This window comes from Rana temporaria, chromosome 1 (genome assembly GCF_905171775.1).
Source record: "Rana temporaria chromosome 1, aRanTem1.1, whole genome shotgun sequence".
Classification (NCBI taxonomy): Eukaryota; Metazoa; Chordata; class Amphibia; order Anura; family Ranidae; genus Rana; species Rana temporaria.
The window spans coordinates 574,557,771-574,701,949 of NC_053489.1; the positions used below are offsets into that span (position 1 = coordinate 574,557,771).

Below are 144,179 nucleotides of genomic sequence, written 5' to 3' on the forward strand. Positions count from 1 at the left end.
CAATTTAAATGCATTTTTTGCTGTGAAAATGACAATGGTCCCAAAAATGTGTCAAAATTGTCCGAAGTGTCCACCATAATGTCGCAGTCACGAAAAAAATCTGATCGCCGCCATTAGTAGTAAAAAAAAAAAAAAAATAAAACTATCCCCTATTTTGTAAACGCTATAAATTTTGCGCAAACCAATCGATAAACGCTTATTGCGATTTTTTTACCAAAAATAAGTAGAAGAACACGTATCGGCCTAAACTGAGGAAAAAATGTTTATATATGTTTTTGGGGGATAATTATTACAACAAAAAGTAAAAAATATTGCATTTTTTTCAAAATTGTCGCTCTATTTTTGTTTATAGCGCAAAAAATAAAAACCGCAGAGGTGATCAAATACCACCAAAAGAAAGCTCTATTTGTGGGGGAAAAAGGACGCCAATTTTGTTTGGGAGCCACGTCGCACGAGCGCGCAATTGTCTGTTAAAGCGACACAGTGCCGAATTGTAAAAACGCCTTTGGGCATTTAGCAGCATATTGTTCCGGGGCTTAAGTGGTTAAAGCGACGCAGTGTCGTATCACAAAAAAAGGCCTTGTCGGTAAGGGGGCAAATCTTCTGGTCTGTAAGTAGTTAATGTGATCAGATTTGCAATGCAGCAAGGACTCTTATGCCCCGTACACACGATCGGAAATTCCGCCAGCAAAAGTCTGATGTGAGCTTTTTAAGGGAAATTCCAACCACGTGTATGCTTCATCGGACTTTTGCTGTCGGAATTTCCGCCAACAAATGATTAAGAGCTGGTCCGATCGTCTGTAGAAATTCCGACGCGCAAAATTCCGACGCATGCTCGGAAACAATTCAACGCATGCTTGGGATCATTGAACTTAATTTTCTCAGCTCGTCGTAGTGTTGTACGTTCTTGATGGACGAAAATTCGGAGAACTTTTGTGTGACTGTGTGTATGCAAGCCAAGCTTGAGCGGAATTCCGTCGGAAAAAAAACATCCATGGTTTTACCGATGGAAAATCCGATCGTGTGTACGCAGCATTACAGCATCTGCTTTCTTGAATGCAGAGAGAATACAATAAATATATATTGTATAGGATGCCAGGGGTTGGGTGCAGGATGTGAGATATGTGTCTCCAATGTTTGGCCTGTGGTGCCTTTATTAAAGCGGAAGTAAACCCATCTATTTGATAGTTTAAAAAAACAGTTAACATTCCCGGCATGCCGGAAATGCTAGATGTCACATTTGCTTGTGCTCTCAACCAAACTGTCAAACCATCCAATGGCTGGTTTCATAACTGATCACATGTGCAGCATCGTGGCAGTTGCAGATTAAATAGAGGCCAAGATGGCAGCTTCCTTGGCTTAAAACAATAGGAGGGTTTACTTCCACTTTAAGGGGGACATCAAACAAGACAATGTGGAATACTCATGAATTCTCACCCATGCCATGCATGATCTGTTGAGGAAAGGGAAGGCTGATTTTCAGTTTACCCAGGATTATTAACCACTTAAGCCCCAGACCATTTTGCAGCTAAATGCCCAGGCCAGGTTTTGCGATTCGGCACTGCGTTGCTTTAACAGACAATTGCGCGCTCGTGCGACGTGGCTCCCAAACAAAATTGGCATCCTTTTTTCCCCACAAATAGAGCTTTCTTTTGGTGGCATTTGATCACCTCTGCGTTTTTTATTTTTTGCGCTATAAACAAAAATAGCGACAATTTTGAAAAAAATTCAATATTTTTTACTTTTTGCTATATTAAATCCCCCAAAAACATATATAAAAATGTATTTTTTCCTCAGTTTAGGCCGATACGTATTCTTCTACCTATTTTTGGTAAAAAAAAATCGCAATAAGCGTTTATCGATTGGTTTGCGCAAAATTTATAGCGTTTACAAAATAGGGGATAGTTTTATTGCATTTTTATTAATTTCTTTTTTTTTTTACTGCTATTGGCGGCGATCAGTGATTCGTGACTGCGACATTATGGCGGACACTTCGGACAATTTTGACACATTTTTGGGACCATTGTCATTTTCACAGCAAAAAATGCATTCAAATTGCACTGATTACTGTGAGAATGACAGTTGCAGTTTGGGAGTTAATCACAGGGGGCGCTGTAGGAGTTAGGGTTCACCTAGTGTGTGTTTACAACTGTAGGGGGGTGTGGCTGTAGGACTGACGTCATCGATCGAGTCTCCCTTATAAAAAGGATCACTCGATCGATACGCCGCCACAGTGAAGCACGGGAAAGCCGTGTTTACATACGGCTCTCCCCGTTCTTCAGCTCCGGGGAGCGATCGCGACGGAGCGGCTATAAACGAATAGCCGCGCCGTTGTCCCGGAACGCTCCCCGAGGGAATCCGCCCACCGCACGCAGCGGAGGGGGTCCCGATCGGACCCCCCACCCGCTAGAAGGCAAGGACGTATATATACGCCCATCTGCCTGTCCGTGCCATTTTGCGGACGTAAATAGTCGTGCGGCGGGCGTTAAGGGGTTAAAGTGGAACTAAACCCATTGATTTTATAATTTAAAAAAACAGTTACATTCCCGTCACATTGGTTGTGCTCTCAACCAAACTGTCAAACCATCAATTGGCTGGTGTCATAATTGATCAAATGTGCAGCATCATGGCAGTTGAAGATGAAACAGAGGCCAAGATGGCAGTTTCCTTGGCTGAAAACAATAGGAGGATTTAGATTGCTTACCCCTTTCACACTGGAGTGGTTTGCAGGCGCTATTGCGCTAAAAACAGCCGCTGCTGTGTCTCCAGCATGAAAGCCCTGAGGGCTTTCACACTAGAGCGGTGTGGCTAGCAGGACGGTAAAAAAAACCCTGCTAGCCGCATCTTTGGAGCGGTGAAGGAGCGCTGTGTATACCGCTCCTGCCTATTGAAATTAATGGGACACCGCGGCTATATCGCCAGCAATGCGCCTCTGCAGAGGCGCTTTGCAGCGGTTTTTAAACCTTTCTCGGCCGCTAGCGGGGGGTAAAGCCGCCCCGCTAGCAGACGAATTGCATTGCGAAATTGCCGGTAAAGCGCCTCTAAAAATAGCGGCGCTTTATCGCCGACGCACCTCCATCCCCAGTGTGAAAGGGGCCTTTAGGTCCTGATATGGGGCCCGGAGATCTTGGGTGGGAAAGAGCCTCCAACCATGACTACGAGTATTTGGGCTCTAAAGGGGTTAACCCATCTGCGAGAGGGCTGGAAAAGGGCCGCAATCAGCCAGCAGGTGTCCATGGAGGGTGGTGTGAACAGGACATAGCAGATTTTTGTCTGTTGAGAGACTGCTGAGCCATGGTGACCTTTTCACTGGACCCTGAAGCAGGTGGGAACTTTGTAGAATTATAAAGTAAAGAATCAGGCGCTATACGTGTTCATGTAAAAAACTGGCACAAAGAAAACACTGCATCAAACCTAAATGTGCACATAAATGAAAAAATAAGCAATCATAAAGTCCATAAGTGGATAAATCCCAACACCAAAATGGAATGCTCTGAGATAAAACTTCTAGATCATCCACCACGAGTGCTCAGCATGAAGATGGCCACTCACCAGAGCTGTTTGACCCCTTTTTTTACAGGACGGTCAAAAAAACGCTTTGGGAACATCAGATTGGTTCCGCTAATAGCATAAATCCACTCCAATGGCCACTCAGGAAGGGGATGTAACAGTGCCTGGCACTAGGTGTAAACAGTGTGTGTGAGTCAGCTGATCCCTGGGGGTGGCGCGCGATCCACGTCTCGCTACGAAGGGCAAAGCCTGATGTGGGGTATCAAATATGGACCCGGAAATTATGGATCCTCCGCTCCAACATATGTTTCGCCGTGATTGGCTCTTCAGGAAGTCTAGGGAACTAGCGGTGTTCCACCCAAAAATGGAACTTCTGCTTTAAGTGTAGGTGACCCCCTGACATGCCACATTTGGGAGGAGCACGTATCCTGTTTTTACAGGCACCCAGCTCTCACTTCCTCCCTGTTGCCGGAAGGAAGATCACCTCTCCCCCCTCCCTCCCTCCAATATTCCGGGATACAACACAGGTCCCAGAAGATTGCCCGGGCCAATTACAGCGTGGCTCACACATGCGCAGTGTGCGCCCGGCTGTGAAGCCAAAGCCGCGTGCCCACAGTTATAATGTCGGTGCTACGGAGAGGAGGGGGAGAGGAGCGAGGCTTCATGCGCCTGCATCTAATCTAATCACGTGATGATGATGATAATGAGCTATTATAGTCTTCCATGTAGGGATGAGCCCTGACGTGCAGTGCCCCCCCAGGAAGTCTGCACGGCGCTGCGCTAATCACAGGCAGGGGGACATTTCCCGATCTCTGCAGCCGAGCATCGGGATTATGTCTCCCTGCCTGTGATTAGCACAGAGCCGTGCAGACTTCCTGGGGGGCACTGCACGTGAACTGTGCGAACACGCCGCAGCTCATCCCTACTTTCATGTATGTGGCCATTTGTAGGTATGTGGTTTTTGAAGAAGGGCGTTGGCCCAAAACGTCACCATGTATACCATACATCTTTGATGTAATTTTATATCTTCGATAAATATTTTTATGTGCAGCAATCCCATCTCCTATCGATTTATCTATACACACACAGTATCACACAAAAGTGAGTACACCCCTCACATTTTTGTAAATATTTTATTATATCTTTTCATGTGACAACACTGAAGAAATGACACTTTGCTACAATGTAAAGTAGTGAGTGTACAGCTTGAAAAACAGTGTAAATTTACTGTCCCCTCAGAATAACTCAACACACAGCCATTAATGTTTAAACCGCTGGGAACAAAAGTGAGTACACCCCCTAAGTGAAAATGTCCAAATTGGGCCCAGAGTGTCAATATTTTGTGTGACCACCATTATTTTCCAGCACTGACTTAACCCTCTTGGGCATGGAGTTCACCAGAGCTTCACAAGTTGCCACTGGAGTTCTCTTCCATGATGACATAATGGAGCTGGTGGATGTTGAGACCTTGTGCTTCTCCACCTTCCGTTTGAGGATGCCCCACAGATGTCCAATAGCACCATGTCACAAAGCTGGAATTATTTCACCACTGGTTTCTTTAACCACTTACCCCCCGGAACATATTGCTGCCTAAAGACCAGAGTACTTTTTGCGATTCGGGACTGCGTCGCTTTAACAGACAATTGCGCGGTCGTGCGACGTGGCTCCAAAACAAAATTGGCGTCCTTTTTTTCCCACAAATAGAGCTTTCTTTTGGTGGTATTTGATCACCTCTGCGTTTTTTATTTTTGGCGCTATAAACAAAAATAGAGCGACAATTTTGAAAAAAATGAATATTTTTTACTTTTTGCTGTAATAAATATCCCCCAAAAATATATAAAAAAACATTTTTTTTCCTCAGTTTAGGCCGATACGTATTCTTCTACATATTTTTCGTAAAAAAAATCGCAATAAGCGTTTATTGATTGGTTTGCGCAAAAGTTATAGCGTTTACAAAATAGGGGGTATTTTTATGGCATTTTTATTAATATTTTTTTTACTAGTAATGGCGGCGATCAGCGATTTTTTTTTTCGGTATTGCGACATTATGGCGGACACTTCGGACATGTTTGACACATTTTTGGGACCATTGGCATTTTTATAGCGATCAGTGCTATAAAAATGCATTAGATTACTATAAAAATGCCACTGGCAGTGAAGGGGTTAACACTAGGGGGCGGGGAAGGGGTTAAGTATGCCTGGGTGTGTTCTTACTGTGGGGGGGGGGTGGCCTCACTAGGGGAAACACTGATTTTCTGTTCATACAGTGTATGAACAGAAAATCAGCATTTCCCCTGCTGACAGGAACGAGAGCTGTGTGTTTACACACACAGCTCCCGTTCCCCGCTCTGTACCGAGCGATCGCGTGTGCCCGGCGGCGATCGCGCCCGCCGGGCACACGCACGGGAGTCGGGGGCGAGCGGGGAGCGCGCGAGCGCGCCTCCGGCGGCACGCGCGCGCCCCCTAGTGGCGGCTATACGATAGGACGTATAGCTACGGGCTCTCGCCCAGGAGAGCCGACCTGCCGCCGTATAATGACGGTGGCTGGTCGGCTACTAGTTAAAGCGGGGGTTCACCCAAAAATACATTTTTAACATTACATTCAGCCGAGTTGTCCTGGTGTTTTTTTTTTTTTTTCGTACATACCGTATTTTCACCGCCGCTTCCGGGTATGTCTTCTGCGGGACTGGGCGTTCCTAATTGATTGACAGGCTTCCGACCGTCGCATACAGCGCGTCACGAGTTGCCGAAAGAAGCCAAACGTCGGTGCGGCTCTATACGGCGCCTGCGCACCGACGTTCGGCTTATTTCGGCAACTTGTGACGCGCAGTATGCGACGGTCGGAAGCCTGTCAATCAATTAGGAACGCCCAGTCCTGCAGAAGACATACCCGGAAGCGGCGGTGAAAATACGGTATGTACGGAAAAAAAACAGCCGATTGTCATTAGGACAACTCGGCTGAAGGTAATGTTAAAAGTTTATTTTTTGAGTGAACCTCCGCTTTAACGTGACAATGAGGTCACTGTATTCCAATGGCCTCCAGTCATCAGATCTCAATCCAATAGAGCACCTTTGGGATGTGGTAGAATGGGATGTGCAGCCGACAAATCTGCAGCAACTGTGTGATGCTATCATGTCAATATGGACTAAAATCTCAGCATCTGGTTGAATCTAGGCCACGAAGAATTAAGGCAGTTCTGAAGGCAAAGGGGTGTCCAACCTGGTACTAGCAAGGTATACCTAATAAAGTGGCCAGTGAGTGTATATATACATTGTATAGGTACATAGGTGTGCGCAGCCTATGGCATTAGGGTGTGCACCCTAAAGCTCTGTAACGGTCACCACCCGTTTACGACCTTCCATCCCAGTCACGACAGCTTATCGACACTCCAACCGACAGGACCCGATCCCATTTCATTTGCCCAGAATCAAGACGAGACACAGCTCTGTGCTTGGTCCAAATGTAATGATCACTTTAATGGTTTCTTCTCATCTTTTTATACAGTACAAGCATGTGACAGTATTCAAAGGGACAATGAGATCTCCACCCCCCTAATCACACACTAAGGGTAATTACTTAACATTCCTTAATCAACAACAAAACACCTTCACCCACTCCGTCTCCGCACACAGCTTGACACCTCTGAGCATCAATAGGCTAGGCTCTAGACAGTGTTATCACACGTAAGCAGTATTTAGTATGCATAATTAGAGTTCTGGGAGCAGACCTGGGATTAACACCTGTCCGTTACAACACCTTTACACAAGGACAATGGAATGTCTTCCAAGCCCTGATGCAATTAGCATGTCACTAGAAATGAGTCACTATTGACTGGTTGGGCCCACATCTTGCAATCTCTCAAGATCCTGCAATATGAATTATTATTGATGTCCTATCTCATGTAATACATGAATTATGATTCCCTTGCCACCCCATGCCCAAAAGGCACAGGGTGGACTCAGACCCAAGAGTTATCAGTGACGCTGACACAGGAGTATCCCCCATCCTCACAAAGTCTCTGGATGTCCCGGGTCATTCCGTTACAAGCTCAAACACACAATACACACTCACAATGTTTATTCAGAAAGGGAAGGGGTTGGTAAATTATATATTTACTGGCCCTTTCCCCCCACTCATCCTAAAACATCCTGCAGCAACAGCTGGCAGGAGAGGAGGGAAGCCAGCAGTGCTTGGGGGGGGGGGGGAGCCAGGTCAGTAGGGGGAATCTGTTCTACACAGGGTGATTAGGGTGGGCCTGGGCACACCTGGCACACCCTGTGTGCACGCCTATGTATAGGTATATAGTAAAGATTAGAAGAAAACAATGGGTCCCCTGACTGGACTTTAAAGGCACAAGGATATAAACCACAAAGTGGATAGATATTTATCCACTTTGTGGTTTATATCCTTGTGCCTTTATCTTTTCTTTTGGATGTGGCACCACATAGAGACATAGACCGATAATCTGTTTTCTGTATATATTAAAGATTATGTAAACTCTTGCCTTGCAGCCTGTTATTGCTATACATGCCATGTTTTTTTGGAATGTGTTCTCAGCTTAGTATATGTAAGGAGCAATGGTCTTTTTTTCCTGACAGGCACAGTAGCTTACTCTGAGCAATGGCAGATTCTATTGAGATGACATTACTGCTTGTGTGTACGAGGTTTAAAGCGGAGATCCTCTCATAAAGGGAACTTTCACTGATCGGATTCCTCCACCCCCTTTCCGGTGCCACCTTTGGCACCTTTCAGGGGGGGAGCAGATACATGTCAAATCCAGGTATCTGCTCCCACTTCCGGGGAGAGATCACTGCACATTGTGCGGCGAACTACGTAATGTCTGGCCCCTTCTCCCCCCCTGCTGCCTTTTGGGAGACATGCACAGTAGGGAACAGGCTGTGAAGCTGTAAAGCTTTACTTTCTGTTTCCCTTAGTAATGATGCCAGCGCCTTGACCCCGGAGCTGAGGGACGGGTTGGATTTGTGTGCCGACATTGCGGGGTCCCAGGACAGGTAAGTGTCCTTATATTAAAAGTCAGCAGCTGCAGTATTTGTAGCTGCTGACTTTTATTAAATTTTTTTACCCAGGCCGAACTCCACTCTAAGGCCTCGTACACACGATCAGTCCATCCGATGAGAACAGTCCGAAGGACCGTTGTCATCGGTTAACCGATGAAGCTGACTGATGGTCTGATGTGCCTACACACCATAGGTTAAAAAAAACGATTGTGTCAGAACGCGGTGACGTAAAACACAACGACGTGCTGAAAAAAAAAACGAAGTTCAATGCTTCCAAGCATGTGTCGACTTGATTCTGAGCATGCGCAGGTTTTTAACCGATGCTTTTGCATATTAACGATCGGTTTTGACATATCGGTTAGGCGTCCATCGGTTAAATTTTAAAGCAAGTTCCTATTTTTTGGACCGAAGGTTAACTAACCGATGGGGCCCACACACGATCGGTTTGGACCGATGAAAACGGTCCATCAGACCGTTCTCATCGGATGGACCGATCGTGTGTACGCGGCCTAATGCTGCATACACACGATAGGTTAGTCTGATGAAAACGGTCTGATGGACCGTTTTCATCAGACCAAACCGATCTTGTGTGGGCCCGATCGGTTATTTATCCATAGGTTAAAAAAAAAGGAACTTGTTTTAAAAATATCTAATGGATAAAAAGCCTATAGAAAAAAAACGATCGTCTGTGGTTACGTCCATGGGTTAAAAATACACGCATGCTCAGAATCAAATCAAGTCGAGTCAACTGATGTAAAAATCCATCAGACCGTTTTCATCAGACTAACCTATCGTGTGTACATAAGTCATTGTTTGGCAACAGTTTCATCTTACTGGAGAGATTTATGTAACTATCCCACTAGATGGCGCCAAAAACCTAAATATGCCAAAACTACTATTTTTGGTGTCACAGAGAGTCCTGTGGGGCTTTGAAAAATGGCACTATGATGTGATTTCTGTAAAAAATTGCAAGGAGCTAGTGTTTTATATCAAAAAGAAACATGCCATATCTCTGTTGCAAAAAAACAAAACAAAAAAAACTTTACCCAATACTTTTTACATTTGTTCTTTTTGTATGTACATGTCATGGCATGTTCACCCTTTGCAGTGTATATCTGGGGTCAGGAGAGTGGACAGCCCCACAAACAACCACTCCAAAATAAAAAAAACAATAATAAAGAATACCAGGAAACCAAAGTGTGGAAAAATAGGCCGTGGCCCCTGGTTGGGGTTTAAAATTATATTATTATAATAGACTTTTACCTTTTAAACTCACTGACCAATACCAACACTGAAACCAGTGGCGGAATTATCAGGGTCGCGACAGTTGCAGTTGCGACTGGGCCTTGTAATTACGCCAAGTCTGGGGGGCCCGCCACCCGTCCGTGTGAGACGCCTGCCTGACTGTCAGTGTGTTCTGTTGGCTTATACATAGAGAGAATGCAGAGGCGCTGAGGCAGCACACAGAGATGTGGGAAGGCGAGGCGTGGGCGGACCCTGACAACAAATGTGAGATGGCAGGGGAGGAGCTTTCCCCTCTGCGGCTTCGTATTTAGTTGGAGTACCTACCCGGCTCCCATGTGAGGCAAGGCATCCTGGCGGGAGAAGAAGGCACAGTGAAGGTCAGACCCGTGACAGAACAGAAGTCAATAGGAATTCCGTGGGGAATCGATTGATTCATTGACTGACAGTAAGTCAATTAAGTGACAGAGGCAGAGCTCAGCAATCGATGCCAACCTTCACCACCTGTGCCTCCTTACTGATCCCATCCCCCCACCACTGATCTCATCCCTATCCCCCCCATTACTTCTACAACAGAGGTGATGGGGGGTATAGGGATGAGATCAGTGGTGGGGGGGATGGGATCAGTAAGAGGCACAGGTGGTGGTGGGAGAGGATGCCACCGCAGCCACCCCCCCTCAAGTAGCACCGCAGCCACCCCCCCTCAAGTAGCACCGCAGCCACCCCCCCTCAAGTAGCACCGCAGCCACCCCCCCTCAAGTAGCACCGCAGCCACCCCCCCCTCAAGTAGCACCGCAGCCACCCCCCCTCAAGTACCACTGCTGCACCCCCCTCAAGTACCACTGCTGCACCCCCCTCAAGTACCACTGCTGCACCCCCCTCAAGTACCAAAGCTGCCACACCCCTCAAGTACCACCGCTACCACCCCCCTCAATTACCACCACCGGTACTTGAGGGGGGTGGCTGCGGTGGTACTTGAGGGGGTGGTAGCAGTGATCCCCCTATTACTTCTACAACAGAGGTAGGGATGAGATCAGTGGTGGGGGGAATGGGATCAGTAAGAGGCACAGGTGGTGGTGGGAGAGGATGGCACCATCACTTTCGCCGCAGACACCCCCCCTCAAGTGAAATCAGAAACAGAGTTGTTTACTTTGTTGTACAGTGTGAAAAAATTAAGTATCAAAATCAGGCTTTTCGGGGCCCTGAAGTCTGTTAGTTACGCCACTGACTGAAACGTTAACCAAATCACCTGCTCAGGCTTCAGGACACAAGCACCAAGTATTTGTACCATACCACTAGGAACACGATCCACCCACAAAGGGGAGCAACTATTCCTCCCAATAAAAGTCAAAGTCGCAACAAAGGGAGTGATGGAGGGAGGGGAGAAAACGGCTTCACTGAAGTGCGACATGGCTCCCAAACAAAATTGGCGTCCTTTTTTTCCCACAAATAGAGCTTTCTTTTGGTGGTATTTGATCACCTCTGTGATTTTTATTTTTTGCGCTATAAACAATAGAGCGACAATTTTGAAAAAAAAAACTATATTTTTTACTTTTTGCTATAATAAATATCCCCCAAAAATATATATAACATTTTTTTTTTTGTCCACGGTTTAGGCCGATACGTATTCTTCTACATATTTTTGGGAAATAAAAATCACAATAAGCGTTTGATTGGTTTGTGCAAAAGTAATATCGTCTACAAAATAGGGGTCTGTTTTTTATGGCATTTTTATTAATAATTTTTTTTTTACTAGTTATGGTAGTGATCAGCGATTTTTATCAGGACTGCGACATTATGGCGGACACTTTTGACACCATTTTGGGACCATTGTCATTTTTACAGCGATCAGTGCTATAAAAATGCACTGATTACTGTAAAAATGACACTGGCAGTGAAGGGGCTAACCACTAGGTGGCGCTGCAGGGGTTAAGTGTTCCCTAGGAATGATTCTTACTGTTAGGGGCGTGGCTACACGTGACAAGTCACTGATGACCGTTCCCGATCACAGGGAACCTTTATCAGTGACATTGTCACTAGGCATTCCCCTGTTCTGTCCTTGCCGACCGCAATCGCGAGGCACGCGGGCCCGCTGGGCGGCAGATTTAAAGGGACGTACCTGTACGCCAATTTGCCTGCCCGTGCCATTTTGTCAATGTAAATAGTCGTGCAGCGGTCTGCAAGCGGTTAATTTCCGCCCAAATGTCGGAATCCAATCTTTCTTTACAGGTGCCCATTAAGCCTCGTACACACGATCAGATTTTTTGTGGACAAAGCGTAAGACTTTTGTCCGAAGGATGTTGGTCGTGAACTTGTCTTGCATACAAACGGCAAAGAATTGTCGTCCAAGAAACACGAAACTACGTTTTTTTTCAACTCTTTAGCTCCACCCTTTGGGCAACGTCTGCTAATGTTTTCTTATGGTTAGCATTGCTTCTGAGCATGCGTGTTTGTACTTTGGATTTTTTTCCGACGGACACGATCGGAAAATCCGACAAGACACATTTGTTGTCGGAAAATTTTAAAGCATGCTATCCCACATTTGTTGTCCGAAATTCCGACAACAATTGTCCGATGGAGCATACAAACGGTCGGATTATCCGACAACATCCTGCCATCACACAATTCCCATCAGGAAATCCGATCGTGTGTACGGGCCTTAAGATGAAAGCATGGAGAATCATCTGGTGATTTATGTTTTGTGACTTTTCTTCAGTCAAGGTGAGTGAAGAGGTCAAGACTTGAAAGATTTCACACTCACCTGTGCCTGTTCCAGCACCAGGTCAGTTAGTGGCCACTGGCGCCATAATTAGTCAGATCTCCGGTGCTTTCTTAACCACTTCCCATCCGGGCCATTTCTGACACTTCGCTCCTACATGTAAAAATCGACTTTTTTTGCTAGAAAATTACTTTGAACCCCCAAACATAATTTTTTAAGCAGAGACCCTAAAGAATAAAATGGTGGGTGTTGCAATTTGTAATGTCAAACCATATTTGTGCAGCGGTTTTTCAAAAAGCGGTCTTTCATGAATAAAAAAAAAACACTTGTTTTTTCAAACAATTGTTTGTCACCCCAAAGATTATCCAAAATGTACCCAAATTCCTCCAACTGTTGGAAGTGTGGTGTGGCGAATGCCGACTTTAACCATATGTTATGGTCCTGTCCCAGAATCCAGCTCTTTTGGGCGGAGGTCACGAACTTCATTGAAACCTTGACCAAGATCCATGTTCCCCTGAATATGTCGATCTCTTTGCTGGGTCTGGTGGGCTCCTTGGCCCACCGCCGAGCGACCAGAACACTAATAGGCCTTCTACTATTCTATGCTAGAAAGGCTCTACTCATAAAGTGGAAACATTCAGAAGTACCTACTTTAAATACTTTACCATTCCTATTTGCTTTGGTCCGTAGGACGTCCTGGGTTTCCTGGGCGTCTAGGGGGCACGCGCGCGCCCGCCGCATTGCTCGGGACTCGGTGCACGTGCCCAAAAGTCGCGATGTCCGCCAGGCACCCGCGATTGCCCACAATCACGGAAGGACCGTGGATCTGTGGGTGTCAACCCACAGATCCATGTCCTATCAGAGGTGAGGAAACCGATGTGTGTTCCCAGTACGGAGGAACACAGATCGGTTCCCTCCCCCTACAGTTAGTGTTAACCCCTTCCCTGCCAGTCACATTTACACAGTAATCGGTGCAGTTTTATAGCACGAATTGCTGTATAAAGGTGAATGGTCCCAAAAACGTGTAAAAAATGTCCGATATGTTTGTCGCAATGTCACGGTCACAATAAAAATCGCAGATCGCCGCCATTACTAGTAAAAAAAAAAAAAAAATGCCATAAAACTATCCGAAATTTTGTAGACGCTATAACTTTTGCGCAAACCAATCAAATACGCTTATTGCAAAGTTTTTTTTTAACAAAAATATGTAGAAGTATACATATCGGCCTAAACTCATGAAAAAATTTATTTTTTTTCAAAATTGTCGCTCTTCTTTTGTTTATAGCGCAACAAATAGAAAACGAAGAGGTGATCAAATACCACCAAACGAAAGCTCTATTTGTGGGAAAAAAACATGAAGATTTCATTTGGGTACAGTGTTGCATGACCGCGCAATTGTCATTCAAAGTGCGACAGCGCTGAAAACTAAAGGTTGGTCTGTGGGCAGGAAGGGGGTGAAAATGCCCTGTATTGAAGTGGTCAATAAACACTACAAATTTTTAAGAGCAACGGCCAGAGTGCGGATCATCTTTTCTTCATTACCTACTTTGAATACATGGAAATCGCTGATAACTCGGCAGTGCCATTTTACAAAGCGGCCAATCTCGCCAGTTGCTGCCCAGCTAAGTTTGACAAATTTTGGCATGTATGGTTAGAATCAGACGGCACAAATGCAACACAGTAGGATTTGGATCCCTTTGAATGTTTATTTCAGCTAAAAGCCTTGTTGCGGTGAAGACCTAATTTCGCTACTACCTACAGGCGTTACCCTCAACCTCTGCATTTCTTCCTGAAGTGGTCACCTGAGGAATAGGATTCGTTATCCTTCCCCTTAACGCTTTACTTTGACGACACACGCAGTTTAAATTGTAGTAAGTTCGCACACAAGTGCCTTGATTTGTAAGATGTTATGCTATTTTGTTCTATGTCTGTGGTCCGTGTGGACCGGTTTCCTGATATAAATAAAAAAAATAAAAATAAAAAATTGCAGTAAGTTCTCAGCCGGGGTATGCCTAGAGACTCTTTTATGTAACCTTTTTTCTCACGAAAACTCAATAAAAAGTATTTAAAAAAAAAAGTTAGCTCAATTGTTCTGTATAATGTGAAAGATGCTGTTGCGCTGAGGAAATAGATACCCAACATGCCCGTGGAATGGAAACAAACTACAGTGCTTAAAATTCTCCATAGGAGACACTTTAAACCCCTTTGAATTGCCCAGCTGTGTACATATTTAGGTAGATTCAGAAAGAGTTAGGCCGGCTTATCTACAGACCTGAATCTGCACCGACCTATGTTTAAGTGTATTCTCTAACAGAGATACACTTAAACATATCTAAGATAGGACGGCTTGCGCCGTCCTATCTTAGATTGCAATGTTTTGGCTGGCCGCTAGGTGGCGCTTCCATTGCAGCCGGCGTAGATTATGTAAATGAGCTTTTACGCCGATTCCCGAACGTACGCGAGCCCGCCGCAGTCGATTAACGTCGTTTCCGTGAGGCCTTAGGCGGCCTAAAGTTATTCCACCTATGAAGTGGAATAACAATGTTAAAGTATGGCCGCCGTTCCCGCCGCGAGGTTCGAATTTTTTACGTCGTTTGTGCAAGTCGTCCGCGAATCGGGAGTTACGTCATTTACGTACACGTCGAAATCAATAGGCCCGTACGGCGTACTTAGCCGCAATGCGCACTGGGAAATGTAGGCGCCCAGCGCATGCGCAGTAGCAAAAAACGTGAGGTCAAGCCTCATTTCCATACAACACGCCCCCCTCCAACCAATTTGAATTAGGCGCCCTTACGCCCGCTTGTTGAGGCTACGCCACCGTAGATTAGCAGGTAAGTAGATTGAAAATCACTACTAGCCTAGCTACTTTACGGCGGTGTAGCCTAAATAGGCTAGGCTACGCCGCCCTAAATTTAATGCTATCTCTCTGAATCTACCTTTTAGTGTTCAATGGGCATGTAATGTTTAGACAAATCTGTGAAGTTTCTATGTGTTTTGTAACCATCAAAGTTACTGATCTGTGCTCATTAGCTGTGGAGACCGTGTCTGAGCCATTTATTCTGGTTCTGTTTAGATCAGTGAAGTTGAGAGGCATTGCTATCATCAGGGCCGCCATCAGGAATTATGGGGCACCTTACACAGCTTCAGGCATGGGCCCCCTGGAGAAGAGAACCGAGAGGGGGTGCTGCCGCCTGAAATTGAGAAGCGTGGGGAGGCTGCCACTAATTTAGAAGCGGGGAGGGGGCCATCCGGGGGCCCTGGGGACCTCTGGCTGGGCCCTTTAATAAAAAGAAAAAATGTGTATATATATTTAAATGTATTTATTTTTAAATAGGGGGGTTGCCATCTGGGGCCCTGGGGACCTCTGGGCCCTTTAATAAAAAATAAATAAAAATATATAAAAAAAAATAAACATTTATATAAAAAAAGGGGGGTTGCCATCCAGGGCCCTGGGGACCTCTGGGCCCTTTAATAAAAAAATACATAAAAAAAAGGGGGTTTGCCACATGGGGCCTTTTGAGCCCTTTAATAATATATATATATATATATATATATATAAAAAATATATATATGAGAGAGAAATAAAAAAAAAAAAAATATATATATATATATATATATATATATATATATATATATATATATATATATATATATATATATATATATATATATATATATATATATATATATATATATATATATATAAAATATATAAAAAAATATATTTTTTTATAAAAAAAAGGGGGGTTGTCATCCAGGGCCCTGGGGATCTCCAGACCCCTAAAAAAAAATAAACAAAAAAATTGGCCCTTTAATAAAAAATTTAATAAAAATATATTTAAAAAAATATATTTTTTTTTTATAAATAATAAATAAATAAAAAGGGGGGTTGCCATCTGGGGCCCTGTGGGGCTCCGGGCCCCTAGGAACCTCCGGACCCCTAAAAAAAAGGGGTTGCCATCCGGGCCCCTTACAGGTGTACTGCCTGTACCCCCCCTGATGGCGGCCCTGGCTATCATGGGTATCGTTCCCATTTGGGGATGTAAGTTTGCTGTTTTTACATTTGCTTTAGCTACCGGCCAGCGCTCCGGCCAAGCTGGAAACATGTCCACGCACACTAGAGCGTACTCATAGGTTCCTATTCTGGGCATCTGGATGTAATATATATCTGAATTCTTTGAAAGGGAGATCTGGATTAGGAGAATGCTTTTGGGGAACATAGACAGGCCTCTCTGCATTGTACAGAGCATACTTGCCAACTGTCCCGTTTTTAAAGGGACAGTCCCGTGAAATAGGACCTAGTCCCGGCTAATTCAGCCTGCCGGGACTTGTCCCGGCTAGTGGGGAAGGCAGGTGCGGCAGTATGTTTATATATCTCCCTGCAGTCCCCAGCTGCCTGGTCCTGACTCCTGACACACACATTGCAGAGTGAGACGGAGTGAACTGAGCCCGCCCCCCTCCTTCTCCTGCTGTGTGATGTTTCCTGTATACACAGAGGAGGGGAGGAGAAGGAGGCTCACCACGCTGCTGCCGAGAAAAGCTGCTCGTCTGACAAGATGACACATGTCCTAATGCAAAGTAAGTGAGCTTTCCAGAGGGGGAGGGAGGGGGTCATGCCTACAGGTTACAGTTTACTGTGAGTCATTTTGGGGGAAAGGATATGTTCTAGGGGGCACTTTATGATGTATGCTGCAAGGGGGCTTGGATATGAAATCCACCCCCTTAGCACATCCCCCCCCCCCCCCCAAATTAAAGCTGCTGTCTGCCACAGAGGGGGTGGCCCTTGGCATCTCAGAAAAGATGTGGCAAATTGCTCCAGGTGCCCATACTAATGCCCCCTTTCCAGGCAAGTTAGCAAAGTGTGGGTTCCAGGTCACAGGTCCAGGTTCACACTGAAAAACACAGGAACACGCTGTGCATTCTGTGCAATTTCAGCCCAATTATGTCCGCACACTCTCTGACCATCTCCTGTACCATGTCTGCAGTCTCTGACTAAGGATGAGTTCCAGCGTTTTCACACAGCCCATGTGCAGAGCCCACCAGGAAGTCAGCACTGCGCTAATCACAGGCAGTGAGTCATAGGTGTACAAGGCAGGAGGCGTGCTGATACTTGTAGTCCTTTATATTGGACCTTCCCTTACCCTAAGGACTTCCTCTCCCCTCTTACACAATCACAGAGGTTGTATCAATTTCCTGTAATTCTCTCTTTATTGAGTAGACCCTATAATCCAGTGGTCTCAAAAAAACGGCCCGCGGGCCATTTGCGTCCCGCGGACCAGTTATAAATGGCCCGCAGGCAGGGCGGAAGTGGGGGGAGTAGATTTCCTTCACATGCAGAGTAGCGCAGGAAGCGTCTCTGTCATAAGTTTACTTCTCTGTCTCACGCTGCAGCTGCTCCCCCCCCGGCGCCCCCCCTCTCTCTTCTCGTCCATCCCTATTTGCTTGTGATATCACCTGGGATGGACGAGAAGAGAGGGGGGGTCGCCGGGGGGCGGGGAGCAGCCGCAGCACGAGACAGAGAATCGAACATATGACAGACGCTTCCTGCGCTACTCTGCATGTGAAGAAAAAAGAAAAACAAGTAAACGCTGACATGTACACTGATTGTGCTCTGTTTGTTCCCCATCTACCCCGATTGTGACCTCATGTTCCCCATGTGCCTTAATGTGCCCCATGTACCCTGATTGTACCCCGATTGTGCCCCCATGTACCCCGATTGTGCCCCGATGTGCCCCATGTACGTGCCCTCATGTACCCTGAATCTGCTCCATGTACCCTGATGTGCTCCGATGCGCCCCATGTACCCTAATGTGCCCCGATTGTGCTCTGATGTGCCCCATGTACCCTGATGTGCCGGGCTCTGTACCCTGATGTGCCGGGCTCTGTACCCTGATGTGCCGGGCTCTGTGCCCTGTCGTGCCGTGTCCTGTGCCCTGTCATGCCGGGTCCTGTGCCCTGATGTGAAAGGCTCTGTACCCTGATGTGCGCTGTGCCCTGTACCCTAATGTGCTGGGCTCTGTGACCTAATGTGCTGTGCCCTGATGGTGAGTGGTCAGTATGTAGTGGTCAGTGTGCAGTGTAGTGGTCATCGTGTAGTGCAGTGGTCGGTGTGCAGTGGTCGGTGTGCAGTGTAGTGGTCAGGGTTAATAATGCATCCACTGACACCAGTGCTGGGGGTAAAAATGCGTCCACTTACAGCAGTGCTGGTGGTAATAATGCGCTCGCTGACACCAGTGCTGGGGGTTAATAATGTGTTCGCTGACACCAGTACTGTTGTTTTTGAAGTTTGAAAGTTTGCATGCGGCCCCCCATGGCATATGAAAACTTTTCTTGTGGCCCTCAGGTAATTTGAGTTTGAGGCCCCCGCTATAATCTGATAAGTAGGCGAAGATTATGCGGAGTGGGTGGAGCTTCGGGGAAGTGAGTGTGGTAATTAATTAATAGCTGTGCTGCAAAGTGTCCCTGGAATTTTTTTTTAAATGTTGGCAACTATGACAGAGCACAAGTGAGACATGAAGCACAAAACCTGGCTGCAAGTGCACCAAATCCAGGCGCTATCCAATAGCAGTCAGTAAGTGCCACCATCTCACCCTTAGCAAGATGACTGTCTGACGCCATATGCCAGTTGTACTAAAACTGGGAACAAACACCGGGTAGACACCACTTGTTCTCAGCGCTTCACAGGCCCTGCTCATTTTGGGTAGCATTACATTTAATCCACTTATCCTTACAGGATTCACTGCAAAAAAAATATTATAGTGAGGTTTGTATCGAGTGTAGGGTGACCACATTTCCAAACTACCATTCAGGGACATTTTCTCTGAGATTGAAAAAAAAAACATACAAGAAGATACTGTACATACTGTTCCCCATTGTTTTCTCCCCCCTGTTCCCCTTGTATTATATGTCAGAGTATGCAGTGTTTGCGTTTGTTTGTACTGCTTTTGTAACTCCTTGGCATGCAGGAATCTTCCAGTTTCTTTTTATATAATGGGCGTGGTAAACAATCGTCTTGCATAACGTCTTCATGCTCGATTCTGTTGCAGTCAGGTCTCAACTTGTATCTCTATAGCTTTACAGAGAAAAAGTTATATAACCATTTGTTATATAAAATGTGTTTATTTATATAATTCGATTTTCTGCTTCATTTTAGAACTGGCCTTTTTGTAGCAATACATTATGTAAAATGGCTCGCTTCCTATTTACTCAGCCTGTTAATGATTATTTACACAATCTATTGTCATTTATGGTAGTGATATGATCTGGGAGACGTGACAGTACTGCCTTGCTGAAGGGGGGAGGGGCTGCATCGGCACTGTCAATCAATCAAACAATACAATTAAAATAAAAAATTGTTGTAAAATGTAAAGTCTGTATCATGCTAGTGATCTACTAGCTGTGATATGAAGCAGCTACAAAATTGCTTTTGTTATTTTTTTTATTTTATTTTTTTCTTTTTTTTACTATTTTAGCCAAGTCTGTTTTATAACCAAGCCAGCAATTGGTATTTGTTGCTGAGATACTGACATTTTACAGCATTTGGAGTTCGCTGGATGGAGAATTGCCAGATTCATTCAAGGCAGCTGCTGGTGATTATGGTGCAACAATTCATTGGCTACAAATCGCCAGAGAAAAGAGGCAAAGTGATTTGCAACTGCTAAAAAAGTGACATAATCTGACTTCTGTTCTAGATACGTATTATTTTGGTTGAAAGGAAAATGGAACAGGCTCTGCAGAGGAGCTTTGCGGGGATTTTTAACCCTTCTCGGCCGCTAGCAGGGGGCGGTAAAACCGCCCCCGCTAGTGGCCGAATAGCACCGCAAAATTGATGGTAAAGTGTCGCTAAAAATAGCAGCACTTTACCTCCGCCGCCGCCCCTGCCCCAGTGTGAAAGGGGCCATAGCATTCGGTTACCCGGAGGCAGGGATGGACTGGCCATTGGGACTAAAGGGAGTTTCCCGGTGGGCCGCTGGCTTAGTGGGTCGGCTTCAGTCACAGTGGACCACCGCCCCCCTCCGCTCCTCTGTCTCTCCCTCCCTGCAGCGCTCACCTCCTCTCCCTCCCCGCAGTGCTCACCTAGGGGGGAACAGAGAAGCAGGGGGAAGACCAGAGGAGCAGGGGAGATGACAGAGGAGCATGGGGGGGACCAGAAGGAGCACGGGGGAGGGGACAGACAGCTGACTCAACAGCTATGGCCTGGGAGTTTCTCACTTCTGCCTAATCTTGTCCCATAAGGGGTGGCACCAAACTGATTCTTTGCCCGGGTGAAATAATGTCTAGCTTCCCACTGGTACTGCCTATAAGAGTACCAGTAACAGCCATTTTACTCTAATAAAGTAGAACGGCTAGTGAAGGGGGAGAGGGGGCTTGGGTGGCGGGGGGGGGGCGGGAGTTGTCCGGCCGCCATAGGAGAGACCTATAAAAGTGGGCCAGTCTGGATGAAGTCCAGGGCCAAATTTTTGTCCCAGTCCAGCCCTGCCCGGAGGAGGAGAAGGATAGGAGTTCTGTGTAACCTGGATGGTGGATCTGTGTCCCTTGAATAGGAACGTGACTTAACCACTTTTAATGAAGGGGTCACACAAGTTCTGGTATGCCCAATAGGAGCTCTCTCTGGTGACACTTGGGTTATTCTCATGATCTTCCCCTGTGGAGCATGGCTGGCGAGACTGCCAGTCTTCAACTTAAAGGAGTTGTAAATAAAAAAAAATGTTTTGCTGAAATGACTGTTTACAGGGTATATAGACATAATAGTTAACTGATTCCTTTTAAAAACGATTAAAAATAAATAAAAATCCATCATATAATGTACCTGTAGTTTCTAGTTTCGTTTTTGCATGTTGTTTCCTGCCAATACAGGGCAGTGATGGTTTGGAAAACGAAACTGATTGGTGCTGAGGGGTTTTAGACACACAGTAATCACACCTCCTTGATTAGTGACCACAGAGAGAAAGCTCCCAGTACTGTGGTTATCAGGAAACAGACAATCAGTAAGTGTGGAGATCAGAGAAGAATTTCAGCAACTTGAGAGCAAAAACTAACAATGAGGACATAAAAAAAGAACTGCATTAAGGTAAAGGAAGCTATTAAGATAAAAAACAAAATTCCTTTACAAACCCTTTAACAATTTGGATTCTGGAGATTTGGGACTTTTTATATGTGTATGTGTATATATTTTTTATTTATTTTTTATGGAGCAGAGGTCACCATTGCCACAACCTTTTTACTTTCCCTTTAGGTGAAAAAAATGTTTTCCTTTAAGTTGAACCTGTTTGTAAGTTGGAACATGTCAATTTTTTTTAAGTGTGGCTCCAGCCCAAACCAATATTTTTAAGCTTTTTGGATGGCATAGGGAAGGGTTATCGCCCCTGTAACATTTGTTTTACTGTCTGTGCCCCTGTTCAGAAGATTTCACCTCACTTTCTGTCCCAATGACAATTGGATTTAGAAAATTTTGGGTTGTTGTGGAAACAAGCCTTGGTGATAAAGCATGAGTGGAAGTACCTTTTTCCCATGATAGTGAATTTCCCTTCCTAGGGGTAGATTTCCTCTCACTTCCTGTTGTCTCCCTTGGTTTGTAAGTAGGAGTCATTTGTAAGTCAGGTGTGCATGCAACAAATTTCCCTAAATGTGAACGCATCAGCATTTACACAAGTACAAAGTGTACAGCAATTTTCTTTTATGTCTATTTGTACCTCTATCTGAGACTCCCCAGGTACGAGCAAACGATGTTTAGAACACCATCTGTCTGTGTTCTCATCCATGCATTGGTAGATGTACAGTTGGGGGGGGGGATGCTTTTGGAGACCCGTGCATCCCACACGGGGGAAGATGGCCCTTTGGATGCAAGGATCATTGCACTCGCATGAATAAGCCCTTAGGTAATTTCAACCAGCATTACACTGTAAAAGTATAAAACAAATAAACTCCATTTATCACTGTCTTTGCCACAGAAATATGAAAACTGTTGGGAGTAAATTGCCCTGATCCATTTTATCATTTTCTGTGATCAAAGGCTGATTGGAAGTGATTTAAGCTACCAGAAAGTTGTTATGTATATCCTTACATGACATGCGGCATTCAGGATGTGCTTTATGCTGCATACTAACTAAAAGAAACATTTTCATGAGAATACTACTAGGAGTTGTCATTGGTTGCCTCCATCTGAAAATGCTATTCCTAGTTCTCTATACATTGCTCTTCAGTACTGAAGTCATTATCTGCCCTCTGTGAGGCCCAGAACAAGTATTTGGTGAGTCAGAACAACACATGTGCATACCATAGCTGTTTCACCTTGAAGACTTAAAGTGGAGTTCCACCCATAAATATAACATTACATCAGTAGTTTTAAAAAAAATGTCATTAGTCCTTTACGAAAAATGTTTTTTTTTTTTAGATGCCTTCAAAGTGTTGTTGCTAGGTAGAATAGTTAATCTTCCCACTTCCTGCACCTAGGTGCTTAATGCTTCCTAACCTACACCGCACAGACTCCTGGGAATGTAGTGGGTGTAACTTTCCAGGAGTCTGTGCACTCCCCAGTCTCAAAGAATCATGTGACTTGGACAGCACAGGTGCTGAAACCTGATCTGACACTGCTTGTGCAGCACTGAGCATGTGCTAGATCTGCAAGGCTGAAATCCAGGAAGTCATACAGTCTGGCTTCATGATGCCCCCACTTAAGATGGCCCCAGTCAATTTCTATTTTATAAAGTGTCTAAATGCTGTAACAACCTAACAACAAAACGGACCTTAGTTTACAGACTAACTTTACTAGAATACATTAAGCTTGTGTATTACAGGGGTATTTATATTTAAAAAGTGAAATTGTGGCCGTAACTCCGCTTTAAGCCTCATACACACGATTGGATTTTCCGACGGGAATTGATGATAGGCTGTTGTCGGAAAATCCAGCCGTTTGTATGCTCTATCGGACAATTGTTGTCGGATTTTCCGCCAACAAATGTTGGATAGCATGCTTTAAAATTTTCCGTCAACAAATGTATGTTGATGGATTATCCGATTGTGTGTACACAAGTTCATCGTACAAACACGCATGCTCAGAAGCAATGCTAACCATAACACAACAATAGTAGAAGTTGCCCAAAGGGTGGCGCTAAAGAGCTGAAAAACCACGTAGTTTTGTGTTTGTTTGCCAACAATTGTGTGCCGTTTGTATGCAAGACAAATTCCTGGCCAACGCCCTTCGGACAAAAGTCCATGGAAAATCCGATCGTGTATACCAGGCTTTAGGACTGATTCACACCAATTCATTTTCCCCAGTCGTCTTCCAGGACAGCTTTTGAGAGATGGAGTCCCTCCCATCAACACAGGAAACACATTGCCATTCAGTTTAAAAGGCGGTCCCTGGCCAGTCATTGTGTTTCCTCCGTCGGGGGAACATGTTGCCAGAGGAACAAGGGAATAGGACTTCATCTCTCAGGGGCTGCCTGCAGGGAAAGGGAGGCAGTATGGAGGACTGGGTCCCATCCTCACCTCCTAGGAAGTCTCATCTTTTTTTGTGCTGGGCTCGGGTACCGTCCAGCAACACCGGAGCAGACCCGCTTTTCTTCTCTTCCCGGTGCCGATGTGAGCCAGTGGGCAGAATGAAGTGGTTCCCCCAGGAGTGGGTGAGTGGATCCTCCATTTGCCAGCTCTTTGCTGCGATCGCGGTGGGGGTCGGAGACGCTGACGCGTCATTTCTGGCGGAATCACGTCATCACTGTGCGCCGAGACTTCCGGGTCTCCTGACGGCGCATGGAGGATTGAAAAAAGCCTGCGCTGCGCCTACAAATCCCTGACCAGCATCCAGCAGTACCGGACTAGTGGCGGGATACGGAGGAACAAAGGGGGCACCATGGAGGCTAATCCCCAGGATACTCCGGAAGACGTAGGCATCAGCTTAACCCAGGTAGGCTGCTGGGCATGCCCTGTACTGGTGTTGTTTATAGGCTAGGTGTGGTGGCTGGGTATAGTTGCTTCATGGGGCGTCACTGTCCCAGGAAACTATAGCGGTGGTGGCAGCACGGGTGTCTCTTAAAGGTGAAAGGAGTTGATTTTAAAGTATCCATCTCTCCATTTCAGGCTAAGGAGGCTTCAAGGGAGGACAAGTCAGGCCGCAGGAAGTGCCCTAATTGTGGAAACAAATTATCCTCAGGCTCTGACAAGACCTTGTGCAGGCAACGTATTGCAAGATTATTGAAATCTGAGGCAGACTCCCCCTTGGCCAAGTTCCTTGGCTCATTTAAGGAAGAGATGGCATCAACTTTTAAATCCCTTAGGGACTTAATTTCAAATGTCAATGTGTCTGCTTCCTCCAGTAGTGCAGGTACAGTTTCCCCTTCACCAAGCCCCACAATACCTTGCTCCGGGGAGCCTCGTAGAGAAAGGGAGCATAGCACCGGGTTAGTTAGGCCTGAATCTTCTGACTCTGACCAGGAGGAAGATCAGGTCGCAGCTAACAGAATCACAAAATATAAATTATCTATTGAAGAGGTAGATGAATTTGAGTGCTATCTATGATACACTGGAGATTGAGGAGGAAGAAACTCAATTATCCAGGCATGACAAGATGTATGCTGCCCTGGGTAAAAAGAAGGCCAGACTGTTCCCTATTCATGGTGTGCTCTCTGATCTAGTTTGCAAAGAATGGGCTGAGGCGGATAAAAAAGCTTTCTTCCTAAACTCTATCAAAAGAAGGTTTTCTTTTGACGAGAACCCAGAGGCAGGCTGGAACAAAATCCCAAAACTTGATGCCCCTCTGTCCAAGGTTTCTAAACAGTCGGATCTGGCCTTTGAAGATATGGGTCATTTAAAGGACCCAATGGATAGGAAGACTGACATTGTCCTAAAAAGGGCCTGGGATGCTTCTATGGCTGGACTAAAACCAGCATTAGCCACTTGCTGTGTGGCCAGGAACTTAGAGTTCTGGTTATCCCAATTAGAAGAACACCTCAAAGCAGGTACCGTACTCCTAGGGAAAAGCTCCTAAAAACGTTCCCAATGCTCTTCAAAGCAACCAGTTTTATTTCAGATGCTGCAACTGATGCAGTAAAGTTTACAGCTAAGTCTGCGGCTCTTTCAGTGGCAGCCAGAAGGTTCGTATGGATGAAGACATGGGCGGGTGACACAGCATCCAAAACACGTTTATGCAGTGTTCCCTTCTCTGGGGATTTAGTCTTCGGGCCTGAACTAGAGACCGCCCTGGAGAGAACGGCAGACAAAAAAAAGTCCTTCCCCATAAAAAAGAAAAACTTTCAGAAAAAGTTTTTTCGTCCCCCCCCAAGGGATTTGAAAAAGCAGGGAAGGAATTCAACCCCAAAAAACATTAGACAGGGCAAAGAGGGAGAGGGGGCATACTTTTTAATCACCCCGGTCAGGAGCCCAAGCCCCAGCGACGTCAGGGTCCCAGTGGGAGGAAGACTAAAGAATTTTCTTCCCCAATGGGAAAAGACAACCTCGAACGAATTTGTTCTAAACATAATCAGAAGAGGTTATACATTGGAATTCCACAGTGAGCCACCATCCAAATTTCTGGTGACGAAATTGCCAAGTCACTCAGAAAAAGCCAGAGCTTTACCCCTATTAATAGGAGATATGGTGGATCAAGAAGTATTGACACCAGTTCCTATTCACGAACAGGGGGAGGGTTTTTACTCGCACATTTTTGTAGTAAAGGGAAGTTCAGACTGATTATGAACCTCCGACCCCTGAATCTCTCCATCAGTTACAAAAGATTTCAGATGGAGTCAATTTATTCAATAAAAAATCTTCTTCAAAAATAAGTATTAATGTTAACCCTGGATTTAAGGGACGCCTATCTACATATCCCAATAAGAAAGGAATGTCAGAAATTCCTTCGCATGGCGATTCAGATAGAATCAAAGGTTCTACGTTTTTTCACTGATGGGGAAAAAAACGATGGGGCCCACACACGATCGATTCGTCCGATGAAAACTGTCCATCGGACCGTTTTCATTGGACGAACCGATCGTGTGTGCGTGGCATTATAGAACACCAGTCACCTATTATTATTTTTTTTATTTTTTTCATATTTTGATTGGTTTTACATCTATTTAATTGAATGTGTTGATTTTACATTTTATTTTTAATAGAACACCAGTCACCTTATGTTTTTATTTACAATTTTTTTATGGATTATATCTGTATTTATTTAATTGAATGTGATGATTTATATAGTAGCACAAAGCACTAGCACTTTTAAAATTTGTTAAAATATACACCCACCACAAGCAAAGAGCAGCGCTAAACCCACGATCTCCCTAATTCTTTCTAAAATAGTTTGGGGCTATTTTTTTTTTTTTACATTTACAAATTTTCTAAAAATGTATACTTTTTTTTTTTTTATGTGTTCATTTATAAAATCTTTATACAAATACTATAAATACACATGAAACTGGTATGAGGGAAAATGATGGGTTGCAATCTTCTCTGAAAAAGATGGCTTCCTTTCTAAGCATGCTTTAGACCAATACTTGTTATTCCAGTTAGATCTCCCTGTGTACAGCAATTAGTAAAACCTACATATAAGTAGATTAGTTTCACATATTCCACACTTACAGCCCTAAGGTGATACAGTGCAACTCATAGTCTTTATGAGAGATTCTGTACTATTTCACTTGTACTTCCAGCTGAATCTTATCTGAAGAGATCAATACACTCTTCCGCTTTACAAGCTATTGCAAAACATAAACTGAAAGCCATAGGTCAAACAACAACATATGTGTTGCGCTGCTTACAGTACACCCAGTCAGTGCACTCTTCCTTCAAATATAAATGTGAATTATCTGCTATCAATTCATTAACAAAAGAAATCCCAATATGAACATAGTACTCCACCTAAAATAAAAAAATGCATTAAAGGGGTTGTAAAGGTTCATGTTTTTTACCTTAATGCATCCTATGCATTAAGGTGAAAAAGCATCTTGACAGTTACGGCCCCCCGTTTTACTTACCTGAGCCCGTTCACCTGCTGCGCTCGCCCCCGACGTCCTCTTCTCCACTCAGTCTGGCCGTTGATTTGCTAGAGTGGATGGATTGATGGCAGCACAGCCATTGTCTGTCGATCACATGCAATAATGTGGCGCATCGGGGGGCAGGGCCAAGCGATACAGTGAGCGGCTATGGCTGCCGGCTGTATCACAGGAGCACGCCCGCAAGAACTAAACCCCATGGGAGAGAGCTCACATGAAGAGGGTTAGTTCTTGCGGGGAGGAGCCGAGACAGCCGCCGAGGGACCCCAGAAGGCCAGGTTCGGGGACACTCTGTGCAAAACGAGTTGCACAGTGGAGGTGAGTATAACATGTTTGTTATTTTAAAAATATATAAAAAAAATGATCCTTTACAACCCCTTTAATGATAACTCCTCTTAGAGGGATGGTATAACTACTACATATCCTCGTACATTACTGCAATAATCCACAGGAAAAAAATTCTCTCTGGAAAAAAAACAGAAAAAAAAAAAAAAATACTCCATCTCCACCCTTAATAAAACTATATATACTGTGTAGAGTACAAACATAAGTTCAGTAGTGATCCTCCCTAAAATAATACATTTTATCAATAGATCCACCTTAAATTGAAATGAAAAAACAAAATGCCACCACCAATAGTAATTAGTGAAATCGGTCACTAAAAAGTCCAATATTAGTTGTTATACAACGTGTCTTCCACAAATTTTCTCTTAAAAATGTTGACAGTTTTAAAGAGCCTAAGTTCCTTTACTTGGCAGGTGAGCTTGCAAAAATTCCTCCACCATTGCTCACTTGTGATAATGTAATGCTCCTGTACAAGAGGTCAGAGAATAAATCTGGTTTGTGTACCTCCACCTATAGCTCCTTTCTCTTAAGACAAGAAGGTCTACCGATACTTGGTTGCCCCAGGACCTATTACACAAGACTATATTCTCCGACCTGGTAGCTCAAGAAGCTGAGCAAACGGGAAAACAAAGAGTACCCTTGGTACTGTGAGATACAGATGTCTATAGAGGATGGCAGAAGCTGGTGCCCCAGCAGGAGCATGCAAATGGGTCAGTCCACGCAGTCGGCAGAGAAATGTTCAGTACACAGGCAAAAGGTCAGTCCAGGCTGCAGGCAAGGGGTTGTCCAGGTGGCAGGCAGAGTCGAGGTCAATAAACAGTTTTTGGTGTGGGTGTGTGTAGGTTTTTTTTTTTTTATAACCTATATCTGCTTTAATCTTTTCCACAACTTTATCCCTGACCTGTCTGGTGTGTTTCTTGGCCTTCATGATGCTATTTGATCACCAACAAACCTCTGAGGGCTTCACAGAACAGCTGTATTTATTTTTCCAAAAATGTCTTGCTTTCACTGAAAAAAAAAAAAATCTAAGATGCCAATCCAAGGCCACTACGAAGGTTGGGGCAGCTGGCAACAGTGTGGCAATCCAATGTCTAAGCAGTAGTCAGAAAGACGGGATCAACAAGAATTTTTTTTATGAAAACCTCTGAGTGTCAGTATTGTTCTGAGCTTGGAGGCAAACTTTGAGCTTTAAAGGCAAAATACAAGGGTATTTCTCTTCACATGCATATGTGACAGGAGATTTTATTGGCAACAAGGTGAAGAAAGTCAGGTTTGTAAACCACTACAGCTGAAGATAGTGAGTTTATTCTTGAAAGGGAGCTAAAATCTCATAAATGTGTTTAGACAGCTATGCACTCATTTATTTTTTTAAATTGACAATGCTTTGTGAACAAACCGGTATGAAATTCTGGTGCCTCATGCTTGAATCTATTGCCTATAATTGCCTACATGATGTCACTGGCGGGAGGACTTTGGGGAAAGGGATGGAGCATTATGGCACTGCATTGATCAACAAGTTTATGGAATATCACCCGAATTGACCAACATTAGAAATACACAGCAGGGGAGGGATGCTGTCCAAGAGGGGCTCAGTCATGGAATTCTGGAACTGCTCATTGTAAAGAAAGTCTACCGTATTTATCAGCGTATACCGCACACTTTTTTGCCCTGAAAATCGGGGCAAAATCGTGGGTGCGCGGTATACGCCGATACCCGCTTTCCCGCGCCGAGTTTTGAATACTGCGCCGACATATACCGAGCGCAGTACACTCGGGTATAGTCGGCCAGTCTCGGCTCCTTCCGCGCTCACGTCCTGGACGTACAGGACGTGAGCGCGAGTGTTGCCGAGCCTGCCCGACAATACACGAGTGTACTGCGCTCTGTATATGTCGGCGCAGTATTCAAAACTCGGCGCGGGAAACGAGTGGGGAGGACGCGAGGACGCCAGATGGACCCGGACCCGACGAAGAGGACACCCGAAGCCCACAGACGGACCCGGACCCGACGAAGAGGACACCCGAAGCCCGCAGACGGACCCCGGACCCGACGAAGAGGACACCCGAAGCCGCAGACGGACACCGGACCCGACGAGGCCGCCGATTGATGCCGCGCAAGACACCAAAACTGTAAGTACAAAAAAAAAAATTTTTCCACAGGATTGGGGGCCACTTTAGGGCCCCCAATGTCTGTTTACATCTGCCAACATCCGATCTGCTAAAAACAGATAAATGGGGGATCCATAGCTCCCAACTGTCCCTCTTTTCTGCTTGTTTGTCCCTCATTTTGGTCTGATCTATATAGCATACCTCCCAACTTTTCAAAATTCCACTGCGGGACATTCATTCACATTTTTTTTTCCTGCCATCAAAGTTGTTGAGGGGGGGGGGGGGTTTACGGGGGCTGCCGCGGGACGGTGATTGATTATTTATTTATTTTGTTGCTTGTAAATACCTTTATTTTGTAGTCTTTCATTACTTCCTCCTCCTTATTAGCCTAGGCTATTAAGTCACAAGGCTATTCGCAAGGGTTTCTGGGATAGGCATCATGTATCCCAGTAGTCCTTGCAAATAACCTATTTGCATAGAGAAGGGGCGGCAACTTCCTCTGACACTCCCGTTGCTATGGAAACCTGACTGAAACCTATTACATCGCTTGTGCAGCACTGAGCATGTGCGAGATCTGCAAGGCTGAAATTCAGGTAGTCATACAGTCTGGCTTCATGATGCCCACACTTAAGATGGCCACGGTCTATTTCTAGATTATAAACTAACTAAATGCTCCAACAACCTAACAAAACAGACCTTAGTTTACAGACTAACTTTACTAGACTACATTAAGCTTGTGTTTTACAGGGATATTTAGATTTAAAAAGTGAAATTATGGGTGGAAATCCCCTTTAACTAATTATTTTTTTTTTTATAATTCTCCTTTAAGGGGGCGTGGCAGGGTGTGTGTCCTATGTCTACATAGTCTTGCTATTAGGTTCCCTTGTTCCCATCTCAAAAAGTTGTGAGGTATGGGGATCTGTAAACAGACAGGCAGGCTCCCCATAGAGGAAAGTGTGCTGTGTCTGTGCCTGCATCCGTGGAGCAGACACGGACCTGTCATCCGCCTGCTCAGCGGGGGATCAGCATAGATGATTCCCTGCTGAACAGGCGGATCTGATGGCGGAGTCCGCCAGTGTGAAAAAGCCTCAAGATACAGTTATACGTTTCTCTTTTCTATTTTTTTTTGGACTTTGCCCATAACCATTGTATTTTGAACTGCCAAACTGAATAGGTCTGTTTGGAATAGTTGACCTGTGAAAGAGATGCATTTGTTTTATTTATTTTTATTAGGGTTGTCCAGATACCGATACCAGTATCGGTATCGGGACCGATACCAGTATCGGTATCGGGACCGATACCGAGTATTTGCGGGAGTACTCGTACTCGCGCAAATACCCCCGATACCTAAATAGAATACTTCCCCCCCCCCCGCCGCTCCTGCCGCATCGTGCCGCCGCATCGAGGGACATGGCTAGAGGGACATTGCTGCATATGTGAGGGACATGGCTAGAGGGACATTGCTGCATATGTGAGGGACATTGCTGCATATGTGAGGGACATGGCTGCATATGTGAGGGACATGGCTAGAGGGACATTGCTGCATATGTGAGGGACATGGCTGCATATGTGAGGGACATGGCTAGAGGGACATGGCTGCATATGTGAGGGACATGGCTAGAGGGACATGGCTGCATATGTGGGGGACATGGCTGCATATGGGGGGGGACATGGCTGCATTTGGGGACACATTTAAAAAAAGTATCGGTATTCGGTATCGGCGACTACTTGAAACAAAGTATCGGTACTTGTACTCGGTCCTAAAAAAGTGGTATCGGGACAACCCTAATTTTTATACATAGGTCCAATTCAGTTGAGTGGTTGTCCTGCTTTGTAACCATAGGGGGACGCTTATTTGACATGGGCGCCATTCAGAAAACGACCTTGTGTTTTTCTCAATGATGGCAAAGCATTCTATGATCAATTCTCTGATCCTGACATTGCAATCTTACCTCTCCACCTTGTCCACTTATAAAATGCCTTGTATTCACTAAGAAAAATACAAAGCGTTCTCTGAATTGTGCCCATTCTGAGCGAGTGCCCTCCTGTGGTTACTATGAAGTCGGGCAGCCATTAGGCATGGGATCATGAAGACAATCAGGATCACCGTAGTGAATACAGCTACAGTGATTCTATACTTACACAGGGATTGGCCTGGTATGGAATATGTAAACTTGCATTGATCCAAACTGAAGTAAGAAAAAAATATATACACTGGCCCGGATTCAGATTGCCTCTACGCCGGCGTATCTATTGATACGCCGCGTAAGTGCTACGAAGCGCCGGCGTATCTTCTTTCTGTATTCAGAAAGCAAGATACGCCAGAATTTCCCTAAGATCCGACCGGCGTAAGTGTCTTACACCGTCGTATCTTAGGCTGCATATTTACGCTGGCCGCTAGGTGGCGCTTCCGTATATTTCCGCAAGGAATATGCAAATTAGGTATTTACGCCGATTCAGAAATGTACGTCCACCCGGCGCATTTTTTTGCGTCGTTTACGTTAGGCTTTTTCCGGCGTAAAGTTAGCCCTGCTATATGAGGGGTATCCTATGTTAAGTATGGACGTCGTTCCCGCGACGAATTTTGAAAATTTTACGTTGTTTGCGTAAGTCGTTCGCGAATAGGGCTGTACGTAAGTTCCGTTCACGTCTAAAGCAATAACGATTTGCGCCGTAATTTCTAGCATGCGCACTGGGATTTTTTCACGAACGGCGCATGCGCCGTTTGTAAAATACGTCAAATACGTGGGGTCACAGTGAATTTGAATAAAACACACCCACATCATCCACATTTGAATTAGGCGGGCTTACGCCGGACCACAGACGTTACGCCGCCGTAACTAAGGGCGCAAGTTCTTTCTGAATACGGAACTTGCGCCCTAATTTACTAATGTATCTGAATCGGGCCCTTTGAGTTCAACTTTAAGTGGGAAATGAAGGTCATTAGTGTCTTCCTAGCTGTCACTTGGTATATGCAAACATAACCACGAGTTAGAGTGCGGCCTACATGAGTAAAGCACATAAAAAGAAAGCAAAGAACGTAACAATGACCTTGGACACACTAAGCCAATTAGCTGCAATGGTATGGACTAAAGACTTATGTGACCCCGTGTCACAAGATTTACATTTTTACGTCAGTATGTGCTTTCATACTTAGCAAATGTGATCCTTCTTTTAATCTGTACTTTCCAACATATGTACATTATGCACTTGGAACAATCACCCTGGTCCCTTATACACACATAATGCATCAGTTCTTTTAAGATATCAGCTACAAATGGCCTTTCAAATGTAAAACATCCTATTTCTACGCAATAAATGAGACATCTGACATTCATGGAACTTTGCTGCATTGGAAGCAATTCTCTGTTGGCTGCCAATTTAGAATAAATGGAACTAAGAAACAGCAGTTAGCAATGTCTAAAGATTGTTGGACAGTAATTCGGCTCTATGCAGATATATACGACTCCCGCTAATTAACATTGATTTCCAGTATGTTCAGTTCTGATACTAAGCTCCGGAAACATATTTATTTATTCATGAATGTCATGTAGAATAACATGTTTATACAAGCCAAGTTGTGTAATATGTTATATATAATTTATATAAAACTAGTGTTGTGTAGTGTAAGTCACTTTGACCATCAGAAAAGTGCAAGCCATCCAGTTCTAAGACAAGTGATTGAAGATTGAAGTTTGTTTAGCTTATGAAATACTTGTGGGAATAATGGAGGTTTGCATTGCTAAACCCTACTTATGAGAATTCTAAGTTCATGGGAAGCTCTCTCCCAAGGGGGTTAGCTTGCGGGCGCACTCCCGCGATACAGCCGGTGGCTATAGCCGCCGACTGTATCACTTGGTCCCGCCCTCTGACGCACCAATGGCTGCGCTGCTATCAATCATTCAATGAGCTGAGGAGAGCCGAGAAGCCTGCTCGTTCACGACGTGGGACTTTTTGAGGGCTCAGGTACTGTAAGTAAACGGGGGGGGGGGGGGCTGGGGGGCTTTTAAACATCAGATGTTTTTTCACCTTAATGCATAGAGGTGAAAACCCCTTTACAACCCCTTGAAGCTTTGGCTTCAATCCTTTCTGAGTTGCTGACCCAAAACAAAGAGTTCTAGCACTTTTGCGACACATATTTAAAATATGCTTTTTCTGGGTCTGCAGCTTCATAGAATTCCAGGTATAGATATTTTCACATAGCTACTATAGTTCAGCGTGGACCAATGTACCAAAATGCACATACCATACCTGTGGGATCGAGTGGTGTATTTTTTGGTTTTGTGCTGCCCTTAAACATGTAGTGATAGGGCAGCCCATAGAGTGATCAAACACCTACAATTCGCTACATCCCACCAGACATGTGCACGCCATCTACCTCTACAAAGTTCTGATCTTAGAGCCGCTGCCTTTAAACCTCAAATGAGCCTGCCCGTAACATCGCCGGGCCCCACTATCAACTGCACATGCACAGAGAATTTTGGTGCATACTTGGCTTTCTTCTTTAAAGTGTCTCTACAAAATGGCCCCATGAACCACTTACACTCATCTTGTCTGTGTTCCACCATGACTTCTTCCTCGGTCACAGCTGGTACTAAACTCACAAGGGAAATTGTGGAGACATCACTCCTTCAGGCTGGGTTCACACTACTACACTACTTTCATCCTACTTTGCTCTGTGTTCAATGTTTCCCTATGAGAGCGTCTTGTAGCGTCCTACACAAGTCGATCCGACTTTGAAAATGCTCCCTGTACTACTTTTGGTCCTACATTGATCCTACTTCAAGCCCATTGAATATCATTGAAGTCGGACCAAAGTAGCATCCTGTTCATGAAAGTAGGATGGATGTAGGACCAATGTAGGATAAATGTAGGACCAATGTAGCAGAGCAAAGTAGGATGAAAGTAGTGTAGTAGTGTGAACCCAGCCTGAGGCTGGGTTCACACTACTACACTACTTTCATCCTACTTTGCTCTGCTACATTGGTCCTACATTTATCCTACATTGGTCCTACATCCATCCTACTTTAATGAACAGGATACTACTTTGGTCCGACTTCAATGATATTCAATGGGCCTGAAGTAGGATCAATGTAGGACCAAAAGTAGTACAGGGAGCATTTTCAAAGTCGGACCGACTTGTGTAGGACGCTACAAGACGCTCTCATAGGGAAACATTGAACACAGAGCAAAGTAGGATGAAAGTAGTGTAGTAGTGTGAACCCAGCCTCAGGCTGGGTTCACACTACTACACTACTTTGATCCTACTTTGCTCTGCTACATTGGTCCTACATTTATCCTACATTGGTCCTACATCCATCCTACTTTCATGAACAGGATACTACTTTGGTCCGACTTCAATGATATTCAATGGGCCTGAAGTAGGATCAATGTAGGACCAAAAGTAGTACAGGGAGCATTTTCAAAGTCGGACCGACTTGTGTAGGACGCTACAAGACGCTCTCATAGGGAAACATTGAACACAGAGCAAAGTAGGATGAAAGTAGTGTAGTAGTGTGAACCCAGCCTAAGTCATAGGGCTGTAGCTTAGCAATTAGCTAGTAGACATGAGCACAGTCCCTTAGAGAAGTTCCTACTTTTCCTAATAACCATCCAGACGATATCTTCGTGGATGAAACGCGTCGGATCGACCCTGCTGTTCCCATTGCATCATTTTATTGAATAACAAGCGCTTGTTTTACCTCTTCCAAATGTGAGTGTAAATCTTTCATTTTTATTAATACACTGTGCTATGTAGATTAACGCTATGTGCGTTTTTTTAATTCCTTTTTGGCCCTATATGTTTGAATCCACGTGACGTTTTATATATCTTGAAGCTTCCTGTCTTGTTGACTGGTGGTCCTTGTGAGAAGATTATTTTATCCAATTGTATCGACGCCTATATCCATTCGGGCCCTATTATCTTTGGTGAAGAATCACCGACAAGTCTGTTTGATTCATAGGGCGTATGTCCTATTGAATCCACACTTTCCAGTAAGCCTCAGTGTTATTGGTGGCAGTGCTTCATCTCCCCCTTTTCATGCACGTTCAGCGGTGGCTTGAAAATTACCATTTGGGGCGTCAAGATACAAATGTTTTGGACACCTCCCTTTTATCAAACACTCTTTCTCACTTTTTCTTTATTTATTTTCTTTTTTATTGCTTTTGAGTTTATAAGTTGTTCACTGCATTATGTGTATGGTATTCATTGGTTTAATCACCTGACATTACTGCATTGTATATGTATGGCATACACTGGTTTAATTACCGATACCATTGCATTTTATATGTATTCTATACATTGGTCATATCATCTGTTATTATTTCAAAACTGCACATGTATATTGTTAGAATAATTGTGAAGATATCAAACTTTGATATATTTAGATGTATATCAGGTTATCTATGCACTTTAGATCACCCATTTAAATTTTAAATTGTCACTAGCGCCGCACCAACATATTTCCTAATTCTACTTTTTGCAATTGTCATTTGCATTGCTGGCAGCTTCCCCCCTTCTTTGGACAGGGCGGTATTTAGCACACATTTTTTTCACATATCTTTCCTAATACCCGTAAATTATGGGTATTGTCTTCGGCTGTGACAAAGTTGCGGGTGAGCTAGTAAGGTAGGTCATTTTGCCCTGCATGGGCAGGATGACAATGTCTCTGGCAGTACCCATGCTTCACTTATGACAGTGTCATAAGTCAAATTTAATAGTTACTGTAACGAGACCCTTGCTCGGTTCCACTCTCCCGACACTTCTCTGCTGCTATTGAATCACATTGCAGATCGCAACGTCTGATGGTTCGGTCATCCAAGGCTCCCGGATTCAAACTACATCTATGTCCTGTTCGAATCCAGCTGTGATAGCTCCGAACAAACACCAGGCAGGCTGTATGTAAGTTCAAACAGGACTCTTTTATTGGATGCACACAACACACTTTTATACAGCAGTTTGACCCCCCTGCCCCCAACAACCACGTTCCTATTGGTCAATTGTAAAGTACATTGTAGTTCTCAATTAGGTCCCCTTGGCCATGCAAATGAGAACATGAAACAGGGATTGGTCCGATAGCTTGAATAGGACGACTGATATGTGTAATGAGACAGAAGCCCCAGGGGGCAATCAATGTACACAAACAGCCAGACACAGAACAATGCTTTTCCTCCAGAACATGGAGCCGTCTGGTGGAGGGGGGGGGTTAGCCTTAAGACAGGGCAGAAGACCCCCCACTGTGTAACAGATTCAACCACTTCAGCATTCCAAGGTCCATGACAATACCCCCCGCTGAGAAACAGTCCAACAGCCACAGTGGGACCCCGAACGGGTCAACTCGAGGATGTTGGAAAAGTAGTCTTAAGGTTCCAGGTCTGTCTGCCAGGATAACCGATCTGCCTTCCTGTTTTGAGGCCCTGGCCCATAACCGGAAGGCAAGAGGCTCGCATTTAGTCCTTTTCAAAAGCCTCTGTCCCGGCTTGGTCTGTCACAGTTACCATAAAGCAGTTGTTGAGTCTGGGGAAAAGATTCATTAAAAGTCAGAAAATACAAATGCTATAGCTTAGGGGTGCTCAACATTTTGAAGAGCAAGGGCCACTTAAGTGATTTGGTAATCAGTTGCGGGCCACAATGAACTGTGGGGTTTTACCACCCCTCTAACCGCATATGTAAGCAATGCCTTACTGTACTGAGCCCCTATAAGACTGTTTTCACACTGATGTGCTGCAGTTTACCCACACCGCGGGTGCAGCGCAATGCACTTGCAGCTTTCCCACAGGTTAGCTGTGCTTTGCCATAGACTTCTATTATATCTTGCACGTGTGGTGCACTTTTTAAAAGCACACCAAAACTCCTGCATTAAGTTTTGGTGCCCTTTCAGAAAGAGCACCAAACCTGCAGGTGCACTGTGCTACATCTGCAGATCAGTTTGAAAGCAGCCTTGTAACCATTGCAGAAAATAAATGCCCATTGAGTATATGTATGTGTGTGTATGTGTGTGTGTGTGTGTGTCTATATATATATATATATATATATATATATATATATATATATATATATATATATATATATATATATATATATATATATATTGTCATTTTCTTAGAGTTTTAATTTAATGATCCTTCACTTTCTGAGGAATTGCCCTTTCTGCAGTCATTGTTGACCGAGGCAGAGTGCATTTTTTATCACTTTCCCTGGGACAGGAGCCAGGAGGACTATAGAGGAAGCATCACCATATGCGTTGCTGCTCCCTCGCAGCCCCATGCTTCCTCTACCACCCTCTCAATCCACAACGATGATGCTCTGGGTTGGCGGGTCAGTAACCCACAATCTGGTCTTGCCAACCTGCCATCCCATGGAGGTCACGGGCCACATCAGAGGGCTCCGGGGGCCACAGGGAGATTGCCAGGACGAGAGGAAAGAGCTGCATTTTTTCAAACTGTACAAGACACAGCTTCCTCTTGCCATGAGGGAGCACAGAGAGTGCACATCGCTCTCACACTATCGGTGGCCTGATTAGGATCAGGAGGGCTGAGTCAAGGTGTGCTGACAGCCAGAGTCACCTGGGTGCAGAGCAGAGAGGGGATTAATCACTGTGTGACTGGATGGTAAGCTGCAATATCGCTGGGACTTGTGAGCTGCTGCTGTGGGGGTTTACTATCCGTTTCTAAAGAGACTGAGCTCTTTAGGAACTGACCATACAGCCATCTAGCAGCCTTATTGCTGCCTGCAGGTTTGACTGGGACTATTTGCCAGTGATACAATTGGGCCTCAAAGCTAGCCGATTAAAGAGTTAGGACTAAAGACTGCCCTTTACAGCTTCCACACAGAGGTCTTTACCTATTGTTTATGCTAGGAGGTACCTTTTAGGGGAGATTACATGACCATATCATAGCAATTCTCATAGAATGCTCTCTAGATTAGTTATAGTATTGTTGTTCACATTGCAGTTAATGCTTATACACACTGTTTATTGCTGATTTATGTGTTGATTCAGTCTATTGGTGCAGAATTCTATTTTGAGGAACTTTGGAATAGTGATTATACAGTCTAGCAGACTGAACATACCTTCTGTGTGTGCATTTATGCTCAAACCACCATTTATGCTAACCCATGTGTCTATTTCCTGGTGTCAATTCACAGCCAAGTTAAAGGTATCTATGCATGTGTTCTATAACTTTCATTCAACCAGGTGTGTCAGAAGAGCTGAGGTTGTTCTTGTAGTCAAGGCACAGAACAGTGAACCCAAATTACCCAACAGCTCCTGCATGGGTAGTGCTACACATGAATTGCCTAGCCACTCTATCAAATCAGGCTGGGTGACAGGAAAGGCACATTCCTGTGCCCAGAAGACTGGTCCGTGCCCAACTTGCATGTGCACTTGTATGCATGCACAAAATCCAGGTGGGCTATTTAAGCTGCACTATGGCCTTGGGTTTTCTGCCGTTTGGTCTATAATTTTTCCAGAATACCTGCTATTGGTTCCTATGTTTTACTCCCTGTTACTGTCTTTATCTGCTTCTGACTCTGTTCCTGAATGTTGCATGTGCTGACCCCTGGCTTGTTTTTGGATTTTGTCTCTGCCTGCTCCTTCTGCTTATCCACCCATCTGTCTGCTGTTACTGACCTTGGCCTGACTAATGCCTCGTTTCCACTGAGCGGATCGGTTCGGTACGGTTCGGTTCGGTACGCTATTTTGGGTGTTTCCACTACGAAAGTGTGCCATTAAACCGAACCGTACCGGACCATTCTGGGTCCTGCTTCAGATGTGGGGCCATAGGAAATGGAACGGTTCCATTAGGGGAGGAGATGCAATACATTCCACTGATTGGTGGACGTGCTAGGCATTTTTTCTAAATCCTGAATGGTCCCCGACGGTCCGATTTGCAGTGGAAACGCTCACGAGAATAGACCGGTCCATTCTAAACCGCTCCATTCTTACTGACCCGAACCGTTCCGTGCAGTGGAAACAAGGCATTAGACTACTCCTCTGCCTGCCACTTGTACTTCTTCCTCTCCATTGCCGACCTGGACCATGCTTACCTGCATTTGAACCTGCTGACCTGTGCCTATCTACTATTCCAGTCTCCCTGCCAGCACAAGCCTGCTCTTCAGCAATGCGCGCACTGCTTTTCAGCATCCTGTAACAGAAGAACAGTCAGGCAGTCGTGCCCAGGCATTCCTTTCACTTTACCAGGGTGTAAGAGAAGCCTACCACCACATGTCAGGTACCACCACATTGAACCAAAATTCTCCTGCGCTCTGGTGTTTCGCCAAATCCGGGGAGTGTAGTATAGTCCTAAGGCAAGGTCTAGAGTCTTGCAGCCCTCCTCAGAACAAAGGGTGTTCATATGGCTGGAAAAAGAGAAACAAAAAAGAAAAAAAGGAAGAAAAAAATTAAAGGAAGAAGAAAAAAAGAGAGAAAAAAAGAAATACTGGCCTTGCATATAGCGAGGCCTGAAAAAAGCATAGGACCCTTTTAAAATTTGCACCGCAATCGTCCTGCATACCTGTATATGTAAACTGGTTCACGTGTTATGCGTATTGGATGCAGTTCTAACGCATTCCAATTTGCATATATGTGAACTGAGCCTCATAGTAGCAGTTGTGTTTAGCTCATGCAGCATTTACACAGAAGATTTCCTGCTTAAAGAAATCCACTAATAGAATTACAGTGGTAATCCCTTCACCCATTTTACCTACTAAAACAGTTCTGTGCTGGACTGTAAAAAAGAGCAATGATTTACATGTTCATGATGTGTCACACATATATAAATTAGCAAAGATATGATTCCAGCCATTACAGCACTGATGAATACAGTAATAAGAAGCAGCTGCTAATCTATTGCTGGCCTGAACGAAGTATTTAATTTAACCACTTAAAGCGGTGGTTCCCCCTTAAAAACAACTTTTTTTTATTCCACTGGCCCCCCACATTACAATCGAATTAAGGCTCTTATTTTTTTTTTGCTGCTGTACATACCTTGATACAGCATCTTCACCCGTGCATCCGGGTTGCGAGTCCCGCGGGAGTGGGCGTTCCTCACATGTGTTTGATTGACATTTTTCCCCAAAACGAGCTCCCCCCTGTCGCGTAAGCCGCGTCACGATTGGCGAAAGGAGCCGAACGGCGATGCGCATGCGCAGTATAGCGCTGACTCGCCGTTCGGCTCCTTTCGCCAACCGTGACGCGGCTTACGCGACAGGGGGGAGCTCGTTTTGGGGAAAAATGTCAATCAAACACATGTGAGGAACGCCCACTCCCGCGGGACTCGCAACCCGGATGCACGGGTGAAGATGCTGTATCAAGGTATGTACAGCAGCAAAAAAAAAATAAGAGCCTTAATTCGATTGTAATGTGGGGGGCCAGTGGAATAAAAAAAAGTTGTTTTTAAGGGGGAACCACCGCTTTAAGGACCAGAAGGATTTGCGCCCCTTAATGACCAGGCCATTTTTTGTGATACGGCACTGTGTCGCTTTAACTGACAACTGCGCAGTCATGTGACGTTGTACCCAAACAAAATTTACATTCTTTTTTTCCCCACAAATAGAGCTTTCGTTTGGTGGTATTTAATCGCCTCTGCTGTTTTTATTTTTTGCGCTATAAACAAAAAAATTTTGAAAATTTTGAAAAAAATATATATATTTTTTACTATAATAAATATCCCCCCCGGCAAAAAAAAATCATCAGTTTAGGCCAATATGTATTCTTTCACATATTTTTGGTAAAAAAAAAAATCGCAATTAGCGTATGTTTGGTTTGCGCAAAAGTTATAGCGTCTACAAAATGGGGGATAGATTTATGGCAATTTTATTATTTATTTATTTTTTACTAGTAGTGGCAGTGATCAGCATTTTTTTTATTGATATCATTTTTTAATTTAATTTTTTTGGCGGGACTGCGACATTGCGACGGACAGATTGGACACCTTTGACACTTTTTTGCGACCAGTGAAGTCACACCTTACGGCGATCAGATCTAAAAATGGCTACTGATTTTCTTGTGAAAAAAAAAAATGGCTACTGATTACTGTATAAATGTCACTGGCAGGTAAGGGGTTAACACTAGGGGGCAATCAAGGGGTTAAGTGTTCCCTAGGGAGGTGTTTCTAAATGTGGGGGGAGTGGACTGACAGGGAGTAGAGAGAGAGATCGCTGTTCCTGATCACTAGGAACAGCAAATATCTCTCTCTCTCTTGCCCTGTCAGAATGGGCATTTGTCTGTTTACATTGGCAGATCCCCGTTTCGGCTCTCTGAGGAACGATCGCGGATTGCCCATGGACATCAGGGCCGTCAGCTGTGCTCGTCAGCTCTGGCGTTGCGCAACCGCCCCCTATCGCTGTTAAAGCGGCCGACGTACACATACAGTGATTCGCGCAGCTGTGCCAACCTGCCACAGTATGATGACGGCGGCTGGTCGACAAATGGTTAAAAAACGTTAACCATAGGTGCAATTATTGGACAATATTTTCCCATTTAAAATAAGTTGTATAAAGCTGAACTCAAGAATAGCAAATGATGACTAAATACAAGAGGCATTTGTATTTTTTCTTGAATCTTTATGTGCTTTGTATTTATTTTTATTTTTTTAATCTTGATGTGCTTTGTGTATTTTTTCCACGTCTGTGCACCAACCCAGCATGAAACCTTGCCTCTGTACAGGAGGCTCCTTCAATGAAGACCAATCACTGCTGTTCTCTCTCTCCTTGTGCAGGGTAACTGGTCTTGTCTCCACCCCCTCCTGTAATTTAACACGAGCAGCCTGTGGTGGGTGGGGCCTGCTGAGTCCCTCCCAAAGCCCTGTTCTCTACAGTCTTTACACAGCACAGTGATGCATTCACCACTAGTTTTACCAGGTAAAAGTGCTCACAAAGTGAATGTACATTCACAGACTAACATCTGCAATAGGTAGCCGATAGTGGAAGCTGTTAATTCATATAAAGACCCCATTCACACTTTGCATAGCGGAAACTTGCAATCCTGCAAGGAGAAGGGAACTTCCTGTCCCACTTCCTCCTTCCGCCGAGGGGCTGGAAAGGCTATTGGCTTAATCGCCTTTTCACAGCCCCTCCCTGTAGGCGAGCGCCTGTCCATACGGACGGCGCCGCGCCGCTCGCGCATGCGCAGTGGGTGCCCGGCCGTGAAGCCGAAAGCTGTCACTGCCGGGTGCCCACGCTAAGAATATAGACGCCGGACGGCGAGGGGGGGCGAGGAGCGGAGCCCCGGCCAGCGCATCGCTGGAGCCGTGGAGCAGGTAAGTGTCAGTTTATTAAAAGCCAGCAGCTACACTTTTTGTAGCTGCTGACTTTTAATAAACTTTAAAAAAAGGTGGAAACCCCCTTTAAGGATCACTGGGAGGAACAGGCCTCTGCCACAGGCTTGATAATTTGAGATTTGTGAAATTAGATCGAGCGAATCCTCCCAGTCAGTTCAGATAGTGTCACCCACTGACAGCTTGAGCACACCTGTCATGCAGTGTGGTGACTGGATCCCCGATGGTTCGTCTAGGCCTCCTGGACAACCTCTGATTCTAGGTTCTCCCGAGCCAATCCCCCATCGTACACAGCTCCCGGCTTAGGATCCTCTCAGCAGAAGGTTGGGATGAGGCTCTGCATGGTGCATGACCTCAGTAAAGCAGGCCACGGTGGCGGGGCCCAAGGATGCGCGCACCCTGAAGGTGGATGCCGCACCTGGAACTCGAGCCCCGCACAGAACAGAACGGCCCAAAGGTGGTTGCCCAGATTTATCCCCCTCCCAGCATGCCCGACGAGGGAAGAACTCCTCTAATTGGCTGCTGGGAGAAGGTGGGTCTGTCAGAACCCCTCTAGCGCCAGCTGCCACCCGGGGGTGATAATGCACCCCCGGAGCGCAGACTGACCCACAGGACAAATTCTGAAATTGGCACCAGCCTATATTTCCATAAACTGTGAATGGGAGTAAACTAATCCTCCCATTCCCCACTAACTCTAACGTAGCGCCCGTACTGAAAAGTAAGGGGGCGCTACATATGTATATCAGCTACCTTAGTAAGCCAAAGAGAAATCTAGGGAGGTGATTCCTGCTTCCATAGGGCCGGTATGCAGGCCTTAGCCGCGTTCAAAAGTTCTACCACCCATGAGTTTTTATATTTCCGCTTTGAGAAATCTGAGAGGTGGAGAAGATATCTGGCCGGGTCGAATCCCAAATCAAATTCAGTGAGCTATTTATAATATCCCGCACTTTAGACCAGAACCTCTCCAATTTCAGGCAGGACCAGAAAATATGCAGGATGGTAGTTCAACTTGTGATTTGGCACTGTGCTGCCCACTCGCTGCTGACCTCTGCTCACTCTTTAATCCGCTATTGCCTCTGATTCCATCCTATGCTATCACCTAGTACGGTGCCTACTACTCTAAAAAGCAGATGCAATCACCTATGTGTTTTCCTGGCCCTGGCCTGCTTGCTGGGATTATTGGTGCGCTTTGTAATTTTTCTTGTGTGAATTGACTTTAAGGCTCCATTCGCACTTGTGCGACTTGTCATGTGACTTTGAACAAAGTTTAATGACAAGTCGCAGCCCATGTATTTCAATAGGAGCCGTTCAAATCTATGCCACTTTCTGCGAGGAGGATGTCATATGATGTCGTTGGCTTTTTAGTGGTTGTACCGGGATGATGTTTGCAGCTAGTGATTCCCTATCCTGTAAAAGCCCTCCCTCTGCCGACCGGTGCCTCTCTGGGCTCTTTTGTGCAATCGGGAGCCAGGTATCTAATCCAGCAGGGCTACCGGGTTACCATAGAGCTGGCTGTGGACCGTCATCTCTATGGTCCTGAAAAAGCAGAGAAAAAATCCTGAAAAGCAGAGATAAATGTTTTGTTTTGTGTATCTCATGCTTTCCAGCATAGAGGAGAGGTCTGGGGTCTTGTATAAATAAATATGATTTTTACATGTAGGAGAGAAGTGTCAGAATTGGCATGGGTGGGAAGTAGTTAAAGTAGAATTATAGGCAAAAAAAAAGGTTTTGCCTTTAGCTATACTTTAAACCTCCACCCTTCTAACTACCCTGAGGAAGGAAGATGCCTATACTCGCCTATTATGGGAGTGCTCCAGTCCGGTCACTTATAGGGATGAGCGGAACACCCCCGGTTCAGTTCGCACCAGAACCTGCGGACGAACAGAAAGTTTGCGCAATGTTCGAAATCAAAAGTGCTAATTTTAAAGGCTAAAATGCAAGTTATTCTCCTAAAAAGGGTTTGGGGACCAGGGTCCTGCCCAAGGGAACATGTATCAATGCAAAAAAAAATTGGGAACAGTGATTTTAATGATGCTTAAAGTGAACAAAAAAGTGAAATATTCCTTTAAATATCGTACCTGCTGGGTGTCTATAGTATGCCTGTGAAGTGGCACGTGTTTCCCATGTTTAGAAATGTCCCTGCACAAAATGGCATTTCTATAGGAAAAAGTCATTTAAAACTGCAGCTTTAAGGTCTTAGGGGGCGGAGTAACATCATGGCGCCGTAAGGACCCAGGGCGTCAGCAGCAGCTCCATGTCTCTCTCCGGGCGGCCCAGATAAGGAGGAGTAGGAAACTACTAAACTGGCCCTGAAACACCGCTAATCCCCACTGAAAGTGTCCTTGTCCTTTTAAGACTACCTGGCCCGACGGGTGGTGTGGGTGGCTGTGTACGGCGGAGACCGGCCGGGGGAGATACCGTTGCTCTCTGTGCGGATCGGAGGATGGGTCTGCGTGCTTCCATCCAGTGAGGCTCACGTGACTGGACATCGGACGGAGACGGAGGTGGAGTGACGCAAGAGATCGAGGAGGAAAGAGCAGAGGGAGCGTGAGCACTGCAGGAGGTCTCGACGTGTGCCGCTCCAGACAGAAGCCAGCTCCAGACGACAGCGTGGATGTCAAGCCCTGCGCGGCTGTGAGTGGGTCAGAAAGGAAACAGGGGCTATAGGAGCCCGATAGACACCCGCAGACGACACCCGCAGACGACGGCCGGCTGAGCGGTTAGCTCGTGTGTTAGGTCAGCCCCCCTGCATGCCTCCATCAGCCGGATTAAGGGCTCTCTCCCAACTGTCGGCTTGGGGAATCTCCAGGAATAAGAGGGGAGGTGAGTGAAAAGCCTAGACACGGTGAAGCTGAGAAGGCAGTGAAGGTAAACTGAACAAAATGGCTATAGGGCTATTGTCTATTGGCACTCTTAAACTCTCAGACTGACTTGAACTGACTGGAACCAATGTCTGTGTGATACTTTTTGATACTTTTTCTTTGCTGCCTTGCTAAAGGGGGGGTTGATCCTTTGCTGCTAAAGGGAGTGTGCTGATATTGTCTGGCTACAACATTCATACAAATTTTTTTTATTATTATAAATGTATATTTTGCCCAGATATACATAGAGTGCCGGGAAAAAAAAAAAAGGGGGAGAGAAGAGACCTGGTTCAGGGGGCCACAGGACTGTTATAATTAAATTAAACAAAGGCCTCAATATACGAGAGACAAAGTAAGAGAAACAGCAGCCCCACAGACATTGGCTCAACCTGAATCCCTTTTAGGGGTCTGGACATAAGCCCACGGAGATCCCAGTCTCGGCCCCAGTCCTAACTGATAACGAACTAATTTTTAGGCACACACTGAGGTAGTATATCAGTGTATCAGTTGGAGAGGGGCAGTGAACCTATCATTGAACATTATCAAAACCCCCATTAATAGGCTGTGGATAAAAAGGGAAAGATGGTGCGAAAGGCCCCAAAAAACGCGCAGGGGGGGTGTTCTGGCCGCAGCACAATGAGGTCATACCTCGTGACCGAAGGACTAGATCGGGCACCGGTCAGCCCCAAAGGAGATGGTGACAATGGTACTCCCAGGACCCCCGAGACGCCAGTCAAAAATAAAGGACAAACTGAGGGGGGGACTCCAGGGAGAGAGAAGGAGAAAAACAAAGATCAATCCCCTGCTGTAAAAAGCCACAGTAAAGTAGTAAAAACCCCGGAGTATCAACAAATACAACCTAGCTGGCCCCCCGACACTTCCCTTGGAGACACCCAAGTTCCACCAACTAGGCAGGATATGATGGACATGTCAGAAATGATACTACGCCTAGAAAGAACTATCAAAGGGGAAATGGGTGCAACTAGAAGAGACATCCAGAGCGTGCTACAGAGAGTTGAAGGGATAGAGGAACAATTAGAGGAACATAGAAATGCAATAACGGAATTAAGGGATAGAGCTGACATGGACTGGATAGAAATAAGAAATGCTCGCTATAAATTAGAGGATCAAGAGAATCGCAGCAGACGAAAAAACTTGCGTATAAAAGGCCTCCCAGAAGAAGTTAAAGACACAGAACTGGGGGAGGTGCTCAGAGGGATATTCAACACAGCCCTAAAAAGGGAGGCGACAGCCCCTATGCACTTCGAACGGGTCCACAGAATACAAAAATTTTATAACACACAAAGAGACCTACCAAGGGACATCATAGTCAGATTCCTAGAATATAACCAAAAAGAGCTGGTGTCTCAAACCACTAGGAATTCGGCTATCATGGAATACAAAGGGATCAAGTTACTCTTGTTTTCGGATCTCTCGGCAGAGACATTAGCACGAAAGAGGGCGTTGAGGCCACTAACCAGTCATCTACAATCAAAGGACATACCGTATAGATGGGGGTTCCCAGCCTGCCTATCGGTTAAGAACATGGGGATTTCAGCAGTTATTCGTTTCCCTGAAGATGTAAAAGAATTTTGCAAAAAGCTGAATATTCAGCCAATGCAAATAGACAATTGGGAAAAGAGGCCTCCAGCCTGGAGAAGATGGAGGGAACAGGAATGGAATAGGGCATAGACTTCCTGGGCCTAGGGGGACCCAAGAGAGATCTCTCTAGAGTATTGGGATAGGGGGAGGAGGGGGGGGGATGGGATGGTGGGGGACAGAGATGGCTGGTTATCAGGTATCTGGGAGGACTGCCCCCCACTATCTGATCTTCCGCTTTATCCTCTCCCTTTGTAACATTAGTGGGCAGTAAGGCCAACACCTAGAGGTAGAATAGGAGATGTCGCCTGGGGAGGAGGTAAATAGGAGCTGCTGTTCTGTCCCGGGACCAGGAGCCACCCCGACTTTGTGGACGGGGCCTGGAAATTGGGGGGTCATAGTAGACGTCCCGAGGAAAGGCTCTCTCGGCAAGCGGCCTGGATGGGCACTGACCGAGTGAGTCTTAGCATTGAGGTTCAATGCGTTGGGGGGGGGGGTGGGAGAGGGGGGGGGGTATATGTTTTTTATGTGGTCTCGAGGTACCCTGATTAAGATGTTCTTGTTAACAAATATGAGTTTGAAGTTGAACCAGGAATGTGGTTTGGTTGTCCTACAGGTGGAGAAAAGGCCCGGAGTCTCTCATGTCCTGTGGGGATATGATTTCCGAACCTCATTAAGAGGTAAAAAAGTGAAGTATAATAAATGGGTGCGGTAAAAATGGTTACGTACAATGTACGAGGGTTAAACAACCCCAGTAAGCGGTATCAGGTACTACAGGAGATGAAGAGATTCTCGGCCAACATAGTGTTTCTCCAGGAAACTCACCTAAAAATAACATCCAAAACTAGATTAAATTCAAAGGAGTTCCCTACATGGATTCATAGCTATTCCCCTAATAAAAGAGCAAAGGGAGTAGCAATAGGGTTCGATAGAAACACACGGTTCTCCCTAGAAGCTACGGAAATAGACCCCGATGGAAGATACCTGTTTATCAAGGGTACTATTCTGAATATAAGATACACATTGGTAAATGTATATTGTCCTAATGTAAGGCCGGCTGTCTACCTGAGAAAAATTTTGAATAGATTAGAATGTTTTAGAGAAGGTATGGTGATCCTGGCAGGCGACCTAAACTTTGTATTTGATTCACTGTTAGATACCCAACCCATCTCATTGAGATCGGAAGGGAAATATCTTAGAATGATTAAACATAAATTACATCAAATGCAAATGGTGGAAGCCTGGAGAATCCTCCATCCAAAAGTTAAGGACTACACATATTTCTCAGTAGTACATGGGTCATACTCAAGAATCGATCATGTCCTACTAGATCATCGGCTGCTTGAAGGACTGATAAGGATGGAAATAAAATCTATAACACTGTCTGACCATGCCCCAGTGGTAATGTCTTTAGATTCAGGGGAGATCCCGGCTGGATATCCAGTGTGGAGATTGGACGAGTCCTTAATAAATAATATTAAGATAGCCGATGATCTAGAAAAGGACATGAGTATATTCTTCAAAGAAAATGATATTGAAAACATAGCACCAGCCACGCTTTGGGAAATGCATAAGGCATTTGTAAGAGGGAGGTTGATTGCAGAAAAGGTTAAGAGGAGGAAGATTAGGCAGATACGGAAACAAACACTACTAGAAGAAATACAGGCTCTTGAACGGGAGCATAAAGTAGTGCAGGAAGAGCAGGTCCTAAGTGTTCTAAATAGTAAGAGAGAAGAGCTCCGTGACCTCCTTGAGCAGGAAACTAAATGGATTTTCAATAATGTGAACAACAAATTTTATGCCCTTGGTAATAAACCGGGGAGACTGTTAGCAAGGACCATAAAACCAAGAAACACACAGAACTCTATCCTGAAAATAAAAGATAGAAATGGAGAAATGAGACATTCAACTAGTGAGATAACTAAAATATTCTATGATTATTACCAAAACCTATACAATGTTAACAAGGGGCAAGGGGATACAGAAGTCCAGAATAGAAGAGAAAAAATTAAACAATATTTAGAAAGGGTCAAGACCCCTGGCCTAGTAGAGGAAGTAATAAGTGATCTAGAAAAAGAAATAACAAAAGAAGAAATAAGTCAAGTGATCAGGAGTATCAAAATGGGGAAGAGCCCCGGCCCTGACGGGTTTACATCATTATATTATAAAAGGTTTGGGGGGATACTAGTGCCATTTTTTCAGAAGTACATGAACTCAATAAGGGGGGGCATGGTAATGCGGAAGGAGGCCCTGAATGCCCACATAACTTTGATAGGGAAGGAAGATAAGGACCCTGCTTTGTGTGCCAGTTATAGGCCGATATCTTTAATAAACGTGGACATAAAAATCTATTCTAAAATCCTCGCTGAGAGAATAAAACCGCTCTTAATAGACCTTATAGATAATGACCAAGCGGGTTTTGTGCCTGGGAGAGAAACGAGAGAAAACATTCTAAGAGTTATATTTTTATTACAGAAAGCCAAAAAGAATAAAGAACCAATAGTATTCCTGTCATTAGATGCCGAAAAGGCGTTTGACAGGCTGGATTGGGAATTTATGCTAGCAAACTTATCTCATATAGGATTTGGCCCAAGTATGCTCAGGTGGATAGGGGCTCTTTATTCTGGGCCCTCTGCTCAGGTGAGGGTGAATGGTACCCTCTCGGACAGCTTTTCACTTGGTAATGGGACCCGGCAGGGGTGTCCGCTTTCGCCTCTCCTATTCGTCCTATCATTGGAGCCTTTACTGGAAACAATACGGATGAACCAGGAAATAGAAGGGATAAAATTGAAGAGAAGGGAGCACAAGATATCCGCATTCGCGGATGACATGATGTTATTCGTATCTAACCCCAGGGAAACACTGCCCAAAATAATGTGGGAATATGAACAGTACGGTGAGATCTCTAACCTTAAGATTAATAAAGATAAAACAGAGATACTAAGTATTTCATTAAGCCCTCAGGAGCGTAGGGAACTTGAGGGGCTCTATCCATTCAAATGGAAGCAGAGGAGGATGAAATATTTAGGTATATATTTGTCCAGCAGGGAAAGATATTTCTATGAAGACAATTATATACTATTATTGAACAAAGTAAAATCAGATTTAAAAGGATATAGTATAGACAGAATATCATGGTGGGGAAGGGTGAGTACTATAAAAATGATGATCTTGCCGAAAGTTCTTTATATCTTCCAAACACTCCCGATAAAAATTCCAGAAACATATTTTAAAATCCTGGACAAGATAATAGGAGGATTCATATGGAGGGGGAAAAAGCCGCGTATAGCAGTGGAGACTTTGATTAGATCCAAAGAGGAAGGAGGAATACAGTTGCCGGACTTCAGAAGGTACTATGAGGCGGCAGTATTGAGGAGGATTACAGATTGGGCGCAGGGTGAGGTTGGAAGCAAAAAAAAGTGGGTAGAAGTCGAAGAAAGTCTAAGTAAAAAAGAGCTGGGAAATATAATATGGGTACCGAGGCAATATAGAGGATTACCCCTGGATATTCCTGTAATAACAAAAGAAACTTTTAGAATATGGGATAAGCTCTGTAAGAAAAATAAATTGCCCTATAATAGCCCGCTGCTGCCACTTACAGGCACAGATTTCTTTCCGCCTGGCAAGGAGGGGGGATTATATCGGAGGTGGGCAACTTCAGACACTTTAAGACTGAAGGATATAACAAAAGGAAATGAAGTGTGTCCGGTGGGAGAACTTCAAGAGAAATATGGACAGTACCCAGGAGATAGGTGGAGACACAGACAAGTCCAACATTTTGTTGGTACCTTGTCGAAGCCCTTGCGAGCTATGAATGAACTAAATCAATGGGAAAAACTTATGACCCAAGGAGAACCTGGGAAAGGGGGAATATCAAATCTGTACAAGATGCTGACACCCAAGATAGAGCTAGGAAAATTGAAAATGATAGAAAGCTGGGAAATAGAACTTAATCAAACTATATCCTACAAGAAGAAGAGACAGGTGCTAGAATACGTCCAGGCTACAACGATGGACGCAAAAGTAAAAGAAACCAATTATAAGCTACTTACTAAATGGTACTATGTACCAATTAAACTGCACAGAATGAATTGTGAGACGTCCCCCTTATGCTGGAGGGAGTGCGGGATGGAGGGAACTCATGCCCACATATGGTGGCAATGCCCCCTCATACAGGTATACTGGAGGGAGGTACTAGGCCTGATAAAAAAAATCAGTGGATATGAGATAAGATATGATCCATGGGAATGTTTGTTCCACACTACGAGTATGTCCAGGAAAAAGTATAGGGGTTCCTTGGTCCCGTTCCTATTGAACGGAGCCAAGGCACTAATACCTAGGAACTGGAGGGAAAAAAGAGCACCCTCGATAGGGGAATGGCTCCAAGAAATTGATAAAATGAGAGTGATGGAGGAGCTGTGGTCCTTTCAGGTAGAGTCGGGACCAAGATACGAAATGATTTGGAGGGGATGGAGGGATTTCAGGGCGAGGGGGAGGGAGGGGGGAGATGAGGGGGTAGGGAATGGAGGGGAATAGAGGAGACCGTTGTGGGGAATCCTTCTAGAATCCCCCTCTCTCCTCGCGTATGCTTTTTTCCTTTTTTTTCTTATCTATATTTGTCGGTGGAGGGGGTCTATATTTCCAAACATGGGTAATATGCACAATAGGGGGAAATTATAGCCCCCATAACAGAATGTCCTTTTTGTTTATATATTTTTTTTTTTTTTTTTTTTTTTTTTTTTTTGTTGTTGTTGTCTTCACATCATAGGGGTAATTGTCTTATTCCCCTTCTGACCTTGGGGTTTTTTTTTTTTTTTTCTTTTCTCTCTCTTTCTTTTCTTTTTTCATTTTCATTTTTTGGTCACTTAAGTAATATACACAATAAGGGGAATTAACCCCTACATTTTTTCACTATATTTAAGATGGACTTAGCGTCTATCTTTGTTTCTTACAACTCCCCTCCTGGCTTTGTACACTCATGTAAATACACAATAAGGGGAATTACCCCCCTAAATTTTTCACCATATTTTAGTAGGACTTATAGTCTTTTTTTTTTTTTTTTTTCTCTCTCTCTTTCTTTTCTTTTTTCATTTTTTGGTCACTTAAGTAATATACACAATAAGGGGAATTAACCCCTACTTTTTTTTCACTATATTCAAGATGGACTTAGCGCCTATCTTTTTTTTTTTTTTTTTTTTTTTTACAACTCCCCTCCTGGCTTTGTACACTCATGTAAATACACAATAAGGGGAATTAACCCCCTAAATCTTTCACCATATTTTAGTAGGACTTAGTGTCTTTTTTTTTTTTTTTTTTTCCCCTCTCAACTCTTTTTCGTTTTTAAGTAAATACACAACTAGGGGAAATAACCCCTATATTTTTCATTATATTGTAGGGGGACTTAGGGTTTTCCCCTTTTTTTTTTTTTTTTTTTTTAACCCCTTCCTGGTTTGCACACATAAGTTAATACACAATAAGGGGAATAAACCCTTACACTTTTTATTATACTCTAGTAGGACGTAGTGTGTTTCCTGTTTCTTTTTTTTTTTTTTTTTTTTTTTTTTTTTTTTTTTTTTTTATATCCTCCCCCTCTCTCCTTCTGTCTCTCTCTCTCTCTCTCTCTTCTATATGTCCTCCCCCCCTCCACTCACTGTAGGTATAGGTTGTAAGGCCCTATCTCTGGGTATCTCCCAAGGAGAGTGGAAAGGGAAGGACTGGCCTTGGGGTGAAATGTTGGAGAAATATAGGCGCAGTACGTAGTATTGGTAGAAGAAGATATAGTTTTCTTAAGGTCTTTTTAATGAAAAGGATACACTTTGAGACCATATATGTCAGTCTGTATAGTGATTTTATGTTGTATTAATTGTACTGTTTTGTAAAAAATGAATAAAAGATATAAAATAGATTGTAAAAGCACAGTTGCAATTTTATTAAATTTAACAATTATGTAAAAAAAAAAAAAAAAAAAAACTGCAGCTTTAATGTAATGTCTGGTCCCGGCAATATGGATGAAGATCATTGAGAAAAATTGCATGGGTACCCCTCCCCCCCAGCCCCTGTGGGGGGTCTTGTATGGATATTAAGGGGAACCCTGCACCCAAATAAAAAAAAGGAAAGGCGTGGGGCCCCCAGGCCCTATATACTGTGAACAGCAGTATACAGGCAGTGCAAACAAGACAGGGACTGTAGGTTTGTTGTTAAGTAGAATCTGTTTGAAATTTTGAACTGGTACATTTTTAAAGTGTAGCTCCAGCCAAAAAATCTATGTTTTAGCATTTTGGAGGTGTGGTGGCGGAACAAGCTCCAACACTACTGTACCTTGTCCTGCATCCTTCCCAGCTGCCAGCAGAACCAGCTGGAGGAACATGACTGCCAGATTGCTGTCCTTCTTGGGCACTCCCTCTCTCTGGGCTCACGTTACTGCCTTCCTCTAGCTGGGTACCATCATCGGAGCCTTCAAAATGCTGCGTATCCTCCTGCAGCATGTACCCAACACTGTGATCAAACAGTTCGGGGGACTCCTCAGGAGGACATGGTGGGGCTAGGGAAGGAGTGACTGATGCCATTGAGCCGAGGAAAGAGGCCGCATTTTTCTCAATGATCTTCATCCATATTGCCGGGACCAGACATTACATTAAAGCTACATTTTTAAAGTAAAATCTATTTTTAAGCATTTTGGAGGTGTGGTGGCGGAACAAGCTCCAACACTACTGTACCTTGTCCTGCATCCTTCCCAGCTGCCAGCAGAATCACCCAATGCGCCGTGAAAGATAGGTAACGTCCCTGTCCATGCCTGCTGGACCATGAGTCAGCGGTAATATGCACCTTACCGCTGATCGCCCTGTCCAGCGAGGCCAAGACATTGCCTTCCACATGCCGGTAGAGAGGCGGAAACGCCTTTTGTGAGAAAAAGTGGCGTTTGGGAACCTGCCACTGAGGAACCGCACATTCCACAAACTCACGAAAGGGGGCAGAGTCTACTAACTGAAAAGGCAGCAGTTGAAGTGCTAGCAATTTAGCCAAGCTAGCATTCAACCACTGGGCATGTGGATGGCTGGGAGCTAACTTCTTTTGGCGCTGCAGCAGCTGGGGCAGGGAAATGTGTCTGGTACAATCTGACGTCGGTGTACCGATAGCAGATTGCCCGCAAGTACTTGGCTGTGACACACCTAATTATACACCTTCATTCCTCTCATGCAGGTTTCAGAGAGGACTGAAGGTATAGTGGGGTTGGAGATCCCAGCTGATGAGGAGCAACGAGAGGTTCCCTTTGTTCTTTGGTGTGGGTCTTTTAGGTACGCTTGCCAACGAACTTCATGGCAGGTCGACATATATCTGGTCAAGCATGTGGTGCCCACGTGGGTGATGTTTTGGCCACTCGAGATACAGTTGAGACATATGTTGCAAATAGCAGCGGTGCGATCTGATGCACTCGTCTCAAAATAGGCCCACACGAAAGAACTTTTGGAATAACGCGGAGAGACAGCAGCGCCCTGCACATGCAGAGATTTGCGGTGTGATGCAGTCGGTGTGCTGCCCTTAAGCTGGCCCCTGGAGGGCATCCTGTCTCGTTGGAGATGTGCCTCCTCCTCTCTACTATCATGCACCCACGTGGAGTCAGTGACCTCATCATCCCCTCCCTCCTCATCACTGGAGCAAACCAGGCAGTATGCTGCAGCTGGAGGAACATGACTGCCAGATTGCTGTCCTTCTTGGGCACTCCCTCTCTCTGGGCTCACGTTACTGCCTTCCTCTAGCTGGGTACCATCATCGGAGCCTTCAAAACACTGCGTATCCTCCTGCAGCATGTACCCAACACTGTGATCAAACAGTTTGGGGGACTCCTCAGGAGGACATGGTGGGGCTAGGGAAGGAGTGACTGATGCCATTGAGCCGAGGAAAGAGGCCGCATTGGCAGATGCTTTACCAGACAAAGTACCCTGAGTCTGGGTGAGAGAGGATGAGGAAGATGAGGACAGCTTGGTCATTCACTCTACCAAGTCTTTGGCATGTTGTGGCTCAACATGGCCAGCTGCCGCAAAAAAAGGACAAGCGTGTCCCACGGCCACGTGCTGATGAGGATGCACCCTGTCCACGACCAGTACTGTTGCCTCTAGACACAGAGCCTGCTTGCCCTCTTTTATTGGCTTGTGACTGCCTGCCTCTCCTTGTTTGCCTTCCAGACATACTAATGGCCTCCAGTAAGATGTAGCTGCACAAAGCTGGGATGTGTGTGTGTGTGTGTGTGTGTGTGTGTGTGTGTGTGTGTGTGTATGTGTATATATATATGTGTGTGTGTGTATATGTGTGTGTGTATGTATATATATATATATATATATATATATATATATATATATAAATTGATTATACTGCAGCTAGCGAATCAACTGCCTGCCTGTAGTATTATTAGGAATCAGAACACTAGCAATTGTCTTCAGTTCGTTTTAGGTGCACACGACACAGTACACTAACTGTAAATACTGCAGCTGCCTGCCTGTGGTATTAATGGTATCAGAACACCAGCAATTGTCTTCAGTTAGTTTTAGGGGCACACTGTGCAGAGGACACAGTACACTAACTGTAAATACTGCAGCTGCCTGCCTGTGGTATTAATGGTATCAGAACACCAGCAATTGTCTTCAGTTAGTTTTAGGTGCACACTGTGCAAAGGACACAGTACACTAACTGTAAATACTGCAGCTACCACAATCACCTGCCTGCCGATCTGTATATTAGGAAGAGAATAACAGGAAAGGATCTAGCTAAACTGAATACAGTGTGTATAATATATGTAGTGCCTGGTTACTTCCAAGTATCGGTGCTATTGAAATTTAGAGGGTGATCAGAGTATTAGTAGACTCTGATCCAAATTGTTATGTTCAAAACAGGGTCTCTGTCTCAGCTTGGCTGTGCTGTGGGCTAATTATGTTGTTGCTGGAGTGATATTCCACCCCAGGATGATAGGTGGCAGCAGTGAAGTCAAGACTTGAGTGCTTTTTCCCAGCAGCCAATCAGGAGGGAGTTTCCTCGCTGGGCATGCTGGGAGAGGGTATTTATGGGACAGACGCCATTGAGTCTGGGTCTTCTTTGTCCAGTGTGGCACCCACCTTCTAGGGTGGCCACGTCATGGCGCCCCGGCGTTATGGCCTACCTGGCCAGGGAGTGCGTGCCACACGGTGTTCCTGGTTCCAGGACCGTGTTTGTCCGAAACATTTGAGCAGCGGCGGGGACCCAGTGATCGACTGGGTTCCCATTTCTTGAAGATCCCAAGTCGTATAGCTGTCCGGTGGGGAGTCCATCTGCGGAGAGCCAATGAGAGGCTGGCGATACAAAAGGATTTCGACAAACCACCGGGGATCAAGGTAGTCGGACACTGAAGGATTAATCACCTGTCAGTCGGTACCTGGGCGACAATAAGAAGGAGATCCAGGCGTAATTCTTCAAGGAGGATTGTCTCCGTAATTGCAATCAGTGGGGGACTGTGGCAGAGGTTTCTCCCTGAGTCCATACCAGGAGGGTCTGTGGCAGAGACTTTTCCTCAAGTTAAAGGTTCGAGTGATACCTTCTAGATTGTAAGCTCTAACAAGCAAGGCCCTCTGATCCCTCCTGTATTGATTTGTATTGTGACTGTACTGTCTCCCCTGATGTAAAGCGCTGCGCAAACTGTTGGCGCTATATAAATCCTGTATAATAATAATACTCCGGCTGCCAGGTCAGTGAGAAAGGCCTGTCCGGGTACGCTAAACCCACTCAGGCAGGAGTGGTGCAGGACTGTTTCCAAATACTACGCCTGAATCTGCTGTTCTTCTTCCTTCAACTCTATCCTTTCACCACCAGTTTATTGTTTTTACCCGGCTGGGTAATAAAGAGCACAGAAAAAGACACCTGTTGCGGACATTCCTTTACTACTGCTATATGCACCATTCACCCCTAGGAATTTGGAGAGCCACAAGGTAAATGTGCCACCCAAAACAAACCAGCAGCTCCTTCGGGGGTAGTGCTATATATATATATATATATATATAATTACTGCATACACTGTAAATGCAGCTAACTGACTCGCATGCCTGCTCTATCTAACTCAAATGAAATGACACTGTCTCTCTCTGCCTGCTCTATCTAACTCAAATTAAATGACACTGTGTCTCTCTCTCTCCGCCGTCGCAACACACTACACAAGGCCGCCACGCAGACGGCCTTATATAGTGTGGGGCGTGTACTAAACCCCCTGAGACATAATTGGCCAAAGCCACCCTGGCTTTGGCCAATTATGGCTCTCCGTTCTTACCGCGCTGTGATTGGCCAAAGCATGCAGGTCATAGTGCATGCTTGGTCAATCATCAGCCAGCAATGCACTGTGATGCCGCAGTAAATTATGGGCCGTGACGAATTTGGAATTTCGACTCGAACACGAAGCTCATCCCTACTCACCTATTATGGGAGTGCCATGTCATACTCACCTATTATGGGAGTGCTCCGGTCCCGCCATGTCATACTCACCTATTATGGGAGTGCTCCAGTCCCGCCATGTCATACTCACCTATTATGGGAGTGCTCCGGTCCCGCCATGTCATACTCGCCTATTATGGGAGTGCTCCGGTCCCGTCACGTCATACTTGCCTATTATGGGAGTGCTCCAGTCCCGCCATGTCATACTCGCCTATTATGGGAGTGCTCCAGTCCTGCCATGTCATACTCACCTATTATGGGAGTGCTCCGGTCCCGCCATGTCATACTCGCCTATTATGGGAGTGCTCCGGTCCCGCCATGTCATACTCGCCTATTATGGGAGTGCTCCGGTACCGCCACGTCATACTCGCCTATTATGGGAATGCTCCGGTCCCGCCACGTCATACTCGCCTATTATGGGAATGTTCCGGTACCGCCATGTCATAGTCGCCTATTATAGGAGTGCTTCGGTACCGCCACGTCATACTCATCTATTATGGGAATGCTCCGGTCCAGTCATACTCGCCTATTATGGGAGTGCTCTGGTACCGTCACGTCATACACGCCTATTATGGGAGTGCTCCGGTCCCGGCACGTCATACTCGCCTATTATGGGAATGCTCTGGTCCCGTCACACTCGCCTATTATGGGAGTGCTCCGGTCCCGTCACACTCACCTATTATGGGAGTGCTCCGGTCCCGTCACGTCATACTCACCTATTATGGGAGTGCTCCGGTCCAGTCACATCATACTCACCTATTATGGGAGTGCTCCGGTCCCTTCACCTCATACTCACCTATTATAGGAGTGCTCTGGTCCCATCACGTCATACTCACCTATTATGGGAGTGCTCTGGTACCGTCACGTCATACACGCCTATTATGGGAGTGCTCCGGTCCCGGCACGTCATACTCGCCTATTATGGGAGTGCTCCGGTCCCGTCACGTCATACTCACCTATTATGGGAGTGCTCCGGTCCAGTCACATCATACTCACCTATTATGGGAGTGCTCCGGTCCCTTCACGTCATACTCACCTATTATAGGAGTGCTCCGGTCCCATCACGTCATACTCACCTATTATGGGAGTGCTCTGGTACCGTCACGTCATACACGCCTATTATGGGAGTGCTCCGGTCCCGGCACGTCATACTCGCCTATTATGGGAATGCTCTGGTCCCGTCACACTCGCCTATTATGGGAGTGCTCCGGTCCCGTCACACTCACCTATTATGGGAGTGCTCCGGTCCCGTCACACTCACCTATTATGGGAGTGCTCCGGTCCCGTCACGTCATACTCACCTATTATGGGAGTGCTCCGGTCCCGTCACGTCATACTCACCTATTATGGGAGTGCTCTGGTCCCGTCACGTCATACTCGCCTATTATGGGAGTGCTCTGGTCCCGTCGCGTCATACTCGCCTATTATAGGAGTGCTTGGGTCCCGTCACGTCATACTCGCCTATTATGGGAGTGCTCCGGTCCCGTCATACTCACCTATTATGGGAGTGCTCCGGTTCCGTGACGTCATACTTGTCTATTATGGGAGTGCTCTGGTCCGGTCACGTCATACTCACCTATTATAGGAGTGCTCTGGTCCGGTCACGTCATACTCACCTATTATAGGAGTGCTCCGGTCCTGTGACGTCATACTTGTCTATTATAGGAGTGCTCTGGTCCGGTCACGTCATACTCACCTATTATGGGAGTGCTCCGGTCCCATCATACTCACCTATTATGGGAGCGCTCCGGTCCCGTGACGTCATACTTGCCTATTATGGGAGTGCTCCGGTCCGGTCACATCATACTCACCTATTATGGGAGTGCTCCGGTCCCGTGACGTCATACTTGCCTATTATGGGAGTGCTCCGGTTCCGGTCATACTCGCCTATTATGGGAGTGCTCCGGTCCTGTCACGTCATACTCGCCTATTATGGGAGTGCTCCGGTCCCGTGACGTCATTCTCACCTATTATGGGAGTGCTCCGGTCCTGTCACGTCATACTCGCCTATTATGGGAGTGCTCCGGTCCTGTCATGTCCTCTCCCCAGCAGCGGCTTCAGGGTAGAGGAGAGATCACCGACAATGGATGGAATGCCTTTCTGATTCATTTAGGACTTTAGGTTTAGATAATTTTCAATTAAACAGAGTCAGCCAGCCAGAAGAGAGAATTATGGATTGTTTGCATCAATCAACAGCACTGAGCTAGCTGAGCAATGAATTTATCATATTTCCACCAGTTGGATTAGGAGGTTGCATGGCGGTAACTTCTGTTGTTTGAATTCCACTTCCCTGTGTGTGGTATTATCAGTTGATTTCATTGTTGGCTAAAAATGGATTATTGATGAGAAAAGAATTTGATTTATAAAACTGTGTGTGGCTGTCATGTGGGAGATCCCCCTCTCTGATTATGTGGTGATCAGAACAGGAACATAGAGCAATATCTTCTAATGGGGACACTAGTTGTGGTGACAACCAGGGATCTCCCCCCACTACTTCCTGTTTTGGCTATAAGACAGGAAGTGAAAGGAAATCTCCCCAATGGGACATAGATGGTAAAATAAAACCTGACAGGGGTTATAAGAGAGAAAGGTTTGCTGTGTGCCAGGCTGTCCATTGTGTTACATAAGAGGGTGGGTGACACGATGACAGAGGCCGTTCTATAACTAGTGAGTGTTGTTTGGGGGTGGGGGTGTAGACAGACTGACTGGCTGTTATATGAGTGACGTGACCTCCTGTGTTATGAAAGCGGCTGGCAGACGCGCTGTGTTTTATAACCTTCTGTGCGTTGCAGCCAATGAGAAGTGTCGGGGCGGGTCACATGACGCGACGGCCGTGCTTGGTCTTTATGTAAGGAGTGTGTGGAGGGGAGTGTGAAGGAAGCAGACAGAGAGTTCCGGGCTGGTATGAGCGGAGGGTACAGCTAGTCATGGCCTCTCCCGACGGAGCTGTGTGTGGGGTGACTCCCGCTGTGAAGGAGGCCCGGGACACGGCGCGCCCATTACAGCTGGACGGACTGCTGGAGTGCTTGTTGCGGCAGTACCGGCGGGGCGGTGTGGACGGTGGCGGCGGGACCAGGCTGGTGTGTCCGGGATGTGACGGCTTCCTGAGGGAACCGGTGACCGTGCAGTGCGGACACACCTATTGCTGGCACTGCCTGAAGGGGGAGCACCGGACACGTTGCCGCCTGTGTCATGGAGAGCTGGGCCGCCCGCCCCTCCGGAGCTGTGTGCTTCTCCGACAGATAACCGACAAGTGTCCCCCGGGGGGGAGCCGGCTACATCGAGACATCACCCGGAGGATGGAGGACGGAGACCACCGGGGGGCGCTGCACACACTCCGCCTGGCCATCCACTCAGGTATGGAGGGGAGGGGGCTTATGTCTGTCCTCCACATAATGGGGGGCCTTATGTCTGTCCTCCACATAATGGGGGGCCTTATGTCTGTCCTTCACATAATGGGGGGGCCTTATGTCTGTCCTCCACATAATGGGGGGGTTCACGTCTGTCCTCCACATAATGGGGGGCCTTATGTCTGTCCTTCACATAATGGGGGGCCTTATGTCTGTCCTCCACATAATGGGGGGGCTCATGTCTGTCCTCCACATAATGGGGGGGCTCATGTCTGTCCTCCACATAATGGGGGGCTCATGTCTGTCCTCCACATAATGGGGGGGCTCATGTCTGTCCTCCACATAATGGGGGGGCTCATGTCTGTCCTCCACATAATGGGGGGGCTCATGTCTGTCCTCCACATAATGGGGGGGCTCATGTCTGTCCTCCACATAATGGGGGGGCTCATGTCTGTCCTCCACATAATGGGGGGGCTCATGTCTGTCCTCCACATAATGGGGGGGCTCATGTCTGTCCTCCACATAATGGGGGGGCTCATGTCTGTCCTCCACATAATGGGGGGGCTCATGTCTGTCCTCCACATAATGGGGGGGCTCATGTCTGTCCTCCACATAATGGGGGGGCTCATGTCTGTCCTCCACATAATGGGGGGGCTCATGTCTGTCCTCCACATAATGGGGGGGCTCATGTCTGTCCTCCACATAATGGGGGGGGGGGGGGCTCATGTCTGTCCTCTCTAGGCCTCTGATTGGTCTATGACATTGGCCTTGTCATTATTGGGGTATGATGGTGGCACAGGTTGGGTATGTAGTGATTACAGGAAGCGGGTTGGTTATGTCACCTCTGATGTCATTAAAGTAATTTCTTCCAGTCTGGAGTTCTACTTTTCACTGTGTATCCTGATCACTCAGTCCTGGTCACATGTCTGCATGTCCCCAATAGGGCTGTATGGATGATGTAAAGGGGGGTAGGTCTTACTGTATGGATGATGTAAAGGGGGGTAGGTCTTACTGTATGGATGATGTAAAGGGGGGTAGGTCTTGTGTGTGTGTGTGTGTGTGTGTGTGTGTGTGTGTGTGTGTGTGTGTGTGTGTGTATCAGGGGTTAGGTGGATGGTAATTGAGGGAACATCACACTACACTTAAACTAGGCTGCTACTGTGAGAGGAATACAAAGAAGCTCCTGAAATATATATAAAGTTCTACTCTTGACGGTGCTGTGTGCACTCTAGAAGTTTTGCAGCCAGATAGTGATCGTTTCCGTAAAGTATTTCTCTGGTTTAGGTGGACCTTTACCTTCTTCCTTGCACATCTGTGAACTTTGTTTCACTAAATATGAATGGAACAGTTGACATTTTAGCTGGAGTTGCATTGCAGAATGGCTCAGTAAGAAAAGTAGGTAGATTAAGTCACATCAGGAGTTCCTCTCTAAACAACTCCAGGCCCAGCTTTCTGGTTTATAAAAATTGCGGGAATAGGGAAAAACCTGTCAGGATTTTGTTGCTCTCTTGTCCTCATTGAGGAAAGTTGCACACTTTTCAATGAGGTTCTAAAAAGTTAAATGAAAGGAAAATTGATGGACTTCAACTTGATATTTACTAGGCCTTGGAATGTGAGTACCTGACTTGTCAGGTTTAATGTGCCAGATCAAAAGAATCCTTCCTTTATTTCATCACAGGTTTTTACAACTTCATAATGTTTTACAATTCTGACAATGGATTGTGTGTGGGTTTTTATTTTTTTTTTCTCCAAAGAGGGCTCTAGCAGAGATTTTAGTCAAAGTAGGTCCAATGGCAGAAGCTTTAGCTTGTTTTGTTTTTTTTAGATATACAACCCTCAGTAGGGTCCTGCCTCTTATGATGGACAGTCGTCCAATGGCAGCGCAGGAGGTGGGACTTCCTTTTACACAGGACGCCATGTAAACAGGAAATACTCCTCATGTATGTGCGGCACTTGTCCCGTCCCCTCCAAGGCAGTCAGCATGGTAAATCTTTTGTGGCGCTCAGGGATTCATTGGGGGCCACAAAACATGCATGCCAAAATTTACCAGGCGAGCCAGACTTTGGACATGCCTGCCCTAGGGAATAAAATAGCGGTTGTTTCAACTTTTTATCTTGCACGGTATTTGCGCAACAAAGTTTCATGAATTAAAAACTAACAAAACTGTAAAGTTGATGAAATTTGTTTGTATAATGTGAAGGTTAATGTTTCGCTGAGTAAATAGATACTCAACATGCCACGCTTTAAAATTGCACACACTCGGGGAATGGTGCCAAACTTCGGTACTTAAAAATCTCCATAGGCAATGCTTTAAATTAAAAAAAAATGTTATATAGGTTACCAGTTTAGAGTACAGAGGAGGTCTAGTGCTAGAATTGTTGCTCACGCTCGAACGCAACGCGGTTTGAACGGCATTTACATATGTGTATCCCCGAGACTTGCGTGTGCATTTGCTTCTGTGCGCGATATCGGGGACAGGGGCGTTTTCAAAATGTATTTTTACATCACTTTTATGCCTCTTGCAAGGAATGTAAACCTCCCTTGTAATAGGAATTGTTTGCGACAGGTCCTCTTTATGGAGAGATGTGGGGTAAATAAGACCCCACACCTTTCCTCCAGGCTGGAAAGCATGAGATTAAAAAAATAATTCTTCACGATCCCATGCTTACCAGCCACGATCGTGGCTTTGTTTACAACCATGGCCTGGATGTGACATCATAACGCTACACCCAGGCCTCCAAGGGCCATCGCGTCACCAGAAATCTCTATGGTTGTCATCAGGCTGATTCTTTCTCTGGGTCCCCGATGGCACGGGAGGGGGGAGGTGTCACATGTAAGAACGATCAAGTGAAAGAACTGCCGCTCTGATCGTTCTTATGGTGCACAGAATTGAGAAAACAAGGATATCTGAATTGTCTGTAGCTGCAGGCATGACTCGGATATTCCCATTGAAAGTCTCAGACGTCATAAGTGGTTTAAAAGAATCAAATCTAAAACATCAGCTTAATAAAATAGATTTAAAGGTTTCCCTGTAAGAGGTAACCTTAAATGTATGGTAAACTTTTTTCTATTTTATCCTATGAATGTTACCTTCCCCAAAAAACGCTTGTTCCCCTTTGCCGTCAGGTGGCACTAAAAATGGTGCAAATAAGGGCGCACTGGCCTAGTGCATTATCCAACCAATATTTATTAAAAAGTAGAGCTGCACGAATAATCGCAAAAAGATCTCGATTCACCACTGGATGAACCGCGATTTTCGGGTGCGGCCATAGGAAAGTCCCCGGCTTCGGCCTAGCTCCGGAGCGGTGGCCATCTTGGTACACCCAGCAGTGGCTGTCTCGTCAGGAAGTAACGTTTCGCCGCCATCTTGCTCCACCCAACACTCCTGCACAGTAATGTTAGTGAGAAGGGGGCAAGCGGACATCTTGTTACACCCAACAGTTTTCAATTTCACAGGTATTTTCAACACAAAACGGAGCTTATGTGCTTAAATACAGTATATATAAATATGACGGACTGTTTACATGTTAAGTTTTAAAAGCCGCAGCAAACCTTACATGCTTGCTAATGTGACAGAACACCTCTGATTTTCACATTTAGATTAATGTGAAAATCAGAGGTGTTCTTTCACATTAGCAAGCATGTAAGGTCAGCAGGTTTACTGCGGCTTTTAAAATTTAACATGTAAATAGTCCGTCAGATTTACATATACTGTATTTAAGCACATAAGCTCCGTTTTTTTGTGTTGAAAATAACTTTAAATACATTTTTGAGAATTGTGAGAGAATCGTGATCTTCATTTTATGCAAAAGAATTGCGATTCTCATTTTTTCCCAGAATCGTGCAGCTCTATTAAAAAGTAGTAAGCCATGTCTACTCACAAAGGTGTTAAAAATGCTCATTAAGTCACACCATGTGGTTGAACACTCCCAGACCGCCTGGAACCTCTAGCATGGGGGGGATGTGGGGGTGGAACAGCAAGGATTTCAAGGAATTGTTCACATTTGTTACAGTGGAACAGTCACTATTCACTCATGTGCATGAGTATTGTTGCTGTTCTTGTTGGGGCTGAAAATGGGTGGCTGAGCTGTGTTATCGCCCCCTGACTGACCCTTTAAAGCGGGGGTTCACCCTAAAAAAAAATTTAACATTGCATGGAGCCGACCTATGAGACAGACAGTATGGCGTTTTTATTTTTTTTTTTTTTTTTTTTTTTTTGCGTACATACCATTTTGGGGCTATTTTCACCCCCGGCTTCCCCGCGGGAGTGGGCGTTCCTAATCGCAGGCTGTGATTGGCGCGCTTCCGACCGGCGCATACTGCGCGTCACGAGTTGCTTCTTTCGGCAACTCGTGACGCGCAGTATGCGCCGGTCGGAAGCGCGTCAATCACAGCCTGTGATTGGGAACTCCCAGTCCCGCGGGAAAGCCGGGGGTGAAAATAGCCCTAAAATGGTATGTACGCAAAAAAAAAAAAGGCATACTGTCGGTCTCATAGGTCGGCTCCATGCAATGTTAGAATTTTTTTTTAGGGTGAACCCCCGCTTTAAGCATACTGTGGCAGAGCAGAAATTATTACACATGCAGATTCCCCCCCGGCATGTTCAGCAGGTAGTATTGCCACCCAGCACAAGCCATTCAAAAGGAGTGGAGCCATGCTGCAACCATGTGTCCATGAATCTGATTTAGTGTGGTGAAGCAGGATTTATGGGGTTAAAACAGGTGGTATGGAGATGCCATTTATAGCCTCACTGTCTGCCACCTGCAGTTTTTTTCAGGGGTGCATTGGTCTTAGCCATGCAGCTAAACCAAGCCTCGTTGAGATCCGGGTGTGTGATGGTGTTTTTTTTTTATTTCGATATATCCATCTTTAAATGTATTGGTATTCATTTCATTTTTTTTGTTGCGCAACATGCCTGAAGGCTACAGTTGTAACATTCCAGTTTTAGGCAGATTTCCTTAGTATGGAATATAATGGGGAACGATATAATATAAGCTTTCTTAGTGCAGTCATAGTGGCTTGTTCGTTCATTTCCCTGTGTGTCCATTTGCTGAACGCCCTGTTTGCAGTGATAAGCAATCGGATAAAGGTATATTGAAAAACATTCTCATTATTCTGCAATTGAAAGGCTACACCCCTTCATGGCCACATGACTTGTGGTTATGAAACAAGCCACTTCTGATGTCATGAGTTACACAAGCATGCATACCTAACTGTTATGGAACAGGTAGAGAGGGAGGGAGCAGCCAACACCGCTGTGTGTTTGCCAGGGGTGGTAAAACCGTTCTTGGTAGGGAACATATCTATTTATGTGCCCTCTACTGACATGTGCCTGGTCTCTTAAGGATAATGTAGTGTTATAGCTGTAATCTGAGGTCACACACAGGCAGAGAGAAGTCTTAAAGCCTACTGTTTTTGTTTTCTTCTTACACCAGGGTAATACAGTCGTCTGTCTCTCTTGAACTGACCACTAAAGCAAATGCATGGCAAATGTCTGTGAATAATTTATTGAAATATATACATGTTTCACCTTGCAGATCCTAATGATTTGATACTGCGTGTTTACAGAGCGGAGTCCTTGGCTGCACTGTTTGAGTTTGGGAAAGCTCTTAAGGAACTGGACTTTATCCTTTCAAAACGGCACAACTGGCCAGAGGTGACTATCCTAATTGTTCTGTTTTTATGAGTACTAATGTCATTCTAAATAGACTTAAATTGGAATTCCAGGCTCTAAACCTAAAACGGCTCACACCTACCTTCTAACTCCTGTACGAACTACCTTGTAGAAGGAAAGGGCTTATGCTTGCCTCTTCTCGGGGCGCTGCTGTTTTAGGGGAAAGGAGGGATGGTGCTCTCCTCTCCCTGGAAGCCAACTGTTGAAAAAATTGCATGACCGTATTGGAGTGCACTGAGAATAGGCAAGTAATAAGCATCTTCCTTTTCGGAGCAGTGACTGTCAGTCACTGCTCTCCACACAGCATTTACTGGAATGCCAGGCTGGGAAAGGAGCAGATGTGGCTAAGAGCCAGCTGTGCCTGCCCCCTCTTCAGCCCTCTAAGAGTTGAACCCAACTGTCAAACTGGCAGCAGGGTGGATCCTGCTAATATGGTCGGGATCCTTCCAGAGCATGGAGAAGATCTGCGACACCAACTGACAGTTGGCTTTAACTTATTTTGGGCCAGTTCACACCACAGAATGGCGGTCCAGATGATTTACTGCATGTGCGTTTTTGGTGCAGATTTTTGAACTTGCTATTTTTCAGTGTCTTGTATTAACCACTTAACCCCCGGACCATATTGCTGGTCAAAGACCAGAGCACTTTTTGCGATTTGGCACTGCGTCGCTTTAACGGACAATTGCGCGGTCGTGCGACGTGGCTCCCAAACAAAATTGTTGTTTTGTTTTTTACCCCACAAATAGAGCTTTCTTTTGGTGGTATTTGATCACCTCCACCGTTTTTAGTTTTTGCGATGTATAAACAAAAATAGAGCTGCAATTTTCAAAAGAAAAATTTTTTTTTTTGCTATAATATCCCCCCAAAAATATATAAAAAAAAAACAATTTTTTTTCCTCAGTATTCTGCTACATATTTTTTGTAAAAAAAAAACGCTATATATATATATATATATATATATATATATATATATATATATATATATATATATATATATATATATATATATATATATATATATATATATATATATATATATATATATATATATATATATATATATATATATATATAATTATATTTGGGACCATTGGCATTTTTATAGCGATCAGTGCTATAAAAATGCATTGGTTTACTATAAAAATGCCATTGGCAGGGAAGGGTTTAACACTAGGGGGCGGGGAAGGGGTTAAGTATGTTCCCTGGGTGTGTTCTAACTGTAGGGGGGGTGAACTGACATTGGGAAATGACTGATCGCTGTTCATATTGTATGAACGTCTTAGACGGTCAGGCATTTCTCCCCCTGACAGGACCGGGAGCTGTGTATTTACACACACAGCTCCCGATCCTCGCTCTGTAACGAGCGATCATGGGTGCCCGGCGGTGATCGCACTCGCCAGGCATGCGCGTCGGGGACGAGTGGCCGCTTCGCGAGGTGACGTAGAGCTACGTGTTCTCGCGCAGGAGTCACCAGAAGTAAAAGTGAGGGTAAATTAAAATAAAAAGCGCTGCCAACTGAACAAGAATGAAGGGAAAATTGTCCAACTAGCCATTTCTTCCTGTGACCTCAATGTGTCAAGTTTTCACTGGTTGAAATGGATGAATTGGTGTTTTTATTGAACCTTACCAACTATAAAACTGAGATGTGATCAGTATATATCCCTGAACTCCAGACAAACTGATAAAAACTCAGTTTATATACTGTACACGTATATCAGCTGTTACATGCCGAAGGATATCCAATTGTGACTAGTCCTGTGATCCAGGCCTTGTTTGTTTGTGTGTGTGTGTGTGTGTGTTGCCTTCCTCCTCCCCCCTGGCACCCCCATTCCACAAAAGTTTTGTTGGTGCCTAAAGGTGAACGAACTCCAAATATCCTGGCCACCCCTCCTGATCCCATTGCACTTGGTAGCCACAAAGCCATGTTCTGCTGGTGTAGTGGATTGTATGCTGCAATACATGCCACATGGCTCTGATTGTCATTGCCATTGTGAACATTATGGTGGCTGCTCATTCCGGGGCTGTGTATTGCAGTGTGCGGACTACTACACTGGAAAAGCGGATCTTATGAATGCGGGGTCGGGAGGGGTGGCCAGGATATTTGAGGCTAGTTAACCTTTTTTCATTTTTCTCAAAAAGGTGAATTTCCCCTTTAAAACCGAGGTATGTTGTATATCTTTAAAACTGCATTTTGTGCAATCTAAAAACCCCATTCCCAGGAGCACACTCTGAGTGAGCCCCAAGGCTCTGGTGTTGGGATTGTTTAATGGCAGTGCATGAATGAGACAGGACTTGGTACTTGGCTTCAACTTGGTGCTATGAAGACTGCGTGTTTGGTTTTAAAGGGTGTGCTAAGTGATTTGGGGATTTTCTTTATTAGTATAAAGATCTACTATTTGCTTTACACATTCACAGTGCAAAGCATGAATTTTGTTATATTTGGAAATGTTGGAAAGTGAAGACGTCTGTTGTCAAACATGCTTTAAATGGTTTTTATTTATTGTAGGTGCACTACAGAAAAGCCAAAATGCTACAGGACACGGGAAACCTGTATGAGTCCCTAAGATGTTATCTTCAGTGCTTGGGACTGGATGAAGAGTTTCTATCTGCTAGAACAGAGATCGAAAAGGTACTGTGCCTGACTGTTTAGTTTCCATTTATAGGGAAACTCCCACAAACTTTATGTGGTGGTTTCCTGTGTAGAAATTTTGGGTTGATTTAGGACAGACTTTTCGATCATGTGACCAATGTGGTTGGCTGTCAGTAGTGATGCGATCCGGAGTCAGTTCTGCTGGCTCCTGTTAATGACTAGGGGCTGAGAGCTGCCTATGATGGTTCAGTCAGTGCTGGGAGTGTGCAGTGAGCACGCTTGAAGCTCAGAAACGCTGTCTGTCCATGTGCAGCCATTAAAGCCCACCCTCTCTTTCGCCGCACATATGCTTATGTGGACAGCACAAGGATCATGTGGACAAACTGTGGGTCAATGGGAGTCCTGTCAATGGCAGAGAGGGCAGAACAGGGGGGGGGGGGGGGATACCATTACACACAACTGATGTGTTTGGTGCTGTTTCTCAAGAACAAATTTCAACTTCAGCTTTGTTTAAAAAAAAAAAAAAAAAAAAGAAACTTGTGTTTAGTGAGAATTATAAATGGGGGGGGAGGGGGGGGATAATCTTCGGCGTAAATGTACTATTATAGATGCTTTAAAAATAACTGCATGAATTGGGCCTTTATCTTTGTATATTGTTTACTATGCAGATTCTATGTGACTTCCTCTCACCTGGACAAGAGACAGTTGAAGGTATACTAAAGGATCTTGAAATGACAACTTTGCCAAATTTACCATTGAAACCTTTTGCGTTGGGATCAGACAAGAGTGAAACTACATATCTTATGCAGCCAAGTCTGGAGCAGGTATTATCAGACTTCATTCTACTTTATCACAAATATCCCCATTAGCAATTTTAGTTTGGCATCTCCTATAAGCACCTCTTCTTTTTATGTTAAGACCATGGCAAATCCCAGACTCCCTTAATTTTGACATGCCTGGTTTAACTGCGGAGGACTGTCCTATACCACAAGGCTGTGTATATAATTGGCTATAAAAAGCCCTTAAAATATTAAACCTTAAAAAATGTGCAGTAGAACTCGGCTTAGACCTTATTTTCAGGTGTCGTTCAACCCCCCCCCCCCCCCCCCCCCCCCCCCCCGCGCCTAATTTATTGCTGGGCCTGCAACAATTGCACGCACCACTACCCTGCACACTTCAGGAGGGAGGGGAGTGGCACTGAGGACTTGGAGCTGGTGGGTGTGGATGCATTATGTTTTGGCACAGATATTAGGAAATTTACTGGGTGATGTTGTAATTCTTTACATTACTCAGTTCCTCAAAAAATTGAGTTTTAGGTCAAGGATTTAATCTATTTTGTGTCCTTTTTCAGGATGAAGGTAAAGAAAGATCAGTGAAGTGCACCAGCACATCCAGTAGCAATTTACACCGTGCACAGTCTGTGCACACCCTGCACTTTGATAAAACTGCCAGCGAAGATGGCTTAAAAAGGGTGTCTTCAGAACCTTTCCTATCCAGCAAGGAGAATGGCATATTACTTAAAAGAAAGTTCTCTCTTTCTGAGCAAGACACAAATGTGTGTGAAGATGGTCCAAAGAAGTACATAAAGCAGGGAGGTAAGACAAAGACCATTAATGCAGATCAGAAAAGTTGGTGTAATGGCCCTTTCACACTGGATTTTATTTATTTTATTCTGAGACCAGTCAGTTGCATTTTTTTTTTTTTGAAAAGTCCTGCTAGTGTTGTTTTTTTTTTTTTTTTTTTTTTTGGAGTGCTTTTCAAAATGCAGCTCCTTATTAAAATGAATTGAAAACATGTCAAACGCACTGTCGTCATGTTTTTAGCACATTTTTGAGCCACATGTGCATGCTGCAAGTTGGGCAACAATAAGGTCCTAAATCTCGGCTTCTATACTGAGGCGGTTTTCAGGTGTTTTATCGCTAGAAATTCCACACTTGGGCGGTGCGCTTGTGGGACATTGGAAAGTCCCGCAAGCAGCAACTTTGGAGTGCTGTATACAGCGATCCCGAAAACGCCCTGCCCATTGGAATAAATGGCCAGCGCTTCAGAAGCACTGCAACATGAGCACTTTTAACCCCTTTCGGCCGCTAGCGGGGGTTAAAAGCACCCCGCTTGCAGCCAAAAAGCGCCACCTAAACAGTGGTAAAGCACTGCTAAAACGAGCAGTGCTTTACTGCTAACACACAGTGTGAAAGGTGTATTTTTATTGTTGGATTCGCAGCACTGTGCAGTACAATAGAGCCCAGGTGGCTTCCTCTGCTGGCCCTTTCTCTACTTAGAGCTGCTTTTGATTGGGCGTGATTGCAGAAAACTGAAATCCGAGTGTTTTCCTGGAGTTCATCTTTTTTGTATCATGTTACACCCATATTCAGTATTTACATTACAAATGTACCCACCCTACTCTCTGGCTTTCACACTGGAGACAATGGTGCTGCTGTTTGAGGGCGGATTGCAGGCGCTGTTTTTAACGCTGTAGCTCCTGCAATACGCTCCCGTGTGAAAGGGGTTTTAAAGACCTCTTGCCAAAATCATGTGACATATCTGTACAGCGAGCTGTAGTTGTAGTTTTTAGAGTTAAAAACTTTTTTTTTTTTCCTCTCCCTCTAGAAATGTCTGATCCAGCTGTTTCATTAGCCGACAACACTATCCTAAATGCCTTGATTGATGGAAGTGATTTTGAATGCTCCCTTTGTATGAGGTTGGTAACATACATAATTCTTTATCTTGCACAAGGAATACAGGGGGACACTATGTTGGACAATCTCAATTATGTCTCTGCACCAGTTGATTATTGCATGTATGTATTGACGTAGTTATCTTTTTACAATGTCCTTCCAGGTTGTTTTATGAACCTGTTACTACGCCTTGTGGACATTCCTTCTGTAAAAACTGTTTGGAGCGCTGCCTGGATCACACACCTCAGTGTCCCTTATGTAAGCAGAGCTTGACAGAGGTGAGATTCAATGAGTGTTTCCTTTATATGTTTTTTTTTTTTTTTCTCTCTTCAGTAAAAAGTAGTACTGTCTTGTAATTGTAGTCTTGTCAAGTGATGGTGCAAAGAGTGATATATCATATTTTTATTTTTTTATTAGTATCTAGCATGTAGAAGCTACAATGTAACCTACCTGCTGGAAGAATTCATCAAGCAGTATCTTCCTGAACAGCTGTCGGAGAGAAAAAGAATCCATGAAGAAGAAACGCTTGAACTATCAAAGTAAATATCATATGCTATAGTTTAAGCCGCGTGCTGTTTGTATATTTGATTTGCAAGCTAACGATATGGCTAATGGAGGCCATGAGACGTAAGGGGGAAATCTGATTGCGCTCGACATATGGCTCAGCCATTTCCTTTCATTAAAGTAAATACTAGGCTCTGTCGTGATTGCAATGTTGTCTAGACTGATGACGGAAGACAAAACTAGGATAAAGCAAGACACCATGCACTGAAATTCTGTAGGAGTTATTGGCTGTTATTGGAACAGGTTTTCTGACTGGTTTAATTTCCCCCGCAGAACCACTAGTAGAGGTTTGCTTGTCCAATAAACAAGAAGTTTGAGATTTAGTGTGTGGGGGTTTTTTTTTTTTTTTTTTTTTTTTTAACTCGTCGCCCCATTTCTTAGACCTGTTCATTATTTTGATTACCAAACAGTTGGTAAACAGTTTGTCTTTGTATTTTGTTCTGTTTAACATTTGTTAATGTTGCATTAAATTTCATTTTCTTTCTTTATTTTAGTTTAACTCAAAATGTGCCTATGTTCGTATGCACAATGGCATATCCTACTGTGCCTTGCCCACTGCATGTTTTTGAACCTCGGTATCGACTGATGATTCGAAGGTGTATGGAAACTGGTACAAGGCAGTTTGGAATGTGTATCAGTGATCCAGAAAAAGGGTATGTGGCTTTAATTAGAATTTATTAGTGTTGTATGTATAATAGGTACTTTAAACTTGTATAAAGGCAGACCATACATTCAACACTTTGTGCTAAATTGTGATTTATATTCTACAAACGTTATTGGAGTTTTAATCCAGTGTCTGATCCTAACCTGAGTGGAAAAGCGACATATTTGTTTTATAGAGGGCACCATAGGCAGGCTGTATGCTCAATACCCATGTTCCCCCTGTTGGAGCTCTAAGAAATGCAGTTTCTCACAAAAGTGTGTACACCCATGACATTGTGACAACACTGAACATGACACTTTGCTACAATGTAAAGTAGTGAGTGTACAACGGTGTAAATTTCCTGTCCCCTCAAAATAACTCAACACACAGCCATTAATGTCTAAATCGCTGGCAACAAAAGTGAGTACACCCCTAAGTGAAAAGGTCCACATTGGGCCCAAGTAGTCATTTTCTCTCCCCGGTGTCATGTGCTTTGCTTGTATTACATGGTCTCGGTTGTGAATGGGGGAGCAGGTGTGTTAAATTTGATATCGCTCTCTCTCATACTGGTCACTGGAAGTTCAACATGGCGCCTCATAGCAAAGAACTGTCTGAGGATCTGAAAAAAAATGTTGCTCTCCATAAAGCTGACATGGACTATAAGATTGGCAAGACCATGAAACAAAGCTGCAGCACGGTGGCCAAGACCATACGGCGGTTTAGCAGAATGGGTTCCATTTAGAACAGGCCTCGCCATGGTTGACCAAAGAATTGCTGCAGAGGTTGAAGATTTGGGGGGGAGGGGCAGTCAGCCTGTCGGCGCTCGGACCATACGCCGCACACTGCATCAAATTGGTCCGCATTGCTGTTGTCCCAGAAGGAAGCCTCTTCTAAAGATGATGCACAAGAAAGTCCGCAAACAGTTTGCTGAAGACAAGGAGACTAAGGACTTGGATTACTGGAACCATGTCCTGTGGTCTGAAGAGACCAAGATAAAGGTATTTGGTTCAGATGGTGTCAAGCATGTGTGGCAGCAACCAGGTGAGGAGTACAAAGACAAATGTGTCATGCCTACAGTCAAGCATGGTGGTGGGAGTGTCATGGTCTGGGGCTGCATGAGTGCTGCCGGCACTGGGGGACTACAGTTCGTTGAGGGAACCATGAATGCAAACATGTACTGTGACATACTGAACCAGAGAATGATCCCCTCCCTTCAGAGACTGGGCTGTATTCCAACATAACGCCCAAAACACACCAAGACCACTGCCTTGCTAAAGAAGCTGAGGGTAAAGGTGAAGCATGTCTCCAGACCAAAACCCTATTGAACATCTGTGGGGCATCTTCAAATGGAAGGAGGAGGAGCGCAAGGTCTCTAACATTCACCAGCTCTGTGATGTCGTCATGGAGGAGTGGAAGAGGACTCCAGTGGCAACCTGTGAAGTCTGGTAAACTCCATACATAAGGGCATGGGTCTTCAAACTATGGCCCTCAGCTGTTCAGGAACTACAATTGCCATAATGCTTCATGTCTGTAAATGTCAGAGTTTTACAATGCGTCATGGGATGTGTAGTTCTGCAACAGCTGGAGGGCCATAGTTTGAGGATCCCTGCCCAAGAGGGTTAAGGCAGTACTAGAAAATACTGGCGACCACACAAAATATTGAAATTTTGGGCCCGATTTGGACATTTACACTTAGGGGTGTACTCACTTTTGTTTCTGCAGTTTAGACATTAATGGCTGTGAGTTATTTTGAGGTGCCAGCAAATTTACACTTCTACATACCAAACACTCACTGCTTTACATTGTAGCAAAGTGTAATTTCTTCAGTGTTGTCACATGAAAAGATATAATATATTTACAAAAAATGTGAGCGATGTACTCACTTCTGTGATACTGTAGCTGATTCTTCTAATTGTGAGAGAACACATGTCCACTTCTGGTGTGCTACATGTCTGCCAGGCCTGAGCACGGTTGTGCATGGGCAGAGATGTGCTAGCTAAGGCTTTATCCAGGAAGGGAGAACGACCCGAGAAGTGGAGGAACTGAGCAGGTCCATATGACATGAGAGATTTAGTTAGATATCTCTATTTAAAATAACGTTTTCTTTTTTTACAATCGCATTAAATCCAAGAAAAATATATCCTGATGAGACTCCTAACACCTTTAGTCTCAAGTGTTTTTTTTTTTTCTCTCTGCCATGTAACTCCATCCCTACGCTGTTGTACAACTAATTGTAATCGTATCATTTTGTAGTTAAAGGTAGTTTAATCTATATCCCCCCCTCATGTTCTTTTTGGATTTATGGCCCTTGATAGTTTGTGGCTGTAATTCAATTAATTTTTTTTGCAGTTTGTATTAAAGGTGTGTTTGTGTGGTGTGTTATTTATAAAGATTTGTTATTGTTCAAGAGCTGTATTGAATCACTAGTTCATCATCAAAAAATAAATAAAACATTCTCTGAACTAAATTTTTGTCTTTTTCACTGTTTAGTTTTGCAGACTATGGTTGCATGCTGCAGATCCGTAACGTCCATTTCTTGCCTGACGGACGCTCTGTAGTTGACACTATTGGTGGAAAGAGATTTCGTGTTTTAAAAAGAGGAATGCGAGATGGTTATTGCACTGCAGACATTGAATATTTAATCGACATTCAGGTACTTTTTTTAAACGGCTGTTTTCACCATAATTTCAGTAATAACGGTTAGTCAGTTTTAAAGTCTGGACATCCCAGACAAACTGATCTTCAACAAGGCCACTGACCAGCTCTGAGGCGATTATTTCGGAGAGTTGCTAGTCTTCAATGTAAAACAGCCCTGCTTTGCAAAGACTATGCTTTGGAGGATTTTGATTGCTGTGCAGCACACAATGCCAGTGTTCAACTCCCTCATTAAATCTGAACTCCAGGTATGAATGGCTTTCTTGTGTTGATCCAGCTTTGACCAATGAAAGTGTGCATATTTCATAACCAAGGCACTGCTGTGGAAGCTGGCAGCCAAATGGCTGCACTGTTGCTCACTTGGCATTGCTGCAATTCACAGAAAGCCGTGTGTGTACAAGGCATTTCTATAATTGGCCATGGTAGAGGGAACTATAGTAGTAATGGGCTTGACAGTAATTCATTGCTTTTGGAATCTGATGTATTGTATAATGCTGTCTACTGTATTGTAGTAATGTGTTGTATTTGTGTATAATTCAGGTTGGTATGGAGGAAGTCCAGCTGCTCCAGGAGCTCCATAATGCAGTCTACACTCAGGCCTGCCACTGGTTCCAGAATCTGAGATACAGGTTCCGGAGCCAGATCCTACATCATTTTGGCTCCATGCCAGAGAGGGAGGACAACATACAGGTTAGTCTTTGACTTGAATGTCCCACACTATAGTCTTGGAAGCCTTATTGAGAGCTGATGGCCCTTTCATTTAAACCAGGTAGACAGTTGCATTAAAAATGTTGTAAAGCCAATCTGTAGTAAAGGTGACATTTTTAATGACTACAGGCTGCTTCATACAAGGGAAGTCGGTGCAATAGATAAAAAGTTTGCTCTACTAGAGAACCTTGGGAGTACAAATAAGATATTTCTTGGTGTTAGCCATGCAGCATCATGACTTCAGTTTCCCAAAATACTCCTCATCTGTGGCAATCGTGCAACCCATTCCAAGGCCCAGGTGGCCAGATGGTGTTTTTTTATTTTTTTTTAAGCCTCTATCAACTTTTTCCTTTGTTATGCAGGCAGATTTTAAAACATTGTTCGCTTAAAGTCTGCTACAGTTACTATGCTTCAGAGATACTTGTACATTCTATGGCATGTTTTTAAACTCGCAGCTTTCTGGGGTTGTGTGTGTGTGTGTGTGTGTGTGTGTGTGTGTGTGTGTGTGTGTGGGTGTGTGGTGTGTTGCAGCTCCACTATTGCACCACTTAATGTATGTCCAGACCAAGTAATTTTTGCCTACTCCCATCTTGAGATTTATCCTTGCTTGTCTGCTGACACCACTGTTGGCAGAACAGTCTGCAAAGGAAAATCTCTATGGAGTCCCAGATGGCAATAACCCTCAACAATGGGTTCTATCCCTTCCTCACCTTTTTATAGAGCTATAGAGGGCGAGGGTGTTTTTTATTTTTTTATTTATTCCCCCCCAATCTGGTTGTATTTCAGTAAATCATTAAAGTACTATTCTCTCTCCAAAGATATTTATCTCTGGATCTTGTGTCTGTAAATGACCTCTAGCCTCCTGTGGCTGCCATGGAGAGATAGCTAGCTTTGTCTTATTTGTTCAGGAAGCGCTTTAAAACATTAGGTACAGATTCAATGCAGGAGAAATTGAGTAATCCTGCTCATTAGAGCTTGCAATCTAGGAGGGAGGGTCAAGTGATGCAAAAGGTGAGAACTATGGGGGCTGTGCTGATGCAGAAAATAAAAGTACAGTTGGGTTGAGGCAGGATAGGCTTCTCTGAAGAGAGAAGTTTTCTGGCATCACCTAAAAGTGAATAGCATTGGAGATGTTTGGGATAGGGAATTCCAAAGGATGGGAGAAGTCCTGTAGGCAAGCATGTGAGCAGGAGGTCGTGATGGGAACAAAAAACGATTTTGTTTGTATTTTGAGACTAGGTTAATGATGTAGCTGGGGGCCGAGTTGTAAGTTCTTGTTGGTACTTTTTGGCTTACCCTCACCCAACAAATTAAATTCAATGAGGAAGGAGTTGTAGTAGTTTGAGGTGAGGGATAACCAGGGAATAAACTAGGAGCTTTGTGATAGCCGTTGGTTAGGCAGGGGTGTATTTTTGGAGGTGTTGAGGTGGCAGGCTTTGGCGAGGATTTGGATGTGGAGCTGAAAGCATAGTTCAGAGTCTAGGTTAATCCCAAAGAAGAACATTTACTGCTGCATTTCCTCTTTGCAGGGTGACTGCTTTTTTATCTTTCCCTCTTGTAGTTTCTGCAGGCAGAGGTTGTTGGGTCCTTCTCAGTGTCTCTGTTCTCTGCATAAGCTTGGAACAGCACAGTGCTATCACCACTACTTCTAAAAAGTTGTTTCTATTGAATTGAGAAATAGGTTTCTGTGCCCAGAGTTGAGCTTTAAATTATGGTACAAATGTGTCACAAGGAAAGCTTGTAATCTATATATTTATTTATTTTCCCCCTATATTACATTTTCAGGTAGCCCCAAATGGACCTGCCTGGTGCTGGTGGCTTCTAGCTGTATTGCCTGTGGATCCCCGGTATCAGCTCTCGGTTCTGTCCATGAGCTCACTACAGGATCGTCTCCTGAAAATCCAGCACATATTGACTTATTTTTCCAGAGACCAATCCAAATGACTAACCGCCTGGAGCTTCCTGAAAACTCACCCAGCGCTGACTGTGTTTACAGCTGCAGTTTTTGCTGTTTTTGCACATTTGACATTTGCTTGAGCAAATTGGACTATTGTGGCTCTCCACCAGCTGGAACTACACCTTGTAAATAAGAAAAGTGTGAAAAAACTTAAGGTTTTTATTTTTTTGGGTTACAAAACTTGTATTGCACTATGTATAAAGGTTTTTTATTTTTAAATATGTAAATTAACTTCGTTTTATTTTGATACTTCCAAGTGTTTTTTGCTGCTTTCAGTCCATGATATTGTGAATGGAGATTATGTCTCTACCTGGCTGTGTGTTTCTGACTTTTATCTATGCAGTATTTGTGTCTTGGCTGTCCACAGCTCTTAAAGGATATTGCCGATTTTACATGGTTATTTTAAAGAAAACAATATTAGAAACTTGGAGTTCTGCCTCTTTTTGACATTTTTGTGTTTGCAGGTTCTACATTTTGAAATGTATGTAGGTGGTGCTTCCCGTCCGTCTAATTTCCAAGGACTCGAGTTATCCATGTCATCTATCCCAGGAGTCTTTGTCAATCAACATTTTAGTTATTAGACTTCCCAGGTTAGCACACTAACTTCTGCTGTTGGTGCCATTGCAACCTATAATCAACAAAGTATATGGCCCGGTGTCTTTAATGCACAGGTGTGGTACATGCTGGGTATCCTGGAAATGGGCTGCAGATGCCCACTTCAGCAATGGCTGATGCCTTGCAAGTAATTTTAAGATTTATAACTACAGACACTTATCACAATATCCAAATTATACAGTAGCAATCATGGGGGTTCTTGTATGCAAAAAAATAAATAATTGCATAGCAGACTGGAGTGCTGCTTTAATGAATTTGTTTTCTAAATAAATATGTGCATGTTCATATTTTAAGTAGACCCCATGTGTTGGTTTACCCAAAGAAACCATGTCCTTTACATTTTCTACTTCTCAGGTTTATCAGGCCTGAGCCTGTATTAAAGATTGTCGATTTTTAATGGGCACTAGCAATATCACTAACCTAAATATAAGCCTTAGACATCCAGAGGGCCTATTTACTCTGCAATGTCTCCTGAATTGCCGAGTAAAGGTCCCTTTTACATGTCCCCTGTTATGTGTTGCATTAGGCAACCCATTCATTTTGAATGTACAGCAATGATTTTTTTTTTTCTGTATTTGCATGCTGGATACCATTGTAGATGACCCAAGAGTGCCATGTAGTGTGAAGCTAGCCTATGGCTTTTTGTACCCTGGCATCTGTTGCGATGCTTCCACAATTCTGTAAGTGATGGATATTGAAATGGAATGTATTCAGCAGTGTTGCTGGATTATTTTTTTGTATAGAATTCTAATGATGCTCTGAACTCAATCGGTAAAATTTCATATAAGCGTTAATACTGTTCCAAAAGCTGTTTAGTCTTTTTAAAGCCGTTTTCCCTACATTAATACCTGGTGATCCTGCCATGCCCTTGTTCGAGTACTTCTTTTGTATGGGCATCAACTTATTCCAAATTGTACTTTTGTTTTTACATCACATATCCACCAGTGCTTACATGTTGCCATGAATAATACAGGCATAGTCCACCATTGTTGCTTTCAGAAAACCTGTCCCATTGCTGGAGCAAGTGCATGGGGACAGTAAGTGACTGAAAGAGCCTACAGGAAATTGGTAGCAAGGAAAAAAGGTCATCAATCTGAATGCTGTTCTGTTAAGGTTTAGATCTACCTTTTAACTCCAAAGAAGCTGGGACAATGTGTAAAATCCTACATAAAGAATGCAATGATTTGCAAATCTCATAAACCCATTCTATTCGCCATAGAAAATGTCTCAAATATTTAAACTGAGAAGAAAATAAAGAGTCATTTTAAATTTTGATGGTAGCAACATGTTGCAGAAAAGAAAATCACTTGACTGTTGATGGGAGAATTCCTCCTGCAGAGCCAATAAGATCTCCTGGCAAGGGAAGCCATCCCTGCAGTGATTAATGCTAACGGCTATAACAACTGCTGGCAGTAATTGCATACAAAATGCGACAGATTTGTTGTACCCAAATTGATTAACTTGGTATGTTCAGCCTGCCCATACATGGTTTGAATCTTGGCTGGTCCCTGCTGAACAGAGATTCGAACTGTCTATGGCTGGCTGTTTGTGAAGGTGTATGTTTTTGGGACTCACAACTTTATCCTTTTCTTCTGCTCTACCTGGTGCATCAGTGACTGGTAATTGGTTGCATCGCCTTGATGTGCACATGAATTGCATATAGACACTAAATATGAAGCCAGGATAAGGATAAACTTCCTGGAGCATTCACCTTTAAAAAAAAAAAAAAAAAAAATTGGTCAACAATGGTAGCTGCAATATTAAACCTGACAGGTTTTATTTTAATGGTGATTTTTGCATGATTATAATTTCATGCTAACATAGCACTTCTGTGAAGATCACGCCATTATTTTGGCTTCTATAGAGGTTGATAAGTTCTTCTAATAAGAAGAGCTCTTTGACACACATTTTCCAACAAGCTGGAAAATCTGTGCACAAGGGAGCTAATAATTTCCTTTGCTGTTGGGGGGAGAGAAGGTTAAGTGCAAAAATTCTGTATGTTACAAGGTAAGCTTGTGCTGAGTTCACACAGGTAAGCTGAAATCAAGACAAATGTTTTAACTTAATTTTTATTTTATTTTTTCCTTGTATTCCCGAAACATAAAATAAGATTTATTTAAAGGGACATGCACTTGTTAGGTCTAAGTTATAGACCTGAATTCAGGAGGCTCATACAGTTAGAGGAAACACTGTGCACTTTTTTTTTTTTATATATATATTACTTCAACATGTTGTGAATATTTATTTAGTACAGGTCCTAGTTTTTATTTTTTTAAATTTCAGTTTTTTTATTTGTAAACCTGTAATTCAGAAAGCAGCCAGCTCAGTTGTGTGTAAAGACTCAATTTATCCACACAGTATGGGTAATATGGAATTCTGTATTTCCAATTAAAGTGAAACACAGTTTTGATTGTGTTGCATTAATAAAGTGTTAACAGTACCTACTGGTTGCTGGGGGTTTTTTTTTTTTTTCTTCTGTCTTCTTTCTCTCTTCTTGGACTGGGACGAAGGGAAGGTCCTCTCCATCCTAGCAGCTGTCCACATAAAAGGGACAAGCAACATCGAGGCGGACTTTGTCAGCTGATAAGGCAGGGGAAATAAGAGCTGAACCCGAGGTATTTCAAACCCTGTTGCAGCACTTCGGAAATCTGGAAATGGATCTGTTCGCCAAATGACAGAACAGAAAGGTGGACAGATTTCTCCATTTCCCAAGAGAGGAAGGTAAAAGGATTTGCTGACCTGGCAGTACAGGCTGGCATACGCCTTCCCACCCCCTAGCACTGTTTCTGTTCCCTAGCACTAAAAATCCTAAAATTAAAATATATTTTTTTATACTTGCCTGAAAGGGCTGTTACTATGCGGAAGTAGCTCTTCTGCCACAGCGGAGGATCTTCAGGCTTGTCCTATGTCACTGTGTCTTCTTGTGAATGAGCCGTGCTGCCTTCTAGGAACTGTGTGTATCCCAGGAGGCAGCCGCCCATTCATAAAGCGCCGTGTGAATCGCGCATGCACAGTAGGAAAAGGGCAGTGAAGCCGTAAGGTTTCACTACTTGTTTCCATTAGTAAGGATGGAGGTGCCAGGACTGAGTGATCGATGTTGGGGGACCGACATCACGGTTAACTAGGACAGGTAAGTGTCCTTATTAAAAGTCAGCAGCTACACTGTTAGTAGCTGCTGACTTTAAAAAAAAATCAGCCCAGGAAGTTGCTAGTGACCTGGTTGAATAGGCCTTAACCTTTGCTGATGACTCCAAGCTAGAAACTTGCGCCCAGCATCGCCAATTTATTTATGGGGGAGTGGGAAGACAAGTATATCTTTTCTAATAGGAGGGTGGAATTATTGTTTTATAGATGATGTATTTTTTTTATTTGGAGGGATCGGAAACATCTTTAGGAGTTTTTCTAGATTTCCTCAATAAAAATTTGAATAACCTCAAACTCACTAGTCAGTTTAGTCAAGAAAAAATAGATTTTTTGGATGTGAGTATTTATAAGAAAGGGGATGTTTTAGAAACAAAAGTGTTTTTTTAAACCAACAGATCGGAACAGTTTTTTACCAATTCAAAGCGGTCACCATCTGTCCTGGTTAAAAAATATCCCTAAGGGGCAGCTAATGCGTGTTAAGCGAAATTGTTTCACAGTTGAAGATTATGAGTCTCAATCTAAAATACTCAAAGACAGATTTAGAGAAAAGGGGTATGATGCCCAACAACTGGATGTAATATCTAAGGAGATTAAACTAATCCCACGGATAGAGGGTTTTAGAGATGTGGCCAAGAGTGGTCCGACTGGAAATCATGAGTGGGGTTTTATCTCCGCCTTCCATGCTCAATATAAGGAGGTAGAAACCGTTCTCAGGTATCATTGGCATGTTCTGTGCCTTGATAAAACCAGTATTGCCGTCGGTTCCGAAATGTATTTATCGTAAAGCACCAAGTGTAGGAGATAAGGTGGTGAAAAAGGTCCTGGTCCCGTCAACGAGGTTATCATCCTTTTGGGACAAAAAAGTGTTTTTCGCATGTTGGAAATGTAAAGCCTGCAAATCAGCAGCAGAACCAATGAGAGGTATTGCAAACTTCGCTTCTACTGTGCACATTAAAGCATTTATTACGTGCAATATTACACATGTGGTATATGTTTTACTATGCCTATGTGGACTGATGTATGTAGGCCGGACCAAAAGGTGCCTGAAAGTGAGAATAGGTAAACACATCAAAAATATTAGATTGGGTTTTAAGGACCATAACGTTTCACTTCACTTTAAAACACATAATCAAGATACCACTGGATTGAAATTTTGGGGTGTAGACCATATCAAGCCTGTTTGGAGAGGTAGTAATATGGTCAGGGAATTGTCTACGAGAGAAACCCTGTGGATATATTTATTAGACACACTCACCCCAAAGGGTTAAATGTAGAACTTGATATAAACTGCTTTTATAAGTGATTAATAGTATTATATATTTAATATGCCGATGAGATGGATATTTTAGATCCCTTTTAGAAATAATGAACCCTGGTCACATAAAATATTGATTTTATAGTTGTATAACTTGAGTTTTTTTTAGTTTCCCTATAATGGCCTTTTAAATGTATTGAAGTTTCAATAATTTAATATTAACAGTTTGAGGTTTTTATAATGATTTGGATTAGTTTTATAACCAGTGTGTGTGTGTTTTTTGGGGGGTTTTTAACCACTTCCATACAGGGCACTTATACACCTTCCCGCCCAGACCAATTTTTAGCTTTCAGCGCTGTTGCACTTTGAATGACAATTGCGCGGTCATGCTACACTGTACCCAAACTAAATTTTTATCATTTTGTACCCACAAATAGAGCTTTTTTTTTTGGTGGTATTTGATCACCTCTGGGATATTTATTTTCTGCAAAAAAAAAAAAATGACCGAAAATTTAGAAAAATATAGTTTTTTTTTTTTTTTGTTTCTGTTATAAAACATTGTAAATAAGTACGTTTTCTCCTTCACTGATGGTACTGCACTGACGGGCACCGATGTGGAGGCAATAATGAGAGGGAGGAGATGATGGACAGCCGCACTCCAATAAAGTGTAAAAATGGTGCCTTTTATTCCAGTAAAACGAAAACTACAACAGCAAAAAAAACTCCAAACAGTGGGGTAACAGAGCTGACGCGTTTCACATCGATAACCGATGCTTACTCACGATGTGGAGGCATTGATGGGCGGCACGGATGGGCATAGATGGGCACTATTGTATGTGCTGTACTAATGGATGCCAAACAATGCCTGCCAATCAGTGATGCCCATTGTGGGCACTTGCATCCATTTTGTGTGTCCTCCTCATCCCTGGTGGTCTAGGGTGGCATCCTTTTTTTTAATCCATGGTGGTCTATATGGCCATCCCTGGTGGTCCAGTGGGCATCCGCGGGGGGGCCTGTGCTGATAATCGATCAGCACAAACCCCACCCCCCCCCTGTCACAGGAGCAGCCGATCAGCTCTCCTCGCGTCTGACAGATGCGAGTGAGGAAAAGCCGATTACTGGCTTTTCCTATTTACATTGTGATCAGCCGTGATTGGACACGGCTGATCACTTGGACACGGCTGATCACGTGGTAAAGAGTCTCCGTGAGAGACTCTTTACCTTGATCGGTGTTGCGGGGTATTAGATTGACACCCTGCAACAACGATCGCCGCGATGCGCGCCAGAATCCTGAGGACGTCATATGACGTCCAGTCAGGATTCTACAACCTGTGACAGAAATCACAATAAAGGTAATATACCAAACGTATGTGCACAAACACAATAAGTGACTTCACTAAAGTATATGCAGGGTGATGCCCAACTGCTAATAATGCAAAATGGTGAGCCTATAAATAGTGCAAAAGTGACACCTCTATGCACCTGAAAGCACAATGATGTGCAAATGATGATCTAAAAGTTCAAAATAAAAGATAATAAAACAGTCTATAAGAAGATGATGAAAAGTTGTTCTGAACTTCTGATTTCTTCACTCAGAAAATGGTTGTGTATCCACACTGGTAATATAATGCCCTTACCTTGAAGGTGCTATATATGAGCATATAGTGCTGTCTCTCCAGAGCTGTAGTCTCGTCTCTCCCAGGGCTGCTCAAGCTGCTGTATGCCTCCGATGTATCCGGGCTCAGTGTTCCAGAGTCAGGGATGTAATGAGGGAGGGGAGAAGAGAAATAGCCTCCAATGGTGTAGTAGGTTTAAACTCCAACAGGATTTATTGCACCAAAAAAAATGTACAGGAATAATGCGATAAAAGCGTACAAAGTTTGAAATATGCGGGGACGTGGCGATCAAAACACCGCCTTACGTCCGATGGCCTCCGGCTTGTGCGGGTGTTGAATTGGAGGCCATCGGACGTAAGGCGGTGTTTTGATCGCCACGTCCCCGCGTATTTCAAACTTTGTACGCTTTGTATCGCATTATTCCTGTACAATATTTTTGGTGCAATAAATCCTGTTGGAGTTTAAACCTACTACACCATTGGAGGCTATTTCTCTTCTCCCCTCCCTCATTACATCCCTGACTCTGGAACACTGAGCCCGGATACATCGGAGGCATACAGCAGCTTGAGCAGCCCTGGGAGAGACGAGACTACAGCTCTGGAGAGACAGCACTATATGCTCATATATAGCACCTTCAAGGTAAGGGCATTATATTACCAGTGTGGATACACAACCATTTTCTATCTTTTATTTTGAACTTTTAGATCATCATTTGCACATCATTGTGCTTTCAGATGCAACTAGGTGCCACTTTTGCACTATTTATAGGCTCACCATTTTGCATTATTAGCAGTTGGGCATCACCCCACATATACTTTAGTGAAGTCACTTATTGTGTTCGTGCACATACGTTTGGTATATTACCTTTATTGTGATTTCTGTCACATATTTGAAGCGCTTATCACTTATTTTACCCTACTTTTACTTTTTGTGTTATGTGAACACTTTTAGATATAGCTGCCTCAGATACATCATATTTACTTTATTATCATATTTGTATACTCACAGTAGCGCATCTAATTCTTTTACACAGGATTCTACAACCACTTTGCCGATGTCAATATGTCATTGGCGGGCGGCAAGTGGTTAACTATGGGTATCAAATTGGTATTATCACTTGATATTAATAGAGGATATTAGAGATCTATTGTGAAACAAAAAGTGCATCGCTAATATATAATGCTCAATGTAAGTCAAACATGACCAATGGTGAGCAAATGAAGTCCAAATACTGAATCTCCAAACAAGTAAATGGATCACTCCAGCAGGTGGGTAATTCACAGTTCAAAAATGAATGAGTGATAGATGGATATTTTCTCATATGGTATATAGCTCGTCTGACGTAATCATCCAAAACATCAAATAAATGAAATGGGTACTCTTACCAACAGGTGTGGGCTCACATGTTAATACTAACAGCAAGTCTGGAAGGCGTGATGGTCTCAACAGACCTGGAACTCTGCATGGATGGTCACTCCGGGCGGTGGTGGCTGTATTAATCCAATCGAACAAATACCTCCAAGCCAGGAACCAAGCGGATGCGATTAGACAATGCAGGTCAGATGGCCGGCCTCAATGAGCGGGCAGGACATGCGTGAACATAGAAATAAAAAAGAGAGTGCTCCAGATGGTGCAAATCAAACTAAACCTTGGAAGGTTTTATTTGAAAAAATGTTTACATAAAATCACGTGAATATGATAAAAGGCAGTATAGGGTGCTAAAGTAGCAGATTCTGACGCTTTTCGGCTTAAAAAGCCATCAATAGGGGCATATGCACATCGGTGGGGGATCGGTCTGAGGAGAACCCAGAGGCAGGTGATCCAATAGGGCTTGAACGAACCATCGGGGATCTGGGTACCGGACACTGACAGGTTGTTATGAAAGGCCTTATGGACTCATGGTTAGCTTTCTCCAGTTCCTTACATTTCTCAATAACTTCAGTGCAAAAATTGCTATGCACAAAAGAAACATGACCCTTATCCGAGCACGTAACCCCCTGAACCTTACCAGGCCACATGCCCTTAACATGGGGAGGATGCTTTGGGGTCCAAAGCACCATGTCCCCATGCTGATGGGGACAAGGGCCTCATCCCCACAACCCTTGCCCTGTGATTGTGGGGGTATGCGGGTGTAGGGCTTATTGGAATCTGGAAGCCCACTTTAACAAAGGTGCCCCCCCCCCTATGGCAATTGGTAACGGGGTATATTGTACCCCTACCATTGCACAAAAAAAGTGTCAAAAAAGGTAAAAAAACACAAGGAGACAGCTTGGGACAAGTCCTTTATTAAAAAAATTAAAATTTCCAATGATGTATATCCATCTCGAGCGCTGTTCCGAAAAAAAAAAAAACGCAGATACGATACGATTCCGCCTCAATGAAAGGTGGCCGCCGAATGACGCTACACCGGCAGTGACAGCTTTTAAATAGCTGAGGGCGGGGCCACCCGTGATGTACACGGGCAACCCCACCCCCCTCTTGACGCCACAGGGGTTTCCCGTGGCGTCAGAAGGGGGCGGGGTCACCTGTGACGCCACGGGGAAACCGCAGGAAACCCTTGTGGCGTCAGAGGGGGACGGGGTTGGGCCCTCAGGTATTTAAGAGCTGTCACAGCGGGTGTAGCGTCATTGTTCGCTATTCGGCGAACACCCGATGTTCGACTCGAACATCGGGCTCATCCCTATTAGCAAGCACTCCCAGGGAACACATTTAACCCTTTGATCGCCCAAATGTTAACCCCTAACCTGCCAGTGTCAGTACAATGACAGTGCATATTTTTTGCACTGGTCCCCAAAAAAGTGGCACAAGGTGTCCGATTTGTTGATTTATCCACCGCAGTGTCGCAGTCCTGCTATAAGTCACTGATCACCGCCATTACTAGTAAAATAAAGTTTTATAAAAAATATCCTATACCTATAGTTTGTAGATGCTATAAGGTTTGCCCAAACCAATTAAGATTACGCTTATTGGGATTTTTTACCAAAAATATGTAGCAGAATACATATTGGCCTAAATTGATAAAGAAATTAGATTTTTTACAGTTTTTGGGGACCCTGATGTAAGGAGGGGCTCTCTGGGGACCCTGATGTGAGGGGGGCTCTCTGGGGACCCTGGTGTATGGGGAGGCTCTCTGGGGACCCTGATGAATGGGGGGGCTTGATGTAATGAGAGGCTCTCTGGGGACCCTGATGTAAGGGGGGCTCTCTCTGGGGACCCTGATGTAAGGAGGGGCTATCTTGGGATCCTGATGTAAGGGGGAGGCTCTATGGGGACCCTGATGTAAGGGGGGCTCTCTAGGGACCCTGATATAAGGGGGGCTCTCTGGGGCCCCAGATGTATGGGGGGGCTCTTTGGGGACCCTGATGTAAGTAGGGAGGCTCTCTGGGGACCCTGATGTATGGGGGGGCCTCTCTAGGGACCCTGATATAAGGGGAGGTTCTCTGGGGACCCTGATATAAGGGGAGGTTCTCTGGGGACCCTGATGCAATAAGGGTGGCTCTGGGGACCCTGATCTAAGGAGGGATCCGCACTCAGATATGTAACGATTATATATATAAAAATACATACACATGTATATTATACAAGTGTATGATTTTCTTTACTTTACTGCTATGGGCTCTAGCCTGAGATCTTTTGTAGACCTAGCAACGCCTTTGGTGGGGGCCCTTCATGGTTTCCTGCACCGGGTCCCTTAAGATTCAAGTTACGCCTCTGAAATACCACCAAAAGAAAGCACTATGTGTGGGAAAAAAGGACATACATTTTATTTGGTTACAGCATTGCATGACCGCGCAATTGTCAGTTAAAGTAATGCAGTGCTGTATCGCAAAAAAAAGGCCTGATCATGAAGAGGGATAAACCTTCTCGAGCTTAAAGGGGTTGTAAAGGGAAAAAAAAAATTCCCTAAATAGCTTCCTTTACCTTAGTGCTGTCCTCCTTCACTTACCCCATCCTTCCATTTTGGTTTTAAATGTCCTTATTTCTTCTGAGAAATCCTCACTTCCTGTTCCTCTGTCTGTAACTCCACACAGTAATGCGAGGCTTTCTCCCTGGTGTGAAGAAAGACTCTTGAGGGGGAGGGGGCGAGCAGGCAAGTCAGGACACCCCCTTCATTGCAGATAGAGAAAGAAGCTGTGTGTTAGTGGCCGTCCTGACACTCCTGCTCGACCCCTCCCCCCTCAAGAGGCTTTCTCCACACCAGGAAGAAAGCCTTGCATTACGGTGTGTAGTTAGAGACAGAAGAACAGGAAGTGAGGATTTCTCAGAAGAAATAAGGACATTTAAAAGGATGAGGTAAGTGAAGGAGGACTGCACTAAGGTAAAGGAAGCTATTTAGGGAAAAAAAATCCTTTACAACCCCTTTAAGTCATTAACAAAGAAAACGGAAAATTGAATACTTACCTTTCTGTAATTTTCCTTTCCTGGTGCCTACCCATGGCAGCATACCAATGGTCATGGCTCCGCCCCCGACCGACCCACAGGACCACTTAACTCTCTAATAAAAGGGCGTTGCTCCCCCAGTTAGGCATTCTTTGTAACTAGACCTCAGACCCCATAGCGTAAAGTCAACTAAAGGGAGGGTGTATGCTGCCATGGGTAGGCACCAGGAAAGGAAAATTACAGAAAGGTAATGTGATACATTTGCCTATATGTCTCAGTGTACTGCTCCCTGCCAGTCATGGGTAGAGGTAGAAAGGAATTTCATGTGATTCATTCCTCTGACAGGTTATTGACGTGCTAATGTCCCCTCACTATTTCTAAAGGTTAATTGATCTATTGTGTTGTGTGAAGGAGAGCTGGGTTTAAGTGGCTTGTGTTAATTATTCTGATTGCTTCATTGTGGTAATTATCTCTCTATATGCGGGGTCGAGCGGTCTGGTTGATGTATTCAGTACAGCTAGTGCTCAGCGTCATTGATGTCATTGTCTAAAGAAAATGTGTTTTCAGCATCGGCCCCGTCGTGTCTACCTAGTCATCTGTATGGAAGCCCCAGTGTGAGGGGGCGGAGATTTGTCATTGTAACAGTTTTGGAAATGACATATAAGCTGTGTGTGTTATAACATTAAAGCCTGTGTTGTTCAAGCAGTAAGCTGGTCTCATGTGTGGCTTTCTGGGCGATTCCAGGGATATTCCTCCTCGTGGAATATTGGGGTGATTTTCGTTATGGGAAGAAGGGAACGTTGACGGGGATATCATACTGATACCGTCACAAATTGGTTGGCAGCGGCGGGATCTTCCCTTCTACTCTCCTTTACACCCGGATTCCAAGCAGACACTGGGAACAGTGAATGGAAGGCTGGTACACCCTGCTTAAAAGAAATACACTGAAAAAACTACTGGAAGTCGTGGAAGGATTGCTAGCAACAAAACCAAGCGGGTCATCATAGCAGAATTAATGGAGCTAGACCAGGAGGACGTGATTGCAGCAACGCCAGCAGTACAAGAGATGGAGACACCAGTGATTCAGGAGGAGTCACCAACCAACAAGCTAATGAGAGAGAAGCTAGCGTGGTTCGGCCCGAACCCAACGCCGGATGTGGTGCTGAAAGTGATGGACATGTTAGTAAACGCAGAGCTACAGAAGGATAAACAAATAAGAGACGCAGAGCTACAGAAGGCTAAAGAAATAAGAGACGCAGAGCGACAGAAGGATAAACAAATAAGGGACGCAGAACTACAGAAGGATAAACAAATAAGAGACGCAGAGCTACAGGAGGCTAAAGAAATAAGGGACGCAGAGCTACAGTTAAAACTGGCAGCAGTCCAACAAGCAGCCGCACCTTCTACGAACAGTGAGTACAGCACAGCAGACGCAAGGAAGATTCCGTTTAGCGCTTTTAAAGCTTTTGATGAAAAGGACTGTGAGATTGATAACTACCTGGCAGACTTTGAGCGACAATGTAACCTGCACCGAATAGCTAGAGGAGAGTGGGTTGCAATATTGTCAGGCAAACTGTCAGGCAAAGCTTCTGATGCTTTCCGGACCGTGCCAGATCAGGATATCCATAGCTACGCCCGGGTTAAAGAAGTGCTCCTGGCTCGTTATGCAGTAACCCCAGAGTCCCACCGACAGAAGTTCAGGGACTCACGCAAAACCACGGAAGACTCTTACGCAGAATGGGCATGCCAGCTGTCCCTGTCGGCCTCTAACTGGGTTAACAGCAGCCAGGCCACCACCGCAGAGGACATTTTGCAACTAATGCTCCTGGAGCAATTTTACAATCACATCCAGACGGACGTCAAGGATTGGGTAAGAGATCGCAGGCCCATGACTCTACCAGAGGCCGCGAAGTTGGCGGATGAATATGCGGATACTCGCAAGACAAACCAGGTCACACCACGGGTACAACCCCCACAACCAACAGCGCCCTCACACCCACCAGCCGCTAGATACCAACCGCCTAACAGACCGATGACATATAGCCCTCGCTACCCACGCCAGGAGGACGACGAACAACGCTGCTTCCGGTGCAAACAGTTGGGTCACTTCAAGCAGAATTGCCCCATGAATGACAACACCAGGTCAAATTGGTCTCAACCTGGGTACCGCCCACCAGCAGCAGCCCATTGTGTAGACTCAGCTTGGGATCCCCAGGAGCTGGGTCAGGAAGAACCATTGGGCACCCCTTACGAAGCCCTCATGGTACAATCTGTTATTACGGACAACAGGGAACACCATTGTCAGCTGGTCATGGGCGACAGCCATGAGCCGGAGGGGCCTTGGAGGGAGCTGGGCAGAAAGAGGCACCGCCAGCTACCCTCCAAGAAGAAGAGGTCCTGGAAGTCATATAACCAGCGGACCTGGGAGGAGAAGAAGCGACTGGAGGAGATGGAATCGCAGCGGGTGCCCCAGATGCGGGCCGAGATGTTCGCCAAGGGCCCACCGGTGGCCCCTTACACCACCACCCAGTTCCTGATGATGAAGGACCACGTGGAGAGCCTGCAGGACATGAGCAAGCAGGATCTGATCCGTGAGTACATAGAGCTGGAGGAGTGCATAAGCCGCATGGAGGAGGAGAACAACCACCTGAGGTCACAGCGGGCTGACCCCCCCAGGCTCCATGAACTGGAGATGGAGCTGGAGAAGCTCAAAGAGGAGAACCGGCGGCTGCGGAGGGAGCAGGGGGTGGCTGACCTTATGGGGCTCTGATTCCCCTCCCCCCCCCCCCCCGGACTCTGAGCACCAGTGCTACAGCATTTCAACAAATATAACTTTTTCTTTTTATGAATCTCCTGGGATTGTCACTTCAGAGCCATAACCTGCCCCCTCCCATAGCGGGACACCTAGACGGCGGCGCACAGACCCATTCGCTGTCTTCACACTGACTTCTGGTGACTTTGCAGATCGCACAAAGACTTGGGGACTGACCGGCGTGTGATCTGACGACCCGGTGACATACCTGAGTCTGAAGCAGTTGCCAAGGGAGGTCAGTCATGCCAAACGGAGTTAACCTCGGACTAAAAGCTCTGAACCCGTCAACCCTACTGGACCAGGGAAGGTCCAACCAGGTTTGCCGGAGCAGGGAGCAAAAGGGGGGCCATTGTGATACATTTGCCTATATGTCTCAGTGTACTGCTCCCTGCCAGTCATGGGTAGAGGTAGAAAGGAATTTCATGTGATTCATTCCTCTGACAGGTTATTGACGTGCTAATGTCCCCTCACTATTTCTAAAGGTTAATTGATCTATTGTGTTGTGTGAAGGAGAGCTGGGTTTAAGTGGCTTGTGTTAATTATTCTGATTGCTTCATTGTGGTAATTATCTCTCTATATGCGGGGTCGAGCGGTCTGGTTGATGTATTCAGTACAGCTAGTGCTCAGCGTCATTGATGTCATTGTCTAAAGAAAATGTGTTTTCAGCATCGGCCCCGTCGTGTCTACCTAGTCATCTGTATGGAAGCCCCAGTGTGAGGGGGCGGAGATTTGTCATTGTAACAGTTTTGGAAATGACATATAAGCTGTGTGTGTTATAACATTAAAGCCTGTGTTGTTCAAGCAGTAAGCTGGTCTCATGTGTGGCTTTCTGGGCGATTCCAGGGATATCCCTCCTCGTGGAATATTGGGGTGATTTTCGTTATGGGAAGAAGGGAACGTTGACGGGGATATCATACTGATACCGTCACAGGTAAGTATTCAATTTTCCGTTTTCCTGGTGCCTCCATGGCAGCATACCAATGGTCAATAACTCGCTTACAGGGAGGGTACTGCCTAACAATATCTATAATAGGACACAGAGTGGAGAGCATCTAGCGTCCTCCTCCCAAAGTCTCGGGAGGTAAGGACTGCCGGATCTAGGCAATAGTGTGTCATAAAGGTGTTGAAGGAAGACCAGCTTGCTGCCCTGCAAACCCGAGTCAAAGCTGCCCAAGAGGAAACGATCCCTCGCGTTGAGTGAGTGTTTACCGCTTTTGGAATTGGAAGACCACTAGCTGATATGTCCTTTGGATTAGTTCCACAATCCAACTTGCCACTGTTATCCTAGAGGCTGCTTTCCCCTTTCTCACGCCTTTCGGAATGATAAGGGAGCCGTTAGTCTTTTCGGAATTCGTGAGTTAGACTTAAGTAACGTTTCAAAGATCTGGCTACATGTAGTTCGTGCAAGTTCGAGGAGACTTGATCTTCCCCAAAGGCCGGAAGGACCCATTCCTGGTTGAAATGAAATGCTGAAGGCCCCTTGGGAATGAATTGGTGAATGGGTTGCAAAAAAACACCCTGTCCAGGAAGAAGGTAATGTAGGGTTCCTGAACTCCTAGAGCTTGGATTTCCGATACCCTGCACCCCGAGATGATGGCAATTAAAAAAGGCCGTCTTCCAGGTAATATCTTCTAACGAGCATTCCTCCGTAGGAGCGAAGGGGGGGATGTGCTTGAACTTCTAGCATTGTTAGATCCCATACTTTTATCAATAAAAGGCAACCGAGAAGGTTTTTCCAGAGTGCGGCTGTCCAAACATTTCTTTCTACAATTCGTACATTGCCGGAACCTGGGTTTCTCTGAGAGGATACGGATTCATCAACATACCTAATTGGAGCGGTGACTATCTTCTCTAGATCCCATTCTGGGTACAGAATTTTCCTAGGAGGACGTAGTCTTAGAACCGCTTTTAGGAATCTGTCCACCAGAGGGTTTTGCGCTCATCGCGTGTCTGATAGTGCTGAGATGGCAGAAACATGGACCTTTAGTGTGCTGTGACCTAACCCTAGGTCTAGACTTGACTATAGAAAAAGGAGAACATTATGGACCCGGGAACTAGTGGATCGAATTGGTTGGATTCTGTCAAACTTGCATTTTTTTCCATATTCTGTAATAGGTGGCATTCGTGGATGACTTCCCTGCTTGTAGGAGAGTTTGAATGACTTTGTGCGAACACCCCAAGTCGCCCAGCCTTCTCCGCTCAATTTCCAAGCCCTCAAATCCAAGATTTCTGACTGTGGGTGAAGGAAGCCGCCCTGGGACAACAGGCTGCAGAGGAAAAGGGTTGCATAGTGATAGACTGATTAGGAGCGGAAACCTTGGCCTCTTCGGCCAATGTGGGATGATTATCAGTATGGTGACATCTTCTCTCGTCAATTGCTGGAGAAAACTCAGGATTAAGGGAGTTTGGGGAAAAGCATATCCCAGCTGGAATGTCCATGGCTGGGCTAAGGCATCTGTTCCTGCCGATGTCGGAAAAAAAAACATCTTGGGAAGGACAGTGGGGACTTTGCGTTGAGGGGAGAAGTAAAGAGATCTATTTGGGGAATCCCCCACTGTTGGTATATCCCATCGAAGACCTCCTGGTCTAGTGAACATTGGTTGTTCACTCAGGGGCGGAGCCATGACCATTGGTATGCTGCCATGGAGGCACCAGGAAAACCCCTTACCATTTCATGCTGTCAGCAATGGCACCACATGGAAGAGAAATGTCGCAAGGCCTGAGAAAGAAAATAATTTCTTTACACAAGAAAGGTGAAGGCTACAAGAAGATCAGCAAATCTTTACTTATCAATCAGAATACTGTAGCAAAAATGATACATTTTTTTTTAACAAAGCTGGAATGGCAATCATCTGACAGAGACGTCTAGGCAGTCCACGGAAATAAACACCTCGACAGCAGCATCTTCCGATGAGAAGGGTTGAAGAAAATTGACCATGCAAGTTCATTGCAGTTAGCAAGTAGGAAGCCAAACTGGGGTGATTGTTTCCTGTGACACAATATGGCGTACACTGCAGAGGAATGGCATGCATGGGTGTTGTCCATGAACGAACCCTCTCCTAAAGCCCATGCACAGAAAAGTGCATCTAGAATTTGCCTGGGCATATGCTGACTAAAAGGAAGACTACTACGACTCTGGGGTAATGAGTCCAAGATAAATGTTTTTGGAACTGATGGCTTCAGAAAAGCATGGTGTTACAAAGGTGAGGAGTACAAAGAAAAATGCATGGTGCCTACAGTGAAACATGGTGGTGGCAGTGTCCTTCTGTGGGGCTGCATGAGTGCTGTTGGTGTCGGGGAGCTGCATTTCATTGATGGTATCATGAATTCACAGATGGTACTGCTCTATATTGAAAGAGAAGATGCTACTATCACTCCATGCCCTTGGTGTTCGTGTACTTTTCCAACATGACAATGATCCAAGAACAAACATCTAAGGCCATTGTTGCATTTCTGAAGAAGAACGGGGTGAAAGTGATTGAGTGGCCAAGTATGTCTCCTGATCTGAACCCAATTGAACACCTATAGGCAGTGACGGGACAAGGTAATTTGGTGCCCAGTGCGAAGATAGCAAACTGTGCCGCAATCCCAATCAAGGGCAGAGGGATGATGGTGGGGTGGGGGTGGTGGGATTAGGGGCAGAGGGATGGTGCTTAGTGCTCTTAGTCAGGACTCAGTGTCTGCAGTAACGCTTCTCCTGACATGGGGACACTGGGCCAGATCCACAAAAGGGATACGACGGCGTATCTACTGATACGCCGTCGTATCCCTGTTTCTATCTTTGGAACTGATCCACAGAATCAGTTTCCAATAGATAGGCAGAAGATCTGACATGTGTAAGGGACTTACACTGTTGGATCTTAGGATGCAGTACCGCATCCGCTGCTGGGGGCATTTCTCGTCGAAATGCCGCTTCGGGTATGCAAATTAGCACTTACGGAGATCCACGAAGCTTTTACGCTTCGTTTTTTCTCCGTAAATATTAGTTTGCAAACGCAATATTAGGGCTGCTTTTACAAGGCCTAAACTGTTTAGGCCTTGTAAAAGTAGACCCTTGTATCCCGTGTCGCCGTCTATTTTTTTCAAATTTTTTTTTTCCCGCCGCAACTCGTATTTTTTTTTTCCGCCCGTCGCGATTCTCAAAACCCGGCACAACGTAAAACCGCGCAAAGCACGTCGGGAAAATGACGTCGTGACCATGCGCAGTATGGCCAGCGCGGGAGCGCGCCTAATTTAAATGGGACTCGCCCCATTTGAATAGGAACGCCTTGCGCCGGCCGGATTTAAGTTACACAGCCGAAAATTTCTAGGTAAGTGCTTTGTGGATCGGGCACTTAGGTAGAAATTTTGCGGCAGTGTAACTTAAATGGGAATATTTAAGTTACGGCGGCTGGCTGTGGATCTGGCCCACTGTCTGCACATCTGCTCACAAAGGGGAGAGCTCCTCTCTTTTCACTCGACTGGCTCATCAGCTAATCAGCCGAATTTCTCCTCCCACATGGATCTGCTTTTGCCGGGTTCACACTGGTTCGACAAACGCTCCGACATTGGGAGCTCATGTCGCATGACGTGTGAAAATCAATGTTTTCCTATGAGACCTGTCTTAACTGGTCCGACTTTGAAAATGCTCCCTGTACTACTTTGGTCCGACTTTGATCCTATTTCAGCCCATTGTATATCATCGAAGTCGGATCAAAGTAAGACCCTTGTCCTTACCATCCGACTTTTGACATCCGACATGGTGATTACAGCAGTAAAAGGAATTTATCTCACTCTGGGATTGTTTTGATTGGTCAAAGAACAAATCAGAGTATCAAAGTCGAATCAAAGTAGTATCCCATTCATGAAAGTAGGATGGATGTAGGACCGATGTTGCAGAGCAAAGTAGGATGAAAGTAGTACTACTGTTGTGTAGTATAGTGTGAACCCAGCCTGAAGGAATGGACAGTGCTCTGTGCATTAACAGTAAGTAGTCACTCACAGTGCACATTGTCCCAAGTCCACTTCCTCCTCTCCTTTGCTCCTCTAGGTCACAGCTCTCTATGCTCCTCTTCCTCCCAACCCACCTCCAGCCGGCCTCTCAGTGTGTGACGCTGGGCGGGGAATATGAAGCACCTGTCAGGAGGAGTATCTCCACTGACAGGGGAGTGAAGACGTGAATGGCTGGTCTGTTCTAGGCTTGTGCCGGGTGCAGGAGCGCACTCGACACACGGTTGCGTGTGCGTACAGCTATTAGCGGCTGGTGTGTTCAGCCAGATTTTAGAAGCATACGGTCAGCACTTCACCTGTGCCCCCCTTCCTCCAGTATTTAGTACCCCCAGGGCATTCGTTCCTTCTGCCCCCCCCCCCCCCTTGTACCGGTGACTTGTCCTCAATGTTCCCCTATGGGGGAAGTTCCTCCACTGACTGCGCAGGCGCAAACTTCCCGACGGAAATCCCCGAACCTCGCCCGGCATCCAGGCTCATTCTTTAACATCCCCGTGGATTGGAGGATGTTAAAAAAAGAGCCAGGAGGCCGAGCGAGCGAAGCGAGCCGTCCGAGCGCAGCGAGGACGTGAGGCCGACTGGCCACTTACCTCAAAATCCACGTCGCCCTGGATGCCGGCCGCCGTTCCGGGATTTCCGTCAGCAAGTTTGCACCTGTGCAGTGCTTGAAGGAACTTTCCCGATGGCTGGAACCATCTCAGCGCATCAGTTCGCGCATGCGCTGGAACTTCCATGATACATGGAACAAGCACGTCAGATCACCGGCGCTGTCTATAGGGAATTCTGAAGAGACAAGTTATGCATTAGTCTCCACCCAGTATCCAGGCTCTAAAATGTAATTCTTGAAGAATGGAAAAAGACAGAGGTTGCAATATGTAGCCAACTTGTTCATTCCATGCCTGGAAGACTTGGTGTTGTCCTTACAAATCATTAAGGTCATACAAAATACCAGATGTAGTAGGGCCACTGGCGGAAAGTTGGGGTTCAGAAGAAGTTTCAGTTAAGAAGACAAAACACAAATTGCTCCAAAAAAGCGCATTCCTATAGACCTGGCTGGGAGTTCAGGAGGAGTTGAAAGAGAGGCCAGTTGATCTTCCAGAAGTCGCCAAAGGTTCTACTATAGGAAGTCGGGGGCTTCTAAACGCTTTTCAGGTCACTACAGCACGTGCCTTGAAGGAGCACAGTTGCTTCTTTGCAGGAATGTGTGGGCAGCCTCGATCCCAGACGCATGGACCATCAGAATGGCCTCTTCAGGTCACACTTGGACCTTCAGCCATCTGCCATGCCCCAAATTTAACAGTGTTTCCTCATTCCAGCAACAAAAATAGATACTGTGCTACATTAAGATATTAGTTATACAAGACACAATGGTGCCCCCTGAGGCCTACAGTGACCTCTAGAGTTAGGGACAGCTGACATCCTTGTGCCCACTAAGGCAGCCTTGTGCCCACCATGCAGCCTTGTGCCCAGTGCCCACCAATGCAGCCTTGTGCCCACCAATGCAGCCTTGTACCCACCATGCAGCCTTGTACACACCATGCAGTCTTGTGTCCACCATGCAACCTTGTGCCCAGTGCCCACCAATGCAGCCTTGTGCCCACCAATGCAGCCTGTGTCCACTATGCAGCCTACCTGTGCGGGTAAAGAGGAACAGGAGAGCTGCCCAGGTAATCAGAGCGCAGGGAACACAGCGATAACAGCTTTCTTTTCAATTGCCGTGTTCCTGCCGCTCAACGTCATATACAGCCCCCACCCCCTGGCTGGGAACTTTGATTGACAGATCACCCGTCACTGGGATTGGACGGGTGATCTGTCTATCAAAGTCCTGGGACCAGGAGGAGGGGCTGTATATGACAGCGAGCAGCAGGGAACACGGCAAATAAAATGGAAACTGTTATTGCTGTGTTCCCTGCACTGCGCTCTGATCACCTGGGCTGCTCTCTCTCTTCCCCTACGGGATCGCTGGGAGAAGGACTCCCATTCCACATAAACTGCCCCCCCCCCCCCCCCAGGCAGCCATATAGCTTGCCAGCCCTCAAAATCTACTCGCAAAATGCTAGTACATCTAAAACCCCCACCTCTCTGCTCCTCAGACTGCTCTCCAAAGATGTCCCTGTTAGTTGCTCCTTCATCCAGAGTGGGGGCACTCTAATACAAGAGGGGGGGGGGGCTAAAGCTGTGTAAGGGGCCCCAAAATGTCTGATGGCTGCCCTGGCTGTTTCTAACAGTAAAGGTATTCAACTTCACCCCCGCTTCCCTGCTGGGTCCCTTGCTTGGCACTCACAGATACTCCTCAAGCGTCAACCCCGCTTCCCTGCTGGGTCCCTTGCTTGGCACTCACAGATACTTCTCAAGCTTCACCCCTGCTTCCCTGCTGGGTCCCTGGCTTGGCACTCACAGATACTCCTCAAGCTTCCCCCCCGCTTCCCTGCTGGGTCCCTGGCTTGGCACTCACAGATACTCCTCAAGCTTCCCCCCCGCTTCCCTGCTGGGTCTATGGCTTGGCACTCACAGATACTCCTCAAGCTTCACCCCCGCTTCCCTGCTGGGTCCCTTGCTTGGCACTCACAGATACACCTCAAGCTTCAACCCCGCTTCCCTGCTGGGTCCCTTGCTTGCCACTCACAGATACTTCTCAAGCTTCACCCCTGCTTCCCTGCTGGGTCCCTGGCTTGGCACTCACAGATACTCCTCAAGCTTCCCCCCCGCTTCCCTGCTGGGTCTATGGCTTGGCACTCACAGATACTCCTCAAGCTTCACCCCCACCACCAGCCTTCACCCTGCTGGGTCCCTGGGCTTGGCACTCACAGATACTCCTCAAGCTTCACCCCGCTTCCCTGCTGGGTTCCTGGCTTGGCACTCACAGATACTCCTCAAGCTTCACCCCGCTTCCCTGCTGGGTCCCTTGCTTGGCACTCACAGATACTTCTCAAGCTTCACCCCTGCTTCCCTGCTGGGTCCCTGGCTTGGCACTCACAGATACTCCTCAAGCTTCACCCCCGCCACCAGCCTTCACCCTGCTGGGTTCCTGGCTTGGCACTCACAGATACTCCTCAAGCTTCACGCCTTCACCCCGCTTCCCTGCTGGGTCCCTGGGCTTGGCACTCACAGATACTCCTCAAGCTTCACGCCTTCACCCCGCTTCCCTGCTGGGTCCCTGGGCTTGGCACTTACAGATACTCCTCAAGCTTCACCCCGCTTCCCTGCTGGGTCCCTGGGCTTGGCACTCACAGATACTCCTCAAGCTTCACCCCGCTTCCCTGCTGGGTCCCTGGGCTTGGCACTCACAGATACTCCTCAAGCTTCACCCCGCTTCCCTGCTGGGTCCCTGGCTTGGCACTCACAGATACTCCTCAAGCTTCACCCCCGCTTCCCTGCTGGGTCCCTGGCTTGGCACTCACAGATACTCCTCAAGCTTCACCCCCGCTTCCCTGCTGGGTCCATGGGCTTGGCACTCACAGATACTCCTCAAGCTTCACCCCGCTTCCCTGCTGGGTCCCTGGCTTGGCACTCACAGATACTCCTCAAGCTTCACCCCCGCTTCCCTGCTGGGTCCATGGGCTTGGCACTCACAGATACTCGTCAAGCTTCACCCCGCTTCCGTGCTGGGTCCCTGGCTTGGCACTCACAGATACTCCTCAAGCTTCACCCCGCTTCCCTGCTGGGTCCCTGGCTTGGCACTCACAGATACTCAAGCTTCACGCCTTCACCCTGCTGGGTCCCTGGCTTGGCACTCACAGATACTCTTCAAGCTTCACGCCTTCACCCCGCTTCCCTGCTGGGTCCCTGGCTTGGCACTCACAGATACTCCTCAAGCTTCCCCCCGCTTCCCTGCTGGGTCTATGGCTTGGCACTCACAGATACTCTTCAAGCTCCCCCCCCCCCGCTTCCCTGCTGGGTCTATGGCTTGGCACTCACAGATACTCCTCAAGCTTCACCCCCACCACCAGCCTTCACCCTGCTGGGTTCCTGGCTTGGCACTCACAGATACTCCTCAAGCTTCACCCCGCTTCCCTGCTGGGTCCCTGGGCTTGGCACTCACAGATACTCCTCAAGCTTCACCCCGCTTCCCTGCTGGGTTCCTGGCTTGGCACTCACAGATACTCCTCAAGCTTCACCCCGCTTCCCTGCTGGGTCCCTGGCTTGGCACTCACAGATACTCCTCAAGCTTCACCCCGCTTCCCTGCTGGGTCCCTGGCTTGGCACTCACAGATACTCCTCAAGCTTCACCCCGCTTCCCTGCTGGGTCCATGGGCTTGGCACTCACAGATACTCGTCAAGCTTCACCCCGCTTCCCTGCTGGGTCCATGGGCTTGGCACTCACAGATACTCCTCAAGCTTCACCCCGCTTCCCTGCTGGGTCCCTGGCTTGGCACTCACAGATACTCCTCAAGCTTCACCCCGCTTCCCTGCTGGGTCCCTGGCTTGGCACTCACAGATACTCCTCAAGCTTCACGCCTTCACCCTGCTGGGTCCCTGGCTTGGCACTCAGATACCCTGCAAACTTCACCCCTGCTGACACATTAGGTCCCTGGCTTGGCACCCCACAAGCGTTTGTTTCTATGGAGGAGTCTATAGATCACATGATAGTCCCCCCCCCATGTGATAGTGTGGAGGGTCACTCCTCCTATCACTGTGCAGAGTTGATTAGTCCTCATAGTGTGAGCACAGACAGGCCGGTGTTCAGCTCCTCCCCCACCCCTCTCACATGGCCCTGTACTCCGATTTCCCGACCCCCCTCCTTTCCCTCCAGGGAGGAGCCTCCCCCCCCCCCACATTTAAATAACCCGGCTCGGGCCCCCGCCGCTGCCCAGGAAGTATTTGTGTGCGGAGATCCACGTGTTCGGCATGGAGTTTGAGGAGCTCGGGATCGGGGAGGAGTGCGGGGTGTTCGGCTGCATCGCCTCCGATACATGGCCCACCCAGCTGGATGTACCCCATGTCATCACCCTGGGGCTGGTGGGGCTGCAGCACAGGTAACCGATCACCGGGCCCTTGTGTGCGTGCGATGGGGGCGGGGAGCACGTGAGTGGGATCGATATAGGGAGCTGCTGCAGAACCTCATTGCCTGCCTTGTGCATTGGCTGCGTGTTAGATGGGAACTGTGATCTGTACATGGGATTGATGGGTCTCAGCTGCTGCAGAACCTCATTGCCTGCCTTGTGCATTGGCTGCGTGTTAGATGGGAACTGTGATCAGCCTGTACATGTGATGGGTCTCAGCTGCTGCAGAACCTCATTGGCTGCGTGTTAGATGTGTACTCTGATCAGCTTGTACATGTGATGGGGATCAGCTGCTGCAGAACCTCATTGGCTGCGTGTTAGATGGGAACTCTGATCAGCCTGTACATGTGATGGGGCTCAGCTGCTGCAGAACCTCACTGTGACTCTGACGGGGTCAGGCTTGTCCTAGGCTGGATCTGGTGATCTTTGCCCAGACACAACTCTACATGTTGTATGGGGGAGGGGGGGTCACTGTGCATAGATCTTAGGATCTATAATGCTAACTGTGTGTGACTTCTTATGTCATGCATAGGACTGTTTAGTAGAATGATCAAGTGGTTGGATCTTACAAAAACTGATTGCATGGGAATAAACAATATTGATCTCATGGAAAAAATATTCCATACCTTATGTAATGCAATTTAATTTATATAATAATAATAATAATAAAAAAAAAATGAAATTAATGCATTCCAAATGTACGATGTTCTACTGTTTGCAAACATATTTGGTTCAACATGGTAGTACAAACAAAATAAATGAAATAAAGGCGATATGACCAATAGCATGATGCAGCCCTTCTAGCACAGCATGCATGCACTGTGGTCATTAATATGAAATTCTGGATTCATGCATTGGACTATTCAGTATAGTGATCACTTGGATGAAGGGGTGGTACTGAAAAGGTGATACAATCAAAGGATACAGCCTGTATAGCTGATCTATAATGCTGGCCATACATGTGCTAGCATCATTTTTTATTTATAACCTATCATGCATGCCAAGGATTGCTCAGTATAATCACTTTAAAGGGGCTGTATGGTCATTTCTGGAACTTTTACCTACAGGTAAGGCTTACCTGTAGGTAAAAAAAAAAATATATCCTAAACCTTTACAGTTTAGGAGATATTCCCCTTGCAATGAGCCGCTGTCTGCATCGGCGCATGCACACGGGATTCTCGGCTGAAGACCCGGCAGACGCCGAATCTTGCCAGAAAGGAGCCTCGCATGTGCATGCGCGGGAGTGATGACATCATGGCTCCAGCCACTCAGAGCGCTGGAGTCGCGATACCCAGAAGGCACGCGGAGGCGACATGTCGGCTACCTCAGCATGGACCAGGTAAGTTACCGACGCCTCGTTCTAAGGTAAGCATTTCATAATGAGCTAGTATGCCGTGCATACTAGCTCATTATGCCCGTTTCCTTACAGGTGATAAAAAATAAAAATAAAAAAAATCATAGGACTATACAAACGCTTTAATGAAGTGGTTGGCTCTTTAAAACATGGATCGCATTAAAAAGGTGATATGATCAGTAAGATGCAACCCTTATAGCTCATCCACAATACTAGTATGCATTGGGTTAATAAATATTCTATATTATGCATGCATAGTTTTCAGTATAGTGATCACTTGGATGAAATGGTTGTGTTTTAAATTGATAGCACTGAAACAATATGATCAAAGGGATGGTATCTTTCAAAACTTGCACTGAAAAGGTGATATGATCAATACGATATGATACAACCCTTATAGCTTATCCATAATGTTAGCGTACACTGGAGATGGATATAGAGATATTACACTCACATTCAGTGGAGTGATCACTACAACTTGATGAAGTGGTTTTTATCTTTAAAAATTTAATTGCATTGAAAGTGATGTGATCAATAGCACTTAAATGATCCTACAGCCCATATAGCTGATCTATAATCCTGGCTATGCATGTATTGGCATCGTTTATTTCATGTGTGCTTAGGCTTGTTCAGTGTAGCGATCACTTTAAATGAAGTTGTTGCATTTTTCAATAATTGACTTCACTGGAAAACTGATACAATAAATCCAATTTTGATCAAAATGTAACTATTGCAATTATTAAAAATGTATCCCTCTACATCAGGGGTCTCCAAACATTCTAAACAAAGGGCCGGTTTATTGTCCTTCAGACTCTTGGAGGGCCGGACTTGGCCAGCGGGAGTGGAAATTTTCCTGGCATCATTGTTGGTAAACATCTGGTATTGGGGGGCGGAATAGTGCCCCATTGCTGGTATCATAGGGAGTAATAGTGCTCCATTAGTTGTGTCAGTGGGAGAAATGGTGCTCCATTGTCGGTGTCAGATGGCAGAATAGTGTCTCGTATCAGTGGGAGGGATAGTGCCCCAAGGGCCGGATAAAGGCAAGCAAAGGGCCGCATCCGGCCATCAGGCCGCAGTTTGGAGACCACTGCTCTACATCCTACATGTTGGAGATGTAATGGACAGACAGGTAAATCCTACATGTTGGAGATGTAATGGACAGACTGGTAACCTTCTGCACATATTAGAGTTGTAAAGACGCCTGGAACTCAATAGTTTCATTTATAGCAGACCTTACGGGAAACCTAACCAAACTTACTCCGGCCACAGCCTAAGACCTCATACACACTATTAGATTTCCTGGAGAATTTTGTCTTCAGATTTATCAAAACCATATGAGGTCAAACCTTAAAGGGGAGTTCCAGCCATTTTGTATGTTAAGTCAGCAGCTACAAAAAGTGTAGCTGCTGGCTTTTATTAAACAGACACTTACCTGATCCACTGTCCAGCGACGCGCCCGCCCCGGAGTGTTGCTCCTCTTCCCCCCCTCTCCGCTGGCGCCTCCAGTCTAACTGTGGGCGCCCGGCCTTGACAGCTTTCAGCTTCACGGCCCGTCACTCATTGACTGCGCTCCCTGAGTGGACAGGCGACCGCCTGGGACATGTCACGTGTCCCAGGTAATCGCCTACAGGGAGGGGCCGCCAAAAGGCGATATGACTTGTCGCCTAAGCGGTCCCTGGGCGGAAGGAGGAAGTGGGACAGGAAGTCCCAACTCCTACTGAAGCCCCCACTCCCCCCCAAAAAACATGACATGCCAAATGTGGCATGTAAGGGGGCGAGGAGTGGTTTAAGCGGAAGTTCCACTTTTGGATGGATCTCTGCTTTAATCATTTCAATTTGTATGCAATCAGGCAGGTCCTCGCACTACATGGTTTTAGTAAATCTGAAGACAAAAATCTGCAGAAACTCTAAAAAAGCATTAAACATTATTCGGCCTAAATTTGGACATCTACCCTACAACATTTAGAACAATGGTAATCCATACACTAATGGCGGCAAAGCTCACTATGACCAGCCTCTGGAAATCTAGGAACGCACCCAATTTATCGACGGCTATAGCCAGACTAAATATTTAAGTTCAGTACGAACTTTTGCTTGCTTATAAAAACGACTCCACCATCACATAAAAAAATGGAATACCTGGCTATCCCATCCTAGAGCATCCAACTACTTAAAAGAGCAACTTGTAACTTATTTCTAAGTTTGAAGTACCATTAAGCCATTTATGTGCGTATCGTGGTATCCTAGCATCTTGGACCTACCTTTTCAATCTGATTTGCAAGTTTTGTTTTTGTTTTTTTGAACCCAACTATCTAGTTGATTTGGTGGCCTCTCCATGCCTACAGTTTTAACCCATTAGGCATAGACTGGTACAGGTTATGAAGTATTTTATACTTGTGCAAATCCTTTTAAATCAATGTAACCATGTTGGATACATATGACTAAAGTAAATGAAAGTTTGTATTGTCAATAACTTTCAACAGAAATTTATTGTAAAAAAAAAAAAGTAACTATTACTCCTGGTGAAGTCAAGTCAATCTGGACCATATTAAATGGGTTGTTTCCATTGCAGTGTCAAACAATTGGGAATGTTTGTAGACAAATCTCTGATGACCCACTCAGTGTGTGTGTGTGTGTGTGTGCGTGTGCGTGCGTGTACAATGTTGTTGGCCGTTTCCTCGGTTATTTCTCCTAAGGCAAAGTTTGTTTTTTGTTTCTAGTTCTACCTGATTTGGTGCACTGTACTGACTGCTTTTGTTTTATGGCTTTCTAGCAGGACAGGAAAGCTCCCCCCTCCCAACTGTCCAGTGATCCAGTACTGGCCAATGGCTGAATTATTATTACAATAACCCTGTTACCAAAAATAGGAGCAACGTCTCCCTGCCTGTTGTATACCCCTGATAGGAAAAGGGGGAAGGCAGCCTTTTGCCCCCCTTTTCCTCATGGGAAAGCGATGGATCCTATGGTTCCATTTTCCCTAGGGAGCAGTTTCTCCCTCAGGTAAATTGGCGGGCTCTTTTGCCCTGCAGTTGACCTCTTCTGCAGGGGAATTTTGGCGGGCGCATTGCCCGACAGATGACCTCTGTAGTCCGGGGTAGAAAGCCCGGGAAAACCCAGTTTGAACTGGTCAGAACCAACCTGGTTCTGGGCTATTTAAACATGGTTCCGTTAGCTCAGGCTCATTCGCCTCAGAAGACTTAGGAGCTGTGGTGTTCCCCCCCCCCCCCCCCCATTTTTATATAATTTTGTTGCGGTGTTTATGTGGTAGTGTCACCTTTGTTTTATCAAAGAGGGACTAGCTATTTATTTTATATTACATGAGTATGTGTTATGATAATAATATTAGCTGATGCTATGGTCTTTGTGTAAAGCTGGGAATTTTTATTGACAGCCTGAGCCGTAGTGGCTAGGTTAGCTTTAAGACCCCATTCACATCTAGGCGTTTTTACGCCTGTAGCGCTACGCCTCTGCCGCCAGAGGGCTGGAAATACATGTCCCTCTATGGAGATGGTTCACATCTCCACGCCGAACGCCGGACGCCTGTCGCCTGCGGCGTGAAAAAAGGTCCCGGACCTTTTTTTCAGGCGTCTTCGAGCGTTCGGCTAGGAGATGGCAATCATCTCCATAGAGGGGGTCATCTTGGGACACATCTAGGCGGACAATACCCGCGTTTTGTCGCCGCAGATCGCGGTACAAAACGCCGCTATTTTTACCGCGATTTGCGGCGACAAAACGCCGCGATTTCGTCCGTCTAGATGTGAATGCAGCCTAAGGCTTATTTTAAGGTTATTTATGTAAATATTTAAATTATTTATTTAATTATTTACCTTTTGAAACCAATAATAAACACTTGCGGCCTTTATCATCCAGCAAGTTGTCTGATGTCTATTATTTTATTTTAAAGTATTAAGGGTATGTTCCATCTGCTTTCCCATGAAGGCTTGGGGTTAACCCATGAGGTTTCCAATCCCCTCCATTGATTTAGAAATATCTGTGTGTGTGTGTGTGTGTGTGTGTATCAGGTTACAAGCATAGACACTCCATGATCTTTGCTGAAAACCTTCTGTGACAAACAAAATGGTGCCGACCATGAAAACCACATGACCTTCCCAAAATAGACTGCTATCTTGATACTGGTCAGAGGTCGGCTCTGAGTCCTAGGCCTGTGAAGTGGTCCTGAAAGTGGCTCACCCATCAAATATGGCTGGACTAGTGGTGGTAAAACCAGAGAGATTGGTCCAGCTTGGACCAATGTTGGTATGCACGTGCCATACTTATTCAGAGAATGCCTTGCACTTTCTCAATGAATGCAAATTGTTCTCTGGATAAGGTGCAGACACAAGTTGGTGATGTCACAATCACCACCTCATCTGATCAGAAAATGCTTTGCCTTCATTTGAGGGAAAAAAAGTAAGGTGTCTTTGAATCGTGTCAACATTGTGTTCAGTATGCCTCAGGGTAGCTGTTCGACACAGGACCAAGACTGCGAGCATCACTACCCGAAATGTAGCTTTTTTTTTTTTTTTTTTTTTTTTGTAACATTTTTATTGATTTTGCTTTTTTAAGTACAAAACACACAACAGACAACAAACACATATTTGGAGCGAGCATCGCTCATTCCATTACAAAGATCTGGTAGCTGGTAAACATTGAGTAGCTACATAGCAACCCAATAATCACATGTCAATTTGCCCAATCACGACCGTTCAAGGGATGGGAGCTTCATTCAGATTTCAAGGAGCAGGTAGTATGGTACACTCGGAGCAAACCCAGGAGCTCCAAACCTTTAAGATTCTTTTTCGGGCACCCTCTGGCTTCATATGTCAGCTTATATAGCGGTATAGCATGATTAATGATAGTAAGCCAAAGGGCTATGGTAGGCAAGGATTAAGACTTCCAGTGGAAGGTTATCGATTTTCTTAGCATAAAACAATACTATACACAAAAGTTTGCACACTCTTGTTGGTTATACCATCATCATCAATATAGCCCAGTAAACACTTCAAGGGATTACATATATTGGTTATCTGTGTTGGGGAGCTAATAAAGGCCGTTGCCTCCGTCCAGAAGTTCCTAATCGACGCGCACTCCCACATCAAGTGAAAGAACGTGCCATCGGCCATGCCGCATCGGGGGCATAGTGTAGAGGATAGATAGTCTTTTAAGCTTGAACAGTAAACCTGGTGTAAAGTAAGATCTGCATAGCAGTTTAGTCTGTATCACCTTGTCACGGGAAGAAACGACCGAGGGAACCTGAAGGGGAAGAATCTCCTGCCAGATGTCCTCCGTCAGCTCTCCAGCTATTGGTCGTACTGCTGAGCCTATGAGTTGTAGAGTGTAAAAGGGACCCATAGTATGTGGAGACTAGTTTGGCTGAAATTTAGCTTTAACCTACCAGCATGTCTTGCGAGTGTGGGAGGAAAGAGCATGGAAACGCTCTATGCAGATAGTGTCCAGGATTGGATTTGAATGGCGGACCCAAGAGCAAGAACATGGGACAGCAAGCAGGAACATTTGACCATATACATAAATACTTTTAATTAACTTAACATAAATAATTTAAATAAATAAATAACAAACAAAACCACTGGGGTTTTAAGGCCGCGGCTGCTTTATTATTGGTTTTAAAATCAAATTATATTCAAACCATTAAATTTATTCAAAAAATTCAACTTCTTAAACAACCTAGCCACACGGCTCCGGCTGTATATATCATAAAGTTAAAAATTCCACACTTTTATTAACATGTATTCATAACAAACCTTGTCCCCCCTTACATATATATCACATACCATACTTATGCATATATAAGCAAAGGTGACACACCACCACATAATATCAGCCTGCGACAAATAACACAGATAAATAGGGAGGGAGGGAGGGGAACACCACAGGTCCTATCCTCTGAGGCGAATTGGTTCTGTACCTACAAAGCTCGCCTTATATAGCCCCAAACACAGCTGGTTGGAACCAGATAAGACCAGCTGAGCAGACCAGTTCTAAAAAAGACCGGGAAACGACGCGTGTTATTACTTTCCCGCCCGCGTGATCCCTGCCTAGTTCCCCCAGAGATAGGGGAACTTGAAACCGCCGCTGATGCTATTATTACCTATTTACCTAAGTCCTGCTGCTGACCCATGAGAAAAGGGGGGAATTGAAACCGTTTTCCCCCCTTTTCTTACATGGGACAGCAAGCAGGAACATTTGACCATATACATAAATACTTTTAATTAACTTAACATAAATAATTTAAATAAATAAATAACAAACAAAACCACTGGGGTTTTAAGGCCGCGGCTGCTTTATTATTGGTTTTAAAATCAAATTATATTCAAACCATTAAATTTATTCAAAAAATTCAACTTCTTAAACAACCTAGCCACACGGCTCCGGCTGTATATATCATAAAGTTAAAAATTCCAAAAGACAGGAGGGAATTCATGCCCACCTGTCACCAGCACCCACAACCGCGGCCATTTCAACACAGGAACTCAAACCCGTGTTGAAAATGTCCAATCCAATATTGGACAGGTGGATTCCATCAGCCCTAAACAGACCGGGAATCAACCCCTCTAATTCCGTGTGCCTATAACAAATAACTCCCATAGGAGACAGTAATTTAGACAAGGCCCTATTTATGCGCCGACGAATTTTCTCCAAAGGGCGCAAAGGGGGGAAGGAAAGCCATCTCCATCTTTGCACAATCTCTGAAAAACAAAAAACAGTATTCGGGAAAGACAATTGGAGACTATGGACGTCATCCCTGATTTTGAAAATGATGTCCAATGTTCTCAGCTTTCCAATATCATTCCCCCCCAGATGTAAAATAAGAACATCTGGAGGTGAATGATGGCGAAGAATCTGACTAATCTCCCAAACTAAACTAGACCACATCATGCCTCTTCTACCGAACCATATAACTTTGAAAAGCGCCGGATCCAGGCCCAGATTGTTAGTGTAGCTGCGGTCAACTGCTCTCTGATGAGCCCAAAAAATAAAGGAATGCCCGACGATCCAAATCGTTCGGACGTTACCTGAAATGAATCAAAAGAACAAGTTAGGACGTACGTATGTCAAATATCGCTCAGATTTCCACCTGCCCACCCGTTTAATTATGCTTTCATCCAAACCCAACCTGGCAGCTTCTGTTGCTGCCCCTATCCTAAAAGAGTGCGAAGACAACACCTTTGTATTTAAATTGAGTACCTTCAAACATTTTCGGAACACGCTATTGAACTGAAATTTGGTGAGCTGCCGTCCGGATTCGTGAATAAAGAATTTCTGAGAAAAACCGGGTCTTACCTTAATATAGTTCCTAAGTAATTTAACAGGACATGCCAACGATCTTTCGCAAGCCGCTAAATTGATCCAGATGCCTTTTCCCATCTGGTCCGTTTTTGACCGACGCAAAAACACCCGAACCGCCTCGTCGGAAAGAAAGACATCAGAGACTTGAATAATGTCTAAATCTGATATCCGGAGTGCTGCAAAAAACATTAATGAAAATACCGCCTGAAACAGTACAGCTTCAAAATTAGAAAAACAAACCCGGCCTGTAACTGCGCATAATTCTGACAAAAGCGCTGGCGTTACTGGCAACCGACGATCTTGAGTAAAATGCTCCTTTTTGTAACCTTTTAAAGCTTGGCGCACGGAAAAATAACTTAGGCAGGATGGTAAACCCTTGAATTTGCCAAAGAAGGATATTCCCGCCAAAGTTTTTGAAACATAAGACCAAGAATATTTCTGTACAAATAAAGATTGTATAAACAACAAAATTAAATGTTCCGAAAACATGCCAGCCGGCTGTCGAATAGAGTTCAAGAAGGCTAACCACATTAACCAGGCCGATCGGTATCCAACCCAGGTAGAGTGTGCCACAGAATTCACAATATACTCAGAAATAGGTCTCAAATTAACATCCATAGCTGAGGAGGACAGCGCAGACCTATCGAATCCGCTTCTGGAAAAAGCCGAAAAAACCGGTCCATCTGTTGGCGAGACAAGGCATCCGCCAAATCATTATCTTTCCCCGCCACGTGTACCGCTTTGAACCATATATTCAAGCTTAAACACTTGAAAATAACGTGGCGGAGCAAGGCAATGACCGGCGGAGATTTTGATGATAGGCAGTTAATTGCAAACAAAACTCCTTTATTATCAGTTCTGATAATGATCCTTTTGTTCTTAAAAAATGTTCCCCAAAGTTCCAAAGCCACAACTATGGGAAACAATTCCAAGAAAACTATATTTTTTAAAACACCTTTCTGTTTCCAGCTGCCATGCCAACGTTCCGCGCACCAATGGGATCTCCATAATGCGCCAAAACCGCAAGAACCGGCCGCATCAGTAAACAGACAAAGCTCTTTGTTGGAAATAAATTCAGTTTGCCATACCATCCTTCCATTAAAGTGGTGCAGAAATTGCAACCATACCATGATGTCTTCCTTCATCTCAGATGTGACCCGTAAATGCGAAGATGGGGATTTTAAACCTGAAATGGCCAGGTATAGTTTCCTAGAAAATACCCTACCCATCGGAATTATTCTTGTCGTGAAAGCTAATGAGCCTAACAGCGACTGCATGTCTTTCAGACAAACCTTTGTTTTCCTGAGAACTGCTAACAGCAAACCTCTTAACTTTTCTAATTTTTCCTCCGGCAATCTAAATTCCATGAGTTCTGAATCTATAGTGATGCCCAAAAAATCCAGACAAGAGGATGGCAAAGCCGTCTTTTCCAATGCTAACGGGACCCCAAAGCTGTTACAAATTTCAAAAAACGTCTGTAACGACCTATAACAATCATCCGAATCCGCTTTTCCTAAGAATAAAAAGTCATCTAAATAGTGAATTATAAATTTAGAACCCGACTCTAATCGTACTACCCATTCTAAAAAAGTGGAAAATGATTCGAAATAAAAACACGATAAAGAGCACCCCATGGGGAGACATTTATCGAAATAATATTTATCCTGAAAACAAAAACCTAACGAATTAAAACAGGATGGATGAATGGGTAGCAGGCGGAAAGCAGATTTAATATCTGCTTTAGCCAAAAGCGTCCTGTGACCTAACTGCCTAAGCAATATCAAAGCATCCTCAAAAGATGAATACTTGACAGACGCGATGTCTTCGCCTATCTGGTCGTTCAACGAATCATCCTTCGGAAATGAAAGATGGTGTATTAACCGAAAAGAATTCTTTTCTTTTTTGGGTACTATTCCCAAAGGAGATATCCTAAAATCAGGGAAAGGAGGGAACTGAAATGGACCCTCCATCCTGCCTTCCATTATCTCCCTTGAAATTTTTTCAAAAACAATGGAAGGACATAGCTCTGCGGATTTTAGATTCCTAACGACCTTACAACCTGAACCTAAAAAAGACGGAAGTAAAAAACCTTCCTGGAAACCGTCAATTAGTAGACGCGCCATCCCCTTGTCTGGGTAAATTCGTAACCATGGGAACATACTTTGCCAACTCACCGGTGTGATTGCCTTTCTGAACACTAGATCCTGATGATTGATTGGCTGCAGCCATTTTTTTGAAACATTTGGATACCGCGTGTGTTCCTGAACAAAAGGCACACTCATGCCGGTATCTGCACGAGTTTGGCCATTTACATTGTCCATCGTTAAAATTAAAGCAGATACCCTTTTTGTATACTGCTGATGTGGCGGGCTGTGCCGAGACCGGTTTGCCATAATTAGACTTTTGGGGGAGAAAAAGATTCAGCCATAATCCGACATCCTTAACTCCCCATTTTAAAGACGGATGTACAGATAGTTTTTGGCGAAATGCCTCGTCGTAAGAAAACCATGCTGTACCTCCAAAATTTTTATACGCTTCAAGAATTATGTCTAGGTGCTGAAACAGACCTATACTTTTTTCCGGAAATTTCTCGCAGAGAACACTAGAAAATATGAAAAACGATTGCAACCAATTGTTAAAGGATTTTGTAACTGGTCTGCGTCTGTCGTCATCTTCCTTCTTATCCTTGAACATAAACTCTTTGGCTGAAGGAAGCAAAGAAAGCATGTCGACAAACTCCCCATTCCAAATCCTTTCTTTAATTGCTAAAGCTAAATGATAACCCAAAGGAGAGACCTCACATTGAATTGGGACTTTCAGACAAGTTTCTGGTAAATTTTGTATACGTGCAGAGTGAAAAGAAGACATAGGAATAGGATCAGAAATTTTTTCCCTGTCATTTGCAATTTGACCACAAGATGGCGCCCATATCTCCCGAGCAGCATCTTGCGGTGGCAAAACTTGTTTGCTCTTTAAATTTTGAACGTCCTTAACTAAATTACCTAACAGCTCAGACATGTTAGCCAACAATGACATGTTGACTGACTCACCTGATTCTCGTGCTGTTCTCAAAGGACAGGCCTGTGCTGACACAGCCTCCGCACTCCGCTGTACTTCTATGTTGAATGCAGCTCCGTCATCGATCACCCCCAGGCTGATGGAATCTTCTTCTTGCCTGGTCAGCCGACGCCAATCATCCGCCAAGGACATCTGTGAAAAAATAGGATTCTCCACCGCTCCAACTCCGCTCACCTGGGTACCTCCAGCTGGATAACCAGCCGAGTCATACGTTACCCTTGCGCCGCCTTTCACGCCTGTTCCGCCTCTTGTCGCCGTTCCCGATCCTCTTCCGCGACCTTTCGTTTTCTTCCCTGCAGCCTTGGGTGCCGACATACACGGTGGGGACGGGGAGAGCCGAAGCAGCGGCATGCGCCGCCTCTTCGCCGACGTGTCTCGGTCACCGGACCTGCTGCCGACGCTCCTCCCCCTCTCTGAGTCGTCTTCCGGCGGAGTGACGCCATCTTCCTCCTGGCGAAGTGCAGGCTCCAAGCTGTATGTGCCGCTGACCGCCGAGATGCTCTCCGCCGACGACCGGGCTGCTTCCATTGCCGACGCTGCTGCTCCCACCGGAGCTTCTTCTCTTGATGTCCGGGGTAAGTTCAGGCATTCCCTTACCCAGTCTTCTCCGCCGTCTTCACCTGCTCTTTCGATTAGTTGACGGAGAAGGGACATCTTCTGGCCTCAGAGGAATCTGCTTGTTCAGTGAGGAAAACCTCTAGAACACCACAGGTCCTATCCTCTGAGGCGAATTGGTTCCGTACCTACAAAGCTCGCCTTATATAGCCCCAAACACAGCTGGTTGGAACCAGATAAGACCAGCTGAGCAGACCAGTTCTAAAAAAGACCGGGAAACGACGCGTGTTATTACTTTCCCGCCCGCGTGATCCCTGCCTAGTTCCCCCAGAGATAGGGGAACTTGAAACCGCCGCTGATGCTATTATTACCTATTTACCTAAGTCCTGCTGCTGACCCATGAGAAAAGGGGGGAATTGAAACCGTTTTCCCCCCTTTTCTTACATTCCCTGGCCCCACTGGAACTTGAAAGGCAGGTCCATGAGATTGTATGTGGAAGATTTCTAGGCTTATTAAAGAGGAAGTAAACCCTGATGGGCTTTACTTCCTCTTTATTTCCCTGCAAAGGTAAAGGCATAGTAGCCCATTATGTGTCGCTTACCTGAAACCGAAGACTGTGATGTCACTGCTGTCCATCTTCACCCCTCTTCCTTCTGGGGCTGCGAACTCCGGCTCTGTGACTGGCCGGAGTCGCATGACGTCACTCTCGCGCAAGCCGCCAGTCACAGCATGACCTCCTTTTAGAAACGGCAAAATCACAGTTTAAGTGTGCCTGCGCCGTTGTGTACTGCGCATGCGCCATATAGATCGGCGCACGTCTCTATTGTAAATATCTCCTAAACTGTGGAGGTTTAGTAGATATTTCCAGCACCTGTAGGTAAAAGTGGTTGTACAACCAGTTTAAAAGGGCAAGAGGCACTCAAATTATGTCAACGTCCACCTTGGTGCATTTCTCAAGGCATTCGCTACAATCTCGCAGACTACGTTATTCATATACGTAAATCTGATAGGTTGGTTGTTAAAATGGTTTACAAATCTCGTTTTAGTGTTTTTATGACTGTGATTGGGGGCAACCATATTTGCTTATTACAGTGTGCTTTCTGCTCCTGTGGTGGCCCTTTACTACTTCTCACAATGTAAGTCTAAGTTTAGAAGGGAGGCAGGGTAATAAATCTAAGCTGCCTTCTCTAGTCACTGATCTACATACAGTAGTTCTAAATTGAATACAACAATAAAAATATGGAATGGCAAGAATATCACAATATTAAAAGAAATTGTAAAGTAAAAATGTAAAGGTCATTAAAGTTAACATTAAACACAACAATAACTTGTCTATCTTTATTCCTTTCAGTTTTTTTTATATTGTGTAATAGAGTATCTTCTCAAATACAATGCATATTTTAAAGGATACGCTCACCTTTAGAAATGCAACATTTTTGGAATGTAAAGTTTATTTTTTTTATTTTTTTTTTGTAATGGACCTGTAAAGCATTTTACCCATGATTAGTAGATCGTGGGTGTTATGCCACAGTCCTGCAGACTGTCTGTGCTGTGTGGCCATATGGCTGCATTAAACACGAAGCATGAATGAACTACCACAGTGCCCTTGTAGTTCATTGAGAACTACAAGCCGACTGCTGCAAAGGCTGCCAGACCTTGTAGTTTTCCCATTTACAGAACTCTGAGAATGGATGACATGGCCTTGTCTATCGCAAAACAGGTAATCAAGGGCCAGTACATCTGTAACCTGTTACAAAAGGTGAGCTTATCCTTTTAAACTGAACTTGGGAAAACAAAGTCCTTCCTTGCAGTGGGACTACCCCACTGCAAAGGCTAAATGCTTGTTTTATGCCTAGGAGACTATGAAAAGCAGTTTTGCTTCCCTAGGGTCCTTCACATTGCTAGATCAGGCCCTGCAGCATCTTCTCCCCTGCACTCTCCTTTGGAAATGTAAGGTCCTTTTGATGTCAAGACTGGACAGGAGGCGGCAGAGCCAGGTGCCTGTCCAGGCAAGTGGGCAGATCCTGACTTCTTTGACGCAAACTTGCCAGAGCCTGGACCAAATCACCTTTTGCACAACTATCAAACTCTTGTAACAAGGCTCATATCTAGGTTTATGATAAAATGGTGGTTAAAAGGGCAGCAGTCCAATTTTTTGAATTCCCTAAAATTTTCATCTTTGAATATTCCATCCTGATACATTTGTGTGTATTCTCAAACTGATGATTACAAGTGTGTGAGGAGTGTACAAATATTTAAATATCTAATTTGTTAATGCTTGTTTAATTTAATCTTCGCAGGGGACAGGAAAGTGCCGGCATTGTGACAAGTGATGGAGGTGCTGCTCCAACGTACAGAATGCACAAGGTAAAATGTATCTTTATGCTTTTGAAGAATAGACAAGTCCTAAAAGCCATGTCTGCCAGGCCTATGAGACCTCCCAAAGTCTAAAAGCCAACCCCAAAAACTTAACCTGCTGTAATGTCTTTGGTTTGACTTGGCCAGTCCCAATTAATTCTCCCTAGAAGCCGTAGGTTTGCATCGACTGTCTTATTGGCATGGTTACCTGGGTTTCCCACTGACACCCATGATTGCCAAGGGACTTTCTAAAATTATCTCTTCGTTCAGCGAAGCAAAGTGACGTACCTGGTACATTTAGGTATTTAAGAGCATGTGATTTTCTCACTGCCTTCCACATGACTGTGCAGGTGATTGGGTGACCTGGTACCCAGTGGTTTCCCATAGGATTTCTGCCTTTAGCGCCAAATCCCAAGGGTTTCTGTAGACCATACTGGCACATAATTTCTACATGCCTGTAAATGTCTATTGCACTGAAGTCAATTTGTATACTAAATTACACATAAAGGTGGTCTCTATGATATTCTTTTTCTCCTTTTTATTTATTTAATCAAATCATCTTTTTTTTTTTTTTTTTATATATACAAACAACAAAATAAAACACCAGCCCCTATTAAGAGGGAAGAAAAAAAAAACAGCCCCTTCGCCCCCATGCTCTTCCTCCCTCTCCATGCTCACACGTTTATCCTCTCCTCTCTCATACCTCCAAAATATCAAACCGCCTTCGCCATATTTTTTCAAATTTCCCTAAACAACCTCTATGTAAGAAAGTATACTTTCCTTTAAGTTTCCCTTGCGTAGTTTACATTCTGTTAACGTAGGTGGATATGGTGGTTACCACTTTTGTGTGATGAGCTTACGAGCCTGGAATAGACTTCTATTTATTAAAACAATATATTCCCCCAGAATTCTTGATTAATCCAGTATACCCAGAAGACAACCCACAGGCCTAATAATCATCCTGCTCTCAATTACATTATTAATCATAGATACCACCTTGGACCAATAGAGATGGAGTTTAGGGCATCTCCAGAGCATGTGTATTAAATTGGCTACTCTTCCTTTTACATCTAAGTTTCAGTAGCTTAAAGCGGGATTTCACCCATTTATTTATTTTTTTACCTTTTCCCCTTAGATTCCTGCTCGTTTTGTCTAGGGGAATCGGCTAGTTGTTTTAAAATATGATCCGTACTTACCCGTTTTCGAGATGCATCTTCTCCGTCGCTTCCGGGTATGGGTCTTCGGGAGCGGGCGTTCCTTCTTGATTGACAGTCTTCCGAGAGGCTTCCGACGGTCGCATCCATCGCGTCACTAGTACCTGAAAGAAGCCGAACGTCGGTGTGGCTCTATACTGCGCCTGCGCACCGACGTTCGGCTTCTTTCGGAAAATCAAGAGGCGATGGATGCGACCGTCGGAAGCCTCTCGGAAGACTCAATCAAAATAGGAACGCCCAGTCCCGCAGCCCATACCCGGAAGCGATGGAGAGGATGCATCTCGTAAACGGTAAGTACGGCTCATATTTTAAAACAACTAGCCGATTCCCCTAGACAAAACGAGCATCCATCTAAGGGGAAAAAGTATATTGTAGGGGTGAACCTCCGCTTTAAAGGGTTTGCTTTATTTCATACTACTTTTTTGAAATTTTGTATTGAAAGCATGCAAGGCAAACATAGGCAAATGCATTTGCAAAATGGAATGTCAATCATACAGAAGATGCAGATGAAGGTTAACGCTTTATACATAAGGGCACCGCAGGACTTGTATCCCAGTAAAGTAATAGAGCACAGGACAAATGGGACCTGACCCAAAACAGCATCTCAAATACATTCTCAAATTTTAATAAAGTACAAGGTGAAGAGGAGAAAAAAAGATTAGGAAACAAAACCCTGAACAGTGCAGGAACTCGCCTGAATGTATAAACCTCAAACGGGTATACCAGTAACTCTACTTGGACAATATAGTGTATACGTTCATTCACCCAGCAAATCGTACAGATCTAGGAAATACTGTGGCAGCCATGGGAGCCCTTTGTGCCCAGAAATATCAATGTCCTGGGATCATCCCTTTTGCTAAATGGGGTCTGAAATCAGACAGCATAGAATCACTAGTATACGGAGTATCGAGCTATGGACCCCATACCTTATAAAACTTTTGAGGACATTTTCTTGCCTCATATGTTAATTTCTAAGAGTGTCAGGGCCTGTCATTTTTTTCATGACCCAAGTTGCAGGACCTTTGTATGAGTCAAGTGTAGAGCAATTACTTTACTGGCATAGAAAAGCGGGCAAAGAAAATGTTTGGTTACAGCGGAGGCTCCCAGCTGCTCGTATATACCATACCAAGAAGACACCACTTAAAGCAGCAGTCGTTGGGGAGAGCAAATGTATTTGCGGTATGCTGTAACTAGTGGCAGATCCTAATAACTCCAAACCATATGTAGGAAATCCCCATTCCCCCCCATTCACATTTAGGAATTTGACCTGTTGAGGTGGATTTCTTGCACATATGAAATATATCGCCACTAAAATTTGCATATTAAGTGGTCATATTGACTGCAGATCCATAAGGTAGTTGTAATAGGAGGAGATGAGGCATGTGTGATCAGAGCAGAGGGACCGTTCAAGCCTTGTATTGCTGAGGCGTACATCGAGCAGACCAAATTGAGCCCCGTGGCATATCGAAATGGTGTATAATAGAATGATCACTGTAGCTTGATATGCAACGCATGACAGAGCGGCCCAAAAATATTGACTGTGCCACCCTCATGTAGTTGGTGCAAGTACAGTAATCCCCATCTTGCCCACAGTATACCCCATGGGAAGTAAAATAAATGAGGCAGTGTCTGATGGCGCCAGAGCAGTTGATTACGAGCGCAAAGGTGGTTGTTCTCCAAAATATTTAAACATTGGGTATAAATACGAAGGGATGTATTAGGAATGGTAGTACCTTGTCACTTGCAGATGGCATCAATATAAAAGGTTGAATCGTTTTCATACCAGGAGACTATTGCAACCTCTGTAGCAGTAGTTGCATTCAAGGATAAGTTCACTTTTTAGAAAATAAATTTGCACTTTTTTTGGGGGGGGGGGGGGGGGGGTGCCTGTTAAGCATTCTACCAGTGATCAGCAAATCGCTGGTGTCATGCCGGTCTCCAGCAGATCTGCCGGTGTATGTGTGTGCCCATACATTCCATACGAACAAGCAGATACAATCTACCATGGTGCTCCACAGCGCTGTGGTAGTTAATTGAGAACTACAAGCAAACGGCAGCAAAGTATGTCCAGACTTGTAGTTCATGCACACAGAGCGGTGTGAATGAATGATGTGGCTGTGTGGGCTGTTTTCAAAAGGTGACAGCTAGTACAGGGGAACTTCTCCCCGTACTGCTGTCACAGGGATTGGGCAGCAGCTAATGTTGCACACTAAAACCGACGAACATGTAACATGTTCCCAAAGGTGAACTTATTCTTTAAGTCAGTGGCGCCCAACCAGTGGCCCGCGGAGCCCTCTGATGTGGCCTGCGACCTCCTGCTCTGGGATGGCTGGTTGGCAAGCCCAGATTGCAGGTAATTGACCTGCCATTCCAGAGCATTAGTGTTGTGAATGAAGCCAGCGGTAGAGGAAGCAAGCAGCTTTTCAGAAAGTGCACCACACCTACAGGATATAATAGATGTCTATGGCAAAGTCCAGCTAACTGGCGGGAAAACCACAGGAACACTGCGCATGGGTAGACCGCAAACATTCAGTGTAAAAGCAGCCTTTGGCCCCTTTTACACAAACGGTCTGACCCAATCAGACCCTCCATTCACCTCTATGGAGCGGCAGATGTAAACAGACTTTTGTTCGTTTACACCCGCCTACCTCCAATCCGATCTGCTCTCGCTCTAACGTTCGCAGCGATACCTCACATGTGCATCTTGAACACCGTTTTCATATGTTGGCGGGAATTATGTTTGCATTGGCTTCTGCATGCGAGGACACAGGGACAGGGGCACTTCCCTTATGGGGAATAACTTTGGGACTGTGGAGTACAAATATTGGAGACAGTCTTCAGTGCTACGCTCAGACTGCCATCTGCCCTCCATACAGGGACTAGTTTGGGGCTGTTGGTTTAGTAGAACAACTCTGGTTTGGATAGCCATTAAGTCTTCGAGTGCTATGCTTATGCTTTTATCTCTCTTGCAGGGAATGGGTTTGGTCAATCACGTGTTCAGTGAGGAAAGTTTGAAGAAACTGAACATGAGCAACCTGGGAATTGGGCACACGAGGTATTCGACATCGGGAAATTCTGCATTGGAGAATTGTCAGCCGTTTGTCGTTGAAACGCTCCATGGAAAGATTGCTGTGGCACATAATGGAGAACTAATAAATGCAGCTCGACTTAGGAGAAAGGTAATCTGTTAAAGTTCACATTAAATACACTTAAAATGTTTCTTTTTAGACAAATGCCCAGAACAAAAGTGATGCACAATAGATGGCTGTGTGAAAATGAATTAACTCTTCTTGATGAATTTGTCCATCTGGGTGTGTTTGTGTGTTTTGGCAAGGTTTAATTCAGAACAATGGTACCCAGAAATGTGACACCATGTTTTCTTTTTGGTTAAACTTCAGTTTTAACCACTTCCATACTGGGCACTTATACACCTTCCTGCCCAGACCAATTTTCAGCTTTCATCGCTGTTGCACTTTGAATGACAATTACGTGGTCATGCTACACTGTACCCAAACAAAATTTTTATAATTTTGTTCCCACAAATAGAGCTTTCTTTTCTTGGTATTTGATCACCTCTACAATTTTATTTTCTGCAAAAAAAAAAAAAAAAAAAAAAAGACCGAAAATTTTGACAAACAAATGCTTTTTTTTTTGTTTCCGTTACAAAACGTTGTAAATAAGTAAGTTTTATCCTTCACGGATGGGCACAGATGGGGCGGCATGGATGTACTGTAATATTTTGTACTGATGGATGCCAATCGGTGCCAAACAATGCCTGCCAATCAGTGATGCCCATTGTGGGCACTGATTGGTGGTCTGGTGGCATCTCTGGTGGTCTGGTGGCATCTCTGGTGGTCTGGTGGCATCTCTGGTGGTCTGGTGGCATCTCTGGTGGTCTGGTGGCATCTCTGGTGGTCTAGTGTGGGCATCCTCAGGGGGGGCTGCGCTGATAAACGATCAGCACAAACCCCACCTGTCAGAGGATCAGCCGATCGGCTCTCCTCTACTCGCATCTGACAGTCGCGAGTGAGGAAAAGCCGATCACGGCTGCTCTTGTTTACATCGTGATCAGCCGTGATTGGACACGGCTGATCACGTGGTAAAGAGTCTCCGACGGTTAAATAATGCAAGGACCAGATTGTAACAATGCAAGTATACAGATCTCATAGCTGATCAAATCCTGCATAAGCTGAAAATGACTATAGTACTCGCTGCTACTGCAGTGGTAACTGCAGGCTTCTGGGTCCAGTGCTGAACAGCTACCCTTCTCCATAGTGCCAAGCAATCACCTGTGTTCACTATGCATAAAAGCTGCCTGGCACTGGACATGGAAGACTTCCACTTTCACTGTAGCAGTAACCCCTACAGTGATTTGTGGAGTACACAGAGATCGGGTAAGAGATGTGCATACTTTGCATGAAGGGAATCTGAATTACATTAAATAGAACTGCCAGGGGCAACTTTCTTGAACGCTCCTTGTAATAAATATTACAAGTTAAAGTATGTGAATCAATTTATCGGTTGACTCGAAAAGATTAAACTTTTCTACGAATAGGCGTCAAACCAATGCAAACAAGCACAGCTCTGCATTTAAATCGGCAACACAAAGACCCTATCCCACAAACCATGGGCTCGCAGGCGCCAGGCAATGACTAGCAAATTTTACTCAGAGTAAAAACAGCCAACACCAAAAAAAATTGTATAAAGATTGCCCGTGGCCTGGTTTATTGGTTTAAACAAAATATCTAATTGAAACATCAACTTTATTCACAACAAATATTTTTTTTCACCAAAATTACTGACCTCAACGGACCAATCTCTATCTAACCTTCCAGAACGTTCTTAGTCACCTGACCCTAACTAACCAATTGAATGAGCCCCATTAAAAAACCCTATATTAATGTGTAAAATACTGGGATCCCATGAGGTAACGGGGGGCCTAAAAAGCACCCCCCCCTTTTTTCTTTCTCCCCTAGTTCATTAGAACACACATCAACACCACTTTGTTGTGATAAGCATAAGTAAGCTCTAAACACTTGCAATTGGCTGGCCTTCATATGACGTCCTGGTTTTTGTTCAGGTATATCTGAATGATGCCTGCAGCTACAGGCATTCGGATATAGTCTTCTACCGACTCACCGCTGCGATCGTTTGTCAGAGAACAGATCCGCTGGCCCCTCATGTTTACCATAGAGATTTCCTGCGGACCAGATGGTCGCAAACCATGTGAGGTGTCATGGCGAACATTGGAGTGAGAGCAATAATTCTAGCCCTAGACCTCCTCTAACTAAAAACATATAACCAATAAAAAAAATGAAAGCGTTGCCATTCCACGAGCGTGTGCAATTTTGAAGCGTGACATGTTGGGTATGTATTTACTCGGCGTAACTTCATCTTTCACATTATGCCCAAAAATTGGGCTAACTTTACTTTTTTTTTTTTAAAGAGTTTGAAAAATTACTGTGCGAGATAAATGGTTGCAATGACTGCTGTTGTATTCTCTAGGGCAGGAGGGCCCCAACCTTTTAAAGGGCGAGGGCTACTGAAGCGACTTGGTAACTGGTTGCGGGGCCAAAATGAGTGGAATGGGTGGATGACAGGTCTGTGTCATCCATATATGCTGAACGGACATGGAAACGGCCCACGCTACTCTATGGGCCCTCCAATTCAATCCGTCCAGACAGAAGGGGATGGATCCCCTTCTGTTTTTTTTTTTTTTTTTTGCGGATTGGATTGGAGGAAAGTGGGGGTAAATTGGCATAGAGGTGAATGGAGGGTCCAATTGGGTCCTAAGGCTGCTTTCACACTGATGTACCACATGCACCTGTGGCTTTCCTGCAAGTTAGCTGCACTTTGCCATAGACTTCTATTGTATCTTGCAGGTGTGGTGCAATTTATGAAAGCGCACCAAACCCACAGGTAATAACAGAAGTCTATCGCTAACTGCACTGATTTCAGAAAAAAAAAAACTTTCCTTTTAACAATCTTCCATTCAGTTTTTTCTGGCAGTTGCTGTCCCAGGCGGAGTGCATTTGTTATCGATTGTGAAAGGCCCTGGCGCTATACAGGAATCATTGGCTTATGTGGCTCTGCTCTAATGCTGCTTGCTTTTTCTACCGCCTGCGATCTGGGCTTGCCAAAACCACCATCCCAGAGCAGGAGGTCGAGGGCCACACCAGAGGGCTCCGCGGGCCACTGGTTGGGCACCCCTGCTCTAGGGTCTCTGCTAAAAAATATGTTTGGGGGTTTTATGTAATTTTCTAGCAAAACAAATGATGATTTTTACATGTAGGAGAGAAATGTCAGAACAAGTTGGCAAGTGGTTAATTAAACCAATTTATAGTGGTGTAGGCAGCTGCAGCACTTCAGCTCTGACGTTACAAATCCCACTATGCCTGTGGCTGTCAGTCTTGCAGTGCCTCATGGGACTTGACGTTTCACCACAGCTGAGGTGGCATAGGTTGCCCACCCCCTGCTACAATTAAAACTTGCACCACTATAAATGGCTTTACGGTAAATAAAGTGGACGTTTTTTATTTTTATTTATTTACTTTATTTTTTGTTCTTCTGTTTTGGAAAACGAAAGGGTTAGAACATCGCTCAGATCTTCTTTTTTTTTTTTTTTTTTTTTTCTCCTCATTGAGATTTCCCTTCACTTCCTGTTTCATAGCCAAAACAGGAAGTGTGAGGGGAAACCTTATTTATTACCCAACAGGGTTATCAGGAACAGTATGTCTATTGGAAGTCTTTACTGATACAGATGTTTGTGTTTCAGTCCCCTTTTTATATGAGACGTTACACTGGTGATCTAAATGACATTCTTACACCTCAGAGCTGAACATGCAAGACCTTTCACACATTGGTCAGGATGTCTTTAGAGAACATTGTGCTCCTCAGCTGTTTCTGATCTCATGATTTTCGGTGGTTTCCTTTATACATGAATCTGCTTTGTAGATGTTTCATTTGTAGTTCGGCCTTTTAAATTCACTGCATGTAGAGAGATTTTGCAGACCTTGAAAATGGATAATTTCCTCTTTGCCTTAGCATTCTATTATCTATTTGATAAGGGCCATAAAGATTTGTTCCCGGAAATCAGACTGTAGTAGAACTGAGGTTAGTGAGTGTGAGGTGAATGCAGAACAAGGACTTGTGGTAAAGGGGCCTATGCACTAATGGGCAAGAACTCTTCATGCCATGTTTGGCCTTGTCCCAAATCTTGCAGTGACCCCCCCCCCCCCGTATTTTAAAGGCTTGTACACCCTAAGAAAATTAATCAATCATTTTCATTCATAGGATTTTTGCACGGTGTGTACACAACTTTCGACAACCGTTTTCTGAAATGTTGTACAAAAATTCCCAAAGGGACAAACCGCAAATTTTTTCCTCGTACGGTAACGGAGCTAGCAGTTTTTTTTTTTTTTGTGTACCTTATTTTTAGAGCTAAATTAAATCGTCAATCGTTATCACAATTTTTTCTTTCCCAGTTGCAATCTTGACAAAGTGTTTCCCATCTTTGGTATGTAGAGAATTCTCTCTGCTCTCAGCAGTCAAGTCTGGGCAGTCTGCCAAGTTTTGCAACATTCCTTTTCCGTGGAACTTTAAGTCTAAACATTGTATCAATTTTTCTTTTACATCAAATGAACAGACTTCTGTATGTAAATTAGGAAAGTTTAAAGGGGAGTTCCACCCACAATTTCACTTTTTAAATATAAATACCCCTGTAATACACAAGCTTAATGTATTCTAGTAAAGTTAGTCTGTAAACTAAGGTCCGTTTTGTTAGGTTGTTACAGCATTTAGATAGTTTATAATCTAGAAATAGACCGTGGCCATCTTAAGTGTGGGCATCATGAAGCCAGACTGTATGACTTCCTGGATTTCAGCTTTGCATATCTCGCACATGCTCAGTGCTGCACAAGCAATGTAATAGGTTTCAGTCAGGTTTGCAAGGACTACTGGAAAACATGATGCCTATCCCAGAAACCCTTGCGAATAGCCATGTGACTTAATAGCCTAGGCTAATAAGGAGGAGGAAGTAATGAAGGACTACAAAATAAAGGTATTTACAAGCAACAAAATAAATACAAATTGTCCATTCTGAACACTGAGATTAGGGCATGCAGCACAGACAAACATAAAAAAATGGGTGGAACTCCACTTTAACCACCTAAATGCTTAAACTTTTTCTGACAGTTCTAGTTATGTCACACTGTATTTGCGCAGCGGACTTTTAAATGCAATTTTTTTAGGAAAAAATTACTTGCATGAATTAAAAAACAAACAGTAAAGTTAGCCCAATTTTTTTGTATAATGTAAAAGATTTTATGCTGTGAGAATCGTGATTTTGGCCAGAATTGTGCAGCTTTACTTGGGTCGTATGAGAATTTTTGTACAAATTTTCATTCATTCGTTTATTTGCTGTGAAGCATCAAGGGAAATTAGACGAATGTTCGCTCGCTTTTCTTAGCGTGTACCCCACTTTAGACTAGAAATTTTATTTTTTCAATTGCTATGGGCACAGCCTGCTGAGTAGAACATAAATAAATATATATATATATATTTTTTTTTTTTTTTTTTTTTTATATAATACCAGATTGGCTTGCTGAATACCTGTGGCTCAGTACACTGTCAGGCAGCATGCTAAATTCACACGTGTCTAAGCAGAGTTAAAATCACGCGCAAACCCTCAGACTGTCCTCGTCTCACCCACAAAACAAGACCACTATCACATGATGGTTAAAATGTGCTTTTGTAGGAAATGTCTGCCAAGGAGGGAACGCTCCAAATAAAGTAGTACATTCCAGATCCTTATTTTAATTTAAACCTCATGAGGGGGTGAAATGCGATTGAAAAACCAGCAGCAAGGCATCTGGCCATGCTCCTGCTATGTCTTGTCATGAATGAAAATGTCCCTCTAAGGCACCAGTCTCTGTAGTTGTTTTTGTGACTTGCTTGCCACTTTACTCACAGAAGTCACATAAGATGAGAAACCATTCCTATGAGACTAAGGGGTTTATTTACTAAAGGCAAATCCACTGTGCACTGCAAGTGCAATTGCTGTAGATCTGAAGGGGGCATGCAAAGAAAATAAACAGCATTTTTTCTTGTACCAGGCAGTCCCCGAGTTGCAAACATCTGACTTGCAAACGACTCCAACTTATAAATGGTGGGAGACAACAGGAAGTGAGAGAAAATCTACCCCTAGAAAGGGAAGTTCACTCCTGTAAGAGCGATCATAGGAAAAAGGTGTCTCCGCTGAAGCTTTATCACTGATCCTTGTGTCCATGACAACCCAAAATTCTAAATCCAGTTGTCACAGAAACAAAGTGAGGTGAAATCTTCTGAACATGAGCACAGACAGCAAAACAAATGTTAGTGATGTTGTCATAAAAAAGGGTTGGCTAAAAAAAAAAAAAAAACTACCAAGATTTGGAACTTCACTTAAAAAATGTACCTGTTCCAACCTTACAAATTCAACTTGATTTAATGATATAAATCAGCAGAGCTTCTCCTGCTTTTCAGATCTGCAGCGACTGCACTTCCAAGTGCACTTGTAGTGCACAGTGGATTTGTCTTAAAGTGGAAGTAAACCCATCGATCTAACAGTTTCAAAAAGCAGTTACATTTCCGGCATGCCGGGTTTGCTAACTATCACATTGGTTGTGCTCTCAACCAAACTGTCAAACCATCCAATGGCTGGTGTCCTAACTGATCACATGTGCAGCATCATGGCAGGTGAAGATTAAACATAGGCCAAGATGGTAGCTTCCTTGCTTGAAAATGATAGGTGGGTGTAATTACACTTTAAAGCGGGGGTTCACCCTATGAACGGAATTTTTTTTTTTTTTTTTTTTTCTACCATAAAATCAGGCATTGTAGCGCGAGCTACAGTATGCCTGTCCCGATTTTTTTTACCCCCGTACTCACCTTGTAATCGTTCATCGAAGATACCAGGGAATGGGCGTGCCTATGGAGACGGAGGATGATTGACAGCCGGCTCTGGCGCATCACGCTTCTCCGGAAATAGCCGAAATAGGCTTGGCTCTTCACGGCGCCTGCGCATAGCCTGTGCGCAGGCGCCGTGAAGAGCCGAGACCTACTCCGGCTGTCTTCGGGGAGAGTGACGTGCCAGGGCCGGCCGTCAATCATCCTCCCTCTCCATAGGCACGCCCATTCCCCGCGGGAGCCGAAATCTACGATGTCCGATTACAAGGTGAGTCCGGGGTTAAAAAAATCGGGACAGGCATACTGTAGCTCGCGCTACAATGCCTGTCTCGATGGTAAAATCATGTGGGTGAGGGTGAACTACCGCTTTAAGTAAATAAACCCCCTAAGATGTGTTTTTTTTTTTTTTTTTTTCGTACCCTCCTCCCAAGCACATTCCATTGACACCCTAGCTTAGCAGAAACTGAGATCCCACTTGCATCTGGCGTGGGTCATGCATGTGGCAGCCCACTCACTTGACTGGGCTGCCCTATGTGCAAAAAAGCCCCATAGTAGCTAAAGAACCTTTTTGATCGTGGCGTGTTGCATATTTTTCAGTGTGTGTTTGTAGCTCATTTAGCACCTGTTAACCACAATCGAGTTGTCAACAATTGGGCTGCGTTCGTATCTGCGCATTTCCATAAGCACACCAACCCACACAGAAAACATGCTTTTTGCCCCGCGGTTTGGAAACGTGCCTCAAACCTGCATCACGCTTGCTTTGCCATTGCACGTTTTCTGTGCAGGTTGCTGTGCATTCGGCCTAATTGGTAATGACGCCCCAATTGCCATTAGCATGCCATTAGGGCAATGTGCGTTTCCAGCGTGGTACCATTGGCTCCTGCTGCAGTCAGTCAGCCAATAAGAACAGAAAGGAGGCGGGGCTGGACTGCAGCTCCATGTCTGAATGGACACAAGGAGTTGTGGCACCCCCAAAGCTTGCTGTGGGGGCACTTAAAGCGGGGGTTCACCCTAAAATAAAATTCTAACATTCCATTGAGCTGACTTCTGACAGTACGCTGATCTTTTTTTTTTTTTTTTTCTTTCCGTACATACCGTTTTATCGCTATTTTTACCCCCGACTTCCGGGTAGTGAATCCCGTGGGAGTAGGCGTTCCTATTCACAGGCTAAGTGATTGACGTATGACAAAAGCTTCCCACCAGCGCGTCACGAGCTGCTGAAAGAAGCTGAACGTCGGTGCACAGGCGCCGTATAGAGCCGACTCGCAGTCGGGCTTCTTTCGGCAACTCGTGACGCGCTGTATGCGCCGGTGGGAAGCTTTTGTCATGCGTCAATCACTTGGCCTGTGAATAGGAACGCCCACTCCCGCGGGATTCACTACAGAAGTCAGCTCAATGTAATGTTAGAATTTTTTTTTTAGGGTGAACCCCCGCTTTAACAGGAGGGACCCGCGAAAAGGCTGCTCTGTGCAAATACACTGCAACAGAGCAGGTAAGTAGTTTAAAGAGATTGTGAAGTCTCTTTTTTAAAGAGCCTAGTTCTTGTATGGCTACGTTTTTATAATGAATGTAATCAAAGCGGCAACTAAGTGAAATGTAGAGCTACAGACGTGAATGGTGCTCCTAAATTTTAGATGACTGTATTGGGTAACAATATCACTTTTGCACCCGCAGACCCCAAATCCTTAGTCATGTAATAACTGTTCATGTTGGAGGAGCACTGCTTGGCTCACATGCTTTCCAGTCTTTAATCTGAATTGTTTTCTACATTTACTAGGACTCTTTACAAAGCACGATCCGCACTCTACATTCCAGAATGTGAAATCCTTGCTTTGGTAATTGTTGCCTTTGGGCAAAAATGTGACTTGCATAAGACTAAATGAATTGGGCATGGCTGGATACATGCATGTTAAATGCTAATCTGTATAATCTATACAAGTCCTGTTCCTGCTCTGTGATGAGGCTGTTTTCATAATCTAGTATATGAACTGTTCAGTACAAAAGTACATTTCACTGACTTTCTAAATGAACGTTAAACCACCTTTAAACACAAAGACCGACTTAATGCATGGTTTACATGGGATTGTACATGCCAACAGAAGACTAAAGAATATATTCAGCACTGAATTGTGGGAAAAACCTAAGGTCATGGCACCTTTATTGGGTATATATTATATATATATTTTATATATATATATATATATGTGTGTGTATGTGTGTGTGGATTCAGGTAGGGGCGCGCAAATTTAGGTCGGCGTAGCCTAGCGTGTTTACACTACACTGCCTTAAGTAAGAGAGGCAAGTACATGATTCACAAAGTACTTGCCTCCTTACTTAGGGCGGCGTAGTGTAAATGCGGCGGGCGTAATGGAGCCTAATTCAAATAGGTTGGCGGGGGGGGCGTGTTTAATGGTAATGAGGCTTGACCTCACGTTTTTGACGTTTTTTTGTCACTGCGCATGCGCCGGGCGACTACATTTCCCAGTTACGTACGCCGCACAGCCTATTGATTTTGACGTGGACGTAAACGACGTAAATCCCAATTCGCGGACGACTTGCGCAAACAACGTTAAAATTTCGAATCTCGCGGCGGGAACGGCGGCCATACTTTAACATTGTTATTCCACCTAATAGGTGGAATAACTTTAGGCCTCCTAAGGCCTTACGGAAACGGCGTAAATCGACTGCGGCGGCCGGGCGTACGTTTGTGAATTGACGTACAAACTCATTTACATAATCTACGCCGACCGCAATGGAAGCGCCACCTAGCGGCCATCCGAAAAATTGCAATCTAAGATAGGACGGCGCAAGCCGTCCTATCTTAGATATGTTTAAGCGTATCTCTGTTTGAGCATACGCTTAAACATACGTCGGCGTAGATTCTGAGTTAGGCCGGCTTATCTACTGATAAGCCGGCCTAACTCTTACTGAATCTACCTAACAATTTTTTTTTTAGGCTTGCCTGATAGTCTGTTTTTCAACAGAAAATGTTCTCCTGTAAATGTAGCAGTTTAGAGCATTGAAACAAACCATTTGCCACTGACTGGGGTGATTAAGCAATGGTCATCTTTTTATTTACTTGTATAACATTTATTCCAAAAGGGGGGACTTGTTGTAACTGCTTGTGCAACTACAGTGTGAGCTGGATGTTGACCTAAATTTTAGTGTTAAGTCTACTCACTAGTACATATAACCCCCCTGCTGTCCAAAGGTCCCCCCTGTGCTCCTTCATCCAGAGTACAGGCACTCTAATGCAGCTTTAAAAGCTTTAGCTTATTAGATTTTGCAACTGTATTGTGTTTTTTTTTATTTTTTATTTCAGGCTAGGGAAATTTTTTTAAAAATTTCATAAAAACGCCAGTCGATCTTGCCAGAAAAGTCATGTAATTGTCACTACTTGGAAGCTGAAATATTTTCTTGTATAAACTACCAGTCCCATCAATCCACCATGTAATGATGCTGAACGCAATGGCTCCATCCATAATGACCCAATGTGACAATTTAAGTGCCGCTCAGGTAGAGGTAAAGTCCAACTAGAGCGCTGTGAGTGCAGGCGGGGAGCTCGTCCAAGGAAGAGCCATAAGCCGCAGACCCCATGTGCATGAAGTGAGAGGAATCGCAGCCTCAGTCTGCACTCTAGCCACACCACACCCCCGACATGTTTCTCTCCGCCCCTCTCCATCCTTAGTGAGTGTAGCCGCCCAGAGACAAGCAAGTGTGCGATTTGCAGACTTGCCAGATAAAAATAAAGGGGAGGAGCCTGAAAATAAATACATTTCAGCCACTGCATCTGGTTTTGGGTAGGAACAAGACTGTAGGTGCCTATGGTAATTTGTTGGGCTGTAATGTGTCATGCAGCTGGCAGGGTGTCTGCCAGCAGTCCGTGGCACACTGTACTGGGCCACTCACCCACAGGCCTGTCATATTGGGATAAGTGGCCTTGTGCAATGCAGCACCTGGTGCCTCTATATACATAAACGGCTCATTCATGGTGTACAGGCCTCGGCAATATTTTTAGATCTGTGTGGAGCCCCTTTATAACTTGCAATTTTATTTTTTATAGTTGATGCGACATGGAATTGGCCTGTCTACAAGCTCCGATAGTGAACTCATCACTCAGCTTCTGGCCTTTACACCTCCCCAGGAAGAAGATCACACACCTGATTGGATAGCACGGTGAGTTTTCACTTCTGGTTTTAGCTGAAGTTTTTTCAGCAGTTGGAAGGCTCCCTTCTCTTCTATCTCAAGGGGCACTCTAGAACTTTTCAAATGAGCCCCACGTGTGCGGTCATGGGGCTCAATTACACTTCGAAGAATTATCCACAGCAGAACATTTTTTAGAGGGCGTTTGACAGGCATTGAGGTGTAGGTGTATGGATAGTTGCACATTGGGGGGGGGGGGGTATATATATGTAGATTCACGTACCTCGGCTACACCGCCGTAAATTATTTAGGCTAGTAGTGATTCACAAACCACTTACCTGCTAATCTACGGCGGTGTAGCCTAAAACGAGCGGGCGTAAGCGCGCCTAATTCAAATTGCTTGGAGGGGGGCGTGTTGTATGGAAATGAGGCTTGACCTCAAATTTTTTTGACTGTTTTTGACACTGCGCATGCGCCGGGCGACTACATTTCCCAGTGCGCATTGCGGCTAAGTACGCCGTACGGGCCTATTGATTTCGACGTGTACGTAAACGACGTAAATCCCGATTTGCGGACGACTTGCGCAAACGACGTAAAAAATTCGAACCTTGCGGCGGGAACGGCGGCCATACTTAACATTGTTATTCCACCTCATAGATGGAATAACTTTAGGCGGCCTATCCCTTACGGAAACGACGTAATGCGACGGTGTAGGCCTGGCGTTCGTTCGTGAATCGGCGTATCCCCTCATTTACATAATCTACGCCGTCGCAATGGAAGCGCCATCTAGCGGCCAACAGAAACATTGCAAGCTAAGATAGAACGGCGCAAGCCGGCCTATCTTGGCTTTGTTTAAAGCGGAGGTTCACCCTATTAGGTCACTTTGTTGACTTTAATAGTCCCCCCGGTGTACCTGACGATTTGGCCGTTCCTAAAAAATATAAAAATCTACATACCCCCTTTGCAGCATCTCGAGCAGGCACATCCGGGTTGCAGGGCTTCGGGAATGGGCGTGTCGGTTAGCTCCACAAAGGATTTTGGGAGCTAACACGTGTGTCTCTGGACGGTGACGAGACACAGCAGCCAGAGGAGCAATCTCGCGATATCTCGGCCGTTGTCCTAGCAACTCTGCAGTGTTGACGGCGCGCCTCGCCGTCACACTGCGCATGCGCGGGATAGAGCGGTGAATGCTGGGACAGCATTCACCGCATCCCGGAAGATACTGCAGGAGGGCTTCAGAGTGCCCTGACTAAAGATGGCAATGTCCATCGCAATATTTTATAAAATATCTTTCGGAGGGATATCGCCATGCCTGCGGCTATGAGGATTAGACTGGTGAGTACTAATTTCTTTGTACCACCAGCGTTTCAAAATGCTATTTAAAAAAACCCGTTTTGCCACGGAACTCCCGCTTTAAGTGTATCTCTGTTTGAGAATACACTTAAACAAACGCCGGCATAGATTCAGAGTTAGGTCGGCTTATCTACTGATAAGCCGGCCTAACTATTTGTGAATCTACCTAATATTTTTTTTTTTTTTGCTGCAGCATAAAGGAGTGTTTAGTGGGCAGTAAAACCATCTCAACTGCATGTTTTTTTTTAAAAAAAAGGGGGGTGCCCAGTAGTGTTGAGCGGAATACGCCATATTCGATTTCGCGATATATCACGAATATATAGACGAATATTCGTGAAATATTCGCTAAAATCGAATATTCGTGATATTTTATATAAAAAAAAAAAATTGAGAAATTTCGCTAATGCGAAATTGATTGCAAAATTTTGACAACTGTGGTAGGAGAACTCTGATTGGCTCTGATGCAAAAGAAGGGCGGAGAAAGTATTCGCGAATATTCGGAAATCGAATATTGGTGATATTTTATCGAAATTTCGCTAATGCGAAATTGATTGCGAGATTTTGACAACTCTGATTGGCTCTGATGCAAAAGAAGGGCGGAGAAAGTATTCGCGAATATTCTGAAATCGAATATTGGTGATATTTTATCGAAATTTCGCTAATGCGAATGCAAAATTGATTGCGAGATTTTGACAACTCTGATTGGCTCTGATGCAAAAGAATGGCGGAGAAAGTATTCGCGAATATTCGGAAATCGAATATTGGTGATATTTTATCGAAATTTCGCTAATGCGAAATTGATTGCGAGATTTTGACAACTGTGGTAGGAGAACTCTGATTGGCTCTGATGCAAAAGAAACATTAAAGGATCGCCTCAGCTTAGCTACTCGGCCCAGGGTCTCTAATCATACCAGCAATGCTTTTAGACGTCGATAGGATGTGATCTGTTTTAAAAATAAATTTGAAAAAATACGAATATTCGGAATAGCGAATTTTGGCCGCGATATTAGAGTTATTCGCGAATATTCGAATATGCCATATTCGTAACGAATATTCGAAATGCGAATATTCGTGAGCAACACTAGTGCCCAGGACAACCAAGCACATATGGTGAGTAGGCCATGATGGCATTGTACATTAAGGCCTCATTTACACCATGGTGCAGAGATGTCAATTGTTCTGTAAGGGCACAAAAAATCATTGTTTACAATGTGCCCTCTTCACACCAACACTGGTATCGCATGTGGCTTTTTCTCTGTGCAGGAATCTGCAGTGCATATAAAACTTACTGAAATGTGCAGGAAAACTGATGCAAACTTATGTCTCCAAGTGAAATCTGCACACCAGTTTCCATCAGTTTTTCTGAAGTTATAGTGCGAATGAGGCTTTGTCTAAAATCTGTTACACTGCAATGATTTATGATATTGCAACATTGTTTGCCTTCTGTTATGTGGATATATTGCCATCTTTCCAAGATAGAATTCTATCTGCTGTCAGCACAGCGACTAAAGGTCAGTTAGAACTACAAGTTTAATGGCGGTTCATCCGGAAATATAATAACTCCAGGTTAGCTACAGTATTTCCACTGAAGCCATCAGCTGTGATGGGTTTATAGTCTCTCCACCCCACTCCATCCACTTAACCACTTGCCCTCTGGAAGGTTTTACCCCCTTCATGACCAGGGCAGTTTTTCCTATTCAGCACTGTGCTTCTTTAAAGCGGTAGTTCCCCCTCCAAAAAATTTTTACCCTTAGATTGATGCTCATTTTGTCTAGGGGAATCGGCTAGTTGTTTTAAAATCGATGCTGTACTTACCGTTGTAGAGAGCGATCTTCTCCGCCGCTTCCGGGTATGGGATTCGGGACTGGGCGTTCCTTCTTGATTGACAGTCTTCCGACGGTCGCATCCATCGCGTCACGAGTAGCCGAAAGAAGCCGAACGTCGGCGCGGCTCTATACGGCGCCTGCGCACCGATGTTCGGCTACTTTCGGAAAATCGTGACGCGATGGATGCGACCGTCGGAAGCCTGTCAATCAAATAGGAACGCCCAGTGCCGCAGCCCATACCCGGAAGCAGCGGAGAAGATCGCTCTCTACAACGGTACAGCGTTGATTTTAAAACAACTAGCTGATTCCCCTAGACAAAATGAGCATCAATCTAAGGGTAAACATTTTTTGAAGGGGGAACTACCGCTTTAACTGGCAATTGCACGGTCATGCAACACTATGCAAATTAAATGTACAGTGAAGTCCAATATTTGGACACAGACATGATTTTCATACACTTTGGCTCCGTATTCCAGCAGAATAAAATTAAAACAAAACAATCCACATGCATTTGGAGTGCAGACTTTCCGCTTTAATTCAAGTGGTTGAACATGAATATCGAGTTCAAATTCTAGGAACTGCAACCATTTTTATACGCAGTCCCCCCCCCCCCCCCCCCCCATTTTCATGGCCTGAAATGTAATTGGACAAATGAATATAATCCATAAAATGAAGTCTGGAACCCATGGACATTACTAAAGACTGAGTTTCTTCCTTTCTGATATGTTGCAGTGGTCTTTAGTTCTTTGTGTGTCTTTCTGCCTTTAGTTTTGCCTTCAGAAAGTGAAATGCATGCTCAATTGAGTTGAGATTGGCTGATTGACTCGGCCATTGCAGAATAATCCACTTTTCCTTCAAAAGCTCCTGGGTTGCTTATGCAATGTTTTTGGATCATTGTCAATCTGTTCTGTGAAGCGCCGTCCAATCAACTTTGCTAAATCTGGGCTGACAGTATTTCTCCAAACACTGCAGGATTCATCCGACTGCTTCTGTCACATCAATAAACACCAAAGACCCAGTGCCACTGGATGCCAAGCATGTCCATGCCATCGTACTGCCTCCACCATGTGACCACAGATAACATTGCGTGCTTTGGAACATGAGCTGTTCCAAGCCTTCTCTACGCTTTTTTTCTCTCTCTTCCTGTCTTTCTTGTACAGATTAATATTGGTCTCACCCGTCCAAAGAATGTTTTTCCAGAGCTGATCTGGCTTTTTTTTCGTTTTTTTTTTTTGGGGGGCAAAGTCTAACAGCTTATTGAATGTTTTTAACCTTTGTAAACCCTCTGTATTTGCTCTTGTGAAGTCTTCTCTTGATTGTAGACTTTGACAATGATATGCCCACCTCTTGGAGAGTGTCCTTCACTTTTAATTTTCAGTAGAGGATCGTGCGATCATCCACCACTGTTGTCTTCCGGGTACAACGTCCAGACCTTTTTATGTTGCTGAGCTCGCCAGCATGTTCTTTCCTCAGAATGTACCAAACTGTTGATTTGGCCACTCCTAATGTCGCTGCTATCTCCAATGGATATGTTTTTATTTTTGAAGCCTTACAATGGCCTGTTTTACTGGCATAGGTGGCTCCTTTGAACGCATGATGTAGGTTCACAGAAATGGATTCCAAATGCAAATACCACGCTTGGACCCCATACGCATTAGATTTTCTGCAGATTTTTGTCGTCCGATTTACCAAACCATATGAGGTCAAACCTGAAGCGTTTCAATTTTTACGCAATCAGGCAGGCCCTTGCACTACATGGCTTTGGTAAATCTGAAGACAAAAATCTGCAGAAAATCTAAGTGTGTATGGGGCTTAATCAACTGTAGACCTTTTTACCTGCCCAATTGATGAATAATTAACGAAGGAGTGGTCCACACCTGGCCATGAAACTGCTTTTGATTCAGTTGTCCAATTACTTTTGGTTGATTGAAAAAGGGGGGGAATGGCTATTAAGAGCTGTAATTCCTAAACACTGTCTCCAATTTGGATGTACATAACCTCAAATTAAACCAGAGATTGTACACTTTCAGCCCATATCCATTATAGAACTATAAAAAAAAAAAAATGTGCCTATGTCCAAATATATATGGACTTGACTGTATATAGTTTTACACAAATAGTTTTCTTTTGGTGGTATTTGATCACCACAAAGTTTATTTTTATCATATAAATGTCTGAATGTTGAATAATTTTCTACTTTGTCATAAAGCCTATCCAATTAAATTTTGTTAAAGAGGAGTTCCACCCAAAAATGGAACTTCCTCTTAACCCACTCCTCTCCCCCTTACATGCCACATTTGGCATGTAATTTTTTTTGGGGGGGGGGGGAGTGGGGGCTTCAGGAGAAGGGGACTTCCTGTCCCACTTCCTACTTCCACCGATGGGCTGCAAAGGCGATACGTCATATCGCCTGTAGGCGATCGCCTGTCCAATCAAACAGCGACGCGCGCGCATGCGCAGTGGGTGCCAGGCCGTGAAGCCGAAAGCTGTCACGGCCGGGTGCCCACAGTGACAATGAAGACGCCGGCCGGGGGGGAGAGGAGCGGACCCCCGGCCGGCGCGTCACTGGAACGCTGGAGCAGGTAAGTGTCAGTTTATTAAAAGCCAGCAGCTACACTTTTTGTAGCTGCTGACTTTTAATAAACTTAAAAAATGTGTGGAAAACCCCTTTAAATGGTATCTGCATGGAATATATACTGGAATGTATGCACCTAATAGACACTTTATTTCAATGGTGGTGATCGGAGACTGTGATGGGTTGGCACAGAGGGTCACAGCTAGTGACTAATACAATGATTAGTGATAACACTACAGACACTAGCTGGGAAGGAGTTACCGTCTATGGGCAATCCAAGGTTTAACTGTCTGCCTAACAATGTGTAGTTTGTGCTACTTTTCTGGCTGATTTTTCTCCCTGCTTTTCAGGGAGAAGAAACAGTCAGATCGCTGCTCACTGCACAGTTAGATTGGACATAACTGATCAGCAGGTTTCAGTTGAAATCTACCAAACTTGTGTTGTGTCCAATCACAGCACAGGTCAGCAGAGGGCACGCATGTGTGCCCCAAACCCAGATTGCATCTCTTTTCAAGCTGCTTGTTCCATCTAGTTTTTGATGGCGGTCTCATGGCTTGATGACTGCTATCAAATGAGCCAGCTGCTTCAGCAAGTTGGACACATCTTTCCAAAAATGCACCTGCATAGATCTGAATAGGCCCTAAAACAGACACTGGGGGAAATTATCCGCTTCACCCCTTATTCACTCCTAATTCAATCTACTACATGCCAGCTTTTCATATTCTGCCCAAGCAAAATGTTGGTCATTCATAGATTTGTGTGCGGCATGAGTTGTTACATTCAATGATTTTATTTCAGAATTCGGAACTTGATGAATGAGACTCCAACATCCTACTCATTGCTGATTATGCACAACGATGATATCTATGCGGTACGTGACCCCTATGGCAACAGACCTCTGTGCATTGGAAGGCTCATCCCAACCAACCATGAAAGAAAAGGTAATTTACATACAAATGTCATCACACAATAACACATCCATTGGCCTTTATAGGATTGCCTAAAGCCTAGCACACAAGGGCTGAATGTCGTATGGCCTCTGTGTCTGACCGAAGCTGGCCGTTTATAGGCTGGCTCGCCTATTGAGATTTTAAAGTTTGTCGCCATTCCACGAGCGAGCGCAATTTTGAAGCGTGACATGTTGGGTATCAATTTACTCGGCGTAACATTGTATTTCACAATATGAAAAAAAAAAATTGTGCTGACTTTACTGTCACCGCTGAAAAAAAAAAGTGAGTGTTTGCGGTCAGACACAGTGGGGGCAAGTGATGGCACAGCAGAGAGGGGCAAGTGATGGCACAGCAGAGAGGGGCAAGTGATGGCACAGCAGAGAGGGGCAAGTGATGGCAATGTGGGGGCATGTAATGTAATGGCACAGTGAGATATGAAAAAGCCTGTTCCTGTCAGCGGTTCTGGCTAGCCCTCAGCTTCCAGAAGACTAGTAAGAAGGGGGTAGTCTTATACAGTGAGTATATCCCAAAATCAACATTTTTCCTGGAAAATTAGGGGGTCGTCTTATACGCCGAGTCGTCTTATACGCCGAGTCGTCTTATACGCCAGAAAATACGGTATATTAAATAGAAAACTATCTTTTTAGATTTTTTTTTAATTTTTTTTTACTCCAAAAGCATTTTATCAAAATTGATAAAAATTGAAATCAACAATCTGATTTATTTTAATCATTGCTTTCTATCCAGCCTGGATAGATGCAATACATTTTTATTCTTGAGTTTAATTCACTTTTTGGAACCCTTATAATGTCACCATTTGCTCATTTGTGTTTTTAGACCGTTTTAGCAGAATTGGAATTGCACCAAGGCAGTGTTGCTGATACTTGGTGACCTTCATGGCGTTGGGTTGTTTTTCTTCACTCTAATCTTATCTCCTGTTATTTGCCTCACAAATTGTTCAGCATTTCAGTAGAACAAACTTCAGTTTACCAATAGCAAGCAACTCTGCTGTAAGCCCTGGGACAACAATGCAGTTGTGACCATGAGATGGCTCTTCTCTCTGATCTGTGCTTATCCTCTTTAGTGTGTTTGTGGAATGGATTGTCCTTTACCCACTTCAGCTCCAGAAGGTTTTACCCCCTTCATGGCCAGGCAATTTTTTGCGATATGGCACTGTGTTGCTTTAACTGACAACTGTGTGGGCGCACGACACTGTACCCGAATACCGTTGATGCCGTTTTTGTGTGGGGAGAATAAAAAATAGAGCGTTCTTTTGGTGGTATTTGATATAGTGGTGGACAGATTTCACACCTGACACTTTTTGGGGTCCAGTGACACTAATAATGATCGGTGCTAAAAAAAAAAATGCATGGTCATTGTACTAATGAAACTGGCAGGGAAGGGGTTAACATCAGGGGTGATCAAAGGGTTAAATGTGTTCCATGGCAGTGCTTTCTTCCTGTTGGGGATGGTTTAACTGAAGGAAGACAGATCCGTGTTCCTGCATGGCAGAAACACAAGATCTTGGGCTTCCTTACTAGCAAAACGGCGATCTGCCTTGTTAACATAGGCAGACTTCCGTTCTGCCTCTCGAATGATCGAGTTTCCTGATTGACTCCCGCTGCTTCCAATCGTGGTGGGAGCTGGACGCGTCCCAGAGCCATAAAAATATAATCTCACGTTCAGGTAGGTGATTTTCTTCGCTAAAGGGCTGCTTTGCAGCAGTATCTCTACATGGGGCAGTCCTTAAGTGGGAATTGGACTAAAATGAGGGGGGGGGGAATTGGTGAACTGTAAGCATGTGGTTAGTGAAGGGGATAAGTGTACCATGGGGGGGATCTAAAGGGGATAGCAGGGCTCAAGTCCTGCGGGAACGCGTGGGAACGGAGTCCCTGCACTTTTTTCACAGCAGGAACTCCGTTCCCTTTGCAGGACTAGAGCAGCCAAGCTGCCCGAGCCAATCCTTCACTAAGCGGCGATGCCCAGCTCGAGTCACTGTCAGGGGCAGGCGAACCTTAGTAATCTTTTATGTTACTGGCCGCTTCCTGTATATGGAATCATCGGGTAGTGTGCGGGTATTCCGTCACTTCCTCGATGCCGCAATGTCTCCTGGGAGCTTTTGTCATTGTTCCCAAGAGACATTGCGGAGGTCTGCCGCGAGTTATCGCAGGATTTAGAAAGAACTCTGCAATGTCTCCTGGGAACAATGGCAAAAGCTCCCAGGAGACATTGCGGCATTGAGGAAGTGACGGAATACCCTCACACTACCCGATGAATCCATATACAAGAAGCGGCCAGTAACATAAAGAATTACTAAGGTACAGTGGATCGAAAAAAAACATGCAGTTTAGTAATTATGCATATAAGCGCATAATTTTTTTTTTTTTTGGTGGGGGAGTGGATCTTGGGTGGGAGTTCCCTCACTTTTTTCCCCAGGACTTGACCCCTGGGGGATAGGATGTGTCCATGCGCGCACACAGGTGTTTGGAGGAGGGAAAAAAAAAGGAAAATCGATTGCATGTTCAGGGGAGCGTTTAGCATTTTCATTCCTGTGGATAGAAAAATGAACATTCTAGCCAATAGCGTGAGAAAACACTTGATGTACAAAATTTTAAGTGACTGCTGTCTATTGTACCTCATATGCATAGATTAGATATTCTGTTGTGGGGTTTGGCTTTCTGCATTTTAGCTAAAGTATTCAGTACATTCAGTGCCGATCCTGACCTCCCTGGGGCCCTAAGCAGCGGGGGGGTTGCCAAAAATGACATGTCACATTAAAGTTGACAAGTGTGGGAGGGGCGCTGCCGACAGCAGTGACATGTCACATTAAAGAATAAAGTTGAGAAGCGGGGTGGGGGTGTTCTGCTGTCGGAAATGACATCTTACATTAAAGTGACAAGTGGGGGGTGCTGACTTCTTACCTCTTCTCCCATGCAGCCAGCGAGTTGAGAAGTGGGGGTGAGGGTTCGAAAATGACTTCTCACCAGGCGGGGCTTCTAGTTATTTGGGGGGCCCTCCACAGCTTTGCGGGGCCCTAAGCGGCTTGCATAGTGAGCCTATAGGGCGGATCGGCCCTGAGTACATTAGATTTACAAAAACACATGAATGAAGTAAATCTGACATTAGGCCAGTATCCACCTGAGCCCCAATGTTAATCTTGACAAATTATGATTTAGTTTTAGTCATTCTAATGACGAAAATGCCATTTTGGTTGTATTTTGGTCGACTAAAATCTCCAGTACATTATAATGCACCCTGCCCTGTGCTCTCCATTGCTCCAATTTACTTCCCACCCCCGCTTGCAGCCTGGCATTATGGCCAATAGAGTTTAGTTTTGCACTTCCGTTATGTCAAAAAGCAATATTCTTGTTTAATTTATGAAACTTGGTTTTATTTATAAATGCACTGTATTTCAATGGCTAAATCTGTGTCTGTAGTGCGTGTTCAAATCTTCATATCATAAATGTGTTGTTTTTTTTTACCCCAGTAGTATGTAATGAATTTGGAACTGACAAAAATTAATTCCAATTTTGATTTAGTTGACCATTTTATTTTGGTTTTAGTTTTCGGCACTGAAAATATGCAGCAGACAAACTGACAAATCTTTTCGTCCATGACTTTTTCCCCCAGTGCCCATTGTTATAATACAGGAAATCTATGACACTATGCTGTACTGCATTTTCAGATTATTTTTACTGATTTTTAAAGATTTCTTTTTCTTAGCAAAAAACCCATCAGAGACAGAAGGCTGGGTGGTCTCCTCTGAATCCTGTAGCTTTTTGTCTATTGGTGCAGAGTAAGTATTGGTATAGAATTGTACACATAAAACAAACTGTAAATGTCATATTGAGCACACGCATGATGGGTGACACATTTCTGAAACCTTCATAAGACTGCAGAACACTAATTGTGTTTATAGCAATTTAGTGTTGTCGAACGTTCTATAATTAGGATGGATTTGGATCGTTCTGATTGGGTTTCAAGTTGAAACAAATTCTGCTTTCATACATTTTGTCCAACTAAAAGAGCTATTTTTGTTAATATTTAGAGATTAGTTTCATGCAAGATCCCACATGATACAGGGACTGGCGTTGTTATGGATGGAATCCAACGGCCGTGATTTTGTAACCTTGTGTTACACGAGACATATCGGAGCCAATTTGTACACAGGGCAGAATGTGATATTGAATGAATGTGTTCACACTGCCTCTGCTTTTAGGCCTTGGTGTAGAAAATCATAGCACTTACCCTCTAACATTAAAGTAACCAAGACCATTGCTTAAAGGGGAGGTTCACCCTATAAAAAAATTCTAACACTACATCCAGCCCAGTTCTCCATATAAAATTACACTGACCTTTTTTTGCCGTAGATGGCGTTTAACCTTAGAATTCACCGCGGCTTCCGGGTAGGGAATCCAGCGAGAGTGGGCGTTCCTATTGACATGCCAATTGATTGACATGCTAAACGACGGCGCACACAGCGCGTCACGACTTCCCGAAGGAAGCTCGGCTCTATTCGGCGCAGGCGCCGAATAGACCCGACCCGAGCTTCCTTCGGGAAGTCGTGACGCGCTGTGTGCGCCGTCGTTTAGCATGTCAATCAATTGGCATGTCAATAGGAACGCCCACTCCCGCTGGATTCCCTACCCGGAAGCCGCGGTGAATTCTAAGGTTAAACGCCATCTACGGCAAAAAAAGGTCAGTGTAATTTTATATGGAGAACTGGGCTGGATGTAGTGTTAGAAATTTTTTATAGGGTGAACCTCCCCTTTAACCACTGAA

General features: G+C 44.7%; 2 protein-coding genes across 3 annotated transcripts in view; both read left to right on the plus strand.

Moving 5' to 3' along the window:
• Positions 1-3,244: 3,244 nt before the first annotated feature.
• Positions 3,245-81,982, plus strand: LONRF1 (LON peptidase N-terminal domain and ring finger 1). 2 transcript variants are annotated; one of them, XM_040334698.1, is made up of 12 exons: positions 3,245-3,325; positions 66,999-67,117; positions 69,642-69,764; positions 70,394-70,549; positions 71,077-71,320; positions 72,333-72,423; positions 72,564-72,678; positions 72,818-72,939; positions 73,459-73,617; positions 76,098-76,260; positions 76,803-76,952; positions 78,756-81,982. In XM_040334698.1, exons 1-12 carry the CDS (start codon positions 3,295-3,297, stop codon positions 78,912-78,914), a joined length of 1,632 nt encoding a protein of 543 aa, XP_040190632.1. In that variant the 5' UTR covers positions 3,245-3,294; the 3' UTR covers positions 78,915-81,982. The 2 variants fall into 2 exon arrangements, with proteins under 2 accessions (XP_040190632.1, XP_040190631.1); XM_040334697.1 differs by lacking the exon at positions 3,245-3,325 and adding an exon at positions 60,948-61,468.
• A 20,539-nt stretch (positions 81,983-102,521) lies between these two features.
• The window catches only part of PPAT (phosphoribosyl pyrophosphate amidotransferase), a 48,487-nt gene continuing 6,829 nt past the window's right edge, over positions 102,522-144,179 (plus strand). The window contains exons 1-6 of the mRNA XM_040334699.1: positions 102,522-102,711; positions 117,334-117,400; positions 121,578-121,784; positions 132,614-132,726; positions 139,246-139,388; positions 143,121-143,193. Of these exons, the coding sequence (XP_040190633.1) occupies positions 102,584-102,711; positions 117,334-117,400; positions 121,578-121,784; positions 132,614-132,726; positions 139,246-139,388; positions 143,121-143,193 (731 nt within the window). The 5' untranslated portion in view covers positions 102,522-102,583. The remainder of the gene's footprint in view (positions 102,712-117,333; positions 117,401-121,577; positions 121,785-132,613; positions 132,727-139,245; positions 139,389-143,120; positions 143,194-144,179) is intronic.

Bases quoted from the DNA above. Each gene is read 5' to 3' on its own strand.
- LONRF1 (XM_040334697.1), top strand. From the start codon at position 61,039: ATGGCCTCTCCCGACGGAGCTGTGTGTGGGGTGACTCCCGCTGTGAAG. The intron at 72,424-72,563 runs GTTGGTAACATA...ATGTCCTTCCAG, and splicing joins GAATGCTCCCTTTGTATGAG to GTTGTTTTATGAACCTGTTA. The intron at 73,618-76,097 runs GTATGTGGCTTT...TTCACTGTTTAG, and splicing joins ATCAGTGATCCAGAAAAAGG to TTTTGCAGACTATGGTTGCA.